The 119,928-nt window shown below is 41.0% G+C and overlaps 4 protein-coding genes across 14 annotated transcripts; all 4 read right to left on the bottom strand.

Annotated features, from left to right (window-relative positions):
* Nucleotides 1–3,774: 3,774 nt before the first annotated feature.
* Nucleotides 3,775–52,766, bottom strand: huwe1 (HECT, UBA and WWE domain containing E3 ubiquitin protein ligase 1). Of its 11 annotated transcripts, XM_042491412.1 has the most exons (84): nt 52,681–52,766; nt 50,357–50,426; nt 45,915–45,964; nt 45,671–45,740; nt 44,755–44,853; nt 43,063–43,269; nt 42,796–42,948; nt 42,638–42,700; nt 42,393–42,470; nt 42,230–42,280; nt 41,976–42,144; nt 41,792–41,892; nt 41,431–41,581; nt 41,193–41,320; nt 40,929–41,069; nt 40,691–40,796; nt 40,432–40,536; nt 40,237–40,338; nt 39,990–40,070; nt 39,636–39,742; nt 38,320–38,497; nt 38,141–38,232; nt 37,837–38,057; nt 37,644–37,701; nt 37,346–37,522; nt 36,959–37,204; nt 36,441–36,574; nt 36,246–36,358; nt 35,974–36,156; nt 35,637–35,853; nt 35,425–35,547; nt 34,565–34,802; nt 33,712–34,062; nt 33,217–33,273; nt 31,807–31,929; nt 31,616–31,711; nt 31,210–31,479; nt 30,613–30,765; nt 30,349–30,476; nt 30,143–30,224; nt 28,803–28,979; nt 28,116–28,667; nt 27,780–27,975; nt 27,477–27,644; nt 27,209–27,357; nt 27,051–27,117; nt 26,057–26,280; nt 25,739–25,950; nt 25,414–25,596; nt 24,543–24,715; nt 24,312–24,451; nt 24,084–24,159; nt 23,858–23,956; nt 23,622–23,749; nt 23,378–23,537; nt 22,678–22,906; nt 22,370–22,548; nt 22,188–22,277; nt 21,192–21,352; nt 21,029–21,071; nt 19,201–19,593; nt 18,776–18,986; nt 18,208–18,332; nt 17,146–17,366; nt 16,600–16,991; nt 16,131–16,390; nt 15,730–16,028; nt 14,888–15,602; nt 14,687–14,778; nt 12,787–12,943; nt 12,065–12,197; nt 11,660–11,874; nt 11,321–11,562; nt 10,411–10,513; nt 10,008–10,157; nt 9,587–9,832; nt 9,374–9,491; nt 9,136–9,276; nt 8,757–9,044; nt 7,414–7,519; nt 7,023–7,140; nt 6,392–6,573; nt 4,746–4,936; nt 3,775–4,646 (listed from the first exon to the last, which is right to left on the bottom strand). In XM_042491412.1, the coding sequence occupies exons 4-84, from the start codon at nt 45,713–45,715 to the stop codon at nt 4,544–4,546; spliced, it is 13,734 nt and encodes a 4,577-aa protein (XP_042347346.1). In that variant the 5' UTR covers nt 45,716–45,740; nt 45,915–45,964; nt 50,357–50,426; nt 52,681–52,766; the 3' UTR covers nt 3,775–4,543. The 11 variants fall into 11 exon arrangements, with proteins under 11 accessions (XP_042347346.1, XP_042347337.1, XP_042347341.1 ...); XM_042491403.1 differs by having other exon boundaries at nt 15,730–16,390; XM_042491407.1 differs by having other exon boundaries at nt 11,660–11,862; nt 15,730–16,390.
* Nucleotides 52,767–53,595: 829 nt separating this feature from the next.
* On the bottom strand, nt 53,596–67,126 carry phf8 (PHD finger protein 8). Its single transcript, XM_042491726.1, has 22 exons — nt 66,851–67,126; nt 65,229–65,522; nt 64,911–64,996; nt 64,678–64,804; nt 64,226–64,386; nt 63,966–64,107; nt 63,598–63,784; nt 63,308–63,470; nt 63,098–63,185; nt 62,376–62,482; nt 62,173–62,264; nt 61,139–61,228; nt 60,728–61,009; nt 60,526–60,608; nt 60,259–60,428; nt 59,209–59,294; nt 58,609–58,730; nt 57,565–57,896; nt 57,353–57,448; nt 56,547–56,656; nt 56,066–56,426; nt 53,596–55,701 (listed from the first exon to the last, which is right to left on the bottom strand). The coding sequence occupies exons 2-22, from the start codon at nt 65,324–65,326 to the stop codon at nt 55,613–55,615; spliced, it is 3,072 nt and encodes a 1,023-aa protein (XP_042347660.1). The 5' UTR covers nt 65,327–65,522; nt 66,851–67,126; the 3' UTR covers nt 53,596–55,612.
* A 937-nt stretch (nt 67,127–68,063) lies between these two features.
* LOC121946424 (serine/threonine-protein kinase WNK2-like) lies at nt 68,064–95,520 on the bottom strand. Its single transcript, XM_042490976.1, is given in 25 exon segments — nt 68,064–71,258; nt 72,133–72,296; nt 72,380–72,472; nt 72,557–72,792; nt 73,764–74,101; nt 75,553–75,638; nt 77,503–77,608; nt 77,791–79,907; nt 80,008–80,160; nt 81,831–81,879; nt 81,974–82,075; nt 82,170–82,286; nt 82,389–82,524; nt 83,722–83,765; nt 84,062–87,469; nt 89,411–89,578; nt 89,684–89,799; nt 89,916–90,225; nt 90,228–90,248; nt 90,522–90,741; nt 90,861–90,949; nt 91,085–91,242; nt 92,839–93,059; nt 93,692–93,864; nt 95,455–95,520. Coding segments are annotated over 25 exon segments (9,267 nt in total). The 3' UTR covers nt 68,064–70,682.
* Nucleotides 95,521–105,551: 10,031 nt separating this feature from the next.
* On the bottom strand, nt 105,552–107,390 carry LOC121946422 (serine/threonine-protein kinase WNK3-like; the record flags this gene model as incomplete). Its single annotated transcript, XM_042490971.1, has 2 exons — nt 105,552–105,563; nt 106,860–107,390. Coding segments are annotated over 2 exons (543 nt in total), but the record flags the coding sequence as incomplete, so codon positions are not given.
* Between the last annotated feature and the right edge of the window lie 12,538 nt (nt 107,391–119,928).

The following is a 119,928-nucleotide window of genomic DNA, read 5'->3' as shown; positions in this document are numbered from 1 at the left end:
ACAAAGACTAATGACTAACATTAGCTAAACTAGCTAATGTTTTCACAAATATTTACCTCCCTCTCTAAATTGCATGAATACTAGCTGATGTTACAATCTACAAAACACATATTTATCCAAGAATTTATGCTTATATAAATAAAAGGAAACCACACTTACATTTTTGAAGGATTGGCAACTGTAAACCTTGATGGCGTCGGTTCCCTAAGGGATCAGCGAACATTAAATGAGCGAGCGAACTATGGCCGGTGCAGTGCGAAAAAGTGTCCGGATAACAACAACTTTAGGAGGCATATAAAGCCCTGTGCTTGGAGCCCGATTAACGACCCGCAGTCGCTCTGAAAGTAAGCTAAGGGTGTGTGAAGTTTTACCAAAACAGAGGCAGGGCCAGGGCGAGCCTTATGTCAACAAGCAACACGTCGCTTAGCCTGTTCGCTGACAGCAGGAGCAGGTTATCTATCATGTTCGCTTGTTCGAATTGTTACTTCTGTTTTTCGCTTTAGTTGGTTCCTCTTGATTGCACAGTGGAATAGAGGTTTCCTATAAACCAACTATCGACTCTTTAATCTAGTCAAGATTTTTTTCTTTAGGGACTGTCCATTATTAATGAGGGGGGAGGGATTGATGCACAACAGGTGAGACATTTTTTGTGGATCGAGTTATGTATGTTGTATTTTATTTAGGGGAGGAACGTTTTTTGCATTACTTTACTGCTATTTTCAAAGAAAACTTGCATGTTTTCCTAAAAAAAAGACAATTTATCAAAGCAAGAAACTAAAAAAAAAAAAAAAAAAAAAAAAACACATTATCAATGGATTTTCAAATGTCTGACTGTCCTTGACTGCCCTCTGAGGCAAACAATGTTTTGTGATAATGGGCTCTATAGATAAAATTGACTTGACTTGATCACATTATGCGGGATAAACACTTTCATTAGCAAAAAAAAAAAGTAAGCTTAAAATAGTAACATATTTCATGAAAATAACTTTATTCTAATTTGTCTCATTGTCTATGTCTGATTTAAAAGTTTGCCAAAAAAACCTGTTTGCACTAACTAACCAGTATGCATAACACAAGTGAAAAACCAAGGCTTTTTTCAACTTAAGGATCTTTCTTTAACTTTAAAACATTAAGGGATAAGTTTTTAACATCTGAACAGTATTTTAAGGTTTTAGAAGGGTCATGGATTTCCTAAAGTCACAGAGGGAGCCTCATGGAAAAATCTTTCTAGCTTCAAAGAAGATGAGAAAAAAAAAACCTTATACCCCAGCCACCCCCTCCTCTGATAAATAAAGAACAGTCCCTAAATAGCTGCTCCAAGGACTTTTGGCCCTTTGACTTCAAATGAGGAAACGGGCAAATTACGCCTTCAATTTCAGTCTTCATCTGGTCAAAACCAAGGCAATAATTAAACAGGCATAAATGCTACAGCTGTGATGATTAATCAATTTTTTTTTAATTAATAGCCAACCAATTCAATGATCAATTGTTTAAAGTAATTTTTAAATAAAAAATTAACTTTCTCTGATTCTAGCTTCCTAATTGTGAACATTTTCTGGTTTCTTTACTCCTACGAGAGTAAACTGACAATCTTTGGGTTTTGGACAAAACAAGACATTTGAGGATGTCATCTTTGGCTTTAGAAAACACTAATTGGCATTTTTCTCACCGTTGTCTGACATTTTTAGACTATACAACCAATCTACTGGTTGAGAAAATAATCAGAATAAACAGAAAAAAATGTGTTAGCTGCAGCCCTAATCATGGCAGACACTTTGGTCATAACAGGAAAAGCACAGGTGAAACAAACAAACTGGAACTAGCTCATCAGAATAGCATCCAGTCATTTTTTTACTCAATCATGCCTGCGCTTCTCTGCTATGGCATGTCAAAATGTCTGTTTTAGAAAAGGTAAATTTCTGTCCATGATGTGTTGCATGAAAACATGAGCAGATGACATCTGTGCCCCTGAGTCAAAATACACTCTTTGTAGCCCGTACTGTGACAAGAAATTCAAGTTAGTGCTCTCTGTCATCTTCTGTTCATCAGCAACGAGGCAGCAAAGATGGGACATTGTGTGACATAATCAAGGGTACAGACAATTGTTTGGGACCTGGAGGCATACTTGGCCAGTGTCAGAGTGGGAAATGACAACACTGCTGCAATGAGCTCGTTTCATCCTCCCAAATGATTGTTTAAACTAAAAGGCTCGAGGCTGCGCATGAGAAATGTGCTCAAGGACGGCATCAGTCATTACACATGATGTTACTGTAGTTGATTGATTTTGTCATGAGGGACAGTTTGTCTGGGATCAATGTCAGTGTAAACTGTGGGATTAATTTCACTCGCCACAGAAACACTGAGGAGCCTCTCTATAAATTAACAATCAAGATTTTGTCAATAGAAAATAAATTCGATTAAAATTGTCCAATATTTATTATCTCCACCAAGGAAGTTGCGTTTTTGGCTCAGCTGTTTGTCAGCAGGATTATGGGAAAAGTACATTTTTTATGAAACTTGGTATGACTGTGTAGGATGGGCCAAGGAAAAACCTTTTCTCTTTTTTTTTCTTCAATTTTAACATTTGTTAAAAATGCAAGATATGTCATTTGGCCTTAGCAGAGTTAATGCCATGCATTTTATAATCTCCATATCTCAATTCACACAGTGTGATTGTGATACTGTATGTGGCTCTTTGGGTGCCCACACATTTTCATGGACAAATTTCAAAACTTTCCCATGACTTTTCAAGGTCCCATGATTAAAAAAAAACCCAAACAAACAAAAAAACACCTCTTGCCCTACTTTAAGGGCATTTTTCAAACATATCAAATTCAAACTCTATTCAAACATAATTTGACAACATGGATGAAGAGATTTGGGGGGGGCGCGTACGTGATGGCAAACAAAATGATTTCAAACATCAACGCATGTTAGAGCTACATTACGTCAGCAGCTACAGAAAATAGGTTTTCCTATATGTTACATTAAATAGAAGATTATCCACAGATTATTGTAACAATTTCATTAAACTCAACAAAATTCCATGACATTTTCCAGATCTGGAAATTGTGATTGTAAAATTCTGTTTCCAGGTTTTCCATGACCATGGGAACCCTGGACTCCTCTGGGGGTAGCCTACACATGACTTCTTATAGAGCACTTGGGAACAGTGGTTTGACTGGAGAACCAACCAGTATAACTAACACTGCTACAATAACTAACACTTTTTTCTCAAACTAAGGTGTGGCTGTGGAAAGGTAAATACACACATATTATGCAAGTAATTATACTTTTACTAATATCCAAATGTTATGTGTCTGCAATAAATTCTACTCAAGATATTGATTTAAATTTGGCTCCAGTAAAAACGTCTTCCTTGTAAACACAGTTTTTCATTAACAAGTGTATTTGATAAGCTGCCATGTTCGTGGTGTTCATGGTAATAAAGTGCTTCCTGGTTTTTAGAAATACAAAATATTTCAAATTAAGAAGTAAATAATAAACGCACATTGGAGATTGTAAACGCACAACCATATTTTAACATTATTCTAACAGTTTTGGAAATATACAGCATCTAGACAAACATAGGTTGCACTTACAGATTTGCATATCATAGAAGACTTGACTTTTGGCCTTGACAGAGGTCTGCGCTCTCCAAGTGCCCTTATATTTAGCTTTGGTGTGACTACACACAAAATTAACACATTTAATTTTGACGGAATGATTCACTGCAAGTAATGATTGCAACAATGTTAAAAGAGACAATGGACGCAATTTTATGCATTTATTCATGTAGTTATTCCACTCTGATTCAAAGGCTCAAGGCTGGGTCAGCGATTTAATAGCCAAAAATACTCTAGAATTTATGGTTAATGTTTATTTTTAATCTCCTTCAGGTTTTCTCTTCATTTTTTGTACCATCCTTCCTTAAAAATGCCACAAAACTTTGAAAAGTGCATTTTTGTGAATATCTCCAAAACTTCTCAAGTTGTCCATGTACCCCCGATAAAAATGTTCCCTGTCGTCAAGGCTTGTGAGGTCACAAATTTGCAACAAGAAACCACCAACATTTTTCCCCAAAGGTTTTATAACCATCCTGTTCAAACAACATTCTCTTTTTTCTTTTTACACAGCCAGAGAACAAAAAAGATTAAACATAATAAACTCCCAAACCTTTTGTACAGAGAAATCAAACTAAATGAAGAAAACGTCTCTTATATTAGTCCATGTTTTATCCTCTGAATCTGCGCTTGCATTTGCCATTTAATTGGGAAGGGAGACACAATCGTGTCAACATGAGGCTCTCTGTGTTGTACGCACTGTCAATCAGTCCATTTCACTTGCTGGTTTTATCTGTTTTATATGGAATAGAAACCAGTAAGTCTAGGCCATTCAACAAGTAATCCAGTAATGTCTATGATAGTGTGTGCGTGCGTTCAAAGGTTATCAGTGTGAATGTCAGGAGTAGGCAAATCTAAATCAAGTGTCTGTATGCATGTCTGTGTGTGTGTGTGTGTGTGTTTGTTAAGAGTCTCATAGTTTAAGCCAGTCCGAATCCCTCTGAGCATTCCTGAATGGCCAGCAGCAGCATATGTCTCAGCTTCTCATAGCTCTCGTAAGCTGGGAGGTCCAGCTGGTTAAAGCTGAGAGTGGGAAAAGAGAAAGACAATTCAATTTTCACAATTATGATTTTTTTTATTATTGCTCTAATTTTCTATGCTGAACAAACTTGCTGTGTTTACCAGGTATGAGCAGATGGCAGGCGGTCAGTGGAGCGATCGTCACGGTGGATCTGGAACTTCTGGATGCCGTTCATGCCCTCCAGAGCAGCAAAACCCTGGAGGGGAACCTTGGATGTGCCAGTGACAAACTGTAGGAACTTGGCCCGGTCTGCCTGGTCAAAAGACCGCAAGGCCCTCCAGAACCACTGGATCTATTGAGCAAAAATTAAAAAATAAATGGAATGCAAGATGAAGACAGTAGAGTTAGAAATGTGTTCCAATATAATTGTGTCTCTACTGTGTTCTTCCCAGTGGGAAATACTTCAGCTCCACAAACAAAATGTTGCTAAATTAGATCTACTAAGGTAGAACTGAGCACATAATCTACATTGAAACTGATATGAGCCTCTTATGACAGCAGACATGACAATAGCAGTTCTCAGTGCTGGAGAAATCGTGGCTGTATATCTGCAGAAACACGACCATGTATTGTGGGAGTGCCTAAATATTAAAAAAATACTTGAAAGCAATACAAACCTTTTTTTAATACAAATATATCTTTAGATTTCAAAGTCTTGTATTTAGACTATATCCACTCTGAAATAAAAGGTATTGGAAAATACCAAATAGGTATCTAGATAGTAGCAGGGAAAAAGGCGCTGGCCAGAAGATGGATGATGAATGTTGGTCCTACCGTAAACAACCGGATAGATGTGACGATGCAGATTTACATGATGGAAAAGGTTACTTTCTCTTTGCACCTAAGGATGAACATTTTTATACGGCTCTGGGAGAAATGGGTACTACTCTGGCCTCTGATTTTGTTGGGATGGCAACACTAAGGAACATCCTTAACTTTATATTGATTGATTTTTTCAGACTGCTACAAGCATTTTATTTCATTTTGGCCCCTATCTCCACCTCTCTAGAAAAGTAAAGAGAAATGGCATCACATAAACAGCTGATAGCTAGAGCCAAAGATAAAAGCGAGAATATTGAGAGGTCATGAGACTTCTTTGCATATATTGTCACTGGGACACTGTGATAATCTAATTGTATGGCTTTAATTGTTAATGTTTATTTGGGTGGCTATAAATATGTGCATTTGCCACAGTCCTTTGGATTTTGTATAACTAAAGGTAAAGACAATGCCTGGTTGTTGACATTCAAATGAATAAAAACCTTAATTGTAAATAAATAAAAAATACATAAATTTCATGATATTAAAACTGATTGAGGTAATCAGGAAATCTCCTGGGTTTGGTGAGAGACCAAAGACCAAATAAACTCATGGCGACAGCCTCCCCCTGCATGAGAACGGCCAATGTCACACTGCAAAAAACGCTCACGAATGCCCTAAGGAATGTGACAAAAAGCCAGAGGTGTCGACCTGGCCTCCAAATTCCCCAGACGCCAATCTGATTGAGCATCGACTGGACGTGCCAATACCTTGGAGGACCTGCGTTGTCTGGCACCACGGCGATGGGAGCGGATCATGTGAGCCTTGTGAGGTGGGGTATGGACACGTCCCATGGATGCTCAATTGGATTGGGATCTGGGGAATTTGGGGTCCAAGTTGAAGGTTGAAGCCTTGAGCTCTCTGTCACGTTCATTGGGCAATTCTTGGTTTTTTTTTGTTTGTTTTTTTTAAACAGGCTTGTTCATACCTGGATGGAGCTGGACTGGTATTTGTGATATTCAGTGTTGGCCTTTAGGTCATCGATGTCAATAGTGGGCAGGCCAGAGATGAGCAGCTCCAGCTCCTGCTCAGTGAAGATGGAGATCAGCCTCTTGGGGATAATCTCATAGAATCCCTCAAGGAAGGCTGCCAGCTGCTTGCGAATTGCACCTAGAAAGCAAGTAAAAGACATCGTTCTGTACTATTGAGAATATTCTTTATCTTGCATACAACTAACATTATTCTATCAATTAATTCTGTGGCTATTTTTTTCCAATATAGCAGCTGGAAAATTCAAAGCTTTACTGAATAATGTATCAGAGCAGCTGGAGGGTGCTGCTTAAGATAAATCAGCCATCTTCCAGAGAGAGACACCTTCTCTGCTGCATATTGATCAGTTTAAAATCCATGAGTGCTGCCACCTAGTGCTTTCTTTTTGCACCTCTGAGAATGATATCCTTCATACAAATGCTTTGAACATTTTAAATGACGTCTGTTGATTAAATCATACAGATTAACACATTTGCATTGACTAATTATTTTGTGAGTAATACTGAGTATTATTACACCTCTAATGCTAACAGGAAAAGAAATATTTGGTCAAAGAATGTCAATCTCACCTGTCATCTTCATCTGGCATACCAGGTGCACATACTCTTTTTTGTTTTCCTCTGTGACCAGGATATTGGCTCCATTTGGCTTGAGGTCTCTCACTTCACACACTCCAAACTCCTGGACCTATGATAACAGAGCACATGCCTCCCAGACTCAGTATCACTCATTTCAGCTTAATATTTTTCCACGTGTCACAGATGGTATCCATTAGCAGTGTTTTAGGGCCATCAGATTGCAAATGACACTTTTGCAGCACTTATTATAAGAGAGCATAAAGCATTTGGGATTCAAACCCTTGAGGCTGAATCCCAATTTCAACAGTTAGGAAGAGGACATGGTGAGAAAATCAATTTTCCACATAAAGCTAATTGAAACACTGAGAGAACAGACACCAACCTCTGTACTGAATGTCAGCTCGTAGCCCAACGTGGACACATCATTCTCCAACAAGTACACCAAGCCCTGGAAGAAAGGGTAGTCCTCGCTCTCCATGTCTGTGTACCTGGTAAAACCACAGAAATATATATATATATATATATATATATATACTAAGCACATTATACACAAAACTGCAATATATAGCTATGCGCAGCAATCAATCAGGCATGGTTTATTTGGGTATTTTTAATGTAGTTAGAACATGCCTTGAACTATTACAAGGTTCCCACACATATTTACCAATTTAATTTCAATACTTTTCTATAACTTTTCCACAACATCTCATAACATGTCCGTAACTTTACTGAAGTCGTATAAAAAAGGTCAGCCTATATAGCAATAACTCCATTAGTTACTCAACAGGGATTTCCCAGGCGCTGTTAGCGCTTACTAACTTCACTTCCTCATTAGAAATTTAGCTGCATCTGCCGACAGACCAGACCGGAGGATCCTGTGGATGTCAGTGCAATTTGAGGGGTGTTGGGATTCTAATTTTGACAAGTTTGTATGCATTTAACTCCTGTTAAACAAATATTTTATGGATGTGTCTGATAATTGTTCAGTCACGCAGCACAGCACTTGATTGTCAATAGTAACACAAGGAACGCATTTTGCACATGGACATGTGTTGAGTCTTTAAAGAACATATTTTAACCCTTTGAAACCTGAGCTAGATTTCTTTCTAAAACATGGGAAGAAGGCAATGAGCAACAAAAGAAGAAATGACCCAAAACTTAGCATGAAATTAGTAAAAAAAGTATAGGCACAGTACCTGGAAAATTAGTAAAAAAACAAAACTGAAAAATAAATACATAAATAAATGAGATTAAAAAAAAGAAAAAGGAAAAGAAATATCAAGTAAAAGAAAAAAACAAAGCAGACTTAAGAAATTCTTTTGAAAAAAAAAAAAAGTTACCATCTTGTCACATAATTTTAAATATGTAATTATGCTAATTCTTAATATAGTTTTCCCCTAGCTTTTACACCCCCCCACAGTCATTTTCCATAGCTTTTTAAAAAAATATATTTTTTAAATCTAATATTTCATTGCAATTTGTAAATAATTTCTTACCAAGTTGCTCATTGCCTTTTTTTCCATGTTTAAGAAAAAAATCAAACCAATTTGCTCAGTGTTCAAAGACAACAACAGCCAAAACAATACATATTTAAAACTTTCCCAGAACATTCTGTTTATTAAAACCTCTCTCAGGCCTGGAAAACAGTTTTTATAATTTCTAGGAATTTCATGACCACAGGAAGTAATTAGGTTACTTGGCTCTAACTGCCAGTAGCTCAAATACCTGACACTCTTGCCCAGGATGTGCTTGTAGAAGCTGCGGGTGAAGTAGCACTCCAGTAACCGGTTATCATAGACTGCCTTGGCCACCACGCGGCCCACAAACTTGAAGTAGCTGAGGTGATTGGGGTTGCAGTGGGATGAAGGGTTGATAGTATAGGTGACACGGTCGCCTGGCGAAGTGCGAAACAGGGCGTACATGGGGTTGAACATCTCCCTGGAGATGATCATGTACCATTCCCTCAGCAGGCCGCCAGCATCCTGGCCCTCCTCCCCTTCAAACACAATGTACCTGCAAAGGACAGGGAGCAGAGTACGACTCAGGCTTAGTGGTTCTGAATTGAGGGGACACACAGTTGCATTGCTAGGCAACGGAGCCTTACAGCCTATTCTTCATGTCCTCTGGGCTCTTGCGGTGCAGCTCCCTATAGGAGTCCTCAAACACGTGATCTCTCCTCACATGCACAGCCATGTCCTCCTTCCTCAGGCCTTCATCCAGTCGCTCTAACTCCTGGCGGAAGTACCTGCAGAGATGGCCACAAACACCAGTGCGTCAGTGTTTTAAAAAGCCAATAACTGTGCTTTAGACAGTGTAAAGAAGTGTGTGATAATCCCCCTTACTTCCTCTTGACATCAAAGTCAAGGATGCGTATGTAGTCAACCAGAACTGCAAAAGGCCCATCAGCCAAGTGAGTGGTGGACTGGCGCAGGATCTGGTTCAGCACTGTGCGGTGAGTTTCTACAGGGAAGAAGCAGGAGTCATGTTAGACCACTGTGCTACACACGTCAGGGCAAAGCTTTATCATTCTCCTGATTTTAATGTCTCAGGCCTACCGGCGAAGCGGAGGAACTTTTGGGTGTCAGGTGGAAGGTTTGAAGAGATGTGCATTGAGGATGGTTCCCTGGAAAAGAATGGGTCTAGGGATGAAGGTGTGGCAGGTGTGAGAGGTGCTGGCGACAGTGGTGGAGGCTCATCTTTAATGTGAGAAAGTTGGCTCTCCCGGGTGTCCCTCACAGGAGGTTTGCTCTCTCGCTCTGTGGCATGGACAAGGAAGAAGGCCTCAACAGCAGGCTGAAGAACTGCGGGAACAAAAAAAAAAAAAAACACCATCAGAGGGACAAATCATCCAACAATGCTTACCCAACAAACAAATAAAATATAGCACTTCTTACACAGAGATTGCACTACAGGGACGTTTCTAGGTCCTGAACAGGCTGCATAAAAAAAGATCATTATAAGAGGGGTTTCACTTACCCAGTACAGCATGCTGGTCATGGGACTCCTCCAGCTCCTTCAGGCACTCCCCAAGCATGTCCCATAGTTCATCCAACAACAGCTGCTCACTGAGCAATGGGAGGTCTGGAAGTCTCTCCTCACTCTCTGATTGGCCATTTCCATCTTCATCTGATAACGATAATTCCAATATTTGTAGCACCATTACATCAATTATGCTCTTATCAGCTGTTTCTGGTCATATTTACAGCCAAAAAAAATGTTTTAGTGTTGGTGAACAAGCCCATATTTGTCTATATTAAAGTTGCTTGAGTTATTACTGTTACTGTCAGAGGATGTGGGAGTCATTTACTGACAAAACAAAAATAAAGTTAATCAGTCGGTGCTTTTAAATGGTCACTAGCAGTTTTCAAGTGAGTCATACCCAGAGGAGCGGGGTCCTGCTCCAGAGGAGACGGCTGGTCCACATCCATTGGAGAGTCATCTCTCTGGGCTGCCTGCCCTTCTGACATTGACTGCACTTCAGACTACAGAAAAGAAAACAGGAAAGAGCAGAGAGGTAGAGACAGAGGACGAACAGAGGAAAAAACATGGTCAAATTAATGATTAGCATGTTTTTTTAAATCCATAATAACAATCTGGACTGATATTGCCATGCATAATGACATTCCCATGATCCACTGAGAGGGGAGCCGAGTAGGGAAGGAGGGAGGGCCAAAAGCATGAAGCCATGTCAGCCAGCCAACACACAACATCAGTGGAATAGATCACAGTTTGAAGCAGGCAGCACATTCATATTTAGATCATTTCAATGTTGTACATGTCAATGCAAAGACACTGATATGGAAAGCAGTGGATCACTGACATTCAGTCTTTTGGTCAATGTTCATCATGGCAGCAATTGTCACTATACATAAATCACATTATGTTATGTTTGTTTACAGATAGAATGCCGTATATAATATTCTGATTTCTTTAAATCATGGAAAACACATTGAGGGAGAATCTGAATTTTCCCTGGTGTTTCTTTTTCTTTTTTTTTTTTTTTTCAAAATAAGACAGATATGCATAACAAGTAATGGGTTAGCTTATAAATTTCCAAAATGCACAAAGCCAGTACAGGCAAAGCCAAATTAGACATGAAGCATGTCGATGGCTAATGGCCATTTAATAGCATTATATATTGACGACCACCACAATAATTTCAAAAGCTTTACTGTGATGGTCATACTATGTAGTCAATATGCTTTTTTTAGCCTTCAAATGGTCTCCTACTGTAAGCGTGTGCAGTGTGTGAGTAGAGTATGCCTGCTGTCAGTGCAGCCCATGCTAACCGTGGCAGCAGCAGCCGTGCCAGCAGGGGGAGCAGCACCAGTGGGGGCATGGGGGGCGGCCACTGAGGATCCAGCAGCGGCGGCGACGGCGGCTGAGGCAGAAGAGGCAGTGGGTGGGGGGGCCTGTTGAAGCCGGCGTGCCCGCTGACCCTCTCTCACCATCTGGATGATGGCGTCAGCCTCAGCCTCTAGCTGACGCACCGCGGCCTGAATACTGCTGGCTGAGCCTAAACTGGTGGAGCCTGGCCATTGAGAGATGGAGGAGAGGACTGTTACACTCTAAACATCATTAGGAGAAGCATACATCCAGAGAACTGTGTATAGGTAACATATTCTTACCTAATCGCCCTGTTTGTTTGGCTTTCTTGTTGGCGCGCCGTGTGTCCTCACGAAGCTGGATAATGACCTGCAGCACTCGCAAGAAAAACTTCTGCGTTGACGTCTTGGAGGTTAGTGAGCTCATACAGGGAAGCTGTAGTTCACGTCCACCGAGTGTGCGTTTTTGTGCAGCCACAATGACCACACTCTCCGACCCGTCAAACCTGTGCCCCAACCAACAAACGCAAACAAGGTAAAGGAAAATGTATTGGTGGGAAACTAACTGTTATGCAAAAAAAGCTACCACAGGGCTACCAAGGCTTATTCAACTAGAATTCGAGTTAACAGCATCAGTCTGCCAGTTTCTCTTGCAATTGTGTTGACAACCTAAAGCAACTGGGTGGCCCAGAACCATCACTGGCTAACCTGCTAGTCATTTTGCCCTTGAGTCTGGCTGAGATGGAGGAATCCTCAGGAGGGGCATCCGGGGAATGTGAATCAGCTTGAGCCCGTCTCTGCTGCTCCAAGTTGTATTCTCGAAGTTCGGCCAGTAATGTGCCTGAGAGAGAGAAAATGTTTTAATAAATGTGTGTAAAGAGAAAACTGTTTTTGCCTAGAGGTATTATGCCAATTTTCAAAATCCAAACATTTGATTCCTATGGTCTAAGACAGTCCAAAAATATTAAGTTAACGTGAACAACTCTCTCCCAAATCCGGAAATGAGAGGGCTTAAACTCAATTTTGTGATGCCATTGGGTGTAAAGTCTATAGCTGCTCAATAGACAGTGAATGAGGAAAGATATTCTAAATGGCACTAAGAATGAATGAGTGTATAAGTACATTTTTTGTTTCAGTACTGAGAAAACTACCACAGAATGAAGCTCATTTGTGTATAAAAAAGAAAACAAACATTCTGTGGGTCCAAAAATGGGGCTCCCATTCATTGTCTAGCAGCTCTGCACAGCTTCCTATGACATCGAAATTTTGAGACTTCTCTGCTTTCTGGCTGTGAGAGAGATTAGCTCATGTTCACAAATATTGATTTAACTTTTCTAGGCCATGAAAATAACATATTGGAATTCCTAATTTAGGTGGCGCTCCTCTTGAAATAGGAACATGAGAACTGCCATCTGTGTAGTTGCACTTACCGATCTGTTTGCAAAGAGTGTATCCCAGGTGTCTCGCTCCACTCAGCAGCAGTCTCAGCACAGTGTCTCGAGTCGCACCGTCTCCTCTAGATAACTGCAGTAGGATGTTGGCTGCATCCTCCAGACCCTCCTCTGAACATGAGTGAGATGTCAGCACCTTGTAAGAAGGAAAAGGGTTATTAGAAGAAACATCTGATCAAATTGCAGAAGGGTGTAAGAAACACTTAACAAAAAAGATCAACTGACGTGTTCAAAACAGTGAATAGGAATACATGATTTTGTCAGTACTTCTTTATAAGGTCTGAGGACAAATGCTTTTATGTTTCAGTCCAATTGTCAAAGACAATTCTAAGGAGACTTTCAATGCTGGATGACTGTTTGATCCGTCTGGCTACAGAATGTGCAGTGTACATCTTAAAAATGTTTTCTTTAGCTTTTTACTTAAGGGAAATACATTTTTTTTCTTTTTTTGAGAAGTGCTCTATGAATAAAGTTTGCTTGTTTGACAACAAATGGGACTTCAGAAAGCCAGCCAGGCAGACTGAAAGAGGTACTTGAACGATAGATGTCAAAATCCAGGTACCTTTTGATATGCAAGCCATCCAACTGTAACATTAACTTTGATGTGCGCCATGCACAAATGACAAAGCCAGATGGACTGGACAGTGTCTGGAAGTAGATCAGGACAAAAATATACAATACATATCTTCAGAAGTGTGTGAGGCAGATGCACAACACTAAGGACCTTTTAAACACTGAATGCACGTCAGGTTTCTGAATGTTGCTAAATAGCTGTTTTAAGTTTATTGCTTGTGTGTGAATTTTTATGCTGTTTGTTTTTTTACTTTTGCTGTTGTTTTTTCGTCTTTTTTTTGTGACGTCCATTGGCGATGGTTCCCTCGTCAAAAACCGTATGGGATCTTTGAATGGGATTTGCGGTTATCACCAAAAATTAACTCTGTGACAAACACAAGTTTATGAGATTTACACGTTTTGTTCAGCGTGACAATCTTCACAGATATATACCACTTTTGTGAGTTTTGAAGCATAAATGAAACCGCCAGAATAAAAAAGCTATCGTTAGGTTATACACAAACTACATCGTGGTTGCATAACTTAAACGTCGCAACAACAAACACTGTAAATACACGTTAAAACACGATCGAAAAATATTATAAACAGATAAATCTATAAGTTGGAGTGCAACTCTGTAAAGCTGTGAAGGCGTACGTTTCTGTGTCCGGTGTGATGACGTCTAACATCCCCAACAAACACTGTAATCCCATTTAGCCACTTGTTAGCAACCGCTTTCTCTATGACAAGTTAAACCTTAAAAGTTCAAAATTCGGGTTTAAGCAGACATATTTTATGTTGCAAAACAAAATGTCTTAATATCATTAGCCTGTGTTAACCACAGACCTTATTTAAGGCATTTTACAGAAAACTCACTCAAAAAACCCAGAGACTTTGAGACGAGGGAACCGGAGGTGCTAAAAGGTTAACAAACTTCTCCGTTTTAGGACTCATTGCTTCACCACTCTATAGATTACCAATGGTTTTTTTTTGGCTGGTAAGTTAAGTAGTTTTATGACTTCTATTTAAGACTTCACTGAAAATACTGAAACACTCATGATTTTTGAGAAAGATAAAAATAAGTTTAAGCCAAGAGCCACAAACAAAACATGCCTCTTTACTCAGATTTGATATCTGTTTCTGCTCTTTATCATCTAAAATTCTTTAATGGCTTTCCTTAATTGATCGTCAGTAAAAGTTATCCAGCCTAATATCTTGAAAAATGTAGTCCAATGTAAAAGATCTTCAGTGAACAGTATTGTCAATTCACACAGATTTCAAAATGAAAGCATCAATAACACCGTATTACACTCCCCCCCCCTCTTACCTCCACAGAGAGCTGAAGCTGTTTCTCTGTGAGTCCACTGGAGGCCATCTTGTTGTCACTTTCTGTACTGCTAGTAGTGCCCCTCTGTTTCCCTGTTTTGACAAAATGCCCCCAAAAATAAACATTATTTTCTATTCAAGTTGCTGCTTGACTGAAAAGTTTAAACTGATGACATTTTACTTCAGAACAAATGAGTATTACCTGTAGAGGTTGTTCCAGTGGACGTGGGTATAGAGATTGTTGTAGAGGACGTCTGGGAGGCTGCTAGACTTGTCCCTGAGGATGTACCCTGGGCTGCAGCTCCCACAGAGGCCCCTGTGCCTGCCACAGTGGGCTGGGTAGAGCCTGCTGACACCGTGCCCTGTGTTGTGATCGGGGCCGTGACTCCTGAGCTGGATGCCGTGTTGGGGATGGCAGCCTGCGGGGTGGGGTGTCCAGCAGGCACCTCAGTGGCCTTGTTGTCAGGCAGGGCAATAGATATGAGGGAGAGCAGACGCAGCAGCTTTTCAGTGAGTAAGGAGCTCCGTCTGATTACAGGGTGGGACAGCATGTTCATCAGCTGACCCAGAGGGGAGGTCTCCAGGCTTAACTGAGCCCCCTCAGCCTCTGCACTGCCCCCCAGAGGCACTGTCTTCATAGAGGCTTTGCCCTTGCGGCTGACATTCATATTGTCCAGCTTGACCAGTAGGTCCCAAAAATCAGTGGAGATTCCCAGAGACTGGAGAGTAGCGGCAGTGGAGCCCAAGGAGTTTTGGGTGTTGGAGGCATTGGAGCTGGGGTTACTCAAAGACCCTGACCTGGAGCCCCCGCCTCCACCCCCTCCCACAGAGGAGATTGAACAAAGACGAGAGTCCAGGTCAGACGAAGATGCGGACAGATCTTTACAGCGCTGCTGGGTGAAGTGGCTGGGAAACACCTGCAGGGACAGACAGGAAACGAAAAAGATTTCAAGTACAACTTGATTGTTTTGGTTTTTTTTTCTTTACAACGTACAAAAGATGTTAAATCAGATGCACAGTAGATGAAGACATGTGGACTCCCACCTTTGCTAGTTGGATGAGTGTGTCCAACACATGTCGACAGACCACTGGAGCAGCTTGTGGGTGGATGTGGACAGTGGAACCTCCACCTCCAGCACACGTGACACCTGCAGCAGTGCCTGACACTCCTCCCAGTGTTCCAGATCCTGCCGAACCCCCAGTTGAGTGCCGGTCAGCGTGCTTCCTACCTGATGCTCGCTGAATCTGGAAAATGTTTGTCCGACAGCCCAACGCTGCGTCCATAGAAACAGAGAGCCAGGAAAGCTGGCTGGAGCTGCGAGACTCCACCCTGTTCAGTAGCTCTAAGGAGGAAGATGAGGATGAAGAAGAAGAGGAGGATGAAGAGGAAAGGGAGGAGGTAGCAGAGCCTTTTCCTCCACAGCCTCCCTGAGTGCTCCTCTTACCACGAGAGTCTTCTAGGCGTGAGGTCTCCACACACACCTCACTCTCGCTGCTGCGCTGGAGGATGGATAACAGGCTGCGAATGACCCAGCCACGTGTCTGCGAATGGTAGCAGAGGTTCCTGAGCACACGGTGCAGGCGGCTGGTGTTGAGCTTCGGTTCATCCACAAACAGCAAAACCAGCAGGCAGGACAAGGCCTCGTGGTCCAGCAGCAATCGACCGCGCAGACGCAGGAGGGAGTCTACACTGGAACTGGATGGTCTGAGGAAACAAAAGGATAATATATATTTAGCTTGTCACCTGCCAAAAGTGCAGCATGATTTGATAATAACCAACTAGAACTTTTTCAATGAGTAAGACATTTCTAACGTTCCTCATGCATACTAGTATTCACTTTTCGTGTAATTTAAAACTAAGTGAAAGACAAGTGAATTCTCAAAACAGGCTATAAGATCACTGTCCCCTCTCACCTGTGATTTGTTCCTCCCCCCATCTGAAATGTGCCTCCTCTCTGCACAGCAAGTCGGGTGTACTGGACACCACGATTGCTCCCTAACCGGCTGGTGAAGGCTGGCGAGCGCAAAATGGCAGATAGGGCTGAAGACGAGCTGTGACCAAACAACCTCTCATGCATCAGTTGCCTCTGGCGTGCTTCTTGCTCTCTACGCAACGCGGCTGCTTCAGCAGCAATGTCTGGGGGCATGACAGCCAACACACTGTCCTCCATGTCCTCCAGAACACTACGCCGGAGCTCTGAGGGCAGCGTCTGGATGAAGGTGACTGGATCCAGAGGGGTGTCGCCCTGCGGGGGCTGTTGGGATAGCTCCCTGCGCTGCTGCTCTGCTCGTTGCTGTGCAAGAACCTAAAATGACCAATGGCACTCTTAGTTAGAAAAACTGATTATCTGTGACTGATCTGCTTAATGATTCGATTTTATATTTTTACTTTTTGACAGTTCTAAAGTGAAGCATTTTTTCTATTGTTATCTTTTATAATTTCAGCAAAGAGTCTTTCACCTCCTCCTGGATGGCCGGTGGTAAGGCGGCCAGGAACTCTGGGCTGACCTCTGTAACTCCTGGTCCTCCCAGTACAGGTGCAGTAGTGGAAGGAAGAGTAGTGGCAGCAGGAGGACGGGAGGGTGGTCTGATGCCAAGCTGATTTTGCAACACCTCTCGACGGATGTCCTCAGGAAGAGCTGCCAGAAAAGAGGGATCCACACCCTCTGGCAGACTGATGCCTGCCAAGACATTATTAGATGTAAATATTTGGTTAAAAATGATTGTTTTAAAAAAACTGCTGAAAAAGTAGGATAGCAAGTAGGACTGTAGTATTTTTGTAAACTGAGAATTCTACTGATTATTGAATCAATTAATTAAATAAGAAATACCTTTGCCTTAAAGAGAAATAGTAAATATACAAAGGAGAAGAAAAGACAGGTCTCTTAAAATGTAAAGGTATTTGCTTTTTTTAAAAGCCTTTTTTTTAAATTTTGCTTAAAACTGCAATAATAATATTATCTGTTAAAATTCAGCCCATTTTATGGATTTATGTGCCATGTTACATTTTGGATTTATTTTTTGAAATGCAAAAACAAATTAATTAAACAAACAAAAATTTACTTTCCAAATACTTTTAAAAAAAAAAGGGTATACATAAAACCTTAAACCAATACATTAATTAAAAATAAATAACCAAGTCATAATAAAATAAAAAAAATAATATAAAATAAAAATAACACATAAATAGGTGTTTAAGTTGTGCAACTCAACCTCTAGAACAGTCTACAAGTTTTAATCTAACCACAGATCAGGCATAAAATAAGCCTTTACTGTCTTAACATCGTGCTATTGTTGTGGGCTAGTTTGGTTTTATAGTAACACATTGAGTTTTTATTTTGTTTTAGCTTTGGACGCTTTTGTTCTCTCCCTAGTTATTTTCTCTCTCCTGCTCCATTTTGCAATCTGCAGCTAAAAAGCACATTACTGCCACAGTCAGAATCATCCATGCAAAAGTTATTGCACTGTATACGGATCAGTTTCTCAGGGAATTGTTTCAGTCCTAACAGTAATATGTATTACCTGCAAGTGGGTCCTCATCCTCATTGCTGGTGGATGGAAGAGGCTCTTCCTGGATGGCCTGAGACTGACTGTCAGCGCTGTCACTCCTGGGCATCGTTTCCCCAGGTGATGAGACAGAAGTTGAGCTGTAAACATTAAAAAAAAAAAAAAAAGGGCTTTTGTAAGTCTGGAGCAATATGTGTGATGAATTACTCACCTGGTTTACAGTAGCAAATTTAAAGCCATCAAAGATTATACCAAAACACTGCAATTCATAGAAAAATACCATAAACCATTTGTAAGGTATATCAAGTTTTCAAGCTGGATGTAAAATGAAATACTGTAAAAAGAAGCTGGTGGAAAATGACAGCTTTCAAGTCTTCTTTCTTTTTTTTTTTTTTTTTTTTCATTTGTTTCCTACTGGCCTGACACAGCAGTTACATGCACTGGCAGTAGAAAGAGGGTAAGCATTTTACACAGTCTGTAACATTTTATAAAAATGTATGCTTATCTGGCCAAGAAACTACAGGATACTCGATAGTGCTTTTAAACATTAATTTGGTCAGGGGTGACACTTCGAGCTACTCACCCAGACTCTGCATCTGTTTGCCGGTCAGTCAGCCCACTCTCCCCGCTGCCAGACAGCTCCTGAGACAGCTGTGCGGTCTGAGCAGGGTTGGGAGCAGCTTCTTCCTGAGTGGCAGAGGCAGGGCTGCTGGTATCCATGGGTGACCCCTCCAGCTGTGACACACCCACCACCGCAGGCTCTGAGGTCTCCACAATGTCTGGACTTAAAGAGGCTGAGAAGACAACAGTGGTGGTAAGGTTAGTAAATGGTTGAAATCAATGCGCTGTAACAAAATTCCTTGGGTAACTGATTTGTATTTCACAGTGTTCAGAAGATTTTATGACAGAAACTAGCTACAAGCGCAGTCAACAACATCATGTACACCACTGATGTGTTTCCTTACTGTTGGCCAGTCTGTATAAAGAGAGTTTTCAAAGTTAGTCTACCTTCCCTGCCTTCATCCAACGCTCCTCCTCCTCCTCCTTCTCCTCCTCCTCCTCCTCCACCTCCTCCGACTCTCTCACCAATTGTGGGTGCCGGGGACATTTCCATCTGAGATGCCTCCGCTTCACTGTTTGACCTGTCAGCTGCCGACAAGGGTGGAAGGCCTGCCCCTGCCAGAGCAGCCAATGAGCTTGCATGTGACTCAGCCAGTAGCAGATCAGCAATTGGCTGGTGGACCTGCTGACTGATCGCAGTCTCCAGGGAGACTAGGGCCTGTTCGTGAGGAGCAGGTGTGGTGGGAGTGACCTCTCCAGATGGAGGGGCAGTGAGGAAGCCCTCTGAGACCCTGGGTGGGTCCAGACATGACACTGTACCACCTTGAGCCTGCTCACCCTCTGCAACATCCAGAGAGAAAATTTGTGTGAAAACAGGGACATACTTTTTTTTATACATTTTTAGAAGAAAAAAACTTAACTGATCTTATTTTTTCAGTAAATATACATTAGGACAGCATCCTGAAAGTCAAAGATTGAAATCATCAATCAGAGACCCCTCAGTCAACTAAGATTGCTTCAAGTCAAGCAGTCGTTTTGTTTTGTTTTTTGCCTGTCAATTAACTTTTGGGGACATTTGGGCCCCAGATTTTGGAGCGGAGTGAGCCCTCTTAATTTTTCCACTACCCTTTGGTCCAGGGTGCTGCGCAGATGCTAGCAGTGACACCAAGGAAGAGCGACTCTACACTGTGAGGCTCTGAGACAACACTATCTTCTCTCTTCTGCTGAGAAGTGGTGAATTTACAGCTTATTGCAAATTCATATGATATAATCTCTGGCTTTTGTTTAAAATGTCGTGTCTAAAAAAAATGTTGTTGCACACTGCCAATCCACCATTAGCTTGTTTTACTATATTACACGAATGCCGCTCTTCCTCTAAATGTCCCACTTAGCCTGTAAGACTTTCAAACTTTATATGGAAAAAAACAAACTAACAAAAAAAGTTTGTCAAATTTTCGTATTGAACAGCCAAATCTGATTCAACTGGCAGAATTCAGAGTTGGGTACAGCCCTACTAAACATGGTTAAGTTGAACTATCAAGTCTGAAAATACTACTGTGCTTAACATATCAAATTGCCCCTTACAGCACTTCAAATTAGAGAAAAGAATCTCCCCCATACATAATTTCAGCCCGAGTGTTCTGTTGTTTTCAAACCCTTTCAAGGTATTAATGACTTAAGTTGAGACAGGAAGGTTCAAAGCAAGCACACAAGACATGCACAAACATAACTGAAAAAGCAATATGCTGATTAGTTACTGATTATTTTCTACATAGGTGAGAAGAGCCTCCACTGAGGAAGGCAGTAAGTTGTATAGTTATCTCCTAAACGGGGTGCACAATCCTGATCCCCAACAACAACACAACTTACTACCTCACCACAGCACAGACAGTTGCAGGAAAATGCAATGCATATAATATAAAAAAAGGCAACATTATACTCCAGAGATATCATGTAGATTTTTTGAATAAGGTGTTTTAAGATGTAGATGAGATATTTTTTTCAAACAGCCTGAGACATTTGCAGGTTGAAAATGGATCTCCTCTAGCAGATGAAGATGTCCTGCTGGTATAGCGTTGCCATAAGAAAGACAGTAGACTGTATAGTTATCTCCCAGATCTGGTGTGATCCTAAAACTATACAAACTACTACCTCATCCCACAGCACGCACTGCTGGCCGCTTGCCTCTGGGTGCCCATCACTGAGATGTGTCCATTCCTTACAAGAATTTTAACATTACAACAACAAGAAAAAAAATCTATAACAATGTCATTACCTGCAGTGTTCTCTGCACCATTAACTGTCCCCAATCCAGAACCCTATGAAACAAAAACAGTTAACGTTACTTAAGAAGTGAATAAAAGTGGCAAAAGGTTCATGCACATTTCGATTCTATGATTCCTCCTCCTACACAGCCAACAAACGTATTATTCTCCAACCTGCAGGCTCTGTTCCCTGGCCTGTTCTGCTCCAGAGGCCCTCCTCTCGTTCTGTTTAGACTCCTCCTCCTCGGCCAGCTGCCTCCTTCTCTTCTCCCTACGCTCTTCAAGTTCCTCATCTCGCAGACTCTCCAGATGCTGCAGGATAGGCACCTTCACCACTGAAAGAAGACACAGATGTCACAATTCAACCTCAGTTCTGGTTGTAACTTAAACATCTAACAACAACAAGACCTCATCAGTGCCAATTTAGCTTAAGACATTAAGCTGGTTGCAATGATCTGTATCAGAAAAAATGTTTTCAATGATCATAAAATGGGAAGAAATTAAACACTAATGTTGGATTAAATTATAACAGAGCTCTGCAATATCTCGATATTGCGATAAAAATGCAGGGGTGACTACTGGTGGTTTCACAAAATATTTACACAATGACATTAATAAATCATCAGTAATGTGGATATACTGATTAGGTAGGTAAATGCAAATAACAAAACAGCTCAAACAGTCTGGTAAATTCAGAAAAATACATCCAAAAAATACATATTTCTTGGCCCTAGATAATAACATTCACTCCTATTGCTTCTGTTGCCATTGTCACCCAAATTAAAGTTCTTGTGTCCTGCTACCTCTGCCACCATGTTTCTAACAAAGCAGATCAACAGAGGACAGTGCTGTCACACTCAGTGATGTCTAACTTAAAAACACAGCCACAGCTTTAAGCCACACAACCTTCATCAGGGCATTACAGGATTCCATTATCAACATATGAGAATACAAAAAAGATGTAACTTTGGATTATCGATGCATGGTCAAACCAGTGAAGTGTCGCAGAGCAGGATGATTACTACTTTGCCATCATATTCATATTAATAGTGATATTAAAAAATGTAAATACCTTCTGAAAGGCCAATGGCCTTCCTTTAAAAATTTTTCATGATTAAGTGACAAAAAGTGTCTCCAATGAATCAAGTCTCCAGTCAAAGACCAACCTACCTGCTACACAGTCGTGCATACTCTCAGCATCCAGCACCTTACACTCATCTGTCCATCTAGTTAAGGCAGTGGGGATACTAGAGAGGGTGCCTAGACAGACAGAAAGAATAACCATGTTAGAAATTTAGACTTACACTTAGCTGAAAGACAGTTAAGATAAAAAATAAAGAAGTGATTCTTACCTGCTTGTCCCCCTGTACTACTCTGCTCATGGAAAAAGTCATCCAACAACTCATCATCAGAACGTGCGATGATATGCACATCCTCATTTCCGACCAAAAGACGGGCACGACCACGAGATTGCAGAGGCAGAGAGCTGGACAGCTGTAAAATGTCTGCTGCAGCACTAGGGCCCAACAATCTGGAGGATCGAGTAGAGAGGAACATTTTAATAAGCATTATCACTTATAACAATATCACTTATGACAAATACTGGTGTAACAGATGTTGCGAAACAGATGTGTTGTTTAATAAAGAAACATGCTTTTACCTCTGCAAGATAAGCGGAGGGTTGGGCTGGCGGTTGCCAGGGTAGTGGACATGGATGGTGTGTCCGCTGTTGGCAGTGAGCTGGCGCAGTGTTCTCTGGCTGCGGCCCATGCCTTGTGCCAGGCGGCTGCTAGTGCCTGCCACACCTAGGGTGAGGGAGCCGTGGTCTGCATGGCGCACCATCAGTGGGTGGGAGCTGGGGATGTTGCCTGGGGAGGGAGGGATGTCAGCTGATGGAAGAACAACAGAAAACAGTAGGCAGACATTAGGGGGACAGCTCTGGCACAACCCCGAGTAATGCTTATGAAAAATAAAGCTAAAGAAAAATAATTTTCTACATCATCTGCTTTTTGTGTTTTAAAATTTCCTGATTTGGGATGTTACTAAGCTTTAGAGAATCATGTCAGAAGAGCTTCTTTGAAGGAGAGCTGCTCATCGTTTGTCATGTGTATCTGAAACTTGCCTTTGGAAAGTCAGGCTGAAGTTTTTTTGTCAGGTTTAAGGGTTGTGAGTTTTTCCTTATTTATTTTTTTCAGAAATCAAAAGCTTTTCTGCGATCAAGAAGCCAAAACAAAATAAAATTATGATGGACTTTATACAAAACCAACTCTTTAAGGGATTCAGAGATTTTGAGAGGGAAAGGTGGGACACTTGTACAAATAATAATTCTGACTTAGTTGGTAATAAATCGAGCTGCTTACCGTTGTTGGAGAACATGTTGTCAAACTCTATGATGAGGTCATCATCCCTGTCAAACCTTTCGAAGCGGATGTGTGGTGCGGCATTGATGTCAGGGAAGTCCTCATCCAGCTCCATCTCCGAACCTTCATCGTCATCATCCTCATCTCCTTCTTCATCATCCTTGAGGAAAAGAAGCAGCTTTGAGTTTTTAGGACAAGCAATGAGCTAAACTTCTTTACTGTACAGCATAGCATTAATCCATACCTGATCCTCCTCCTCCTCTTCTTCCTCCTCCTCCTCTTCATCCTGGCTGTCCTCATCATCATTGCTGCCACTAGAGTCTTCCTCCTGAGTGTGCTCCTCATCCTCTGGTTCTAGGATGTTCATGGAGTCTGACAGAAGACAGACAGATTCAGTTAAATAACCGTCAGTGAAACCAGACACAACATGTTTATCATATTTACTAAAATAAACACAGTTCTGTTGTGCCACTGTCTTACCTTCCCGGTTGGCCTGAAGAGTGGATGCCTGACTAATATTGGAGGGTGCTTCATCCATCAACACATCCTCTTGAGATTCATCTTCCCCGCTGCGTCCCACTGATTGACATAAACAAACAAGTGATACATCAGCTCTGAGTTTCCTCGCACGCAACTACTCTAACCTTCTCCTTGCCTGTTTACCATCCACCCTCGCTGTCCCCTGCTTTTTAATTAAGCGGCTTACCTATAATTGTGCTGTTGACAGTGCCAGCATCTCTCTCCAGCAGCTCATCAATCAGATCCACCAACTCATTTTCCACCTACAAGCACAGGAAATGAAATGCAAAAATGCAATGTCAGCCATAAAGTGGAGAAATGTGCATATAACCTATGTCTATTTATTACAGATGTTACAGATGAAGTAATGTGGTGACACATTTCTAACGTAAGTGTTTTATACAGTGTCCATCACCTGCATAGCCTGTGTGCTGAGAACCTCTGGCTGACCAGCAATGACCACTGTGTCTCCCTCTGTCTCTCCATCCATCAGGTCGTTGTCTGTTCCCTGCACCCTGTGGTTACCCTCCACTGGCTCAGCCTCACCAGACTCTCCTGGAACAGATGACACATATCAGCGTCAAACATACATGGAACAACTGGATCTGGAGTGTTGAAGGTATCTCATCTCATGTGATGTGGAAACCTTGGTCCTGAGTGTTGCTATTGCTGTCCCTGGCAGTGCCCACGGTGTCATGTTCAGCCTTGTTCTTGCTGGAGCCTCCTTTGCCCCCAAACAGACTGCTGGGCTGGTTCACAATGCGGGAAAGGGTCTCCAGAGGCTTCAGAGCAGCATTCACTGTGTTGGCCATGTTGGGACTAAAAAAAATGATGTGAAGAATGAATAAAAAGTCATTTTACATTTGTTTACTACATTATATTCTCTATGACTTTTGTTTTGCAACTTGATTCTAAAACAGAACGACTAAACAGGCAAGTTCAACTGAGTCACACTATTTCTGCATGGTTTACCAAGCTTAAAATTGGTGATCCGATAAAACCAGGGTTACCAACAGGCTCTGTCAAAACTGGGTTATGGTAGCCATGCTGATCTGACAAAGTGTAAATTGAGCCAGCTTCAGAATACTAAAAAGCCTCAGTTAAAACCAGAATTAAAAGTTTTCCAGTGGAATTTTAGACCTGCACAGTTTCTATAACCGTGTCCCTGTTTTATTTATCACAGAAACATGCATACATGCTGATGAGACAATACAAAGTTTGCAGCAATGCGCCAACAAAGGCAACAAAAACGACTGCAGGCCTGTAAACATGGATGCGTGCATTGCAGGATTTTAAATACTTAAAAATCAGCTTCGCAAATGTTTAAGGAAGCAAATACACTACACACATTTGTTACACCTCAAAGATGCACACAATGCATTTCAGTGACACTGAATATAAAAATAAGAAAATTCCACAGGGCCCATTTAACTGACTAATTTGCAGATCATGTTTTGCAAAGCAGGTCTATTACTATCTAAATTGTAAAACTAAATTAATATGGTGTAATCACATACCTGGACAAATCCAAGCTGTGCGGCACACGGGCCAAGTCGTTGACCAGTCCCTTCTTAAGAAAGAGCCTTATGATATTGTTCATGCCATTGTGTTGTGTCTTGGCTGCTGCTGTGCTGTAGAAGCTGGATGTGGAGGGACATGATTCCATGATGGTGCTAATGATGCACATCACTGCCTGAAGCCTGTGAAAAAGATGTATAGAGGTGAGTAAGAATAGGAATAGAATAGCAGTTTGGGATTTTACAAATCCTTATAAATTATTAATCAAACAATGGTTATAAGTATGGATATAATTTTGGTTAACTTATTTTGCATGCAGCTTACCTGGCATGTTTTTCTGCACCTTCTGCCATTGCTAGAGCTCGACTGAGGGCAGCCTTCACCTCATTGACCAGGGCCACCTGGGCATCGGTGCCTGTGCCGGCAGCTGCCAGGCTGGCTAGGAAGAGACGTGCCAAAGCTGGGGTGTCCTTGTCCTCTGAATTCTGGGTGTGGGGCAGTAAGTGGTCGAGCACGAAGGCTAGAACACTGCAGTCCTGTTAGGATTGAGTGAGGTCAAAACAAGTAGTAAGAGGGAATAGCTACAGTAAAGGCATGGCAATACACAGGTGTGAAAGGCATACAAGATTTTAAACTACCCACCTCCTTGATGAGCTCGGACTGTCCAGCAGTGTAGCAGTAGGAGGCGATTAGAGTAGCGATGCCCACGTAGGAGCGCACCAGTTCAGCTAGCAGTCTCAGGATGGTGGAGGTAGGCATTAAAGGCTTGCTCGCCTTAACCTTAGCTGCTTTACCCTCCTCTGAGCTGGTACTCTTCTCTCCCTCCTGTTCTTTCTTTTCCTCCCGCATCTCTTCTGGTGTGGAGGCTGAGAGAGTTCAGATAACATGATTATAGGATACACAGATCATATACAGTACACAAACTAATACAGTGTTTCTAGTACACAGTTTTTGGTGCTTTATTTTGCAATGCAAAACAAAATCTTAAAATATCAAATAACCATGAACAACCTGGAGCAATGTTCTGCATTATGCTTTGAAGGCGGCATTTTCATCTAATCCTTTAATTAAACTATGGCTGCGCTAAAACTGTTAAATTGGGGTAAAAAATGACAGTATAGTCTGAATGACTGTCTGATACAAGGGATGTGAGCAACTAGTTGATTAAATGTTGCTGCCCTCACTAGTGCATGCACACACAGGTATGACAGAGTTACTGCTTAAGCGTGTTTTTAAATGGAAAAGGGTGACTATGTTAAATAAACAGAAGAAGATAAAAGTTGTAAGTAGTATGTGAAATTATGATTTAGTAAATGAAGAATGTTAACAATTTCAAATGGCTCTTATAATATACAAAATATTTATCAGACAATGTTTAACCTTTTGCTCAATTCTGACTGCTTTTTTGAGTGGAGTGTTTTCTTACTTTTAGATTAGTCTAAGTGCAAACTGCTGTTTATTCATCAGGGAAATTAGTCGTTAGGACCATCATTAGCTGTTATAGCGTTGGCATACAGACTATTACCATGCTTTAAAGTTCTTTGCCATAAATGCAATGCAATCAGACAGTTGATCATACAATGTGATTACGGATAGCGGAACATCTGATATAAGCAGTTACACCTTTGTAACTCACCTTCTCCTTGTGGTGTGCCTGACTGAGAAGACTCAGCCACGCCTCCATCAGCAGAGAACACTTGAGCCTGAGAGCAAAAGACACAGTTCTATTATCTTCTGAGGAGATGATGACACATTTGATTTTTCAATACAAGACAACTTGTGTTTGAGACTTACATTGATATGGAATGCAGACTGGGAGTCAAAGTCGCTGCCCTGCCTGGTGAGTCTGTACTGCTGGTAAACGTCATCACCAACATCCTGCAATATCTGGCACAGGTCTGGGCCACCAGGCACCGCTGCTGCACGTTCTTCTGGACGCTCAGCTGTGACACACACACACACACACACACACTTAGTTGAAATGTTAAAATGACTATTTTCATTGAAGGAACTTGTACTCCTTCAAATGGACAGCTGTCAGGATCATGTTAACACATCTTACGTTCTTCAGGAGCATGATAGGCAGCCAGAGCATTCAGCATGTCATAGATGACCTCCTTGATGGTATCAGGGATAGGGGGTAAGGGGGACAGTTTCAGAGGAGTGGTCTTCACCAGCTGCACAGCATTGGGCCCCTTAATTCGAAGGTTCTCAAACTCATCATCAGAGGCTGTAAAATAAAACATCAAGCATGAGCTTATCAGGTTAAAAAAAACGTAGCCACGACTAGTCAACAAAATAACTAGCAATCCAATTTACAGCACTAGTAGTTACCACACAGACTTAGAAAAGCTTTTACACTCACCAGTGCCAGCCCCCCGTGGTGCAGGTAGGGCGATGCGGACACAGTTGCTGGCAGTTTCAGCAAAGCATTCAGGGTTACGGCAAGCAGCAGGGCCCAGGACACGAAGGATATAATTGATTTCTCTGGAACCGAGGCTGCCTGACACCACTCCTGAGGTTGTACTACCTGCCCCGCTGGTCACGGCCGATCTCACCACCTATAGCAGGAATTCGTTTATTTTCAACAGACAGAAAATGCCATACTTACAGCAAAAATAAATTGTTGATGCAGCAAAACTAGCTGACAGTATCTTCATATACTGTGAGCTCCATTTAGACAGTATGAGAATAGACTAACCTTCTCCATGGTGTGCCGCAGCGTGGCCGGATCTTCAATGATGTGTCTGAACAGCAGAGTAACAAGCGGAGTGAAACCATTGAAGCCAGAGCTCTGCGTCAGCCCCAGAATCATCCGTGTGCTCTTCAGCTCAGCAAACATCATAGCATAGTGGTGATTGCGTGTAAGCCGCAAACACAGACGCAATGTGGCGTGGAGGGTGTCTGGGTCCACTGGAACACTGATCATACTGACACAGGCACGAATAAGAACGGTGGTCATGTCCTCAGTCAGGCCTTGTACGACAATATCGGCGCCCTGAGAGTTGTCCGTCTCCAGGGAAGATGAGGGTCCAGACGTGGTCTCCTTCAGCTGACTGGAATCATCTTTAGGAACGCTCATCTCAACTGCTGCTCCTGAGTCCAGATCAGTCTGGGTTTCCTCGGCTTTGTTCCTTTCTCCCTCTCCTCTGTCTGAGTCAGTAATGCTACCAGCCTTGGCAGGTTTGGGCATGCGAGGGACTCTCTGGACAGTCAACATAACTGGTCTCCTGTTACCAGTCTCTTCGTTTACCTGTCCAGTAGAAAGGTTTTAGTTAAACATAGGAATCCAGCAAACTGTACTAACACAATCAACCATAAACTGACGAGTCCATGGATTTTTCATTTTTGCGTATTCTCTGCCAGTGGAGAAAGTGTTTGTGTTTACCTGCACCATGGTGTTAAACTGCACAGTATATCTGCGGCGTCCAGCTGTGAAGCGGACACTGCTCTCCCCAGCTCTCCATGCCGAGTCAATGGTACTGTTGTTTGATGCGCTGTAACTGCACCAACGGCCTGAGCGGTCATCAAACCATCTCCAGTTATTCCCATTGGGTTGTAGATACTAAAGTCAGACCGAAAGAATTCGTTAATTGTGCAAAAGAGTATGCACGAAATAACACCTTACAGTGTAATGCACAAAAGTAATCCAGTAACTCCACGTAAACTAGGGACTAGTTAATGTCGAGTTAAACTAGTGATGTTCCTGATGACTAAAATCCCTGACGTTCAAACAGAAGTCCCAACTTAGACTGCTGGACTAGTCTAAAAGTACGAAAAACAGAAAGAAGAGAGAAAGAGAAGAAAGAAGTAATAATTAAGCACAAGTTAAACTATCAGTTTAAACATTGCCTGAAGAAGTTATTACCCATATTTTAAGTTATTTGAAATTGTTATAAGTAACCAAATCATATTTTAAATATTGCTGACATTTTTGGAACTTTGCACCATACATTATGAACACTGCACAACAATTCACGAAATGAAATCAAATTATTGCCAAACTGTGCTGGTTTTACGAGATTTCACATTTGTCTTATTTTCCATCTCGCCAACTGTAGGTCATATAAACAGACCAATGTTTAATTTAAATTTTTTCCTTTTTTTCCCATTTTTTTATCTTGTGTTTAGAAGCTAACAGAAGCTATTTTTATAGAGCATCATTCAACAAGAAAGAAATGACATTTCAGTGCAAATTACATCAATATGTAATTTCAATGTGTACATGATTAAAGTAATTTTAGTAACAGCTTAAACTGACTAGTTTTCCTTGTGCTGCCTAGTGATGGTAGCAACATTTAATCAATTAGTCGTGCACATCCCTAACATAAACGCAACAAACATTTATTATAAAGTTGATTGTATTTATGCAAACACTGTTGCATGGGATTGCATTTATAATCACATTTTGCAAACCTCCTGTATAATCAGTACCCTACAATCTAAACAAGTCGTGAATAAAGAAAGCAAAGAAAAATGAGCACACAGTCAAGAGGCCTGTCACGGGACGATGCGGTAAACTATTAATTGTGTCAAGAAATACCGACATACCAGATGAATGTGCGTTTCTTATTTTTACTCTCTACCAACTTTTACACTTTCCGTTCATAAACCCACAGTGCACTGTAGTCTATACCTGTGCTTGTAACTTAGCATTTCTATTTCTATATTTAAGTTCAGAATTACAATCTGTAGCTTGGTTTCTTGGTTTTAAAGACTGACAAGTACCTTGTTCATTTGTTCCCTGCGCTTTGAAGAGACTGCCATCTTCTCATAGAAGTCAATGATCAGCAGTACTGGTGTGATCCATCTGCAGAGAAACAGTCATTTTAGATGATAAATATAAATTCATCAGCAATTTAACACAAACATAATTAAAAGCTGGTGTAATATTTGTTAATGAAGATTATTATGTCGGGCTGTACAAAACTTACTTTGGTGTCTGGATGTCTTTCTGTTCTTTGGCAGCCTGTAGACAGGGCTGCACAACCTCAAGCAGCTTGATCAGCAAATCAAGAATCCCACTGTTCTCTACGACTCTTGCGCCTAACAGCTTCAGTTCCTTCCGAAAAAAAGTTAAAAAAACACAACAAGAAATGATTGTTTAGGGTGTGTGCAGAGTAACAACAAAAAATGGCTTCATCCTCTACAAGTGATCATTTTAAGGCTACAACTTTTAATGGGTGTGTTTCTGTTACCTCGAAAAGTAATGTGAGCAGCAGAATTCGTGTTGCCAGCTTGGAGGCTTGGGGGAGCGTGGCCATCTGTCTGGTCCACTCAGACACAGTCTTTGTGTCACTGGTAGTCAGGGGCTCAGCAGCCTTGATGAGCACGTCTGCTGCCTCCCACACCTACACACAACATGAACACAATCAAGCTGGTACTAGAATGCTGCACTGCTACTGCCAAGCCTTGACTTTTAAAGACGCTTTCAGGGTCATTTGTAATAAATGATAACACAAACAAGCATAATGGCTAACAAAGCTGCATTTGCATTCAATGTATGTTTTTCACTTGCTGAAACAATTTGCTCTAAAATGCCTAACAATCAATTGCAAAGACGGAAACAAAGACAACTTGTATTCAACTAAAAGCATAAAGGCATCTGACAACTCTCAGTTGACACTGAAGCCAAAATACATGACTGCCTCAATTGCCGACATTATACATACAAGAGGATGTTGGAAACAAAAAAACAGGGATATATTCATTCCACATCCCCCTTAATCACTGGACCTGAAGTCTGATCATAAATGAGAGTAGACCGCAATGTAAACCTGATTTTATCCACTGACCTGGCGGACAACCTGACCGAGGATGAGATCTCTGTACTCCGGGCCACTCCTCTTAATGGCAGTCATCAGCAGGTCACAGAGTCGGTAGACTGTGTCAGGCAACTCATCCAGAAGATGAAAGCAGCCAGGCAGCATGGAGTCAGTGAAAGTGTGCAGCTCCTGGGGGTCGAGTGGTTCAGCCTCCATGAAACGCTCCAAGCAGCGGGCCTCCTCCTCCTCCGCCCGCTCTCTAGCTCTCCTGTCCTCTTCCTCCCGCCGGCGTGCCGCTTCCTGGAGCAGACACAGAAATAATCTCAACAGCTGCTCATATAAACGGTTAATCATTTATTCATGAGGTTTCATTTAGCAGCAGGCAGTTTAAAGTGAAATGTTTTTTAATGTAATTTGAGCAGTCAGGGTGACAGACCTCAGGAGAGTCAGAGCGCTGCTCCATGCTGACCTCTTGCCCGAGTGACATGGCGATGGCCCTCATCATCTGGTCCTCCTCAGACATAGTCAGGTCCTAAAGAGGACGAGGGCAACAACGTTAGCTGCCTGAATATGACTCATGACAGTTACAAAGAATTTAAGTATGTGTTTTTGTCTATGAAAACTTACTCTTACTGCTCCGCCAAGAAGTGGAGGAGGGTGAGTGAGCAGGTACTCTGTGGCCTGCTCCATAGTGCTGGTGTTCAGTAGGGCCTCCATGGCATGCTCTCTTGAGAAACCCATATCCATCAGCTAAACAACACACAAGAAATGTTCTTTATAAAAAAGTAACAGAGGCGGTGACATGAACGAAGGGCAAATATAAAGACGCTGGGAAAGGACTGAAATTTTTCACCAATGATCAGGTAAAGTCAGACACAGGGTTTCCGTTATAAAAACTGGTGCCTGTTCACCTGTCCCGGAGGATTTCAAAGTCCCAGACAAGGGGGAGAAATTCTGGTTAAATATCTTTTTACTGAATAGACTCGTGCATAACAACACTTTTTCAAAAATAAACAAATGCATATAACGCAAGCCTGCATTTGTTGGGGCAACACATAAAACAAAGAATTTCCATCAACTTACCGCGTTTTAACTAGATGCAACATGAGGGAGTGTCAGCAACAAAATCAGATACATTTCAGATTGATTTAACTGGCCACGAGCAACACATTGCTGTGCAGTGTTTTGAGCTGAACTTTTGACAGTGCTCTATTTCCATTTCTTCCTGTCACATGCTTTGAAAGCTCCACAGTGGACAGTGGACAGTACAGCTGATTTGTGACCATTAGATACATACATATACATATACATATCACCCACAAAAATCTAAATAAGGTAGTGACTTGCTGAAGGACATCGCCAGGGAGCTAAAAGTTTGTGGTACATGAGTGCTGCTAATAACAACTTACTTGCTGTTGGCTATACTGCATGTAATTTCCAGTAATTATCACATTATGAAACATTTTTTTACTTAAAAAAAAAACACATAGAGAGATAGCAGGCACTTGGCTATCTTTTAAGTGGTCATGTCTCCAGTATAATCCTGAGTGCACGGCTGACAGGTGCGTGGTTTGTTTACATGATGTAACAAAAGTCCATATTTAACAGATTAAATGTGAGGAGATGATTTTAGGCCTACATATTTTCAGAGGGAATTATTTTTGCTGGAAATTATGATGGAGATTTAAAATGTCAGACTTCAGAGATTTTCCTGGTCACAAACCGGTGAAAACTGAACCCTGGTCAGATACTTGCTTATGTTATGAAGACAGGAGACACTCATCCACTCACTCCTTGTCTTCCCTTCTTGCTTTTGATTAAATGCACACAACCTCTCTAATATCTCTAAAACACTCAAAAGATTTTTCTGTCACAACACTATCCTCACACTCTGCCTCAAAAAAAAAAAAGGTATAAATCTAAACAATCTGGTCCAAACTGGTCACTCCTTTTTCAGTCCTACCTCTCAAACTTTCCTCTATCCTTTACTCCTTCCCTCCTCTAACTTTCTCCCACTCTCCCTGGTGGCTCTTATACCTGCTGGAGATGCTGCTGGCGGACCTGTGCGTGCCTCTCTCTCCCTCTGCATCTTTCCTGTTATAAAACAAATGGTGGCCCAGGATTCAGTGCATGCAGAATATGGGGGAGGAAGATTGGTAAACAAAGAGCCTCTGTTTTAGTGTCTTGCTTACAGGGCCGCCTAGATAGCGCTAATATACAATTATGTAGTTAACCTGTGCTGTCAAAACCTCCAGCAGTAGTGGCACAGCAAGCTGAAAATAATGAGGCTGCAGGAACTAACCACAGTCTGTATGCAGAAAAAGTTGTCAAACTACATACAATACCACACAATACAAGAAAAAATAAAGAAAAAAATACAACACTCGTTCCTGGACTGCTAGCCCGAAGATAAAAAACCCACTCGTATGACCGTGTAGAAAAAAGTGCAATGTAAAGGTGACAAAAGGAAACAACTGATGCCATAAACTGACTGAGAAAAGGGGCCACAGTGTCATGAGCTTTCCCAAATACCTGTGTTAGCTGGGCCTGGTTGACCTGAGGCTCACGGCGGGGGGTAGAATTGGTTGAATCATCAGCTGATCCTCCTGCTGGCCCTGCAGGTGTTGTGCCAGTACCAGCTGCTGGTGCCTCTCCAGCTGTTGTAGATGCTCCAGGGGCCCCACTGGGTGCCAAAGAAACAGTGGAGGCTGCTTCATCATCGGGGCGCACCGCCCCCTCTCTCTCTTTGGCCAAGCGCTCCTGGATAACAGGCTCTCCTCTCAGGATGTGACAGAGGATGGCCAGCATGGATTCAGCCATCCTGCCTCCATAGACCTTCAGAGGTTTCCTGTTCCACAGGCTCCGGATGCAGGTGAACGCAGCCTTGATGAAGGAGAAACTTTGTTACCATATGAAGTTCCAACATACATTCATGACAAGTCCTCCAACTCTCATCCCTAGGTAGGACAATGTCAATTAACCTTAGAGTTCATATAAAAATACATATGAGAGAGTATAGAGCATTTTAACTTTGATGGTGATTTTGACCATGTTAACAATGGAGTACAATACAATAAGTACTGCTATGTTATTTATATTCATAACTTGTAATATTCTGAAAGTTGCAGAAGTCATTGAAGTTTGTTGCCTTCTCTTTTCTTCTTTTCCAACATGGTTTAAAATGCAGAAATGCAAAAACAGAGAACAATCATTTGTGAAAAAAAGAACAGGCCGAGAATCTTACAAATATCTTTTCTCATTTCTCTGGCAACTGTGTTCTCACAAGTTCAACCACTTGAGTGCCACACACAATGTTTACTTGACTTCCCATGTTGAAAACACAAACTAATGAGTTTTATCTGTTCTAAACCTAGTAGATACTGACCTTCTGGGTGACAATGAGGAACCGAAGGGCACTGAACTGGGGCATGGTGGGTGTGACCCCGGGCATTTTGGCTGGCAGGGAATGGGGTGAGTCCAGCACAGTGCTTGGGTTCACCATCTTCTCCACCAGCATTAACCAGGCGTCTAGGAACTCCCCTGTCCCATCTGGTAGATCAGTATGCTCCAGACCCTCAGACACAGGCACCTTCCCGCCCATTGAAAGGGCCCAGTTAAATGTCCTGCAGAAAAGCAACACAACCAATAAAGCTCCTGTTCAACACAGAAATTTGGATATTGTGGATATTGCCAAGCAAAATTTGAAGACAAATTACTGTTATTTATCTCAGTATGTCACTTTATAGACTGAATCACAATGCTTATTTACAGTAGGAAGGTAGAAAAACGCGAACATATTATCAAACGGTGCTGAGCAAACTCTGCCTTATCATTAGTTTTAGGCCGCCTAAAAAAGGTCCATATTAAAAGAAATTCCGACCACTTTAAACATACTCTATATTTAGAATATTTTCACTGCTTTACCTTGTTATATATAGTATACATACAAACCAACCCACTGTGAATTCCTTTGTTTGCACTATTAATTTTTATGTCACATTTAGGAACCAATAAGCAGAACCGCAATTTATTTTTTTTCATGGGTACCTGAGACTTGGCATTAAGTAATCGGTTCTAATATGGAACCAATATCTATCAGAGGAGGGGATGACTGGGGTATAACTTTTTTTTTCTATAGGCTATAAATGTTTTTTTCCAATCAAGCACCCTCTCTCCATCATAAATAACACCAGTGCTGTTGTTAGCGCAACGTTACAGTGATTAAGTCTACAGGGTGGGACTTACTCAAATAAGGCATCATGACCCCCAGAGCAGAAGAACTTTTGCAGCATGAGGTGGTAGGGATACTTCCTCTCATCAAACAGCATGGGGGATGTGAAACCCACTGAGCAGATGAAGAAAGTCAGCCTGCCAGACAAAAAACCAACAACATTCATTATCACCCCTCACCTCACGTGTAACATTGGAAAACAGTGGCTGAGCCAGTCTGCTCTTACCTAAAACGAGGGGTGGGTGTGTAGGGTGGGGGCTGCCAACTTAGACCCTTGGTGAGGAGCTTTGTCAGGGCAGAGGCAGTGGCCCGGGCAGCAGGCGTGGGGGTAGTGCCCGTGCTTGTGGCATGGTGGGAGCGACGCTGGCGTACTGGGGAACCGACACACAGCTTCACCAGCAGGCCAAAGAGCTCAGCCAGAGCCCGTCCCAATCGAGATGAAGCTGGTAAGACATAAAGACGTTAGTGAGGGACAATAAACTCATGGGGATTTTAGGCAAATATATCTGCTAAAATATTAACAGCATTAAAAACTTGATTGTGTGTCAAAGAAATCATCTCACCAGACAGCAGCGGTTTAATCTGTTTTATGCGGGTGGCCATAGCTGGGGTAAGTTTGGACTTGGCCTTCGGGTCGGCTGCAGTGGGTTCGTCGGTCTCCATGGGAGCCAAGGTGTCCCCATCTAGACCCATGCCTTCCAACAGTCCACCAGCAGATGAATCCACAGACACTGCCTCAGACTCTGCTAGATAAAGGAAGGGGAGACTGAAGTTGTTGGAGGGTGTTCCAGGGACATGGCAGTTTTCAGTGAACAAAATTAAATGGTTAAATTACCAGTTCTCCTGGAGCCAGAGGCTCCGGTTGCTGCAGTGCTGCCAGATGGCTTCTCCTCTTTGGGCACCAGTTTCTGCATGTCAGCCTGACCAAACTCGCATCCTGGAGGCAGGCTGTTGGGCAGAAGCGAGAGGTGTTACAGGGCTGCAGCTGATCAAACAGTTCAAATAAGGGGGTAAAGGATAAGAGATTCACCTGTTAGGTGTGCAAAGGGACAGCAGCACGGTGCTCTCCCATACCAGAGAGCAGTAGAGCTGACTGAGTTTGTTGAGAACACTTAAGCCCAGCTGGGAGCCCCACTGGTTGACTGAAATAGCTCTGATCTCACTCTGTTAAGAAAGAGAACAGAGACACTCAGAGCTTCTGAACCATCTGAAATGGTCGCAAATTTTAAGAACCCCCTCAAGAATTTAGAAAACAAATATATTTTTTGGTAAACATCCCCTCTAACATGTTATCTTATTTATAAATGTATCACAATTGTGCACACCTGAGTGATAAAAGGAATAGATAAGATCATTAGCTGTGAAGGTAATTCTGTGAAATGCAGTGCCCATTAAAACGATTTATCCTTCTGCATAATTTTTTGTTCACCACACTGACATACAATACAGTGGCTGTAATTAGATCTTTTAAACACTGATCAACAAAAATAAGGTAAGTACAGCATGGGGGGGTAATTCAGTTTGTTAAGAAAATAAATGTATATTTACCTGTCCTACTCTGCAAGTATGGACAAACATGAGGATGTAGGCATGCGCTGCAGTCAGAGCATGTAGCAGTGGTGTGGCACGGGCTGACAACGTGGCGTCGGTGACATGGCCCGCGTTAGCCAGTTCTCTGAGAAGCACGGACCCACCAGGCACTTCAATTGGTCGATGAAGTGGCTCCAGAGATGTCAGGATACTGTCCAGTTGGCACAGGCCTTCCTGAAGTACCTTAGGCTCATGAGAGAGAGTCTAGGGGGGAGAATCGAAGAAAAAAAGTACTAAGCAAACTGATGATTCTTTGACGTTTTTATTAAACGAGCATGAGTGTTATCTGTCACATTACACTCATGTTCATATCTGCTGTTCCAGCTGTTATTCTTTTGTGCTTACCAATATGGACTTGCAGACACCAGCCACAGCCTGACAGGCAGCAGAGGTGGGGAAGTCTATGGGCAAGTTGGGCAGGCCCAGAATGGAAACCAGAGGTAGCAGCCCCTTCTGGTTAACAAACTCCTGACAGTGGTCATCTGTGGTGTTGTTGCTTAGTATGGACTCCACAAACTTCATCTAGAAAACATTTGCATCACAAATCAGTAAACTGAGCCATCAGCTGAGCTCTGCTTATAGCTTGGAATATTTCACAACATATCCAAAACAATACTGAAACTGTCAAAGAATCCACACTCACCACATTCAGAATATAATCCATTAGAGGAATGGGTATCCGCTCCTCAGTGCCCACCACCCTGCAAGAATCCAAACATCATCAAAGTGACCACCAGCTAAAATGTTATGAATCTAGTTGATTGACTTAAAAACAAAATCTAAGTCTGTAAAGAGTTTTTGTTCTATTCTATTGTGTTATAAACTCAGCGTCATACAGTTCAAGTGGCACTGACTGTCTGTTGCTCTCTGGTTCCCCCTGCTGCTGGCTGAATGTGTGGAGGGCCTCCTCTTCCTCTTCATCCTCACTTGAAGCTTCTTCAGCAGCATGGCTGGAGCGTGCTGGTGGCACTGCCACAGTGCCATCTGCTTTCTGGATAGATGGTTTCTGGCAGATGTACTCAGGGGCTCGACCCAGGTTGCAGATCTCCTCCAGTAACTGTGACAAGAAGTTAGCTTTTATTATCTTGCCGAATCATGTGGTGACACAAGAAGTACTGCTCGTAAATGGAGGTATACTACCTTAATAATGGCAGTAGTAGCATCAGTCTTCAAAGTGGGTTGGTGCCTCATGAGCTCGTCCACAGCGCTGCCCAAGTTGGATGCAGTGTCACCTGAAGCCAAACACAGAGCATGTCACCTACTCAAGCAGGTTCCACAGGTGAAGATCTTAATATAGCAGCACAAACAGGCCAACTCACCTAATGGGTCTGAGCTGCGTCGCCGCCGCATGGCAGGCAGGTAGTCAGGGGACAAAAGCACTTTGAAGAGTCGCTCAAACGGCTGGCACTGAACGAAGGAGTGCAGGCCTCTTGCATTCAGGCACAGGGCGCTGAACACATTTGGGAGAGAACCCAACACCTCACGGGTAGCAGGAACCTGGAAAAGAAAAACAATGAAGAATAGGCAATAAAGATTTAAAACACACACACAAAGGTGCAAGAGGGTGAATGTAATGAAACTCATTACCGCTTTCCCCATCAAATACCCAACATCAACATGCGCCTTTTAATAACGCTGGCTTACATTGTAACCCTTACATAGTTTATACAAAGAGCCGTATGATAGGCCAGTCAGAAACTATCACAACAGTAACAGAAAAGCCCATTTAGGAGCACATCGGCCAGACACTGTATTTAGCTGGTGAGTGATGTGCTGTTATTACTGTGTGCGTTGTGAGCTTGATTTTAGCTGTGTAGTTAACCTACTGTTAAGAGAGTGTTACATTAATGTTAAGAGATTGTTGTCATAGAAATAAAGCCCATGCACAGCGCTTCATTAGAAACAGTGCTCAGAGCTGGAATTAAGCAACTCTGTATATGTTAACGTACATAACTGGATGATGCAACTCAATAAGCAGCATAAAGACATGGAGGCTTTCACAAATTTGTCAATTAATTTTTTCATGCATGTCTACTACTGCATATTCCATCATACATCTCATGTAGAATTTACAGTACAGCAATGTGATTTGAAATACAAAAAAAATTATCTAGCTTCATACTAAAATAATGTAAATGGGGTCATTGTTAGTTTGGGAGACATTAGGTTTTTTTTAAAGATGACATTTCGCCCCTTTCAGCATCTGTGTGAGGAGGTTCAGGTATGTTTTGATCCATCTGTAGGCGACTCTAACTACTTCAGACTAAAGCTTATAATTTAATCATTTTACTTGTTAATTTTATGACTAAAGTCAAAGGTCTACACACTGACCTAAAAATATACTGCAACCATTTTAACACCGACAGTCAACCAACACCCAAAGCAAATGAGCCAGAAGAGCTGAGGGCTGCAGTAATCAAAAATTTAAATCTGTAGTTGTTAGTAAAGTCTTTAAGCCACTGCTGAAAGACTTCAATGATTGCAGATATTTAATTTGTTACAGGTGCTGAGACAAGGACAGTAAAAAACAGACAGATAACATTGAACTGTCGTTAAATGTCAGACACTGGAAAAAGGAGGAGACCAAAAAAAAAAAAAAAAAAAACAGCACACAAGAGCAATGCTGGAAACTCACGTCTTTGATGAGAAGGGCATGCAGCATGACATCAGTGAGACCATTATCCTGCAGGGAGGAGAGCAGGGATGGCTCCTGGAACACAAACACCGTCACAACCTCCGTCGCTGCAAACCCAAAAGATGGAGACAGAAGCACGGGGGGAGAAAAAAGGAGATCAGAACCCAAAGCCATGATGACAATTTTAACATGACATTAATTAAGCACATTGTGAATTTGATTACAGTCACTACACTTCTCCAGTTGACGCCTAGTTTAATAGGACATCAACTTTGATTTCAGGTCAAGTGAAAGCAATTTGCTTAGTCAGAAGTGTACTTTAAGGGCTTTTCTAAAGCACTACTATGAACTCACCTAAGAGGAACAGTGAAGGGCCATAATACTCTGCATTACTGATGATGTGCTTGAGTGAGGTAGGCAACGACCCATCCATTACTTGTGAGAAAAAGAGGGTACACACACATTAACAACCAATATTTGCATAAGGACGCGTAAATATCTTGACACAATTTAAGAACCCGCTGAACATGTATAAACAAGATTAGTGCAAGACCCTTGATCTCAAATCTACAGAGCAAGTAAGAGGAAGCCAATGACTCACCATGGCGGATACCATCAGAAAAGGCAGGGTCCTGGATGGCTTTCTTCAAGAAGTTCAACATCGACTTTAACAGAGCCGCCCTCTGGGGGATACACTGCATACCTAGAAAAACAAAGTGTCACAGTAATGACAGACTACAATAGAGGCAGGTGTGTGGATTTTTATCTATTTTTTGCGTGCATTTTGTGTGTGTACCTGCACGAGGCATGTTAGCAGCACTGCTCTGAGGTCGGTGGTCCGCTTCTGGTCTGGAACCGGAAGATGTTGATGGTCCAGGGCTGCTTTCCATGGCCTCTGACACTGTGAGAACACACAATGTTGGGAAATGATCACAACTGTGAGATTCTTCATACGGCATTAATGTTTAATATTCTGGAACTTAAAATTAAAACCTTAATTTATATACATTTCTGAATGTGAAAACATTCCTCAGATTTTAGAAATAGTGACTTACTCTCCATGTCTGTATCCATGTCCTCAGACTCAACAGCTGCACTAGGCCTCTGGATCTTTGGCTTGATGACAAAAGGGCACTCTTTCCTGGACAGGTCCACCTCATGCTGCATATACAAAGTAATTGACAGAGTGATGGAGAGAAGAATGAGTGCGTCCAGGGGCTTGGCAGAAGTTTCAGTGACTCAGTAGCTAAAGGCTGCTGTGTCAGGAATAGATAAATGCAAAGTATAACTAACCTCTAGCCTGCAGATGAAAATGGAAAGGCCGCTGTGGGACTGAAAGGCAGCCATGTCAAGGTTGGTGATGAGGTCCACGACCCGCACTGCTCGTGTCACAAAGGTGATCTGGTCCTGTTCATCACCCAGGAACTTGATAACCTACAAAGACAAATATATTTACTTGATGGTGTCTATTCTGAAGATATAGGCTTAAGGGCAGGTTTTTTTCTTTTTAGGAAGAACTACAATTGTTAATTACATACTGATAGGATCAGGATATACCTTTAGAAGAGCTTCCATCATACCACATGACACAAGGGCTTCTCCTCCAGCATCATAGCTAGCCAAGTGGTAGAGGAATGAGAAGAGTGCAGTGGCAAACTGGTGTGGGTAAGGTTCCATCAGAGGATCTAGGGAATAGGAATCAAAAGTTAATAAACAAGCTTCCATTTTTATTCTCCCACTTTCTTGTGCCTCATGCGCTGAACTATTTGACAATTTTTTTTGGCTGCATTCTCACCGATCATTGCTTGTATACAGTTGCGCACCAACACAGGCAAGAAGCCGTGGTAGGAGGCAGTGCCTGTGCAGTCAATGATGTTGGAAAGCTTGGGCGTCCGCTCCAGATGGACAATCGAAGTTAAAGTGCGCAAAGATGCTGCCTTGATATCCTGAAGAACAAAACCACATTCAGCATTTCAGAAAACTGAAAAGGGACTTATTACACTACTGCATTGACACTAGAAAACACACACATTAAAATAACCGGAAAATAGTTTTGGTAAGTACTTGAAGCTATCTGTAATTTCACAATTACAGTACAACTGTGGCATAGTATAATAACATAGTGATTAAGCCGAAAAAGCAAACTATGTTCTTACCACAAGCTGTTTGTCTGTAATCTGTAATACATCCACCAGCTCCTCTATCAAGCCATTATACAGAATACTGTTGGCTGACTCTTGGAGTGCATTTGAATACACTGCGAAGACATAGAAAATGTCAGAAGTTAAAACTCAGAACAAAATCCTTTGTCACATTATATGAGGAAGGGCTCCTACTCACCCAGTATAGAGATCGCATGTAGTCGGGCCTGCACCGCTTGCAACCTCTTTTTGTGATTTGAGAAACCATGGGCCAGTCGAATGTGTGTGAACAGCAGGGTCTGTTTGTCTTTAGGGATGTTGTACATCACTGTCAGCGACTCCATGATTTCAGATGGGCTCTCTGAAATCTGAGAGACAAAGAACAAGTGCAAAATGAAGAACCAGAGGTATTGCTACCTAAATATCAATGACACAACTCTGATCAGACTGTACCTTGTCAAGCTGCTCGATGTGAATATAGTGTAGTGTGTTACTACTAGTCTGCTGGGGAAATAAGAGTTCAGAAAGGGTTAGAAAGAAGTTCAGCCATCAACACTATATCACAAGTGTAATTATTTTTCACTGTGTAATGATAAAAAAATGTTATGGTCTTCACCTTTCTCTCTACCTTGACCTCAGGGCCTGGTTCAGCGTAAAACTCAAAGTGCAGTGTGGTGGCACTGGGCGGGTACTTCTGTTCACAAACCACCAGGGGGCAGCATTGTAAGGAGAGATAGTTTATAAATAATGGTTAATTAGTCTTCTCTGACAGCCTTTATTCATAAACATAAAACTAATAGGCCCACAGCTGTAGATAGTTGATGGAGACAGTTATTAAACGTCACTCTGTGAAATTCTTACCGTCATAAGCAGATCCCTGCAACACTCAGCCAGACCAAAACCATTCTCCTTTCCTCCCCAGCTCTGTAAAAGAGAACAAAGAGACTAAACAATGCAGCTCTTTCTCTTGAGGGACAGCTGGAATCATTGCAAAAGGAAAACAATGGCATTCACGAGACCTCAGCCAGGTGTTGCAGACGAGCCAGTAGAGGCGTCCTTTTGTCGGATCCCAGTCTTGTGATGTAGTTGGAGCGCTTACTGAACACATAGAGCAGGTTCAGCACAGACAGGACCACCTGCATGTCACATGACGCTAACAAGGTGGTTAAGTGCTGTGAACAGGATGGGAGAGAGAGATGACACAGGGTTAAAGTTAGTGAGCTGCTATACTTTTGCCTCTGTGACATATGCACAGTCCAGAAAAGCAGAGTGGTGGTCAAGAATACCTCTATGGAGCTGTAGAGGTGCCTAGAGAAGCTATACTCAATGAGCAGGGCTGTGAAGTTGAGCACTGCCAAAAGCAGAGCTTTGAGCTGTCCATTATCGGGCCGGTCACACACCAGCAGCCATGACATATTCTCGACTGTCTGGCCTGCATCGCATAGAATGCCATCAAAGCGGTCCAGGAGATCCACCCAGTGGTACAGCTCACACTGTTGAAGACAAACAAAATCACATCCAGCGATCAATCAAGTAAAGGTAAAATATGCCAGGATTTTCTATTTTCCTCAAAGACACATGGTACTACGTCCTGAATATAGGAAGGATTATTAATATGGATGAAGTCTGAACCCAGATACCCTTCAATGAACCTGATGTGAACTACAAAGACTCACAGCATGGATGAGAATTACAAAATTTTACTTTTTAGTTGGCTTAGTTGGCTGGTTTGTGTTTGACTCATCGAGTGTTTATAGGCAATAGTTTCTGGAGTTGGGACATGTGGAAACAGTGTACAAAAAATCTGTTGAAAACCACCATCCATGTTTTAACACCTCTAATTTGTTTATACTCAGGGTGGTATCAACATTTGATTTGCTACTCTCCGCACTCCCAGCATACCTGTTCTTGTCAGCTACCCATTTTATTATTTGTCTTTTAGGCTTTATGGCGGAGATGAGGGATTACATGCAAATTCAAAATACTCATAGAAACAAGGGAGTAGAAATTACTTAATGAACAACTATGGCACCTTGAAGGGCATGTTATCCAAAGGTACAATGACATTAAACTAGTTAAATATAAAATCTAAAAAACCTATTTCAGCCCATTATCTACACAAACATGGCATTATAGCATTTTCCTTAGACCTTTTATGTCACCTCTAACCTTCCCTGTAGTGCCTCGCACAACGCTGTCATTAACTTTATGTTGACCTTTTCAGACAAAACTTCAATCTTAAAATAATGATTTACAGCATAGCAGTTTGAGATTGACTGATGGTTAACATGTAGTATGAATAAGCCACTATAAAATGATCATTTCATACTCATTCCTTTGTAAGACAAAAGTTGCAGCTGTACTGAGCAGGATGGGACTGAGCAGAGGACACTGAGCAGAGTAATCAGCTGTCTCTTGCCTGCCCAGTCACACAAGTAACAGGACAAAACCTTTGTCGCCTTTTACTTTTATCAGTAATTTTAAATGGTGATATAGCTTATAACACAGCATAGCTGCTGCCATTAGCCTCTATGTATATATTTATGTATGTTGATAGGATGCCATAATCTTAAAATAATGAAGTTCCATTTAGCTGCATGAGAATGACTAATAGTCAGCATGTAGTATAAATTAGCTAATTTCATGCTCATTTCAGTAACTGGTATTTATGCCAATTTGTGATGTTTGGGTGAGTTTAACTGTGGGAAGAGGTCTCTACAACAAAACGATCTGGAACTGTAATGTGGACATGCCATTTTCATGAATGCAGCACTTTTAAAACTGGACAGTTTAGTGTAGAAACACTCCAAAATATGCCCCAGTTCCTATCAAATTCCTGGAATACACTGCTGATGTCACTGAAGTTTCACACAATCATTGACTAGCGGGAACCCTGTCCAAACAGATATACAGTTTTGACAGGGTTCCCAAAGAAAACACTAAGGGAGGTGCTTCTCCATCTTTTCTTTGGGGCTTACCTTGCCAATATTCCAGGTCTTGATGTGCTGAAGTTCAACCAGCAGTTGCTCATCACTGCATGCTTTGAGCTTCTCTATAAGTATCCTGCAGTCAGCAGGCTGTTGGTTCAGAAGGAGCACAAAATGGTTAGTCAAGCAGAGTGCATGCCTCTTTTTGACTAACATAGTATAGAACAGTATAACACAGTTCAGCATTGCTGTGTTGTTAAAGTGTATATTTCTTCTGTGAACTTACAGACAACCTCGCTGACCAGCACTAGAAGTATTTTTGTCCTGTTTATGTGCAAGGCCAAGGTATGACTATCTATGCCCTAAGCTCAGATGTGTCACTACTCAAAATGATTGGCTCAACATAGTCAACCAACCAACAAGCAGTTCTGGTGAAGCATACCGACAGCTTAACAGATACAAACATTATAGTTATGGGATCTGCTTTCCTTTAAACTATCTAAGTGCTGTGTTACTGCTATGTAAAACCAAAATGCAATGCTGCTGCTGCTGCTGCTTACATACTCACCACTGCTATGATTTTTATTATGAAGCACCTATAGAATATACATCAACATTGTCACAAAGGCCAGCATCTGACTGCCTTACTCCTTTTTTCAGTCCCTTCGTCAGTAAATCAATTTGCAAAAGGGGAATAGTAAAAGAGGCACTTAACTGGTTGGATAAGGAGGAGTGGGTGAAGGCGTCTGATATGTTAGAGGTTTAAGATTTGCACAAACAACAGTAAAGTATGCATAACCTCTTACTAAGCACTCATGTTCTACAGAAAATATCTCAGGCTGTGCCCCCATCATGGGTTCCTATCACATCTGGTCATAGTAAAGCTTGGTTTAGTTATCTCAACTTTATGCAAATTAGGCACTAGTGAGGCTAAAATGGCTATGAGGGAAGTATCAAGTATACTCACAGCTTCCGTAGGAGTTTTCTTTAACTTGCTTCTGTCGACCTTCATTGTCGATAATCTCTATTTGTTCCTCCTGTTGAGAAATTACCATGTATATAAATAAAGAATACATGATGCTAACGATAAAAACAACAGAGTTATTATTTGTAAATAAGAAAGATATAGTACAATAAACATCTACATATTCTAAAACTAAACAAACTGATAACTGTAGGAGTACATAACATGGCATGTGAAATGTACTTACACAAAATAATTTGGCAATACCCACTCAACAGCATGTTCCAGTCACGTTATCTGCAAAATGATGGTTAAAAAAAAAAATCAAACAAGCAACCACAACAAAATATATATATATATATTACAAAATATGTAAACTAAGTTATAAGATATTTTGATCTCAAGAAAGGATGGTCCCAAGAATCCTGTACATAATGCTTGTAATTAATTGGATACATACAATTTTATAACACAATGCCTAACAGTCTATTCTGTCTATTTATATAGGAAATGTAAAAAAAAAAATGACAAAACACAGACAAGCAACTATCAAGCTTGAATTTTGGCAAAGCACTCAAATTATAAGGCCAGTGGGTTTTTTTCCCTTTACAAAAAATCTGTTACAGCTCACCTACGATTGATCACATCCATTAGTTAAAATGTGATAACCCCAGGAAATCTGTTTAGGTTATGAAGCAAGGTCTGATCATCACAAAGCAGACTGAGGAAGAGCATTAGCTAGTGGCTAACTAGCAACATACGACACAAAGTTAATTAAATTAGGCTGGGCCCTATTTAATGGCCTAACGCATTTACTTAACGTTTCTCGAACTTGGGAATCCAAGTGAAATCTCGATGAAAGATATCGCTGCATCACTGTGTGCTTTCCCATCATCAACTCTAGCGACTTGACGCTGACAGGTTTAAGTTATAGCTACCTAGCTAACAAGCTAACGTCACCCTAGCTAACAGCATAACCTTATTTACCTATTGTTAACAAGTCACCACACACATGTTGGACTGCAGTTACTTGTCAAAAACGACTCCGGTTTGCTTGGTGGCTGGCTAGCAACACGTCTGACGAAACAAGACACGTTGAGAGGCTCAACGTACCAAAGAAATAGATCGGTAACGGTTGCTACGGAGTTGATGTTAGCCCCTGACCAGCTAACTGTGAGCTACCGGTTAGCAAACGATCTTCTTTTGAAATACTTCAAAGCATTTGAATACCACCAGACCATATAAAAGTCGGACAAGTGCCAAACAAGTAGTGTGGGTAATCAAAGGCAAACACTCAAATGTAGCTAACCAAAAATCAAGCAGTTCTCACAATTTATGCCACAGCTGTCAATCCAGATCTAACAAATTCACCATGCTGTCCTGACCTGACTCTTGACTAATTTAGGTCGGGGCTGTGCAGGCCGCAAAAAGAACACCGCACTCCCCACTCCTGCACCATCCCCACTCCAAGTAAAAACGAAACCGTAAACACCACTCGGTGATCAGCGCCAGTAAGATGGGTGTGCGTCAAGTATGCAGAGCCAGGTAACGTTACTTTGTTAAGGCTCTTACCCCGGTTCCTCGGCTAGACAGTCGTAGCACGCGCTAGCTAGCGAGCTAGCTCCCGTTAGTTGAATAGCAGGCAGAAACGCATAATAACTCGCTGAATCATTGTCGGACGGGTATAACGTGACACTGCGAGTTCTGTTTTCAGTTTTCGTTTAGACAAAATGACTACCGGCTACCGACTCGTTACAGAAGTGTGTTCATCCGTCCGTTGTGTTATTTTTCAGAGTATCCGCGCTTGTTTCCCTAGCACATAGGCACTAGCTGTTGGCACAGTCATCATGACTCTGGGTAGTGTGCAAAAAGTGAATAACGTTACGGCAGGGAATCAGTAGCCACTGTTTATCGATGCAGTGCATGTTAATATAGGGCAACTGGTGCTCTGTGGAACACATCACCTTAATATTTTATGCGGTCCTTAACATTTAACATCAACACGGGTCTCCTCCTGACAGCAAACGACCAAAAACCCAAGAATAATGATGGCTACATGGGCATGCATTATGATTTTCGTAAAAATCTATCCCGTGCACAGTTGTCAACCTCCCAATGGAAGAATGCATTTTTAAATGTGCTTCACAAGCAGCAAACTCGCGACTGATCGTGTACAGAGAATCAAAAATATGTAAGTAATGAAACACAGTAAATCAACACAGTTGCAGTATTTGACATATGCATAAAGGGTAAAACTCATATCATAAGAGCATACTTTAGGGTTCCTACAGCTTAAAGCAAGAAAGATTTCAGACATTTTTATGCCACTCCCTGAAATTAAGTGTTAGACCAATTTTCTAATGACCAAATTTGAAGGACAATTTTCCCCAAATTTTTATCATAATATAAAACATAACTTTTTATGTCCAACAAAAAAGTTAGATTATCAACACCAAATGTTGGAAAACCAACCTCTTTCAGACTGAAACGCATGAAGATGATGAACATATTATGTTATTATAAAGGTGTCTATTTAGTTTACAGAAGTGAGAATTATCTGGCATTTCTGCCCTGTATTCTGGACAATTTTCAGATTCCACTGCCCGTCATGATGAGTTTAATAAAAGGAATTTATTAAATTATTTAACCAAAAAAGATGTGACCAATCATTTTGAGATTTTACAGTGCAATATCAGAAAAAAATGATGAATAAAATCTTGCTTCCTATGTTTGAACATTTTTAAGACTCTCGATAGCAATGAAGGCCTTTTTTTTAGATATATTAATTTAATGCCTTTTTTTCCTTTTCTTTTCCTTTTTTTAAGACTCTTCGGGAACCTTGTATTTACTACGATTATATCTGGGTTATGACTAAACCAGGTGACAATGAAGCAAAGAGGTATTCAGCATCCTAGTTATTATGCCAGCTGATCAAGGCTTACTAATGATGGCACTAATAAACTTTAAGTCTCTTAAGTCAGTTCAGTAGATGAATGTTTTTTAAGGTTAGTCACATAACCAATATTGCCAATTTGAAAAAAAAAAAAAAAAACAGACAGTAAACAAATTCTTCATTCTTTCTCTTTCAGCCAGCCTAATTAATCTACATAACTGCAGTGCAAAATTTAAATCTGCCTATTTTGGGGGGTGCACATGTTGACATTTTAGCAGTTTTATTTGTGACCATACCCCTCATATTGCCTCTAAAATTTGAACATAACACAGACAAAGTTGTGTGATGTCTGTAATGCCAGAACAAACATCAACATTGGTTGACATTATGATGGTGCAAAAAAAAATGTAATAGTAACTGATTAGCATTATTATTAATGCTGTAAAATCCATCAAATATCAGACACAATTTCCAGGACAGTGCCTTGCAGTTAAACATCAGTGATTCACTGAAGGATCTGAACAACACAAGCTGCTTTTTACAGTAAGCATGTCAGTCTTTATCCAAGACTGATGCACCAATTAATGAAACTCAGCAGGACTACAAAAAAGAATAGAAAGAGTATTTCCCCTGCTGACATATATTGTTTGGAGTCTGTGCTGTCCCTTAGCATCATGATTTATTTAAAACAATGTTTCCCATTTTCTTTTAGTAGTTCTTACTTCAACCCCAACTTTTACACCTTTTTTTAATACAACAAACACTTCTCTTGGCAATATTTATTTTTTCTCTATTATCTCTATTCTTTTCATTTACATGTTCACTTGTATGCAAATTTAAAGCAGACATCAGGAAGGTTGGTAACCAGCTTAATGAAGCTCTTAACAACATCTCTGGATTATCATGGGAAATAAGAGCCTTGTTTTCAAAAAATGTTTCAACATCCGCTGACATTGGTTTATCACAAATACTGATATTATATTGGCAGATGTGCAAATCTAAATCCCACTGCATAAATGCTTCTTATGAATTTCTATCCATATCTTTCTTATTTCAAAATTAAATACTAATCTTCTTTCAAATGACTTGATATCTACACCAGTTTATTTAATATCTCATAATTTACTGTATTTGGTCACAGCTCTTTACTGTCAAACAAATTTCGGGGATAATAGTTTCTGTTAAAGGAAAAATCTTTGTTGGATCTCTCTTCTCTTTCTTATTCTCAGATATTGAGTGTACCATTTGAAAATCTCACTCTGGTCAGCCTCTAAGAGTTGGTGAGTTTTTCCAAACTATTTTTTTGGTGGTATGAGCAGCAAAATCCCTTTGCCACTGAGTTCCATTGTAATGGGATGAACTACAGCTGACACATGCAAATTACAGTAAATCATGCCAATCTCTATTGGAAAGGATAGAGAAAGACCACAGGGAAGAGGAAATTAAGTTTATATTGTTCAGGGTGAAATACCCATGAAAGGTGCTATACAATCCTTCCTTTTTAAGGAATGTGAAAAACATAAGGTTGTTTAATAAAAAAAAAAAAGAAAAGGTTATTCAGATTTACCTTATTTCACTGCCTGTCGACTTGTGTAGAGAAATGCAGAAAACAACTTTGTCTTCTTGTTTATTATGTGTGGTTCATGATATCAACCCTGAGCAATAACTAAATTACTTTGTAGGGGAGTACAGGCATGGAAGCAAGTATTTTTTGCAAATCTATGTATCCCTTATGTGTTCATGTGTTTCACCACAACAATTTTAGTCAATGTGTTAAATACGTTAGCTCTACATACCAGAAACCGCTTTGGTTCAATAGCTCCACCATTCTCATCCTTGGCTTGCTTTGCAGTTTCCTATAACGATCTGAAAACACAAAAACAATCCAGTCAGATATGAAAGAAAATTCAAGCAGCTTGATCACTGGCAAAACACCTTACCGACACTTTACTTACTTTGCTTTTGATATACTTGCACATGCCTTGGTTATGTCAGTCAAACTGCAAGCCTCATTATGAATAATGCAAAATTGTAGGCAGTGCTTTGTTTTATATGACATGTGTTTTAAATTATCTGGAACTTAAATAACTGTAATTAAAATCACAACAATGCGCCACATTTGGGGTACATATCTTCAAAGAGTACATTCAAAGTTACATGTCCACTTTGTTGCAGCCGAAGCTGGTGATCAACTTGTGCCATCTAAGGATTGTTAAAAATGAATAAACTCAGCCAGTTTTTTGGAAGAGAATAAATCAACACAGCATACTTAGCAACAGGTCCACTCCTCTTTTTCATTTGTCATAGTTATAGTCACAGAGGTAAATTTATGGAACAGCTGTTATGGCACTGAAAACATGCAGAACATTTAATGCATTTAAACAAGTTTTTAAAAACAAAACACTGAAGGGATATGAGATGGTAGAACAGAGAGAGGAACGGGCACAGTGAGACAGGATACAAGATAGGTGGGTTGCTTTTGACAGTGTGAATTTTTTTTAATGTGTTTTCCTTGTTTTGTTATGTGTGTGCATGTGTTATTCAGAATGATCTGTTCTTGTTTTGCCTCGACTGTTTGATTTGATCAAGGTGTGTATGGTGAATACTGGGGCAGAAACTGAGAATATTCATGTTTAATAATAATAATAATAATACTTATGTTGTCTGAATATGTCTGACAGGCATTCTGGTGTTGTTTTTCTTGCTTATATTTTATTTTTATTTTCCCATTTTAACTGGCATGTTCAAAATAAAATTCTATACAGTGGTCACTGATTGAGAAGATGACAAGAACCAAAGTTTATTTTACACCGTCTGTGTGTTTACTAAGAAGCATCACTTGCTTTCAAAGACGTGAACATGATGTGCATTAGTAGTTAGGTATAATAATAATGATAATGATGGCATGAGATTGCTTCTCTGAAGCTTCCACGATGGTGTAGTGCCAGCTAAATATTGATGTCGGTGTGCCTATCTTCTCTGCCATAATACGAAATCGTACGTATCGATATATGTGTTGGCTTTCTGTCTCAAAAAATTGCATTATTCAGACTTTGACCTAATCTGAGTTGAGCTCAATCCAGTTTGCATCCAGACTGAGGAGCCACTGGCGCTCCAGTTTGTTTGTGGGTGCAGTCCTTTGAAATTTTTTTATGAACTTGAGTAATGAAGTGTTGCATATTTTCTATTTTGTCGTATTGTATCGGTTGTATTTTTATACATAGTCTAGTACGCTATGGACCTTTTCTCTGTGTCTTTAAAAAGAAGTCATTATTATTATTCTTATTATTAGCGACAACTTCGCGACTTCCATAAACAACAGCGCTGCAGAAACATTAGCTACTGAATGAACTAATCAGGTCAGCTACATCAGAAAACACCGTATCGTTAATGGCCGTTGATAGCGCTGCAGTTTGATCATTATTACTCTCCTCAACTCGTTTACCCGTCCCAAGTTAACAACGCGAGTTGTAACCGTGTGAAATCAGCTCATATTTAATGCCGACATTGCTGTGGTTATTATATCTTACGTTACGCAGTTACGGTTAAGTTAAGTAAATAGTGGCGCAAACGTTAGCAAAGTTAAAAGCTAGTTAGGTGACGTTAGCTGTGTTCACTAGCAGTTTAGGCTAACGTTAGTTACTTCGGCTCCAATTCAGCTTTAACGGCTAATATTAGCAGATCACTAAAAGTCAAATCTGACTCATATAATGACTCTCACCGGTTATTTGTATCATCATTCCCGGGGGCAGGGAGTAGTCATTGAACGAGGGTACCGCATTGACTTGTAGTTGTCCAGAGGCGCACATACCCACACACAGGGGACATGAGTGTGTGTATGTGTGTCTGTGTGGCATGTATGTTTGCGGGTTTCGCGCGAGCTAACTAGCTAGCAGCGAGAGCTCCGCACAATGCTCTATCAGTGGGATCATGGCTAAATTAAAAATGGCGGTTTACATAGCAGAGGATCCGGACTTTACCCTTAAAAAGACACTAGTTTGGGGGTCTCGGATCGCAGTGACGGGTGTGAATCATCGATGGTGGCTGTTAAGGAAGAGACGTGAATGCCACAGTTAGCTAAAACCCATGCCCATACTGTGGAAGAAGTGTTTTTGCTTACCTCGAATGCGTGTTACATTTGCTTCTCCATCTTGCACTAGCGAGTGGTAGGGCAGTTTGGATCTCGCGAGAACACCTGCTGCTGCGTTGACTCAGGGCACTCCCTTGTAACTGCTGTACAACGACGATGCTGGTGCGTCTTGGTCTGGAAGAGGCATTCAGCATTATTAACTGGTATCCTGATACACAAATACAATCTCACTTACTAATTATTGAGTTGTTGTAGCTTTGCAAACATTTATATTTTTAACTTACATACTACTTGCATCGCATTAAAGCATTGTAACAAAAAAAGACATTGGAGAGATTTAGGCTTGATATTGAATATTCCTGCACTTTCAGTGAATTAGTGGACGAGACAATTTGCCATTTGCTTTATTACTGTATGTTTACCAAAATATTTCGGATGAATGTTTAACTTTATATAAGAAGGAAAACAACGGACAAGCAATTCAAGTGCAAGATAAAGACTTTTTTTAAAAAGGTATTTTGAAAGCCAGGAGATAGAGAAAGACATATTTTTCAAGCAATTATTTTTACTTTTGGGAAAATACAATATCCACAAGAGATAGGCAGACTCCAGACTAGACTGGGACCCTTTTTCTTTTTTTTTTTTTTAACATAATTTAAACAATATGGCACCAAAGTAAGAGTCCTTAAAAACAAAAATGCAGTTACAATGAACTATATTTTTGAACATTTTTCACATCAACTGAAAGGTAATATTTTGATTTTGTATTACTTTTCATTATTTATTCATTAAGTTTTGTTTTCTGATGCATTAGATATTACATTTGAATGATTAGTGGTGATTACAGCTTTTCTCAGGTTTTTTTTTTGTACAGTTTATTTTCAAATTTTTATATATATTAATATTAAAGTGAGGATGTGCACACGAAAGCACGCAGCAGAGTTCTTATGAAAAATATTTTTTAATTCAGTTTATTATGAAAGTGTATTCAAACTCACTGACAATTAGGTAATAAAGACCGGACATTTTTTATTACAAATGTATTTGGATGCAGAAAGCTGAGCGATGGAAATAATGTTAAAATGTGAAAATAACTGTACAACAAAAAAAACCTGAGAAAAGCTGTAATCACCACTAATCATTCAAATGTAATATCTAATGCATCTTAACATATAAATGTACTTTAAATTCATTGTAAAGTGTTGATGTGTTTAATACAACACAATATTATTTGTTGTGTCTTAAGTATGACTTTTCAATGTTCCAATAGTTGCCTGAATCCCACCTCAGTGACTGCAATGAAAACGTTTTTGAGTTGACCATAGTAGGCAGAAAAACATTCATTTGGACAGCAAATCACACTTCTGGTGATTTTATGGTCCTAAAATAAATTCAATGAAAAACAAAATTTTGCCCAAGGTATATTTTATCTGTTTGAGGTCGTATTTAAACACATCATGTTTAAAACACACAGTACACACCAACACAAAAGTGAATATCAACAATAATTAATAGAAAACTAAATGGATGAAATTAAACAAGGTCAAATTTTTTTTCCAGAACATTTCCAATATTACACTGACAAGACAACATGGCAAACTAAGCATGACAATTACTACGTACAAATATAAAAAAAAAAAGAACTATTTCCGTTTTTTCAAAATACAGCAATGTATCATGTACAAGTTATGTTAAGAAAGATTTAAAAGTTTTTGAACTATAAAAGAACTTAAATTACAACATATATTTACATATCAATTAATGTCCTGCACCTTCACAATGTTTTTACACAATTAAATATACATTTGACAACTAGTACATTCTGTGGAGAAAAAGCACATTTTTAGATCTGGCCCGACAATGCTGCCAAAACGTGGGGCCCAAATTAACTTGCAGGAAACTAGTCTCTTCATCTCATAATATTTTTCTGCTCTTCCAATGAAGCTATATAAATTACAAAATATTACAAATATTTACAATGACAACATAAATTGTAAAAAAAAAAAAAAAGAAATCTTACAGAGCGATGGACACAATTTTTGTACAGGTATTAAGTGGTTGAAAATAATTAAAGTGAGGACCGAGAAGACAAGGTGGTAAAAACACGTTAAAACAGGCTAAGAGATGGCAAAATGCTGCCTTGTTAAATAAATATGATGAGAATAAATAAAACGTTTATGTTCCACTTGGCATCAGTTGAGCACTTTGTATTTTACGTTTAGAGCTACAGTATATGGATGATAATGAGTTACAAAAAACATCAGTGACAAATTCCTCAAAAAGAATGAATACATGTGGCCCTCTGGGTGCTGACCATGTGCATGCACTGGATTTTTGCAAAATTGTTTATTGTGTGTGCGCATTGGTATCCTGTAATCATCATACCACAGAAGAATGTGTTTTATGAGGTACAAAATGCTAAATACAAAACTACAACTGCATGACTGTGTTTGTGTGTGAGGGCTATACAGACATTACATTTTACCTGACTAGAAAATGTTTTTCTTTCCCTTTTAAAAATTAGGATGGACAGCATAATGTCATTGCATAAGTAGAGCCACTAAAAATAACATAAACTACTGGGTTTTGTCAATTTATTTTGCTAGTTAATCTAGCTACTTAAATCAATGTCCACCTGTCATGTTGAAATGTGTCACAATTCCCCACTGCCAATGCAAATGATCCGCGATCATTAAAGAGTTACTTACAATTTGTTTAAAGTCACAGATGTGCCTCTAAAAATACCGTATGGATAAATGGAGCGCCAAAACAGGCTGCAATTGCTGGGCAGAGTCATTGGTGTCAGACAAGAGAAAGTGAGGTTCAATAACAGGTGAAAACAGTACACAAAATTTATCTGGAGTACAAAATATAAATCGCTAACTCTATTTCCTTCCTACTTTCACAAAAGCTTTATTCTTCATCCCCACTTAAAAGTCTTCAGCCACATTTCCAACATTTCTCACAAGAGAAGTTTGCCGTTGCGGTGAATTTTCAGAATTTTTCCAAGTCTCTGTTTTGCTGTTGCAAGTCCTTTCTTTGGACGTTTCCCTACATTAAAAGGAAAAGGAGAAAATATATTACAAATTATGTCATCACAGAGATACGACATTATGCTGTTGATGTTTTAACCCCTGACATCCCGGATCAAGCTATTGCACTGGATGGACGGACCTTGTTGAGAGCCATAAGGACACAAGCGAGATGCAAATTCAAAACATGAATTGCAGGAATGCCATCGGCAGCAGCATGCCCAACTAACTGGATGGACTCTTCATAGCAGCTGCTGATTTTAATCAATTCATCCTTCAGCTCCAAATATGTAGCGGGATCAAGGACAAACGTAATTTATGTAATAAACTTTGTTTAAAAAATGACAGATAACTCTACCTTCTACCTTTATGTTCATGCTTACCTTGACCCACTCCTGTTGTGCCCTGGCTGGCTGAGCCTGCAGGGGACGCACCGGAGTGAGAGCTGCTGTTCTGCGGAGAAAGTGAAGGCCGGCGTGAAGTGAGGAATACACCAGGGGCCATGGCTCCGCTGCCTCTGGGCCCTCCAGGGCCAAAAGGTCCTGGTCCTGCTGTGTATTCATGATCCAACAGACTAGCAGAGTAGTAATCCATCCTCCTGTCTGGACTGAAGTCTACTGCCGACTCCGGAGCAGGTGGTGGCGAGGGGGGAGCTGGCTCAGTCTGAACAGGAGGAGGCGGGGCGACGGGAGCTGGAGGACGCTGCTTTTTGGTGTACTTCCTCTTAGCAGGCTTTTGCTGCTCCTGGTTCATTATCAAAAAAAAAAGGAACAAGTAAATATCTTTTTTTGACAGGTGCCTCTACTCCACATTATTCACTGGGCACATACTTCATAGATCAATAAGATCTGTTTCCCAACTCACTTGTTGTGCCAGCTTGGCAGCAGCTGCTGCAAGACCAGTTTCTACAGATGCGACTCTAGCCCCTTCCCTGGCTGGTCGATCCTGCTTGGGAAGCGTGGGCATCACCCGGGCTATAGATGAAAATAAATTATTAAGAGATCTTAATACGAGAAGCCGTTAAGTTTTTATCATTGCCACATTCTCAAGAAGTATAACCTGCTAAATACAAAAATAACTAGATAGTGAACAGATTTACAAGAGGTGCAGCTAGAAGGAACAGCACAATCCCACTCAGGAAAACTGCATTTAGCCAGGCTGTTTTTTTTCTTCTTCAGAGCATTAATGAACACTACCCCGTTGCCATCATTTCATTCATTTAAATGTAATGTTAAGAAATGGTTTATTAAGAAACAACAACGTCAGCACTGATGCTAGGCTAATTTACGTCATTTTAAAATGGCTGTACTCACACTGTACCTGCATCATCTGTTATTTGGATTTTATCTGCTTATATTGTCAAATTTGTTTTGTATATTCTAAACATCTGCATGTTTAACTATATTGTATGCCTTTTTATCTTAATGTTGTTTGTCTCAACCACTGTGCATATTGTATCTTCATATTGAATTTTTTAAAAATTACTTTAGGATACCTATAAACATCAGGCAAGGGACTACCGATGAAAACTAGCTCCCCAGCCAACTCCAGTGCATTCACATTTATTTAAATGTGTAATTAATGTATATTGTCCCTTCTTCAATGCAAAAATGACAAATTACAAACAACAGAGAGCGTAACAGCAAATCAATTTGTTGTGAGCAAGGTACCTTTTGGGCTCCAAGGTGTGTCATCCCAGTTTTTCTTCCGCTTCATCTTAGCCTTGTTAGCGTGGTCCTCCTCATCAGACTCCAAGGACGGGTAAACTTGAACAAAAAAGTGATTACCATGATTTAACATTGGCTTGATCAATAAAAGTGTTAGTGCTGGGACTGGCTTTGATTTGTAGATCAGCAGCTGGGAGTCGTTACTGAGTGCTCACCATAGTCTGAATCTTTAAAACAGGTTCCCAGAGTCTCTTGCTCATCTGGACTGTCTTCGTCACTAAGGTGACGGGCTGGCCGTTTAATTGGCCGTTTCCCAGGCCGCTGGATGACGGGTTTCTTCTCAGGACTTTTTGTCTTTTTGACTCCTCCAGTCACCCATACAGGCCTGCCACCCTTTTCCTTGACCACCCCTAATCCCTCAGTCAGGCCTCCAGAAATGGATAGGGGAGATGAAGAGGAGGAAGAGGAGGACGAGGAAGGGGGATTGGCCATGGACAGCATTCCCTGTATGGCATCACGAGTACTGGGAGAGGCCGGGGCTTCCTCACTGAGAGAGGGACAGAGTTGAGCAATCACTCATCATCTCAAAAATAACCTCCTAAACATAGCGTAGTGTCAGAGCCATTGCAAATATGTGAACAATGCGAGTTTCAAAGGTTATTGGATTTTTGCAACAACACAGTGAGACATTTATTCCCACGTGCGTCTTAAACTATTGCTCTATTCACGGTTATCCAAAGCTCAGGAAGTCTGAGGAGAAAAGGCTTGCAGAATCAGTGACTTCTTTAAAAGCACTTCTTAAAACCCATTTTTATAGACTTGCCTTTATTTAATGTCGTGTATTCATTTATCTTTCAATTCTGTTTTGATCCTGCTGATTGTTGTTACTATTATTAGTAGTAGTAGTACTAGTGGTAGTAGTATTTTGTTATTGTAGTTTTCTAAAATGTTTCTGCCTCTAATCTCGTTTAATTCTTCCTTAATTCTTGTCTGGCCTTTGTCCGGCATTATTGTCTGGCTTTTGTTTTATTGCCTCTGGAATTTCTTGCCCTGATTTGCTTTGTTTGTCAAAGCACTTTGTGAACTCTGTATATAAAGGTGCTATATAATTAAGTTATTAAGTACTGATAGCCTCAAACATCATGACATTAAATATACCTATTCAAATACATTCATTCAAAAAGAACAGACTCTTCCTGACTTTGACTGTTAATTACATTTTACAAAAAAAATCTATCTTGTGATCCAGGAGATCTAACCTGAGTGCTGCAGAGTCCAAGCCCGCCACTTGCTTGCTGGCCTTCAATAAGTCCAGAATGCCCCCTGCGCCACCCTTCACACCGTGGGCGGCTAGTGCCTCTTCATCTGTGGTGTAATCCTCCTGAAGCCACACACACAAACATGCTATTGTTACTATTGAACCAGTGCATTCATAATAAAGTTCTGGTGAGAAATGAATTATGCATGGCATACTTAAGAAACTGATAGGGAGAAAAGTGTATATACTCTTTATTTTCTGTTACATTTCTGCTTTTAAACACTGATTAATTAGGCCAACCTTTTTATTCAGTGGGACAGAAGACACAACACATCAATGTAGCATAATTTGTAACGAGCTGTGATCAGCTAGATGCTAAACTTGGAAGTAGCCTGGTCCGTTTGGTACGAAATAAAATGGTACGAGACATAATGAGGCTGAACACATAACCATAATGCAGTTATGGTTATGAAATTGTTACAGCTGTATCCTGCAGTGGCACGTGAGAAGTGAATTCATTTATTGACTAACACTGACATATAAAGATGGTATTCAGAACTGGCTACTGAATATCTGATTGGTGTGTCCATGATAATCTCACCTCAATGTCAAAGTCTACCTCTCCTGGCTCCCTGATGCGATTGGGGTCAGAGCAGGGTTTGGCTCTGGGCAGCTTCCTGGGAAGACCTGAGGTTACATTTGAACACAGTGATGTTACAGAAGCAAGGTGGTTTTGAAACCATGCTACTAAACTATATGACACATTTTTCTGTTTATACATGCTGCCAGCGGACATATGCATAAATACAATATTCAGTACCTTTATTATATAGATGACATGCAAATTTATGTTGTTTTAAAAGCCAGTGAAGTAGTCAGCAGTTAATATCTTGTGTCTGTCAGCAATAAAGAGCTGGATGTCTCAAAACATTCTGCAGCAAAATGAATTCAAATCAGAAACAATTCTCTTCGTTTCCCCAAACGCCATGTTCAAACTGGAAGCGGAATCGCCCCGTTATGTCAATTGTCGCACAGCTGCCCCTCAGCAGTCGCCTGGCCGTTTACATCAGAAGCGCATTTCTCTGCGCCAGTCAGCAAGTGATGCAGCTTTTCTGCTATGTTTTAATCACATGCAGAGCTTAGTCGCTGTTTGCTTATGTGTCTGTGTGCGATTGTCTCTCTCGCGCTCTATTTAGACACAAATGACAAATATGTAGAAGCATGGGCTGCATATTGTCATTTATCATCATTAGATCATGTATATGATATCTAATATACCCTTTATATCGTTCGAAATAGACTCAAGTGTTTTCCTGCTAGATTTGCTCAAGGAAAAAACAGACCAATTGCCTTATATGAGACAACAATGTTATTATGTTACAATAATGTTATTGCCTGTTATTTTTTTAAATAACTTTGGAGTATTTTATTTTTTCCATTTTAACTTTTGTTGTAGGAACCATCTGATTTTATTTTCTTGCAGTCCTAAAATGTTGTTTTTCCCCCCAAAATATGTAACTTTTTTTAAATTGCTGTATAAACAAAGTTAATTATTATCGTTATTAGTATTTCTTACTGGCAGGTAAAGGAATTAAAGAGTGTATGTCCCTACAAGAGCTTCAAAATTCATTTAAGCATTCTGAATTCTCACCGCTCAGTTTCTTTTTCTTGCTGGGTCCGGCAGGCTTGCGTCGTGGAGGAGGCGTCTCATCAATCTGCAGCTCATCCTCGGACTCAAAGTCCGACAGACTGGATCCCTCTGCAGCAAGATGTTTGTACTTCCCTGCACTTCCTGCACCATTACTGCTGCCGTCCTTCTTACTAAAACCAGAGGATCAGCAGGTAAGAGCCAAAACCTTTGCTAGGAGCATAAGATCCCAAATTTAATCGGAGCACACCAAACGGCTGCAAAGCTTACCCTTGGATTTTTCCATTGGTCAGCACAAGTTTCAGTTTGCTTTTATTTAGCTTCCCTTCAAACTCCTCTAGAGGCAACTCCAACTAGGGAGACAGATCAGAATTGCAAGAAAGTTTGAGGATGAAGCATTTGGACACAAAAAGATGCTTGATAAGCATTTCTATTGTTATCACAAATGTCTGCAAACGTATGATGTCCGTACCTTGTTCTTGGTTTTGGACTTGCCAGGTTGAAATTTTTTGAGAGTATGTTTGGTGTGGATCTCAATGAGGTCGAGCTCTCCTGCCTCTGCCTTCAGCAGCCCCTTCTGATTCTTCTTCTTGGTTCCTGGGGGACCTAGACCCCCTATCACCTCTTTGGGCTTGGGTCCTTTCTTTTTTCCAGGGGGGCGTCCTGAATTCTGGGAGGTGGTCAGCGGAGCTTTAGAGAGAGGCGAACCAGGAAACTGAGGTCCAGTGCGGCCAATGTTTTGCTGGAAAATATCCTATCATAAAAAGAGTACCGTCTGGTCAGTAAAACCCCAAAAAGTAATACTAATACTTCTTTATGCACACTTCCAACATTTTAAATAAAGCTTACAATTTTGCACAAACTTTCTTATTCTACTATTTACCTCAACCAGACGGATCTCCTTGGCCAGGTCCTTCACTAGCGTCTGAGTATTGATGGTTTCCGGAATCTCCACTTCGTGATCTGCTATAGCCTGAGTGTAGAGACAACTATCAATCATCTCACACAATATTTTACAAAAAAACATAATTCTTAATTTTGCATTTTCTTGTTTATATTAAAAATGTAAAAGGAATAGTTTAGTATTTTGCGATATATGCTTCTTCACTTTCTGGCAGAGTAAAGAGTGAAATATCACTCTCATATCTATTTGCTCAAGCTACAGCCTGCGGCTGGTTAGCTTAGTTTAGCACATGACTGGAGCCGGCCCGGCTCTGTGAAATAATAACAAAATCCACCTACCAGTACCTCTAAAGCTCACTACTTAACACATTATATCTTGATTGTGTGAAATAAATATTCTCTATTTTACGAGGAGGATATATGCCAGGTTATTTCTATTTGCTATGATTGGTAATTTCCTCGAGTCTCTGGTGGTTGCCTGCTCAGAGCAGGAAATAGACACATGACCCCATAAAACCATACCCTGTTGTTGTTGTTGTTTTTATACTCATTAAACAAACAAACAAATTAGTGAGCTTTAGACGTGCTGACAGGAGGTCTTTGTGCTCAGATAATCTAACCAGTTGCTCGCCCTAGCTTCATAATTAAGGGACAAATACGAGAGTGGTAATGATCTTCCTCCTCTTCTCTAGGAAGTGAATAAATGTATTTCCAAAAATGGCAAATTTTCTTTTAATGTTGCAACTGAATGTTGCCTTTTGAGATTACAAATGACCTGTGCATTACCCCATTTTCAAATCTAATACTTTCATGTAATGATCAAATAAAAATAGGATTTAATGCAATAATAATTTTGCTGCTGCACTATTGCTCAAGCTGTCTGGTGCATAATTAAACAAATTCCAGCATGCCAATGTCACAATTAGTTGAGAAATAAACAAAGTAGTGAAACACGGAGGGATGAGAGGAAAGAATGATATACAAAAAGGTAAGGTAAGATAAGATTTCGCTGACCTCTTTACGGGTCCAGCTGCGGAAGGCATTGTTCAAGGCCTTCGCTCCGTGAACCAGGTAAGCGGCAGGATGTCTGCGGTTTTCTCTCAAACCTGCGAGACAGAATGGCAACAGGGTAATAATATCAAAATGATAAACAATACACAGGCCATTCAAGAAGCTCACATAACACGAATATTATGAAATTCATTGAACTCCCTCACCTCTGAAAGTGTCAAGAAGGTGTTTTCCAACATACCAGCACACGGTCTCAAAGTTGGGAAAGCTGAACATTTCTGCAGTGCTTAATCTCTTCTCTATTTCATATGCCCTAAAAATAACAAAGCATAGCAAAAAAGTCAGACATTTGCAGTTATTGCCACAAAACTGCAGAATACCTCCATTAAGATGTGACCAGAAATTAAGCAACAGCCTTAGGAACGAGAAGTGAAGAACTACAATAATTCAAGGCTTAGATTTTCTTTAGGATATTTATGTTTGAGTTTGTCTGAAGAGTCTTGAAGATCAGGCAAATTATAACAAAGGAAGAATTATGTGTGTGTGCAGGGCTGTGAGAGATAATTGTCTCCAATTCAGAGAAGGATCTGCCAAGTGTTTTTTTTCCTGGTTAATTTTCCATATTGGTACGTAATTACATTGAAACAATTTGAAAGTAAAATTACGTTTCAGTTTCATGCCCCCCCCCCCCCCCCCCCCCCCCCCCCCCCCCCCCCCCCCCCCCCCCCCCCCCCCCCCCCCCCCCCCCCCCCGTCACCGCCCCCCCCCCCCCACCCCCTCTGTTGGTCTTGCTTTTATAGATAAGTGGAAAAGTCAGGTTCACAAGTGTTGTTTAGAGGTCAATAACATTAAAAAGATAATTTTCGTCAAAAAGGGCTACAGCAGGATTACATAAACTTGGAATGGAAACAGTCCTGTGGAAACTCACCGCAGCTGCATGTCAATGTTGAGACTATGCAAGAAGTTTCCTCCAAAGGCCAGACAGTCCACTGGAGTCAGCACAGCATGAATCCACCCTGGAAGACAAACAAACGACAGAAGAATAAACATCATTTAAATTAGACTGATTTGACTACTAGACCTCTGCTAAAATCATTTTCCTCTCACTAACTAAACAAAAAGAAGCACTGCAGCTTACCTGTTGGTATGAACAAGGTGTTTCCTTGTTTGACAGAACACTTGTAACACATATCAACTTGGTCTCCAAAGAACATCTCATTCTGGTTAGATGAGGAACTCCATCGCTCAAAAAGTGCCAAGTTGGCTGCCGTGGGGGAAATTAGGTAGAAGATTTTCTCGCCCTGAATAGACATAGAGAGACAATCTCTTAAAAAAACAAAACAATTGATTTTTTTTTTAAGAAAAACAAAATTTTTGTGGTCAGTGTAACTAAAACTTCCTAAACATGACTGAAATTGTTTTTCTCACCCTGAGGACATGGTACCATACTGAGGTGCCTCCAAAGTCAATGTGGAAGTCTGTGTAGCTGTCCTTAACTCCCATCAGGCAGTACTTCTGCACATTGGGGCGTTCAAAGACAGACTCTTCAGGCCAGAGGTTTTCCACCCAAGACAGTTTCCTCACAATCTTTGGAGTCTCCACCAAGTTTGAGAGCCTAAAACAAGTTAATACTAACGTCAAGTCTTCATTCAAAACATCACATCCATAAAAACACAACTTTACTTCAACAAGAAGTTCTTTCTTTCTCAGAATAAAAGTAATATTCAACTCAAGTAACCTCACAGTGCATCATAATGAGGAGCTGCACATTCAGTAAAGTGACTGTCGTTGTGTACCTGGTCTCAGAGAACTCCAGGCTGATGACGTTGAGCACTCTGTCTCTGTTGGGGCTGTTGTAGTATTCGACAAAGTCTCCCAACCGCATCTTCAGGTCACATTGGCGAGACACATCAATCACATCAATCTCTTTGTCTGAACCTGCAATTAGAACAAAACATACACAATTGAGAAAACAAATTTAATGTCCCCTACCAACATTAGCCTAAAGGGCTTTACATGAATAAGCACAGATCAAAGTTAGAGCAAAAAACTTTACCAATGTAGTGCTCTACATCACTGACGCCGAATGATGCTGGAGGAAGGGTCATGCCGAGGCCATCCCGCCTCAGCACCATGACAGGAACACTGAATGAGTGCTCTTCCAGAAACTCCACTGTCAGCTGGGCCCCAGACGGCTTTAGTAAGACTTCATCCGCACTGTCATAGAAACACAAATAAAGATCTGACTGTGACGACAGAGAGAAAATATTTTTTTAAAAATGCTTTACAAATATATTCCAAAAAAAAAGAGAGCAGAAGCTGTCTGAGGATGGCAGATAAAAATCATTGTACACCGTACATGGGGTAAGCACAATAACATCCAGATCAACTCTAGTACAATATAATGCAATCTGTTGCTATAACAATACAATAAAAAGTAACCTATGTTTGTAATTTAATTGTAATCATGGTTTCATCTTTAACTATTTGCTTTGCAGGAGGACTTACCCTGGGAATGTGCGGCTCCGTAGCTCCCTAACAAACTGTGGGCTGCCTGTCTTAACAGGTCGACTCGGATCTCTTGCTCCAGCAGCACCACCATCTGCCTGCTTATTGCCTCCACGGCGTTTGCGCACTGAGAAAACAGAGGAAAAAAAATCAACAAGTGCATTACTATGCAAAAATAAACAAATAACATAATAACAAATTAAGAAAGGCACACCTAGAGAATGGTAACTTACTGACTGATGGCCCATGGGTGACCTGACAGTTTGGGCAGTGATACAGGTCAATCTCAGCTGCTTTGTCCTCCTCTACTCCAACACAGCTACACAGAGAACAGTCTTATATCAGACAAGGAATGCACAGGAAGAATAGCTGAATGAAATTCTGGTGGGTTCGAACCATCGACTGTATGCAGCCAATGGTTCAAACACACAGTATACCCACAGGAATCATGCGACTAAGACAACACATCATAAAGCACACAACATAATATTTTAATCTTATTGCACACAGAAAACATAATCAAAACATTGTTAAATCTGAAAATGACCTACCTTCCATGAAACCAATCTTGACAAATGTCACACTCAATCATGAAGCGTGTCACATCATAAGGCAGGCGACACAAGCAGTACACTGGCACTGATGCCATACTGAGTGTGTGCGAGTGGGAATTAGCTTTCAACTAATATTAAGATTTCCAAATATAACTCGGGTGGAAAGGACTATTTAAAAAACTAAATGCTTTATTAATAAATATGTAATAAGGGTAATGTTATTGTTGTCTGTCACTTCTCCTCCAGATTCCTGTTACTGATACGCATGTCCACTCGGATTCACTTGGAAACCTGTTGGAATATAGAAGAGAGGGGAAAAAATGTAATAGGGTTAGGGCATGAGAAAAGGCTGAAAAGCTTCATAACACTCACACAGGGTTCCGCACATTTTCATGAACAACATTTCAAAACTTCTCCATGACTTTACAAGTTCACAAAATATTTTTTCTTGCCCTTTTTTGTTTGTTTAACAACACATTCATTTTTCAGTTTCTCCCCACATTCCCTTTTTTTTTACTTTACTGTACTGAAAGGATATATCAATAGCCTTATGTCTACTTTATCATTGTAGAAGTTTAACAATTCAAGTGCAAAATATGAACAGTTATATGTTTATTTGACCAATTTAAAAAGTTCGATTGTATTTTCTACCTGAATCCACCCTTCTCCTGGGATCAGGACAGTCCTGATTTTTGGGGGATCAAAGGTAACCCCATCCAACCAAAGCGTTTTGATCAACACATACTGAGCGTTTGATCCAGTTCAAAATTAAGAATTAATTATATGACCTAATCTGACTTCAGAATCCTTTTTGTTTTTAGTATGAACACCCCATTGACAAGGTATGCTCCAAATCAATAGCCGAAATCCGATCAGTTTACTTCTGAACAAATGGGTCCAGATGATTACTGTAACACTTAATTTTATTACGACAAAATTCCATGGCTTTTCCAAACTTTTCATGATTTTTTTTTTCACGCCTGGAAAACGTGACTGTGAAATTCCATGACTTTTCCAGGTTTTCTTTGACCATGGGCACCCAGAATCCAACATTTCACATCTTAAATGACCACGTTAAAACCTACTCATGTTAACAGGTACAATAGCTGCTGCTGCAACCTGAGAGCTCAGTCATCTAATGTTAGCTGGGTCGCCAAACTAGTTGTTTCGGTACAATAACAATGGAATTGTAACAATTACTTCATATTTCTTCAAATACACAATTGGCGAAGCAAAAGTTGTCTTATTTCCTTTGTCGAATTTACATTAAGAACATTTTACTGCGGCTAACTACTTGTTAACAGTAACGTTAGCCAAGTGGCAGGTTGTAACGTTAGCTCAATGTTTGTAAACACGCTATGCCCCGTGAATGTCGTATTGCTGTCAAAACACTAACGTGTAGCAAGTAGGCCAACGTTAGCCGTGTTAGCTACAATGTAGCTACCCTAAGCATTTGTGAATATGTTAACTTCAAATTATACAAGAAAACAGTTGGTGCAATAAATTTAGCTTTGAAACTTGAAAGAAACTCTGCATGCACCCAACACAGCTGGTTAATTTGGACTAAACAAAGAAACGTCGTTTGCCCCGTTAGTTGATATTTTACGCTAGCAACTCACCGGAATCTGGCTGCGGCAGGCCGAGCATTCGAAAGCCGTTGTAATCCCTAAGCAAGATCGGGGGGAGCTGCGGCCTTATTATGCAACGTAAATTATAAACAATTTTCTTTACCACATTTTTGTTTATCAACTCCTTAATGACCAAATATAGTGGCCGAGTCCAGAAGTTTGCACTGGACCAGAATATCAAAATCTGAAGCGACCAAAACGAGCACAATAACTACAAATAACGGCGTATTGAACTACATCAGCGCCATTTCAAAGGCAGTAGCGTCAGACGGTTGTTCGTCGCTGTCTGCTGTTGAAAGAACAATAAAGTTGTAGACAGTCAAAGGTGAAGTTGCATTCAGGAAAAAAACGTTGCAAAACGTTTACATGGCAACAAAGTTGCAGAAACATGTCGACAGCGGTGGAAGAAGTATTCAGATCCGTTACTTACGTAAGAGTACTATTGTGAAAATACTTTGTTACAAGTAAAAGTAAGTATAGTCAGGAAAGTGTACTTAAAATGTTATAAGTAAAAGTAACCAATACAGACAAATCTTTAAAAACAAAAACAAAAACACTCCAAAAAACTGTTTGATCATTTAATTTATTATAAAAAAACATAAACATTTTTTCATGAAAAAATCGTAGTTTGTAAAGTAAGTGAGGCTGTCAGATAAATGTAGGCTAGTGAAATAAAACAACATGAGTGTAATATTTTTAATGTATGACAAAACTTGCTTTTTGAATTAGAAGCATTAAGCTACGCCTTTATTAGACTATTGGAAGAGAAGTAGATTAGACGACACCTCAAAATACATTTTAAGAAAATGAATCCATCTGAGAAAAAAAATCATGAGGAGTTATTTAATGGATCTCAGATTGCACGTCTTTTAATGTACTTTTTCATTTATTTATTATAAAACCTTATTTTTTTAATTTATGTATGCATTTTCAAATAATTGAGGATTGGTTCTCATGTGTTTATGCACAGGTGATTATTTAATTATAAATCACATTTGCCTTAAATAAATACCTTTTTTTTAAATGAATGTAATAAATTTAAAAAGTACTTAAATAAAGTGGCTGTGCTGGGCCTTCACGTCAGTCTTGTGATGAGGTCTGATGTGCCACTTCAAGCCTCCACATGAAGTCATTATGGTTTGCACAGTACCCCGCTTGCCAAGCCAAATAATACACATAAAAAAATCCACACAAAGTCGTACTCTGATGTTTAACATCATTTATTTTTGATTAGTTACAAAACATAAATAAAATCAACAGTTGAATTAGTTACAATTTACAGAGGCTAAATCACCAGCAACATACTTTATTTTTTGAGGTTCCTCTGCCCAAATGTCCTTTTATCATTGGTTCTCAGTCGTGCTGTTTTGGGACTCCCTAGATTTTTGCTGCATGAATTTGGAAGTTTGTTTTTTTTTATTTGAAGTGTGGCCCTGCAGAAAGACTTCTGCTGTATATCCTCCACGTTGTCAAAGTTCAAATTTGAAATAAAATGTAAAAAGTTCTCTAAATATAATCTTAAATGACCCTGGCCTGTCAGCAATCGGGGGAGTCCCATGTAAACACGGACAAAAACCAGAGTTTTCTAGTTTCAAATAACCTCAGAATTATAATGATGAGAACACAATTTTACAATTTGTACAACCCCATTTCAAAATACAAAAATAATCTTTATCTTTTAGATAACATTTTGGTAACACTTCAAGGACAAAGCCAGCTCCACATCATGAACATGATCATTAAGCTGTAGCTTGCAGTCAACATGTTAGTATCAGACATGACAGCACAGTATCTCACCGTCACTAATAATCAACTACATCTCTGTGACAATGTGGTTTGTCTTGAAAGCAACAAATACAGAAAATCATTGTTATATTCTAGAATATGCAGCGTCTGAACAACCATACCCTTTAGCACAAACTAATCCTCTGTCACCATTCATGTTTTTTAGATGTCTTTGACTCACATGTAGCAGTTTTTAACAACTGGTACAATTTCCTTTTTTTCAGTGGCACACAATCTGTCTATCATTAATAAAACAGAAATGCTGCTTTGACTACAGCCTACTTATTATGCCAAAAAGTGTTTTAACGCCTGACCATCGCTGATCAAACGTGTATGGCTAAGTGCTCTGATAACCCAATAAAATGTACAGTAATATATCCGCTGTAGATATATTACTCTGTGTATCTCTACATCTACAAATGAAGCGTTTAGAAATAGGAGATTTTTGACTCGAGTAAACCTTTTGTAGTGTGCATAAAGCACAATTATGGCCCACAGTTCGGTTCCTGACTGATGCATTCACACTGACAGCCTATGGTCAAAGACTAAATAGTTTACAATTGTAACAAGGGATTTGTCCAATGCCAAACAAAGTTGACGAATAGGCAAGTGAGGATGTGACAACAGTGTCGGACATCAAGCTTACAACCTCTCACTTGTTTTGACTTCTTGAGGAAAAAAGCCCAAAACGCAGGCGTTGTAAACATTTTCAGTTGGGTACGGAGACATTTGAGAGGCCGCTTTGAATGAAAGGAACAGGGAAGCAATTTATAATGCAATTTACCATTGGACTATCACAGAGCTTTTTCACACAGAAAAAATATACACTCACACACCCACAAAAAATGCTGTAATTTTAAAAGGCAATATGGGAATAACCCCTATGGTCTCCCCAGTCTATTGGCAGTTTTAAAAATTCTTTTTCATCTTCCTCCCCAGCACAACACGGCGATTTGATATGTGGAGCTCAAACTGAAAATGTCAAATGTGAAAGCATTTCATACCAAATTTACTCACAACTGATGAATTGAATATGAATTAATATACTTGCCGTATATCATGAATATATGGCAAGTGCGAGCAGTTTGCACTCTGGCAAGTCAAGTTAGTCATGCAGTGTACCCATGTATCCACTGAACATACAGATGGCATATTTTAATTCACCATCATATTCATCTGAATTTATATCACATCGCTCAGACTGTTTCTATGTTACACTTGCTGAACATAAAGTAATACGAATGAAGCACATGCTGTACCGCTGCACAACACTGCAACACGGTGTTTGGTCGCTCTGTTGTAATGAAGTTAGCCAGATAAGTTTACCGTGCTTTACTGTACAACATGCTGTTGTTTAATTTATTTTCATTGACACATCTTGTGCTGTAGGCCTACAGTTTTAAAAGATCATGTAACGATCATGAGAAGATCCTAGTTTTCATCAATGTGCTTCTACAAAAATATTTTATGCCTTACAGACAAATCCATACAATACATGCTGATCAATTTAGATGACCATTACTAATTGCACTTTTAAAATTGATAGTCCTTTCACTGTAAGCATTGACAAATTCAACACAAAAATGTCAACACGCTGTCAAATATTTTGTCTTTCTTGTCTCTGCTTAGGGACAGTTCAGGTCCAACTGAGTCGGTTTGATAACAAAAACATGAACGTTAATTTGTGTAAAAGGACAAAAGGGATATGTACTCGGATAAACACTCACCCACACTCATAATCGCACACACTCGTACATTTAAGAATTTATACATCTCAACACCCAAACATACCATGATTCATAAACCCCGGCTGCTGTCTTCCTTGTTACCCTCTTGTCTGTACATACTAGAAACTATCATCGCTCACATTCACTCGCCATCTCATCCAGAAGTACACTGGAATCCACATTTTCATTACAGTCACAACTCTCTCATGCACACACAGAACTAACAAACCGAATGGATCTGCTTACATCCTGATCCACTTAGCATTTCCATCTCTTGCACCTTCATATTGACCTCGCACTGCGCCTCGGTTTCATTTCTGTCCCAGAGGAAGAGTAGAGGTGGGGGGTGTTGGGTGAATTTTGGCACTGGAAGGTAGAGCAGCAGTAGAACAAGAGGAGGAAGAGGTTGACGAGGGCGAGGGACAGGGGCAAAATGTCCCCCCAGTAGCAGCAGTGCTATCTGTGGGTGCAGTGCTGCCACTGCCTGGCAGCAGAGAGGCGGCCGTGGACACTGGAGATGTGGGCATTTGGGAAGGCAGCAGCGGTTGGCTTCGAGGTGGTGAGTGGGGCAGCTGGGTGACAGGCTGTGTCTGTGGTAGGGACTGGGACTGTATGGGAGTTTGCATCCGGGGCTGCGGTATCTGCTGGCGGAGTGGGGACTGCTGATAGGTCATCTGCTGGAGGGGGAGAGACTGATGGAGGTGTAAACTTTGCTGCACCTGTGGCACTTGTGCCATATGCGTTTGCGGTGGTGGTCCCGGAGAGTGCAGTGTGGACAGGCTTCCTCCACCTGTGTATTGGGAAGGGGCTGCCACAGGCAAGCTGGCAGGGGTCGGGGGTGCCTGGGGGTTCAGTGGTGCCACTGGAAACCAACCTGGCGGAGCCACCTGGATGGAATATAGTAATAAGTACTGAGGGAATATCACAGCACGAAACTGAGGATTTGGAACGGTTGCCTCTTGAAGCAAATGTAAAGGCCCAAACGCACTGAAGCTTCTGACAAGTGTTTTGAAGTACACCAACTGTAAATGGAACATGCACCAAAAGCGTTATAAGCACATCAAACTGCTTTGACACTCACTTTGATTTTGAAGTGTCAAATAAGGACCCAGTAACCAAAGCGTTTTTTTTTTTGTTTGCAGCTAAAGTAACTGTTTTGAGGGAGATAATGAATGAACAGACCTCCTGCCTTATGTAACATTATAGGCTACTTAAATAAAAATGTCTAGAAAATTCATGGGGTAAAATGTAGAAACTTTTGCTTGCTTACATATAAACAGTGACTTTTCTCTGAAGTGCTGGTTTTGTGGTGCTGGGATTTCATATAATGTTACTCAAAATACAAATGTATAGAAAATTAATGGGGGTATCTGTAATTTTTGTAATTAATATTAATACAGAAATTGCACCCAAATAACAGCCTTTTCTTCTGAAATAAAGGCTGGTTCTTTGTTTTTCTGTAGTAGTAGTAGCGTCAATTGACATGCGTTAGAGCATTATTGCTTTCAGTGCATCTAGGCCTCAGTTCAACAAAAACATGAATTTAATCAACTTTTACGCAATTTTTTAAAAAAAACATTTAAAAACATTTAAAAATGTTTTTAAAATAAAAAAAGATAGTGATTTGTTTGGTAATACAAAAGCACAACTTCATCCACAGCATTTACATGAGTCATCAGTAATTTTTCTGTCTATATATATATTAAAGGTTAACTTTGTATAATGCTAAAAATTGAAGCACATAACATTGTGTAGTCCTACCTCACTCGGCTGGCTCCAGCCTCCCAACTCCTGCACCTGCTGAATCTGCTTAATTTGATTTAGCGAAGGCTTGGGCGGGGCGGGGCCCACCGTCTCCTTCGTCCAATTATCAACGAGTTTGTGCAGTTCATCCGTGAATGTGCTTTTTCTTAGAGGACTTTGATCTGTGGAAAAACAAGGAAACACATCATACCACTGATTGTTGCTAAATTCTGTGTTGCCCTGTTATATCGATGACAACCTGTACCTCTTTTAGCAGGCAGTGTAGAGCAGTGCTCTGGGTTGCAGTATAGAGGCAGTCTCTGTTCACTTCCTGAGAAACTACTTGACTGCTGAATCCCTGGATGGGAGGTACAAGAAAACAGTCACAAAACGAGCAAGCAACAAAAAAAAGTGAAAGAGAGATAATTACAAAAGTGTGTACCAGAGTGTGTAACCCCGTTGTTATCCATGTGAGAGTGAGGCCGGGGCCGGAGCTTGATTTTGGCCGGCCTGGGTCTACGAGGAGAGAGTATAGGAGGTCCTGTGGGAAGAGGAGGGGTTCGGGACAGGGAGACAGGCAGACTCTGCCTTTGGTCTTTGAGGGAACGAAGCTGTCTGTACAGCTCCTGCAGCTCTCTGTTCTGCTGGGCCTGAAGGGATACCACCTCTTTGATGTGCCTGTAGAGGAAGAGATGCAAAACACAGTGCAGAAGTTGTGAGCTTAGTAAAATCATGAACTGAAAATCAGATGGAAAAAATAATTAGGTAAACCGCCTCCCGGTTGTATGCCTTCATGCATCAGTCAGGTTACACTTACAGTTGACATCCACGTCTGTGAAAACATGGACGCTTCACACACATCTTCCAGCACAGATGGTGTGCTGTCGGGTGGCATGGTGTTATGTCCACAAACGTGTTTTATGAGGTCATCATGACCTTGACTTTCGACCGTCGAACACCAGATTCTAATCAGTTCATTCTTGAGTCCAAGTGGACGTTAGTGCCAAATTTGAGGGAACTCCCTTCAGGCCATCTTCAGATATTGCGTTCATGAAAATGAGACGGATGCAAGGTCAGTGACCTTGATCTTTGACCAACAAAACCTGATCAGCATATCGTTGAGTCCAAGTTTATGTTTGTGTCAAGTTTAATGAAATTCCCTCAAGGTGTTCTTGAGATATCGCTCTTACAAGTATGTGAGGAATGCAAGGTCATGTTACCTTTGACCTTTAACAACCAAAATCTAATCAGTTCACTCTTGAGCTGACTCGAACATTTGTGCCATGGTTTTTACAAGCAAAAAAATCCCTCAAGGTTTTTTTTTCCAAGATATTGCGTTCACAAGAATGAGAAAGCAGGGTCATAGGGACCTTGACCTATGACTAACACAATCTAATCAGATCATCCTTGAGTCCAAGTGAGTGTTTGTGTCAAATTTAAAGAAATTCCCTTGAGGCGTTCTTGAGAAATCACGCTCACATGGCTGCCTCAGCTATTGCTGGCATGGAGACATTAAATCAATGAAAGGGTACAAAGGGTGAAAACATTTGTTATACAGGAAAGAAACAACAAATGGAGACATGAAATAGAAAATAAAATAAATGGAGATAAAAAATATATAACGAAAATCTTTCCCCTCTCTGACTCACTTCTCTCTGAGCTTGTGTAGTTCCTTTCTCAGGTCTTCATCCTCCAGCTCACTCTCATCATCATCATCACTGCTGCCCAGAGGTGAGTGGCTGTGCCCATGACCTCGAGGCAAGTGAGCCATTGCTGGGGTCCTCTTACTGTCATCTTTCTCTCCCTCCTTTGCTCGAGATTTCCTCCTGTCCCTCTCTAAATCAGGAGACACTGGGGAGCTGTCAGTCTGCCTGTCCTCTTTCTTCGTCTCAGCCTGGGTTACAGAGAAGCGTCCCACTTTCCTGTGAGTGCCACCATGGCTGGATGGCGCAGCCTTCGGAGGAGAGGGCTGGGGCACTGGAGTCACCTGATGGCAGAGGATTTAGGAATCATTTCCTGCCTGTTTGCTGCTTGTGCTTCATTGTAGTGCTAGACTGCAGTAAAGGTTCAGGTTAAAGCTACAGTAGGTAACCTAATAATTCACAAGACTGAAAATCTGTGAAAAAATCCTCTTCGTGCTCCAACCAGCATTTGCAAGAATCCACACAAATGAACAAAACACTAAACCTAAGCAGGAACAGTATCCGACATAATGTCAATCACTGCTTGGGCAAGCTGCAATGCCAAATCAGAGATCGTTGATAAACCGATACAGCCTACTTTAGACTCATCTCCTGTATCTGTGTCACGTGGGTTTTGCTACTGCCCCGCCCATTTAGGAGACTATCAACATTCCCGAGTCCATTCATTCCTATGGGAAAAGTGAACAAGAGTACAGATTATTTTTTTCCCCTCAGTCCCATTGTCACTGAAGTAAATATTGGATCGATTTGTCACAAGCCCCCGTCCTAATTAACTTTGTTTGAGATGTGTCTCTGTTTTTGTGACAAACCCATGTGAGATCTGGCAACAACTGACATTGGTTGATATCATAAATTAAGCCAGCAGATAACAATGAGCAGCAAAATGAAGAACAAACATTACATTTGTTCTGTACTTTATAGTGTTGTATTGTTTTGAATCATATTTCATCCACATTAAGGTTACTACACTTCAAAATGAGGTTTGGATATGCGGGGGAGAGACAACCATGGCCACTTAGGAGACCGGAAATGATTACCATGTCGTCTCACTGGCGCAGCTTGTAATGAGGCATCTTCAGTCATAAAGAATCTTTGGCCCAACTCTCCCACACGTTCTCACTCAGTCAAGCTGAATATCTTCAGTGTGCTGAATATCTTTTGAATTCTTTCGGGTCCCATGGCACCCGCCACCTCGGAAAAAAGTCTTGCTTAGTCTTACTTTTGTTTTATCTCGGGCTCGCTTTTAATATTTTTTCTTGCCTTTCATCTTCTGTTTACTTGTCTTCGCTGTGTATGCTGCTGTTTTTATCAGATACCAGTGATTAGGCTTTTTCAAGAACATTATATGACGTTTTTATGTTATGTGTTGGTATTGTGTTTTTTGATACTCTTTTATGCTCATTTGTGCTAAGGAAATTCCCCTTGGGGGAATAAAGGTTTCATTCATTCCCATATTCATTATTTGGTGGCGCAGCTAGTGCACAGACAGTGATTGACAGCTGTGTTACAGACTCCTCGGCTCTGACTGGTTGCTTTGCTCAGGCGCCATGGATCCTTGTAAATGCCATTAGGAGCACTAGGAGGGGCCACAGAAACCTGATTTTCCAGATTACCTGTCTTGTGCGTCTGGCAGGATACAATGACAGTTTAAGCATGACAAAAAGTTAATTTTATAAAAGTTACCCACTGTAGCTTTGATAAATGGCATAGATAAAACCAATACTATTGATCCTACCTGAAATCGTCCTTTGCGTAAATGAGGTGGATTTAGAGGTGGCGCCTCCTTCTCCTCTCTAATTGCCTGACTGCTGGAACGTCCCTCTGATAAAGAGATAGGGATGAAAAACAAAAAGGGGAGACAAGGAGACAGGAACACAGAGACACGGGTATAAAGAGCACATGAATGACAAGGCAGACATACACAAAAGCAACACACACAAAAATGTACATGACAGAGACATACAGATGCGCACGGATAGACATGGGACACAAACACACAAAGACGCAGTGTTAAAAATCACCCATCAAAGTCACACATCATCTGCTTTGTGACTTGCATGACTTGCATGCAGGTCCATGAAATGTGTAAACAAAAGTTACGTTCTGTGTCTTCATTTACAAACTATAAGCAACAAACTGAAGTATAAATTGAAGTTTATGTGGATGTAAAAAAAAAACCTCATGCTTTGGAGAAATGTGTAATGGGCGTGTGGGAAGGGGTGGTAAATGTTTCATTGAAAAAAATTATAGTAAGTCATTAAATAAAAAACAAACATATTGTGACAGTTGAATGTTTACAACAGTGTACCCCCACCCACCCACACATCCACTCTCTCATTCTCACTGACTCACCATATTCCCACTCATATACCAGACAACAAAGCCCAACATCACATTTCAGATCTGCGCTCAGATCCACAGTGATGTTGTTCAGTGTGTTTGATATTTGGGATTACTACATTAGCAAAGTGTGTACATGGATAATCACTGCATAATTTAAGACCAACATGTAAATATGCAGCCTGATATACAGTCGGTGTTACTTACAGATAATGATCCATTATTAGTCACTCGTGTAGAACATAACATACGTGCTCATGCAGGTGCACTTACAGCAAAGGATCTAAGCTACTGCTACACACATTAGACATATATAAACACAAACACATGCAAGATGGCTGAAATACGTTAACAGCGTGATATATCTTAGCCGTATGTAAAGCCTACTAATATATAACAGAACCTAAGAGTAAGCCCTGTGCAAAATATGTACTACGCTTTCATCCTAATCTAAATATTTCATACAGATAATGCAAATGAAAAAGCAATCTTCATAGATGCATCTACCACAACTACAGTGAAAAGCAGAGCGTCATGGAGCAATGCTGTACTGAAGGAGCTGATAGAGAAAGCGCACACATATTCTAAACTGATTACATAACAATAGCTTAGCAACTTAGCATCTATCTTATCTGTTATGATGTGAGTTGCATGGTGCTGTCTACACTGAGCCAGCAGGTGGAGGTGAGATGGGCTGCTGCTGGCTGTGCTTGCGGACAAAAAGGATGGGGTGTCATATGAAGGGATATGTCCCGGGCACAGGCACAGCTGGGCTTTACTGCACTGGGATGGGCATCAGCTTTCTGATGCCAACCTCTTCACTACAATGTGTCTTCCACCCTCCTCTACTCTCCTCTGTTCTCGCCCCAAGGTGAGTAACCCATGCAAAAGGAAAGATTGCCAAGAAAATTAAATTAAGTTAAAATAAATTCAGAAAACAAGCAAACAAAACAATAATGTATGCAGTGATGTCAACACTAACATTACATGGAGACTATAGTCACATTACAATATGCAAAAACAGGATTATTTAACTGTAAACATTAACATCCTTAAACATTAACAGTTATTAATTCCTGATGGTTAAGAAAGTTATTTACTATGTTAAAACTAGTACTAGATATTAGATTTGAGTCCATGCCCCAACATCCCATTCTCTCTCTCTCGCGCTCTCTCTCTCGCTCGCTCCCTAAGAGGACGCTACCTTGCTGGACTCTGGGCTTCTTGAACAAGCTGGCGGAGTGGCGCAGTTTGCACGCCCAGTTTTTGAATTTGCGAGTCCAGGATTTCTTGCTAACAGGATTTCTGATACTAGGACATGTCAGGTTTAGGCCAAAATATCCACCTCCTGCATTGTGCTTCTGCTGTCCGTGCCGGAGGGGGATCGGGTGCTGATTGGGAGGCCACGACGCATCTCCAGTGGTACTGGTGTCAGAGTGTGGGGGTACAGCCTAGAACAGTTGAGACGTTTAAAACGGAGATACACTCAAACGTTTAGACATGATAAATATCACAGACAGATTTGCACAGAAATACACTGAAATATAAAAAGTAAAATAATGTAAATCCTGTCCAGTGAATGACAAAAATGATGGATAATTTTCTTAAAATCTAATCCTTGGCTTTCACTCACAAGAATGGTTGGTTCTCCTGGTACAGGTGGACGCTGAGGCCAAGCAGATTCATCCTGGTTAGGAGGCAGGAGGGAGGTGGGCGGGGTGGACGAGGCAGAGGTGGAAGGGAGAGATGGACCAGGCTGTTGCTCCACTGGGCCAATCTCTGCGAAGCTGGGCACTTCTGAGGAAGCTTTCTCCACTCTGCCGTCCCTCTCTGGGTCAGGGGAGGTAGAGGAGGAACGTGAGGTGGTGGAAGAGGTAGAGGAGGATGAGGAGTGAGGGGAAGTATCTGAGGAGGAGGCAGGGGGGAGGAAAGATGTGTGGTGCAACTGCGGCTCAGATGATTCGTCTCCTCCTGCTGATGTGGAGGCAGCAGATGTGGGGCCAGAGGCAGCTCCCCCGGTGGGTGCTGCTCCACTGCTGTACTCCTGATATAACAAGTTCCTCAGCTTTTCATCCAGAGTCTTTATGCGGTTATCCACAAATTCAATTTTGGGGGGGCCTTCGCTGTCTGACTCGGCCACAGAGGAAGGCTGAGCAGGGGATGGTGTCATAGTGAGGGAGAGAGCGGGTACAGGGGCTTCAGCGCTGCCAAGATGGAGAGGCGGCAGGGAGGAGTCAGAGGAAGGGTGAAAAGGGGTTGAGTAGCTGCATGTGTCTTCTGTGAAACTTGTCTCTCCTGTGGACACCTCTGACTCTGACATCTGCAAAGAGGACTGCTTCTGCAACGGAAACTGTTTTTGGGGTGTGTCCATAACCTTAACCACATCTTGTTGCTGCTCGGTGTGTTGCAGCTGTTGCTGTGACTGTACATGTTGTGCTAGCTCAGCAGGGATTTGGGCTTGTTGTGGAATCTGCTGTTGCAGTACAGGGCTGATATTTAGTTGTGCCTGTTGCTGAAGAAATTGTTGACTGATTGAGAGCGGCAGCATTTGGCTTTGATCTGTCTTTAAACCCGCAGCACCCATAAACAGCTGCTGTTGCTGTAGCTGCACCATTTGCTGTTGCTGTAAGTGCATTGTCTGTTGTAGGTTTAACTGCTGCTGCTGATCAATGATGGCCTGCTGTTGAGGCACTTCAGCAGTCTGGGGTGCCATAACTTGTTGCGGTAACTGCTGTAACTGAGACTGCTGCAGCAGTTGTGGGGTATACTGTGGTGTTTGCTGTTGAAGAAGGGGTTGTTGGGTCTGCTGCAGGGGTATTGGTGGCAGAAACTGCTGCAAAGGCACAGATTGTTGTAACAACTCTGTATGACCCGGCCGAGGCAACACCTGCACCTCAGTCAGCTGTTGTTGAAGTGGTATTTGTTGCTGCATTAGTTGGTGATGTTGGAGCTGCTGGAGAGACTGTTGCAGTGCTCGTTCCTGCTGCAGCTGAATTTGTTCGTGGTACACTTGATGTTGCGATTGTTGTTGCTGTGTCGTCGTCTGCTGCATCTGTTGTTCAAGCTGCATTGCCTGCAGCTGCTGTTGAACTACTGGTACCTGCTGCTGTAATGTAGGCTGTAGCTGTTGCTGTGGTAGTTGTGGTTTTTGCACGGCTGGCATGGCCACCTGAGCGAGTGTCTGCTGCTGCTTCATGCCAAGTTGGCTTACAGCAGAGGAGGTCACTGCAGCAGCAGGAGGAGGGGAATGAAAAGAGGTTGAAGACTGGTCCCCTGTCGCCACACATGACCTTGGAGCAGTCACTGTATCCCCTATACTTTGACCAACAGTGGAGCAACCACTGCTTCCAGGAGAAGTGAGGACATCAGGGAGAATGGTGATGTGTGTGGGAGACACAACAGTGGGAGCAGTGGACAAGCTGGGAATGTTAGCAGCTGCAGGTATTGCTATGGATGAGGGAACACTGGGAATTTGGTCAGCAGAAACTGAGGTGGGGACTTGCAATTCAAGACCACCTGAAGCAGTGACGGGGACAGAGGCCTCAAGAGTGGATGCTGGTGCAGAGATGCTTTCAGAGGCAGTAGTGTGGGGAGTGGGGACAGTGGTGGCTGAGGGGGTAATGGTTGTTGAGGGGGCAATGGAGGCAGGGGCTGAAACAGTGGAGACTGGAGGGGAGGTAGCAGAAAGGGGGGGACAGGGGGGAGAGGCCATTCCAGCCAAGGACTCCAGACTCTGGGATCCTTCACTTTCTACAGCCGCAGAGAGGAACACATGGTTAGTTTCTGTTATGCTGCCAGGTCAGTCATGTTAATAAGCCACAGTAATAAAATTGACCTTGGTAGAGCTCACCTCTCTCTGTTTTAGGAGACTGAGGTATCCTCATCTCTGCAATGGGCGGTGGCGTGCCTGCACCTTGGTTGGATAAAGAGTCTCTATGGCGGATGGTCTGGTTTATAAAGAAGCGCCAACGTCCAACTGGGGAGGAATGGGGCACCGAGTCCACTGAAAATGACAAAAAAATTTAAACACCACTCATATAGAGTAATAGAAGCAGGGATACTGAACTTGCTTTGTTTAGGGGCCATTTTTGCAAAATGACAAGAGACCAGGGGCCAGTCAGAGCAGCCCCAGACATGTTTGAAGGATTTTAGTACATTTCTAGTATTTAAGGGCATTGCTAGGATTTTAGGATGCTTCTAGAAATTAGCTCAACATTTTTTTCTCTCCTCAGGATGGACTGTCTGCCACCCCTAACAATCTCAATCCACCAACGTCTAGCCGGACCAATCAGGTCAGCCACTTTGCAGCTGAAAACGTTGGCAGCCAATCAGAGGCCGTGTTATAGTGGCTGACCAAGCATGTAGGCCACTGTTTTCAAAGGCTCCCACAGCAATGAGTGCTAACTTTAGCATTAGCAGAGTAAACAGCAATAAGTGAAGTCAATTCAGTAATAGAGTCGATAACAACAGTTAAACAAGTAGAGTCAAGTCAATTTTATTCATAAAGCCCATTATCAGAAATCAGAATTTACCTCAGAGGGCTTTACAGCATACAACATCCCTCTTTCCTTCGACCCTCACATCGGCTAAGAAAAAACTGCCCTCAAAAAAACCTATAACGGGGGGCGGGGGCAGGCGGGATAGAGACCTCAGGAAAAACGACTGAGGAGGGATCCCTCTTCCAGGATAGACAAGAGGATGCACTCAAAATTTCTTGTAAGGAGAGATTCTTTCGCTGTTTTTCCGACTGGATTTGGCAAAAGCTTGATTTACCAACTGGCTCTGTTGGTGACGAAGAAGATGATTCCCTGTACAAATACAATGTTTATTGTTGTTTCACCACTGATTGCTCTAATGGAGAAGCAGATACGAGCGGCTGCAAAGCTGGGGATCACAGCCATGCGGATCACAATGCTTTGGACAGACAACAAGGACGCTGCCAGCTGGGATTCAGCAGTCCAGAGGTAGCTTGCTGCTGAATGAGAAATCGTGAGGTAACATTATACTGGTAATGCCAGTCTATCGCAAAAACCTCATGGAGATCTTTGTGAACAAGCTACACGACACATAAAAATGGTAAATATACATAAATTGTATTTATTAGACAATTTCTGTCTAACTAACAACACATTTGTGTAGTGGAGGAAAAGATGCTAATGCTAATGTCAGGATTGGCTGAAGCACTCTGTCTGTTAAAGCGAGTAACTCCCGCCCGCTGACATTGTTTGGGGCTGCAGCGAGTCCAGACACACAGGGAGAGAAACAGAATGTTGAGCTCACATGATCAGGATAGTCTCACCAGGCTAGGATTTTAGGGCATTTCTAGGATTTTAGCATGTTTCTTGAATTTAAGGACATTTTGTGGATTTTAGTTTTTTTCTAGGATTTTAGGACATTAGGGGCTTAGCTAGGACTTCTGTTAGGGGGTGCAGTGGATTCTCCACTGGAACTTTTTTGATTAACAAGCTCTATTATGATGCTGTTTATGCACTCTGGCAGCTTATGTATACTAAAAGTAAAAAAAAAATCCCAGTGTTAATCACATTATTTTATTGTCTAATAGAAAAGGGTGGCGGGCCAGATTTGGCTGTAAATTGAGTATCACTTTAATGGGCATACATTGATTCTCTAGAGCCACATTTTTGACTAGGAAACAATATGTCCATGACTTACTTGTAGAACTAGTGGGAGTGCTCACATGCAACTGGTCAGTTGATCCAGTCTAGTGAAGAAACAAAGGTTCAGATACATCATTAATCAATCAATAAAAGAACAGTGAGAAAAAGAGAGAAGGTGATAGGTGGAGATCAACATACCTGTGAATGTGTTTGAAGTAATTCATGAGCTTTTTTAACAATGGCTCTAAGCTCCTCAACAAATTTGTCTTTCTCTACATCAAGGACAAAATCCTCCTCCACCTGCAAACAAAATGCAATCAAACAGCATGTATTAAGATTTAAACTGATTACATTTTACAAGCATGCAGACTATGGTAATACATGGGCATTCTACCATGTAATCTGCTATGTCCTCTGGTGCATCCCCTTCAATGTCAAATTTAAATGTCACCATCTTGTTGGTATGAGTTTCCAACTGGCACTCCACCATGTTGTCCCCGCTGCCTGACACCTAGGAAGGACACGACAAATTAAAATTATATAACTGTCAAAATCTGTGGTACACATCAATTTAGCAAAAGGGGGGGGGGGGTTTGTTGCCATTTTATTTTACCTGGAGCATGCTCAGCTGAAACTGATGTGAAACTTTCTCAGGCCTCTGACAGGAAGCTCTTCTTTGAGCCTTTAATTTCTCTAACTTTCCATTGGCCAAGAGCTGAAGAGCTTCTTCTCCATTTGCTGGAACAGATCTGTGGATGATAAGATAGTAGGATTGTTACATATCATGATTTAAATGACAGGTTCCAGGGCGAGACACTGACTACATGCTGTAACTGCATTGTCCCCAAGTGTCTCAAAATGTGTATTTGTGATACATATATGTATTAACAACTTACTGTAGATTTGAGTATTTTTAACATAAAACTTTAATCTAAATGCATTACACAGACATACAGGTACTGTATATTGGAAGAGATTGTTGATCACTATGTGGTGGTCGATATGGACTAGCAGCGGGTCTCATGCATAACCACATGTACAAACAGATTCCTTTTTATTTGGCATGAACAAGTGCAGGACAATTTCACCAATTTTCTCTTTGACATAAACAAAATTCTTCAGTGTTCCAGACTTGCCATACAAGTTATGTACAGTTACAGGTCTGCTTTTCTCCACAGGGCGAAAAAAAACAAAATTGTCCCAGTATTATAATATTTAACTCTGAATAAATTTAGAGACATTAACTGAAAAAAAAAACAAAAAACAAATTTATTTTTTTTTTTTTTTTTAGATTTTACAATACAGCAACCAACTTTTAACTCTATTTCTTCCACAGTGTGGTGTTTTTTCTGATAACATATCATTGACAGCTGTACTATTAACATGTTGTAATTGTATTGGGTCATCTTAAACAAGCATTTCTGGTTGCCATTTCTATACTCTACATGCTGGCTCTAAATCTATCGATTACTGTTTATTTAAATAAAGTCTGGTGGGATTGGCAATAAGGATTTCAGGGTTCTTCTCAGTCAAAAAATGATCTTAGTCTACAAAAAAAGGTATAGATTTGTAGGGAATCTTTCCATAATGCTAACTTAGAATAAAAATCTGAGCCTGTCAGTGGCAAATACAAGCACTTTTAGTGGACGTAAACTGACGGTGCATAATTGCCCCAAGTGTTAACATTGCAGCTTGTTCCGTCGCTGTTGGCTGCAGCCCTCTCACTTACTGATACTGAACCACTTTCAGAAATTGTTGTCCCATTAGTCACTTAGACTAAAAACATCACCCTTTTTTCCTGCTTGCCTTGTTAAGCTACTTTCAATTTAAGGTGTTCATAATCTCTCAGCTTCAGTACTAATATAGTTTTTGTCATGAAGGGTGGACATACCGAATGATTGGACATGCAACAAGCTAACATCAGACAGTAATGACATCAGACATACCCTGACGAAGAATGACGTTCTGTACTTGACAGGTATGGACCATCCTGTAGAGTTACATGAATACAGACACACGGGAGTATGCAGGTACACAGAAAAATAACACAAAACATTAGTAGATGCAATTAAAGCTATAATGTAAAAAAGGATAATACATTTGATAACAAATGTACTGCTCTATGAGTAAACTCATGTTTTGAGATTTAACACTTGTTAGTTTGAATCAAAAAGGCAAAGTCATGGCACCAAAATTAGTCAGCAGTACTCTCAATCATTCTGCCAGTATGTCAGCAAATGAAAATTATTTCTTAATTAATACAGCAAACATTCATTCTTCCTGTACCTGAGCAATGCCCAGCAGGGAAAGGTCACAGTCTTGCAGCGAGGCTTGGGGCAGGTTGGGGGGATTAGAGTCAAGCGACTGTAGAATAGTGACAGGCGGAGGGGAGGTGGGTATAAAGTCGGCCTGCCCTGGTAAGGTTACTTGGGCCGCTGGCGGAGATGTAGGCAGCTCTGTCACAGGAGCAGCAGCAGCAGGATGGTGGGATGGTAGGAATGGGAGAGATGGTAGTGATGTTGGGGGATGTGAGGTGTGTGAGGGGCTGAGGGGCATTTGTTGAGCAGGAAAGACAGCTTGGGGTAGAACAGGTTGTTCAGCGATAGGTGTCTCAGTGTGTGTCTGAGTGTGAGAATGAGCCTGTGGCTGAACGTGTGTCTGCGTCTGGGAGTGAGTTTGGGCCTGAATGTTGGTTTGTGTGTGTGTGTGAGCTGGCAGCATTGACTTAGCTTGGTGCTGAGGAGACGGAGGGGCACCTGCCATTAAATGACTATAGAGGGGCAAGGTCCTGTTCTGGGACTGAGGCTCTGTAACATTACTGGGGCCTATCTGTGCAGGAGGATGGGTCACCAGATGTGAAGCTGGTGAACACTGTGAGGGCAGCTGACTCTCGTCAAGGGGTATCACAGCCTGTTTAATAGGAAGTGGTTGCTGGATGGGAGTTGGGATGGGCTGTGCCAGTAACTGGGTCTGTGAAGGAGGCGGAGCTAGTGGTTGCTGCACTTGAGAAAGCTTCTGTAGTTGTTGCTGGTATTGCGCTGTAGACTGAGGCATAGGAGGCTGGGAGATCTGCTGAATGACAGAAGGGTCTGCAGTGCCTCCAAGGGCCTGCTGCTGAGCCTGAACAACTGGCTGTAGTGTTGTTTGGCCTGGAACATAGGCCTGTCCAGCCTGCTGAACAGGATGAGGTGTGGCAACAAAGTTTGCAAGGTCAACTACAGAAGTGAGACTATCTGTTGTAGTTCCAACGCTTCCAGCTGAGCCGGGAGACCGAATCATCTGCTGATATTGCAGCACTGGCTCCTGTTGCTGCTGCTGTTGTGTAATATGAGTTATATCCTGTTGTACAGATGGCATGGCTTGGTGCGCAGGCTGAGGGACATACTGAGGGGCCAAAAGGCCAGTTTGAGCATGCATCTGGCTAGGTGGCTGGCCTTGAGTTTGCTGCTGGAGCTGGGGTTGCATGAGCCCTGGCATTTGGGCATTTTTCTGAACAAGAGCCTCATGTTGGATCTGAGCGGGAATAGATGTAATTGCACCTGGAGGCTGGACAGTAGCTTGGCTTTGTTGGCCCATCATCTGAATGTCCACAGCTGGGCCCTGACCATGTGGTGGCTGAGACTGACTAACTGTCAGGTGCAGAGGCTGAGTCTGGATTAATGGCTGAGCAGCTGCCTGAGTCTGTGCGAGAGTGGCAGGTCCTGGGTAATTCTGGGTCTGTAAAGGAATTTGCTGGGTCTGGATGATGTGGGTCTGTCCCTGGATCACTGCAGCAGGAGGAGTTACTTGGGCCTCAATCATAGTCTGGGTGGCTTGGACTGTGGACTGGGGTATAAACTGGACTGGGACCTGGTTCTGGGGATGAGTCCCGCTATGTCCTGGCTGGGTGAGGACTTGAGCTGGAACCACAGCAGGTGCCTGGACTGGGATGTGGGTAGTTTGAATGGCCATGGGGACCTGGGCCTGTGAGGCAATTTGAGTTTGGTGATGGATCACGTCTGTGCCGACTGGAGCTCCCACAGCAACATGAGGTTCCATTACAGAGGTGTGATGCTGCGGCTGGTCAACAAATGCTTGCTGCTGCTGGATCAATGCTGCTGGCTGCTGTTGATCTATGACTTGCTGCTGTGTGAGAGTGGAATGAGGTGTAAACTGAGTGGCATTTAGTTGCGGGATACACGCTTGCTGTATGTCAGCTGGTTGCTGCTGAATCTGCTGCTCACTATTACTTGGTGGAATAGAGGAAATCTCTTGCTTCTCAGTTTGCTGAAGTTGAATAATGGCTGCTTGTTGCTGCTGCTCTTGAATCTGTTGCTTTATCAGAGCCTGCTGCTGCAGTCTCTCTGCTTGTTGTTGTTGTAAAAGGACTTGTTGCTGACGCTGTTGCTCCAGCTGTTGTTGCAGCAGAGCTTGCTGCTGCTGCTCTAGCTGCTGTTTGAGTTGCACTTGTTGCTGCTCATGTTGCTGTTGCTGTAGCTGAGCTTTCTGTTGTAGCTGTTGCTGTTGTAGAAGAGCCTGCTGTTGCAGATGCTGTTGTATGAGTGCTTGTTGCTGCTGTTGTTCAATTTGTCGGAGAAAAGCTTGCTGCTGCAATTGTTCCTGTTGCTGTTGAGGCTGCTGGGGCTGCTGCTGCTGCAATATAATTTGTTGCTGCTGTTGTCCACTTTGCTGTTGCTTCTCTAGTTCTGTTTGGTTTCCAGTTTGGTGTCCGATTTGTTGATACAGCTGACCCGGCTGCTGTTTCTGTAAAGGAGGCTGCTCTACCTGATGTTGTAAAAGTGCCTGTTGTGGTTGCTGCTGTTGTACAAGACCTGGCTGTTGCTGCTCTTGTTGCTGTTGAATAAGTGCTTGCTGCTGCTGTTGATCCAACATTTGCTTGTGTATAAGTGCTTGCTGCTGCTCCAGTTGATGTTGTTGTAGCTGGGCCTGTTGTTGCTGAAACAATGCTTGTTGTTGCTGCTGATCAAGCTGTTGCTGGACATACGTCTGATGTTGCTCAAGCAGTAAAGCTTGTTGCTGTTGTAACAGAGTTTGCTGAAGCTGTTGTTGCAGTTGTGGTTGTATCAAGGTCTGTTCACGAGGATCCCCTGTTGGTTGCTGTTTGTAGGTCTGAGGCTGCTCCCCTAGCTGTGGTACTGACATAGCTCGCTGCTCCATACCTGGTTGTGTAGGTAACACTTGCTGCTGAGGAGTTGTGTGGACAGGTGGAACAGGCTGCTGTACGTAGATTTGCTGCGGAGGCTCATGTTGATGTTTCTGGACAGCTATAGCTGAAAGGCTCTGTGTCTGATGTTCCGTTGGTGGCTGAGTGGCACTAACTTGTTGTTGTTCGAGCAGAGCGGCCGGGGCCTCCATTTGCTGTTGCGGCTGCTGCTGGAGGGTGGAGGTCTGGGGATCCATCCCAATCTGTTGTTGTTGGACAATAGTCTGCAGAGGGATCACGACAGGCTGTGTTTGCTGGGGTGCTGCCTGGGGAATTATGTCAGTGAGCTGCATGGGAGTGGCAGGGGGCTGGGTCTGCTGAGAGAGGGGCACAATGGTCCCCCCTGGTCCAGCAGGATCACTGACTGACATGGATGTAGTGAGAACATTAATGGGTGCTTGTGGGGAAACAGGGGGTATGTATGACTGTGAGGGGGCCAGTGACCCGTGGGGAGTGGCAGTTTGAAATGCATCTGATGGGAATGTTTGTGACTGCTCAGTGATAATGACAGAATAATGATTGGTGTTGAAAGAGGAGGGAAAAGAAAGTGGCAGAAAAAATAGGTAAGAATAAGCTTTGGCAAGGAGCATCAGTTATCAACACAATTAAGTTTTCACAGCAGGTTTCCCAAAGTGTTTTATAGCAGAGGTGAGTTGCTTCACCTGAGAGGGTTCATTTGCAAAAACAGATATCTCTATTTTATTTGTTTTACTAAATAAAGTTTTTTGGTCCAACCTATCAATCAAATTGGTGGTTGGATATTTTTGAGTAGAGATCTCATTTTCTTTTTTTAGTTTCATAATTTTTTTCATTTCGTTTTTTTTTTCATTGTGCGAGGGAATATAAACCAAATTGGTAATGGTCTATTCATTTAGGAATGACTTTTATCTGTTTTTGTAAATTAATTCTTGCACTTTAATTAACTCTAAGAAAACATTAACCCTCAGGTAAAAAGAGCTGAGATTCTACATTACATAGTAAACTTAATGAAAGAGGCTATTAGACTGTAATATTTTACCACCTCTGCTAACTGATCTCCTGGGGGAAACCGAACAGCATACAGTCAGATTAGGCTTGGGGGTATCTACAGTATTTTATGCTTCCTGCCTGACATTTTACTGCGGTGCACATTATTTGACAGTACTTGTGTAAAAACAAACAATCAAACAAAAAAAATGTAAAAGCTGAGATTTTGAAGTCATAGTAGTATGTATGTAATTGTCTAGCATAAAATTCTGTGTTTCTAATATGCAATTCGCCTACTTGGACTCGCTGAGTATAAATAGTTACAGTTTGAGAGAGACAGTAATTAAACACAAATCACATAGGTGTAAGGCTATCAAAAACCAGCATACATTGAAGAAAAAAAACATGGGGGAAAGGCAATGAGCAACTTGGTAAGAAACATTCCACAAAGTTTAAGAAATGGGTAATTAAAAAAATTACATATATATATTTGTACTAGATAACTAGATTAGATTTAATTAACATTATTAAATGCTTAAAATTATTTTACACCATTCTTGTAATTGCTAGGCACCCTTGTCCGGTTGTTTTCCGGGTACTTTTTTATTTTATTTTAATTTCCGTTTTTTTCAGGTTTGTTTGTTTGATTACTAATTTTCAAGTAATTCTTTTTGGTACTTTTTACTAATATCTTGCTAATTTAATGTCTTCTTAAGTTGGTCATTGGCTTCTTCTCATGTTTTTTAAAGAAATCAAGCCATTTTGCCCAGGTTTCAAAGGGCTGAAGAAGTTAGTGTGCAGGTGTTACTTTTTTGTTCAATATAAATTATGGCCCACAGAATAATAAACAGACACGAAACAAGCACCTTTCTTGCTAGAAGACTGGATGACACCTGTTGCTGCACCGCATACAAACACATCAGTAAGATGAATACGGATGATGTGTTAAATAACATCATGCAACTATTAGGCTGCTGTTGTAGTAAGAATAAATCATCTCAAGATAAAGTTGTATGTGGCTATACTTGCAAACATGGGGCAGAGGCATTTTGCTTTTTTCACTTCTCCTGTAACATTATCCCCACCCCAAGTTACCATCTTTCTCAGCTCAGCTGCCTGTTCCACCAGCAGAGACTGACCTCTGGTGGCACGATATAGCATCTCAGAATCAGTTTAAGAGAAAAAGGAGCATCTGTATTTTTGATGGTATTGAAAATCATACCTTCTGGATACTACCATATTACCTTGATACCGCCCAAGCCTAAATCAGATAGTCAATCTCAAATGATTATGAGGATGATTTGAAGTTGGGTAAATAGTTATTTGAGGGAAAAGAACCCAAAATATGATAGAGTAGTGGAACCATAGCTTTGTTGCCGCGGTGTATATATGGGTTTCATTTAAATACTAATTAGTATTGTCACCATTTTCACCTGAAAGTATTGTTGAGGGACACTTGGTGATACCTGTGGAACCATGGTACTGGGCTGGAGAAATGTCTGACCAACAGGTCCGCCTCCACTTTGGCCCACGGACATGCTGGACATACTGACACTCTGACCGATAGGCACATTTGGAACACTTCCACTCTCACCAATGGGGAGCATTTGATGATGAGCCAATGCCACAGTGCTCTGTAGTGCAAGAAAATAGTTAATGAACAATGTCAGTATCAACATAGTGAATCCAAACGATGATTAAATAATCAGGTCGGTGAGGAAAACTGCATAAAGACGTACAGATGCTATAGGGGGAAGAGCAGTCTGCGAGTGAGAGTATGATTCCCCTGGCTGAGAGTACACCTGGCTCTGTCCACTTGCATAAGATTCACAGCTGGCAGACCCAATGCTCTCTCCTGAGCAAAAGACAGATTTAAAAGAAGAACAAAGAATGGAAAAGAAATTAACTCATAGCGAACCTCTTATAATAAACTACAGTTAAACATGTATATCATCAAAGTGCATACACTACCTGGCAGACTAAGGGTTGTCCCACTGAAAATATGTTGCTGCCTGACATGCTGGTCCACTTCAGGCAGCTCCTCAGACTCCTGCACTCCTCCTGCTCCACCTGCTCCTCCTCCAGTCTGTCCAGCTGCCCCTGGTCCCAGTGAGGATGTGCAGGACGGATGAGAAAAAGTATAGGAGGTGAGAGTGGAGTCTCTTCTTTCTTCGAAGCCCTGCTGCTGCTGGAGGAGCTGCTGCTGTCGCCGCTCCCGTGACTTTTTGATAAGATTTACTCTGTCCCGGATGGATTTCCCTACCACCTTGGCATCACTCTCTCATGGAAGAATCCTGATTTCACCTGAGAGAGAAGAGAGAGAGAGAGAGAGAGAGAGAGAGAGAGAGAGAGAGGGAGAGAGGGAGAGAGAGAGAGAGAGAGATTAATGACTGGAGGTAAGCTGAGGGAATCTAGGTCAGAAGGAGGTACCTTGGAATGGCTGATAAAAGCTGATGGATTCCCCTCTTCAAACTTTGAAGCATCAAAGCCTTTTTTCCAGTTCACCCTGTCCCACACTTAGACCTCTGCGTGAACTCTATTTCTACTATTCTGTCATGAATTGTTCCTGTGTCTCACCATCTCTAGAGCCACTTCCTCAGCACTATCATTCTCCAGGTCATAGCTGAACTCGATGGCCTCATTGTCTTTGTGCTTCCCCTTTAGCTTCTTGGGCTCTTCAACCCAAATCCGAAGAGCCAGACAGTCCTGGGTGCCTGTGTCCTCCTCTGCCAGCTCCACGCGGACCCCTGTGTCCTCCCCAAAGAATGCGTGGTTCAGGAGGTCTCGGATGGAGAGTCTGTCAATGGAGAGGCAGCAAAAAGAAAAATGGAAGGTGAAACAGGTACCAGCATGTTTTATGATCCTGATCAGGAATTCTGCTGGAGACAGTGCAGTGTGTCATCTTATGAAACGTACCTCTGGCTCTTGTTCTGGCGAATGCAGCCTTCAATGATCTCTTTGATTTCTGGGTCATTTACTTTATCAAAGCTTGCTGGCTTTATACCCTGCAAAAGTGGAAATGGGAAATTCATTAATAGGAACTGACACGATTATACAAACTGCTAAAGGCATTAGGTTTGCACATCATCACCACAAATGTGCTGAGTTTGTTTGAGAGTAATGCCGTCAAAGAGACTCACACTTGTGACTTTGCGATAAATCTGAGCAGCATTTTGGCACTCAGAGTAGGGGTATTCCGAAGTGGCCATCTCCAGCATGCACATCCCAAAGGCATAGACATCCACAGACTCATCATAGTGCTCCTCATACATCTCTGGAGCCATGAACTCCGGAGTTCCTGTTCAGACCAAATGGTGGTTCACAGTCAATTACAAGCAGAATGGCTACAAATTATTTCCCTGCTATCACAGTTCACAATCCATATTTACTGTAACTTAACAATGTCCACAGAGCACTAATGCCCAGATGTCAACAGAAGATTGGAAACTTTAGCCCCTTTTTAACACTTGAAACCTGGATCAAGATCCCTTTTCTTGTGCTGCATTCAGATGCCTTTCACAAGTATTTGAACAGCCATAAAAAGCCTTTAAAGCCTAACAGGGGGGAAAAAGGCAATGAGCAATTTAGTAAGCAATGTTCCTTAAATTGCAAGAAATTAATAGATTTACAAAATTATTTTCAAAAGCTAAGGGAAAAAATGTAATTCTATATTTCTATTTATCATAATTGTGAATTTAAAATTATTTTGTTTTTGTATTTATTTATGTCTTCATTTATTTATCTGTGTATTTATTTATTAGAATTTACAGGTGATTGTCTTGTACTTTTTACTAATTTCTTGCTTATTTTTGCATTGCTCAATGCCTTCTTCCCATGTTTTCAAAAATATTAAGCCAATTTGCCGAGGTTTCAAGGGGTTAAACAGAGATCCTGCTATATTGCCATGAAGAAGATTCACCATTATGCTGGCTTTGCTTTTTTACACTGAAACAAATAACACGGGCAAAATGTTGCCCTGGCGTGTGACTTTAGATATCAAAGAGGCACGACATTACACGCAACACTGCTCTGTTGCTATACAGAGTTCCCACACATTTTCACCAATTAATTTTTTAAACTTTCCCTGAATTTTTGAAAATATGTATCCCATTTCCATGACTTTATTTATTTATTTTTAAGATTATTTTCATGGGCTTTTTGAGCCTTTATTAAAAGGACAGATAGAGTGTGAAAAGGGGCAAGAGAGGAGATGACATGCAGCAAAGGGCCTTGACTTTATTTTAGTAGTTTAATAGGTGGGCCTATATAGCAACCAACAAGCACAATGAAGAGTCTCTTACTCCAATGTGCTATGCCCAAAGATAGGAATTGTAACAAAAATGTAGCATGGAATATGGCATGAAGTGTCCACAAATACAGAAGCCACAAAGAGAAATCATTATCAGATCTGGCTATGACAGGCGGGAAATATGTGCTAACGCTGGTGCTCTGTTGAGCGGCCTTTTGGTCGTCTTGATGCTTTTTCCCTTTAGCTGGCTGACCAGATTCACTTCCTCCATGTTGCCAACATCTAATGTTTAGTGCAGGTTGCATAAAAGGCGTTTCTGATAACAATCTTCCTGGCATTGCTCTTTCTTCCTGAGTTAAACTTTATTGAACTAAATGGTACTCACAGTGCATTGCTCAAACTGGCTCACAGAGCCAACTTCTCATCAGTGGTCTATGTTTACATTAAGTGCGGCCCACATAAATTTTAAAGTGAATCTGTCAATACTGATCTATACCTATGAGCAGCTGATGCCCTCTGTAAAAAAACTGAACAGTGCTGAATGCAGAGGAAGGTATATTTAAAGGCCCTGACTCAGTTTGCTGATGTAGCATCTATATGCCGGGCACTGTTCTCGGAAGTGATTGGTCTAATTATGTAACCTACCTATGACACTCTTGGCGAAGGAGGTTCGCATTAGAGTCGCCAGTCCAAGGTCACCTATCTTGACCGAGCCAGTGGGACCTGTTATGAAGATGTTGTCACACTTGAGGTCACGGTGGACTATTGGAGGAGTCCTGGTGTGAAGGAAGTGAAGACCCTTCAGGATCTGCCGACACCAGCTCCTCAGGACCTTGGGTTTCATCACCTTAAAGCGCTTCAGGTAACTGTGCAGAAATAAACCAAGTAAGATTTAGTAGTTAGATGCAAAAATACTGCGATGAGCCATTGTTAGACAGCTACATGATCATGAGCGACAAAACAATATTGTAAATACCCTTGAAATTTAATGCATCATGACAATGGGACATGCAACTACACCTAAATCGTTGTGAATGTTATATTATGCATAATTTATTAGGATTGATTAGATTAATTTTCTTCCCCATAAAGTGAATCTGTCTTTTGCTGTTATCATAATCTCTTTTTTTTCAAGGCTGGTTCTTTGTATTATGTACAACGTAACTTGCAAAAGCTTTGAGCTTTATTGTGTTTTGTAATTTTCTGGAAGAAGGTTAAGCAACACTGCTAAATATTTACTTAACTATTTAACAATGTGTATGTATTTGCTAACTAAAAGGCAGGCTTACAGCTATGTACAGTGTAACTATTTGCAGTTTGGAGCTGCTTGTCGGTGACATTTACATTGATAGGTGCCGTGACAAGACATGAAAGTTTATGATTTTATGTCAATCTGAGACTATAGCTAAAAGATCAGATAAACAACAAAACTAATTGACACAGTAGTAATGAACTGTCATTGAATAAGGAATAATAGATGTAAGGAGGTTTTGCTAACGTTTTGAGTGTTCCTGAAGTCATGAGTTCAGTGACCAGAACAATGCACTTCTTGCCGCGGAGCGCGGACTCCCAGGAATCGTAGAAGCGGACGATGTTGGGATGTTGGAGCCCTTTCAGCATCTCTGCCTCCTCCTTGAAGCGTTGCTGCTCCGCCTTGGTCAGCTTGCGATCCTGAATTGAGAGGTACACACTAAGTTATAAGGCATGGATGTGAACATTTGCTTCCCCAGAGCTTTACAGAGAAGGTTCCATATACACTGGCTGTTCAATAACTACAAATACCGCTCCATTAATTTCCAAAAACCGTACAAGAACGCAGCCACGTAATTCCGTCCAGATCCCCAAAATATCATAAGGCTACCACACATTTTAAACCCATGGCTGTGCACTAACACCTGCTGCCACTAGATGGTGCTAGCAGTACAGCATTGCACCGGTGCTGAGACAACACCCAAGCCTTGCCTTTATAAAACACATTTCTACTGCATCTGCCACACATCCCCAGTATGGCGGCCAGAAATCCAATTCACAGGCACGGGCAGCATCCCACAGGAACAGACACAGCCATTAAACCCTGGTGCATAGGTTATTTATAAGATCTAGGATTCATGCATGCTAAACAGTGAAGGTGTTCTCTTCTGCAGTATAAGAAAGAATGCATTTTTTATATGATGCTTTGTATTACTTGTGCATTTTAATCTCTTCTTCTGTTTTGTTAATCCCTAGCTGCTATCATAAACAACATTTGCTGTATTCAGACAAAAAATACACATATCTTTCAATTCAAATTATAATATCTAGTTGACAAAAAAATGCATTTATGAATATGCAAGTGAAGTGATGGTGATACAGTACTGAAGAAACAAACACAATTCTCACATTCAAAGCATTTCACAATGGAGGAAATCCTGACTGGCCCTGCTAGGTCAGTGTGTATTTTTAGACTTGTTACAAGCAACGGTTGTTGTTGTTGCTATTCCCATATGTACAAATAACAAAGCATTTCAGGTCTTTGGTCTTTTGACCTTTGTTGACTTTGTGACCTGCTGTGAGAGCTGTGTGAGGGTTTTTTTTTCTATGGTACTGAAAAGTTTGATGTGAAAACACACTTAAAGAGCTTACTGCAGTATGTTTGCATTTGACAACAGGCCACCTTTAACAATTTATGTAAAAACAAAATATAAAAAAAGACAGGAAGAAAAACAGTCTGTCTGACTCAATATCTGCGAGGGAGTCGTGTCACAGACAGACCTAACTATAAATAGAAGTCATAATAACACTGGCTTTCCACTGATCGATTCCATTGATGTTGAGCTTTTTGCTTTACACAACCAACCCCAAAGGGAAGCAGTCTACTGCAGATATTTGGATGCAAATAAAAAGATTTTCATGTTATGCAGTTTCTCCATACCTACATCTATCTATACTGATTCTAGGTTTTATTTTCCAGCATGCACTGATTTTGTGTCTCTGCTTCTCTTCCCCCCTGGTGTGTCTGTGTTTCATCTTTTTCAGATAACTGTTCCTCCCTGTGTCTATACTTGTTCAGTGTCCTTTTCTGGAAGTACTGGTGGAGGAAATCTCTCCACCCCTCCCCTCTCAACAGAGAAGTAGCATCAACAAAAAGGCTGCTCCTTGTTGCACTATTATGGCTAAGGATAAGTTACCCGACTTAAGTCGATCCTCATGCTCTCATTCCTTTAACGCCAACTCCCTCATGTTACTATGTGCATGCATACTTATGTAATTGTATGTGTGTACCTGACTGTGTGCAGGTGTGTCTAACCAGGTCTCAATGCAGCCCATCTCTAAAGCACCTCTACCCATATCTACGGGGCTCTCTCAAACCACCCCTGACACCCTCTCTGTACCCACTTTCACTCCATTTTTGCGTTCACGTGGAATGTCTGCCTCATTAAAAGTCGTCCCAAACAAACAAATGGGAAGTGGAAGTGACTTATAAAACCCTAAAACAGCAAGCCTGCACCAATGCTGACTTATTGACCACATGCAATGTCGTATTATGTTCATCATGAAGATGCTTTGTATAAAATTCTGTGCGACTACCCTTAGGATCAAATACACCTCCCCTAGTCTCTATAAGACTGTAGTCTTGTATATTTTAGGTCTATTGCAAATTATTGTACATTTATAGGAACTGCTGCAAAAAACAAGCAACTTAAACACATCTTTAAAAAACAAGATGTTTACAAAAGAAAAATGTATGTCAGGAATAAGTTTAATCCCTTTTATATATTATTTACTTATTTAATTATAGATTCCTTTTTTAATAGAAAATGATAATACAGGATATCAAAACTCCAGTAAACTGCAGCACAGATCAAATAAAGGTGATACAAATGCATATGATGAATATCAAAGGAGGAAGGAGGAAATTTTATTTTTCTGTGTGGTTACTCCTTTTTCCACCGCACAGAGGGAAGATTGTCTCCTACACCCTGATGGAGGGTGCTTCATTCAGCTGTGAAGGTGACTACGGATGGAGTGACACTCTGAGAAGGAGCGGGAGTGGGTAGAGTCTGGTTTTAGAAAGGCCCTACATGTGACATGTTGTCTCCTGCGTCTCATTTTATCAGAGAGTGCTGCCTGTGTTTGGGTGCTTCTGTCCTCTGTCTCACTTCTCAGACAGAGCATCACTCGGCCTCACTGTCTGAGAGACAGAGTGCTTGCCTGTGTGTCCCTGTCTGCTGCCTCTTCAGCATCTTTTTTGTCTCCCACTGAGTGTCGCATCAGACAGCCTTAGGGTCAGCAAGGGTCACAAAGAGTTCAGTTGGTGAGATTTTGTCTAGACAGACTCACACCAACATGCTACTCAGCTGCATAACCACCCACACGCCCACACACAGGCACATACACACCCATATTTGTTCCAACAGAGGAACGACAACAACAAAAACATTTCTAGATAAAAGACAATACTAAACACACCCAAATACAGTTAGTGCTCTTGAAAGGCCTCACCCACACTAACCTGTGTGATAAAAGTATGGGTATACTACTCAACAAACTCTTCAAAATGTCTGTCTATCCATCCATCCATCCATCCATCCATCCATCCATCCATCCAAAGGATAATAATCAGTAACCTGGAATTGCATTCTACAGTAAATTGAGTCCAACTTTGATACAAACAGCAACTCACAATAACAGATCTGACAAACAAAATGGCACGTGGCCATCGTAGCATAAAAGTAGATAGAACTGTCTTTTAACCAGCAGATAAATGAAAAATGGGGAAGCAACAGAGAGACGAATGGGCAGAGAGTAAGGGAGGGAAAGAGCAGCTCAGAAGCCCATGAACAGCTTCTGTCTTCCTCTAAATCAGTCTGATTGTTCTGCATTTCTGCAACGTCATGAACTAAACTCTCTGGTACTTTTAAAGGTATGCTGTGAGGGATTGTTGATTATATTCTATAAACATGCTTGCAAGCAAAAGCAGATTAACTCTCATTTGGATTTTTGCTTCCCTATATTTGCAATGGTTTTTTTGGCGATATGTCTCCTGAAGCCTGTTTAGACCTGGTTTTAACATGCGGTTCAGTGATCAGAACACAAGTGGACAGCCAAGATTGCTGTTCACACTCATGGTTTTCATGCATCTCCTGCTGACCACTTCTGTTCAGATTTCGTTACTTCCCCCCGCACAATTATTACATCCACACCTCTGCCCTGTAGCATGCCCACTAGTCACCATAGTGGTTGTGTTGGTACAGCTAGAGATATCACTGTCAGCAGAATCCAACATGTCTTCTTCCACCAGGCGAAACAATGGATGGTCATGCAAAACTTTCTCCCGCTCGACATAAAATGGGTAAGTTATGGAGCATTTGCCTACTTTCACCGAAACAAGCATCACGTCCTGTACTGATGGCGTAGTCCTTGTTGGGGACGCATCAAGACGCTTTAGCGTTTACACTATAAAATATGCACACCAGACCACCTTAACAATGTGTCTTGGTGGTCATTTTCACATATGATCGACCTGCCCTTCCTCAAAAATCAATAAAATAAATAGAAATAGATGGTCAGTCCATCAGTTACTTAGCAGTCAATACTTACAGAAAAATGAAAGAGAAAAAAAAAAAAGAATCAAAAGCCATACACAACTCACCATTAACTGAAAAGAAAACATTACCTGTCAACTTTATATTATTACATTATTTTCTTATACATATATTTGAACTGAACAGTATTGATATTGATATTTTAATCGTTCTCTAAAGAATTCCACAGTTTGACACCACATACTGAAATACACATTTGCTTTTAAATAGTTTTTGCATAGTGATGCTTCCTAAAATGATCCTCATCCTCTTAAACAAAAACAAACATCGTGAAAAAATACTTTCTGGTAATACTCTGCTTTTTGCCCTGAACATGACTAACAAAAGTCTGTAATTCAACTAGATCTTTAAGTACAGCAATCCTTAATACAACTTGATACATATCTAACTGTCTGTATCACAGACTTCAGCAGGGCCGTTTTCCTAATGAATACTTTAGACTGTAAACAAAGTAGCTATGCACTTTGTCGTTAGCAGGCGATCAACTGCCATTAAAATCATACATTAACAGTGAGGGACCCTTCCACATACTTGTACTTCTTGTTCTGCCACGCTGTTTTAAACTAATGTGAAAAATATGAGGCAATCCAAGAAGATTCTGACATTTATGTTTTGTGGAGATGTGTCAGAGGCATGATAAACAGACTTACGCACTTGTATAACACTTTTCTAATCTTCTGACCACTCAAAGCACGTTAACACTACTTGTCACATCAACCCATCCGCACACACATTCATACACCTGTGGCCCAGGCCACCAGTCAAAGTGCCACCTGCTTCTCAGTAAAACCTTCACAAGGGCTCACAATTTTGGGTTAAGTGTCTTGCCAAGAATACTTCAACATGCAGACTGGAGGAGCTGGGAATCGAACCTCTGATCTTCTGATTGGTGGACTCTGCCCTCTGAGTCCTAGATAGATATGTTGATTCAGCTCTTTGGCAAATTTTTTTTGGCTGCAGTTTGGGGTATTGCTGTTGTTTTCTTGCTCTTATTTTGGCTACAGTTAGTGGACTGGAGTAGTAGTAGTTGTAGTAGTAGCAGCAGTTTTTCACCTTGTGATTTTATTGCCTTTTTAAATAGCTTGGGTTTTCTTGTTTTTGTCCTCTTTTATGTAATTTGTGCTATTTTATATTTATTATTTTGAATCAATATTTTTTAATTTATTTATTGTTTTAGAGCACTTTGGTCAACTCTGTTTTTTTTTTAAATGTGCTCTATAAATACATTTGGATTGGATTGGATTGGATATAGTAAGCAGCTGGACTTTCTTGAGTTTCTTGAAGACATTTCACCTCTTCAGCTGGGAATTCAAGAAGCCTCTCGAATGAGAGGTAAAATGTCTTCAAGAAACTCAAGCAAGTCCAGTTGCTAACAATATTACCATGGCCTGGATGACTGAGAAGCTTCACCAATATACCAGGCTCACACACCAAAGCAGTATTTACTGCAGGGTAGTATTTACTGGAGAGTAAATGTAATGAATTCAATGGTATTTTGGGGTGTTTCTGTTAATTTGTCCATACCTTCATAGCCAGTTTGGTCAACATTGTTGTCACATGGCACCTCTGCCGCAGAGGCCTAAGTATTAGAACCTGGTAAACAGAGTAAGACCTGGTTGTGTGCACCATGAGATTTTTTTGGATCAGACATCTGTTAGAGCAGAAGGTCAAGCTGCAGGTAAAGTAGTCCCATAAAACACAGGAAGAAGGTGGACAGCAAATGGCTTACAAGGCACATTTGGTGTCTAGTTAGAGACTGGGGTCATGTATGCAAAAGCACGTGAGCCCTAAAACATCTATTTTGGCAAACACTGCACAAGTATCAGATATCGTACAGACTAAAGATGAACTGGCTTCCCTGGTTACATTCTTGTCTGTAGGAGGAGTGTGCTACAGCTACAGAGGTATAAACAGGGGCTCTTATACGGCACAATAAACCCACAGAGGTGCATTTGTTCTTCTGTAGGTGGGTATTTGCACATTTATGATGGTGTATGTAGTGTGTATGGCCCTGCAGTGTGGGAATAAGCATGACAGTGTTTGAAAATCCGAGGTGGCGGGTGGCTAGGATTAGATTAGTGTAAGCTACAACAGCTCAGACTAACAAGATAAATTGCTGGAAAAGGGCTGGCCCACACGCCGGATTAGAACCCGAGGCCAGTGGGCCAAGTTCACTAACCTTCATAGATGCCTTTAGCCTATGCCAGGTGATCAATTGTAAGCAGGAGGTCTCTAATTCTAGTCCTGTCACGATATCTATGTTATTGACTTATCGAGGCCAGCAAAATTGATTAAGGTCATGTCCATACATCATACTGTCCTTGTGTTTACGTGCGTGTTTGTTAACATAAGAATGTCACAGAATCAACAGCCGGGTTTGGTAGTAAATTGCCTGTTAAGGAATGACTCTCTATACCCCTGTACTACATGTTTAATATTTATTTAAGGGCCATTTTTGTTAACAGGGCCTGGGAGTCCATATTCTTTATTGTTTTGGTTGAGTGGTTTTATTTCATTTATTTAGGATATTACGTTTTATTTATTTATTTATTTTTACCTCCAATTGTAATATCTGAGTATTCTTAAAAAATATAAGTTCATAGCTCTTGGGAGGGATGTACTTGCATTTTTATGCTATAATATTGTCATTATATCAGTGGAATAAAAATATAGTTTGTAGAAACTATTTTGGAGGCAATAGAGAGCTCTAGGGTTGAAGTTATCAAAAACAAATTTACGTTAAGGAGACTTTAATATTTTGTTCTAACATAAAATACGTCAGTGAAAACCTGACTTGACTTTGAAACTTTTAGGGGCTTAAAACAAAGGTAGTTGCTAAAAAAGTGGCTAGAGGAGACTACAGAACATCTTCACGCAGAGCAGCGGCAAATATGGCTTTACAGCCTTGTGCTGGCAGGGATATTAAGTCGTGCGTCCGTGGTGTAGTTCGTTTATAACCTCAAGTTAGCATTTTATTTCAGATGATTGCATTTAAGCTTCAAAAATCCTAAAAGTGGTCAACTGTGAAGATTATCTCACAGTACAAAAATGTGTAAGTAACATAAATGTTTGTTTGCCACAGAGCTTATTTTCTTCAATAATCCAAAATCCAATGGAAAAATCCCATAGGTTTTTAGATGAGGGAACCAGGGCGATGCTTACTTCCACACTGGCCCACAGAAAGACATGATCCCTAGGATGCTCTATTTACTGATGTATTTTATGTCGTAAAAAAAAAAAGAAGGTAAAAGTCGAGTGTAAAGGCCTTATTTCAGTCATCCAACCAAAAGCAAACAAACAGTTACTTCAAGGCAAGGGGACCGGGAGTTCTTAAATGCTAACTCATGTTCAGGTGTCTGTATTCTTTTCTTTTCTTTTTTAAAATTCTTGCGGCACTATGTATCGTCCTCGAGAAGTCATTATTGAACATATCTCCATGTACTCAACTGTGCTCAACATATCAGAAGTTGTACTAAAGAACATCTAGGCTACCTTATAAATTCCTCTTAAAATCTGACTTCTCTCTTCAGTTTTTTTGTCATATACCTTAGATAATAATGACATGCCATAATAATTTGACCAAACATGCTTTGATTAATTGATATTCTGATTATGCGATATAGTTAATGTTTGTGTTATGTGGTAATATCTCAAGCATTCAATAGTAATTGATTCTCCATTGTCAGTTAGGTAATGTGGATACAGCCTGAGGGACACTTGCCAACTGTCGGTGGCCTAGTTGAGCGGTGTGTCTGGTCAGTTTGGTTGGATCAATTCCATCCGAGTCTAGTCAGTTCAGATGTAGTCCATTTGATCACGCCTCTCCTAATTTTAGTCACCCATCAATAGTCTGTCTATGCATCACCTGGCTGCACCCAAATGGTCTATAATCAGAGATAAGATGATCTCCATCTGCTCCCTTTTGCTGCAGCAATTCGTTACACTGAGCCAAAAAATTGTGACCACAAACACCTTCTGTAGATATTGCAAAGTCTTTCTGCACAATATTGTTGTCTAGAATACTGTCACAAGAGACTGCATTGATTGTTCTTATCAAAGGATTCAGCTATTTTTTCCAACATGAGGCGGACAGCTGGGAGCGACAGGAGCTGATCTCTCAATCGAGTAAACAACTCAATTATCATGATGTCAACTGCCGACCTGGGGGTCTCAGCTGTATATAGGTGAACAAGGGGTCTAGAATGTGTTTCACAAGGGCTGCATACTGAATTCTAATGTTTATATAACACTTTACTTTGTCAAAGTGTTCTAATGGCCTTAACAAGGATGAGCCTTTTTACTAAGAAACACTGCACCGTGACTAGAGCAGACAACCACCTAAGCTGGCATTCATCCACAGACATAAATCCAAAAGGCTCTATGATAATACATGCTAAATCAAATATTTAAGGTGGTAATTGTCATCATGGCAACCTTCAGTGCTGCAGACATGAATGCTGCTTTAGTGTTTGTAGTCCTGTCAGTGAGGCTGAGCTGAGCTGAGCTGAGCTGAGCTGGACCAGTCTGGGATGACTGGGTTGAACCAGTCTGGTTTCTGCCGCCCGAGTTATGCTGTCTGTGCAGGGTTTTTGTTCCAGCCTTACAGGCACCCACTGTAATTAACTCCCTGGATCACTCTGCATGCTCACTCACACAGACAAAAAGTGATGGAGGGAGAGATGGAGGGATGGAGGGTGAGAGAGAAAGAGAGAGAGGGTGACAGGCAGACACATACATTGGCATATGTTGACACAGACGGAAAGAGAGCCACAGAAATGTAATACATGTAAAAGACATACAAACACATCCACTCAGGGTGATGGACGGTAAAATATACGACTAAGCCATAGCAAGGGAGATGTATAGCTCTGCCCTTTCAGGCGAGGAATTCCCTGGGAAAGGGAGAGGAAAGAAGAGCGATGGTGTCCGCACTGTGAACTTTAATTACACACTCTTTCAAGCTGCATTTGGACAGATAATCCCCCGGCTTCCCTCTCTTTGTGGACACAGGAGAAGAGGAGCTAGGTGCTCCCAGGCTGCAGTCTCACAGGACAGTGGAGACAGCATTAAATAGTGCATTGGCTAGTCATTTCAAGTCAAGTCCCATCCAGAGTTTCAAATTGGAAGCATTGAAAATTAAAGAAGTGTTTATGCATTATGATATACGTCAGTGTAGAGTTGTACCCAATAATTTGCAGCTTTAAAGCTTTATTCATAAAACTGACAAGACTGGATTTCTAAATATTATATCCTGAGCTGAGCAGCTTTTTTAAAATTCTTTTGCACATGTATACTCCTTCTATTTAAACCTGGTGTTTTACACAATTACAGATAAATACTAGGCTACTGTGATATTCTTATTATTATTATTATTACTACATTACTTGTAGAATGGATTCCAGTGGTGGCTGTAGGATTGTTTCAAAGTTGTTGGGTTTTATTCTAGCTTGTGTGATGGAAACATTTCCAATAACTAGTGAGTTTTGTAGAATCCAAAAGATAAGACAGATGTACTAATTTCCAAAATTCAAAGCATTTTTTTAATCTAACAAAGTAGTCTGCTACAAATCACATTTGTTGGCTTCAAGCCTTTCAAAAACATTTTCATAGTGGTCAAAAATCTGTTTGCTCTCAAAGGGAGGCACTAACAGAGCAGTCTTGCAGCAATCTCACAGCACCATAAATTGCATTTATTCATTAAAGAAAGTCAATTTAATTAAAAAAAAGACTTCTTTAATTCGATAAATCACTTTATTCTCTTCTTTTTAGGGTCATGACGTAATAAAATACGACTACAAATATTTAAACCTTTACTGGAAAACCTCAACAAAAGCTTCTAAATGTAAAAGAAAAAGACATTCAGTACATCCCTACTTTAGTGCATGCAACTTAATTAGTAGGGCGAGTGCTTTTAATTGGAATTGACTGTATGAATTTCAAAATTAAAGTGTGAAGGACTAAGGCAACTTGAAGGCTTTAAACCAAACGATAACGAACAAAGTCAGATATAAAGATGGAAAATAATACTGTTGTTTATTGACATTTAAAATGTTATACTGTTGACATTCATACTTTGTCATTAAAGATTGCTCATCTTTGCATCTAACACCAACAGGAAAAATTAATGCCTGTGCCTTATTCCTATTTAAAGTCTATCATTATTAACAAAGCAAGCCGATCATATGAAATCATTGCTATTCTGATCACAACTGTTCACTCTAATGCCACTTTGCCCTGAAACTGTGTACAAGCTTTGGTAAGGTAGGGTAAATAGGACAGATCACGTGACCTGAGCGACTAGAATGTTGCTCTGAATGTGGCACTGGATCAATCTATAGGCGTGTGACCAGGCCTCTGTGTCCCGTCTCTGTGTGTGTACATGTGTTTGTGTGTGAGCATGTGGTTACTTAGTGTTAGCTACACAACTGCTCTCTGGCAGGGATGCCATGGTAATCCTCTGCTTGGCTCGTCATCTCCCCCTCTGTCTTTTCTCTCTTGCTCACCATCACCTCCTGTGTCTCTCTTTTCTTTCTCACACTCTGCCTTATTGTCCTTGGTGTTGCTTTGAGTGTCAAAATCACAGTCTGTTTTCACTAAGAGGCTGTCTTCCTATCTGTTTATACAATAAATGCTAATCAGTAAAATGTGCAGTGTATTTAATTGTCCCAGCAATTCATGACTGATGACTAAATTAATGTCCTAATGATTCATAAATAAATACCCAGTAAAACGATTTAATTCTGCATCAAAATTTACTTTGACGCAGTGCTGTGGGGACAAAATTGGATATTGCAGATTCAATATGTGAGCGTAAATCAGCTTAAGCCTACTGTCTTTTCATTTTCAAAAAATGCTTTATCAGATCAGATTTGCTCACACTCCTACGCCCAGGCAAAATACAGTATGTGGCATATTCACTGGTGTCATGACACAATGTTTGTCTTATGGCAAAATATACTAAAGGGACAATTCACCCCAATATTAAAAAACATATTTTCCTCTAACCTGTATCAGTTTAGATTGTTTTGGTGTGAACTGCTGAGTGTCGAAGATACCAGCAGTAGAGAATGTCTGCGTTCTCTCTCATATAATGAATGTAGATGACACTCGCCTTGTGGTGCTCAAAGCGCAACAAAATATTTTTTGAAAAGCTCACCAGCAATGTCTCTTTTCAGGACCGGTGACTCAAGATAACATACACAGACCTTGTTGTGAGCAGTTTCATGTAGGAACGGGTGATACCAGCCAACCGTATTTCTGCACTCAAGAGAAGGCATGCATCTACTCATGGATAAGATGATTGTGCTCATGACACCACAGATGTAAACAATAATGGCGTCTTCCTCGGCTGAGCTGTAACATTAGCTAGCTCCTAGTGCTAGATGAGCTAGCAGTAGATGCACGCTTCCTTCTGCAGGTGATACAGTTGGTGGGTGTAGTCCAGTAGAAAGAAAAAAAAAATGTTCCTGCTCACAACAAGGTCTGTGGATTATCTTGGAAACTGGGTCACGATTTCTGAAAAGAGACATAGCTGTTTTTCTACTTTGAGCACCACAAGCCGAGTGCCATGTTCCATTATATTCAAGAGGAGGCAGACTTCTCTATGGCCAATATCTAAAACAACTGACAACTCACACCAATCTAGAACAATCTACACTGATTGATAAACAGCACTACAGGTAAGAGGAAACATATGTATTTTTGATTTCAGGGTGAACCTTCCCCTTTAATGATAAAATCATCATTGAAGCAGAAACAGGCTACCTTTGCAAGCTAAGCAGATCTCTGGAAAAAAAGGACACATTGAGTAGAAGGAGCTTGATCTCAAGGATTAGTCAAGGCTCTTGTTTTGGAATTAGCTCCAAACCAAACACATGACTGACTATTCTCACACAAAGCCAGCAGTCAAATCTGATGGCTTACCATAACACTGCTCTCTATTGTGGGGCCAAGAGTCAGAGAAATGCATTTCTTCTCTCCTCCACAAGTCTGTCTCCCACCACATGTTGAATTCACTCATCTAACAATGGATGGATGCAGTATGTCAAGACTTTGAAAGTGCTCTGGTACTAGACATTTACAATGGTCATTATTTTCTTCCCACTGCAATCTTAGTGCATGACAAAGAGTTTCTTAGAGTAATATTTGCTGTACATTTGCTACAGTGTTCCTATATGCTCTGTGGTCACAAAATGCATCCCATACAGAGCTGACTATTTCCATTTCAGACGTCATTACATTACACAATAGAAAAGCCAAGCCTGAGCTGTGACATGCACTCCAGCCTCAGCTATACCCTGGCATGTAAAAGTAGCCTAATTAGCAGCATTGCTTTGACTGCGCACTTTACAATATAAACATTAATGTCTCATTTTAAACCTTGTGATAAGGCTGGGAAATTGGGAAAATTTGGGAAAATTTGGCTTTTTCAAAAAGCAATTTCCAGTAAGTAACAACGCAGAGTGCACATGTTTTTTTTTCTTTCAAGAGCTGTTAGGAGTCCCACTACATTTAAAACACATTAATGCAATCCCTAAAATCAATATTTCCCTTAAGTGTCATAACTGAATTAATATCATTCACACTAATGCAGAAAATGCTGCTTCTCATAGGATACCCTATCAATGCAAGCAGACAGCCCATAATTCTATTATTCATAACAGTCCCAGAAAAGGCAAGGTCTCCACTTTCACTGTGTGCTGTCACTTAACTACAAGCAATGCTCCTCCTTTTCACCCCAGTCTCTACTGAACTGCAGTCGTGCAGTATGAATAGCAATCAGACAACGTGCTGAGATTTAAAAATTTCAGGAGGAAGACCTCCTGGGACACATCTAACACAATTCCCATCAAAAGAGCAACATTGAACTTAGAGCTCTCTAGAGCAGACTGATTGGAAATATAATTTGTGGATATAACGTATACCTCTCAGGGTTGTGTTCACATTCTGGATTTTTTATGTGCATTAAATATTTTATTTTTATCTGAAGGCAAATTTTGCCTGCTAATGCATAATTTGAAGTGATACATTTTGAATATTTGGCATCGTGGTGTAAAAAGAAAAAAGAACAATTGGTCTTACCTGAAGTTCACACCAAGCCACCTCCACCCATGTCTCTGTGTCCAGGCCTTTATACACAGTCTTAAAGGCTCCTCTGCCCAATTCAATGTCAAACTTGAGGAACCTGCCTCCAGGGGAGGTTGCCACAGCCTTCATCTCGGCCTCCTCCTCCTGCTCACGGTCCCTCTCCTTCCCCCTCTGGGCAGTTGCAGAGGAAGATGCATCCTTGCCTGGCTCCTGGCTGGAGATGGGGAAGGATGGGTCATGACCCATAGCAGCACAGGATGAAGCAGCCCCTTGCTGCTGGGCACTGCTGGTGAAAACTGTGTCTGAGGAGCGCAGCTCCAGGTGAGGGGCACTGTGGGGCGCCTCTGGGGACACCTCCACCTCATCGTCCTCCTCACAAATCTCCACACTCTTCCTGAAGAAACGCTTCTCCCTCCTCAGTCGTTTCTGGCCAGTGTCAACTGGTAAGGAGGGTGTGGAGAATGAAATCGGTCTGTCTGGTTTCTCCTCACCCTCCTGGCTGGCTTCCCCTCCTCCTCCTCCTCCTCCTCCTCCCCCTCCTCCCCTGATTCCTCCATTCTCTCCCCCTGTTGCTTTCCTCTCCTGAGTCTGGGAGGAGAGGGAGTCTGGGGGGGTGCTGTGTGTCCGCTCCCCCTGTGGGTCGACCCTGCCCTCCCGCTCCGTGTCCTCCTCCCTCTGTCCATCAGGTTTCTCCGAGGAATCCTCGGTGCCTGTGGGCTCTCCCGGGTCAGTAGCCATGGGGAATGGCCTTTCCCACTCCTCCTCGACCTCCTCCTCCTCCAAACCTTTGCTCCTCCGTCAGTCCCCGTCTCTCTCTCTTTCTGTGGTCACCCACTCACCCTTCTAGTCTGTCAGGCTTTTCTTCCAGCGCTGCAGGTGACTAAAGGCCGTCTTTGGCCAAACTAGTGACCCTCTTGCACTTTTCCTCCGCTCTCTGCCTCCCCGTTTCCTCTTGTTAGATGCTTTAAACAAGTACAGAAGGGTAAGACCACAGCTGTGGGAGAATAGATTTTGTCCTCACTTTCCTCCTCATCATGTCCTACATTTTCCTTATATCCATTTAGGTGCAGTACTAATCAAAGTAAACCACACGTCTTGCAGCTCCTAGAAACACACACACTAAACCAGGAGTTATTTTTCAAGCTTTTGGGGAAAGCAGCAGCGTTTTCTTTCAAACTGCTGTGTGAATATCTTCAAGTAAACCCTGCAAGACAAAAACAAAACATTGCATTAATATTCAGCCAGTCAGAGAGGATTATTGTGATGTTGTTGCCATATTTAACTCTCTTAAGAAGAATGCAAGTGGAATACTGTTTGAATTTGATGAGACACATTTAAATAGGAAAGTCCATGAGTCACCTTTTACTTTAGAGGAACAAAAGAGACGAGCATCAAAGACTATAACATCATTGAAAATCCTTATAGCAACTGTGTAAGGAAATGGATTGTTGGGTTAGTCCAGTAACTTTGTGTAAAATTATGTGTAAACTAGATAGAATTGGATGGAAAATGCTGAAAGTCCCATTAGGATGAAGCATTGTGACTATTTCAACAGCTCTTTCTTGTAAACACTGCCAATACTTACAGAGAGACACAGTATTCCCCTTGAGAATGCTAAGTGTTGATTGCCTGTAAAACTTCTGCAATGCATTTTTTAAGTAATTAGGCTCAGAAGGTAGCGAAATGCTGCAAACATAAAAGAAAACCTAACGTGAGAAGATTTTTAAGATCTCCATAATTGGTGCAGAAGTTTCCAGTAATCAGAGACAGAGGAAAGTACAAATATCTGTAAATGGTCTTTTTCCACAGCCGCTTGCCAAAGTGACCTGGGTAATTAATTGGGCAATGTTAAATCATACTTAGTAGTGAACTCTGGCAGTTTCTACCCGTATATGGTAGGAAACTCACAAAACCCATATAGGAGGGCAACCACTTAATCTGCCAAAAAAGGGCTTCATCTTTGTTATGGGCTAAACATTTGTCACTTAGACCAATGCATCCTGAAAGAATATACTGGTCAAGAATTACACATGGCTTCATCCATCATCAAGTGCACGTTTATCAGCGTCTTACAACTTGAGTTGTGTTCAGTGGCTCCATTAGTCAACAGAATGCTGCAGTTAGGAGTATGCGATCCCAAACATTAAATATGGATGAAGAACTATGGGCCAGTTGAGTGTGAATAATTCATACGCAGTTCGAACTGTATTGGAGTGTCTACCACACATCTGCAACAAAAGGCTCATAAATATACACAGCTATGATTGTGATTATCATCAGCACAGGCATCAACGGACAAAGTTACTCAGTGCACACTCAGTCAACCATTCAGGCGGGGTGATAATAGACAGTTTTACGTTGGCCCTCAGTGTTATTCTCTGCCAGCAGAAGGTGAAACTGAACACAGCAGGTTCCCTCTGACATGGCAATATCCCTGCTATGCTGTAACTCATTCACTGTTTGGGTTTGTGTGTGTGTGTGTGTGTTTGTACTCTACTGGGCATCTCTCCGATGACATCTTTATCTTCACTTCTCCTCTATCACTCTCCATCTGGCCCAAGGTATTATATCTCCTCTGCTCTCTGACAGCCAATGATCTCTTGGTGGCTGCATCAGAGCAGTTTTATTAAGACACCAGGCAGCCAAAGTCATTCTGGAGCCAATACCTAAAAGACGGGGTAGGTCTACCAGTTACGGAAGCAATAAAGTCCAAAGTCACCATTTAGGATTATCAGCTGTGCTTAAAGGAGGAATGCGTGCTAATGCATACCAACAACAAAAGCTGTACCACAGGAAGGTGGCTGTCCTCGGCTTGTAATGGTGCAGTAAATGGAAAGTAAAAAGTGCAGTCTGGGTCAAGGTATTAACTCACTTTGCATATTAGTTTACAACTCAACACATATTACTTTACAAATGAACCCATGGGACTTTAAAGGGCCATTGCCATGGCTTGGGTTACAGCACTCTTAGGTATGAAGCTATCCACGAGGACCACACATGTATAGTCTATCTTGGCTCCTGAAATGTGGTCTCTACTGCCAGACAGGCTCAGTCAAAGTCACAGCGGTAAGCCTAAACTTTTTCTCTTCAATTTTAATGAGTAAAGCCCACCGTGACCACTGGGGGCTCGTCTAGTGTCTCACAGCAGCTTTTATCTCTTTTATAAGGCAGCCATTACCACTCATGTCAAGCCTGTTGTCTCTCCAGGCTCAAAGCAAATGAGTCTGACATGCAATGCTAGCAGCTGTCAGTCAAATTAAAAACACAATAGGCTGATATTAGACCAACTGCTAAGAGGCTCCTGAAAAAGAATTCCAGTTGAGCGGCATTCCTGAGAAGTAGACACATACTCTATGAGACAAACTGTAATTAAGCAAGTAGCTTCCCGCAGACACACTACACACCCAATACAATACCACAACAAAATGAACTATAAAATTTTTTACCCATATGATAAAACTGATAAAAAAATCACATTATACTGTATGTTATTTTGAATTAGGAAAAGTCATATGAATAATTATGTACCTCATTGTCTGGAAATTAGAAAAAGAAACCAATTATAAAGAAATGGGAGTGTCTGTTTAAACAAGTGGCCTGAGTGCCTGACAAATCAAGGTACTGAATTGTTAGACCAGAAAGTCCTGTAAATTTAATATTGCAAACAAAACTACCACAGTATTAGGTTCATTATTGCCTGATATTATATAAAGTCTTATGCTAAAGTGATAGCCAACTTGACAGAAAATCTATAGCAAAATCTTTACCTTTCACAGTAATGCTGTGACAATTATTTTGATTTTTTTTTTATCAATTAGTCAGATAATTAACTGGAAACTATTTTGATAATTACCATAAATTACCACTACTGGTTTTAGTCATTTGTTAAGTAAACAAGTCAAACATTAATGCTTCTTAAATGTGAGAATTTGAAGCTTTTCTTTGTCATACATGATAATAAACTGTTTTAAACTGTTTGATAATAAAAATAGTTTGAGATTTTTGGACTGTTAATAAAATAAAACCAATAGAAACAAACATACCATTAGACCTTAGGCTCTGGGAAATTACACAGGGCATGTTCCGCCTTTTTTTGACATTTTATTCAGACAATGATTAGTCAATTGATTAATAATATAATGGGCAGATTGACTGATAACAAAAAATAATTGTTTGTTGCAGCCCTATTCAGCAGTAGAGTATTATAAATGAGTTACATGAGATGGCTATTTCTTATTGACTGTAAGGAAGCCCATCCAACCATGTGATACGGAGATATGATGAGCACAATATTTGTCATTTGTAATAAAGCATGAAGTACTATGATACACAGGGTTTAACTGCTAATGTGTTGGTGAAACATGACAATAGAGAATATCTCCATAGTCAAGGACAGACATGAAGGCTGACTCCACAATAATTTTTACGGTTGGCTGGATGAATGAATAAGTCTTTTTCAAGCCAAATTTCTTAAATAAATTTCTTTGTATGATTTTGCCAGTGCAATATGGGTGCACCATTTAAATTTTTAATGGCAGGATAGTCAGAGTCACTGGTGGAGATGGAGAATACCGTGTCCTCTCTCTTTTCTACATATAACACTAGTCCGTTGATAACTGGGAGGAGTGATAACTGGGAAACGGACTGTAGACAAGTCTTGGCCTGGGCTGGGGTGGAGCCTGGGGCATATAAAACTGTATCATCAGCAAAAAAAACCCTATTTTCAATACATAATTCAATACCTCTATAAAAAATTAAAATAAAATAATAAATCCAATGTAATATATAACCTCCAGTATATTAACATATTTCTCCTCCATTGTTATTGTTGTTGTTCAGCACTTCTTGTACATGTAAAGCCTAGACACACCAAACCAACATCAGAGAACTAGTTGGATAATGAAAGCCGCCTGCTGCATTACCTTACATCGCCATACACCGGGCAAAAAAAAAGTTGCATAGGAACACACCAAACTGACAGTTAACCAGCACGTACGTTCTGCACCTGCATGAAAGAAGAAATCCCTCCATACCACTGGTTGTTTGTAATCGTCATTACAAAAGGGAAACTGGAGGATCATCTTGATGCTAGCTAGCCTGTTAGCACATTAATAAAACAATCCAGTGTTGAAAGACAAAACATATTTACCATGCACCAGTGAACAACACAAACCACCAGAAAAGTTTCTGCTAAAGAGCACGATGGCAGAAGAAAAAAAAAAATCTAACCTCATTTAACAAGTCAATTTCGACCTCCCTCCCTCTCAACTTTAGCCATTTGTTTACTTTCCTCACTTATGTTACTCTTCTCGTGCACTGAGCTCAAATGCAAATCAGGGTGATTCCATTTACCGTTGTGCTCCACTGTTGCCGCCGCGAATTTAAAAAAAAAAGCTGACGTAGGTTGACGTAGGTTAACGAGGGCTGACAACGGCCAACGAGGGCCAACGGTTCAGGGTGAACCGCACCAAGGAGCCCAACATCAATCAATGGCTGACAGTCTGCTTGGTGCATCAGGGTCTTAAGACGCTGATCTTTGCGGTAGACTATTAGTCCCACCCCTTCTCCACTCTAATTGGATGGCTGGATAAAACGTTATATTAACAAGCTAAGAGCTTTACCCGAAGTTGAACATTTTCAGCTCTCAGCTACCTGAAAAAAGTTTAAATGTGTAGTGCTCAATGCATAATATATGCTTAGTGCCTTGTCACAATTCTGGTGTTAATAACAGTGCAAATGCACAGCATTCCCACTGCAAAGAATTCAATGCCGGAAGAACTGCATCCCTGGTGCCTGGGGTACTACAGATAAACAAGTACTGTCACTTTTTTCATAATTTGGGTATTATATTAGTACCAAAGTATTGGTTCTCGTAACATCCCTAAATTGAAGTATTGATTAGGGAAGAATTATGTTATTTATCTATAATGTAAACAGCAATGGGCCAAGGATAGACCCAATATACATGTCGGAAAACAGTGAAAAATGGCCATCACAATTTCCCTGAGCTCAGGGTGATGTATTTATTATTATTAATCCTCATGCTTGAGAAAACAGAGGCAATGCGTGTTATTAAATTACATTAAATTACTAAATAATCTAAAATGTCTTCATTTTCTATCAGCTACTCATTTCACCACTAGTGGAGACTTACAGTAGTGTACAGTGAGACTAAAAAGGTAAAGGCCAACAGGATGTGGGGGACATAAAGGGGGAAAAACAACAGGCGATAAAGAGAGGGAAGTTGCCCTTTAAACAGGAGCTTATTCGCCCGTGTCCCCAGGGCAAGGAGTTCCCATGAAAGCCACATACCGGACAGAGTTATCACAGTACATCAAACACGTTCAACCCCATCACTGTCTCTCACAACGGCCCAGACTACACACACACATAAACACACACAGAAATACAGATATCAGACACACACCAGCAGGCTAGAACAAACTTTGTTTCACTCTTTCTTTCTCTCTCTGTCCCTCTCACACTCTTCCTATCTTTTATACACAGAAAACACACACACACACACACACACACATCAAAAGCAAACCCTCTCTCGCACCCAAACCACATGTCTCCTTTCAATGAAAGAATGCCGAAAGGAATTTCCTGACATCAGGAAAATGACCAAGCAACTGCCCATGTGGGCAAATGTGGTAAACCGAAGTTGAATATAATGAAACCAACATCGCAGCTGATACGGTGACTCTCTTCAGGGCCATATGACTTCAGCATGCAGCATAAACACAAGTTCACATGTCAGAATCATTGTCTGTTCATTTTTCTAGCAGCGCTGCAGTGAAGACATGAGAACTGAACATCTGACAAGCTGCACACTGCCTGCCCTCCAGGCTTCTGTGAGGCTCTTGTGCGGGGAGAACACCTGCAGCTGCCTAATCATTTCTGAAATGTGCGGCAAAAATTATTGTGACACCATTGCCGAAGATGTGATTTATATTCTATTCTCAAAACCTGCAGAAGGCCACATTTGTTTTTGCTAGAACTTTTTGTTATCTGTGCTCAAAGTTTTGAGACATGGAGCGAAGAAAAAAAACCAAAAATGATCTACATTACTTAGACTCTCTTTTGCACAAAGACAAACAAAAGCATACACACAGAAGTCTCACAACTCCTACACGTGCTGTGACTTAAAACACAAAACAAATACATTGCAACCCTATCTGTGTCCTGCACTTTTGTCATCCCTTACTTCATGGTGATACACACATTAATCCCCTGGAACCAAACTGCCGCTAGAAAATTAGGCAGGCAGACAAAGAAAGAGCAAGGGGACTGAGTGCATGTGTGTGTGTGTGTGTGTGTGTGTGTGTGTGTGTGTGTGTGACTGCATGCGCGTGCACAGACAGTGCCGTTTTAGCAATTGATGGGGACGTGTTGATGAAAAGAGTGAATAAAAAGTGGCGAGGGGGACAGGAAGGGAATGTAGTTGGTGGGAGCAGGCGGACAGCAGAGTTTCAAACAGATAAAGAGGGAAGGAGAGATGGAGCGAAGGGGGGCCGGCTAGTAGAAGGGGTGGGAAAAATGTGTGTGTGAAAGAGAACAAGAGAGAGATAAAGAGAGGGGGGTGGCACAGACAAAAAGGGAGCTGGGGGGGATTTTGCCTGATAAAATATGTGCCAATGTTTGTGTGAATGAAAGCAGTGACTATAGCTAAATTTTTGCTCGGACAAAAGCAGCTACAGTTGTGCGTGGAGGGAGGAGAGGAGAGGAGAGGAGAGGAGAGGAGAGGAGAGGAGAGGAGAGGAAGAGGAGAGGAGAGGAGAGGAGAGGAGAGGAGAGGAGGAATGCTTTTAGAGGTTGGTTGGATAAGGTTGAAAACATGAGGTGATTACATTAGCATAGGAATATTTTCCATTGGTATGTCCAGTGTCACAGTGAGACTCGGTGCATGGGGCCGAGGAAGAGCAAGCAGAAGGTGTCACTGTAAAGTTGTTAATAAGCTCTTACTGCTACAGAAAATGGCTGTAAGTGGAGCTCTGATGATTTATTTTGTCGATTTACAAAAAGTTAACTGTCATTTATGTTGATAATCAATTGATTAGTGAAGGATTAGTGCAGTGATACTGAACTTATGGCCTGAGGGGCACCCCCACCATCTTCTAATTCACCAAAAATAAAAAGTTATTCACACTGGGAATTGTTTTTGTACTTTTAGTGTGTGTGTGTGTGTGTGTGTGTGTGTGTGTGTGTGTGTGTGTGTGTGTAAGGTAGCAGGGTGCATAAAAATAGAGCAGGTTTTTAAGTGCCCCGTTGAATGATTCCCGTACCCCCTGACAGAGGTCCTACCCTGATGTCCTAAAATCCTACAAATGTCCATAAATCCAAGAATTTTCTTAGTAGCTAAGACACATCCTCAATTCCTAGAAATCCTAGAAACATCCTACATTCCAAAAAAACATTCTTAAGTCCCCCAAATGTCCTAGAATCATAGAGCTGTCCTAACATCATAGAAACATCCTAAAATCCTAGAAACATGTATTGGGCTGCTGTGTCTGGCCCTTGGCCTCCTGTCATTTTGCAAAAGTGGCCCCCAAGCAAAATAGATTGTGTATCCCTGGATAGGTTTTTCTATGGCCAATGGTGATATTTACATAGCAGGCCAATGGCCGATATAGAAGGCTGATATTATTTTGTGTTTTTTTCTGACAAAAATTGCATAACTATAACAACAAAATAGCTGTCCTTAAATGAACAGTTATTTCAAACAATTATTATTTGCACTGTCTCTGTTTATTTACACGGAAATAACACAAGATTGAGGAACGCAATTCTATAACTATAAATGATTAAGGGACATTATTTCCACCATAAATGTCAAGTTTATTTCTTAATACTTCTGTATTTCTTGATTTATTCATTTTAAATGAATGAAATCAATAATTCCTCATGGAGCAGGGGTCCAGAAGGCGGGGTGGGCGGCCCCCTCAGTTTAATGTTATCGATGTTGTGATCGCAGGCATCAGCTGATGCCAATTATCTTAAAATTGCACTCAATTTATCAGTCAACTTATAATCAGTGTATCACTAGTATGGATTTGCATGTTTTGTGTTATATGGGACAATTACCTGCGTATGCATTCATTCTGGACCGTGAGTTCGACAAAACAAGCAATATGAAGAGGTTACCCTGGACAATTTCCATTCGTTTCTAACAAATTTACAGCAAATGATTGAGAAAATAATCCACAGTTGATTATCAAAATTAAAATTGTCAGTTTTCAGCCCAAGTTTAAAGTTTACTATCAGAATTATTTCTTAAATTTCTTATTCTATCTTACACAACATTTTTTCCTGAACTCACTCAGTCCACTTTGATAAAATCTATTAAAAAAAGTATTTTTTGTGTGTATTTTAGATTAATGGTTATTAATGTTGTTATTGTTCTTATAATTATGATTATTATTATTATAGTTGAGGAAGTTTTAACCATGCTGAACTGAAATGACTAATTTTAAGTTAAATCCCCAACTTTACAACTGTTATCATCACATAGGGCAGGTGTTTTGTCAGGTGTAGTTGCAAGTGTAAACGTATGGAGGCACAAGTGTATGAGTGTTTGTTGCAGTCTTTTAACAAGGTTCCTTCATCAACTGCCAGCTACAGTCAGCATATTATCCTTTTGTTTATTGTCAGACTTCGCAGCTCTGTTACCAGGCAGGGAGTCAGACTGCGTGGAAACATTCAGCAGATACACTTGGCTGGAGTGTGTAGATCAAATCCAGACCAATACCAGCCTGTAACAATAACTTATCACGGCATAAGTAATGCAACACTTGAATCTTTCCAGTCATTTCCAGATTTAATATTAGTCCCACAGAGATTAACAGAGGGGATGGAGGCTGAGTGATGCGGGGAGACGAGGCAGAGGCAGCACAAGGTCTGAAAGCGACTGGCCAAATTTCAAACGGGCTCGATGTCAAGCAGCAACTGTTCTGAAGATCACAGGTCTACATCTGAACCCCACAGATCAGCTGTTGATCACAAAGACAGGTTCAAACAAAGACCATGTTTGTTCAGTGAGGCCACTGAGGTCTAACAGGAATGACTTCTGTCATAAAGTCACACCAGGATATATCACTGTAAGTGGCAGGTGTAAACCTTCAAAGAGCCGACAGTCTGTGCTGCTGTCGCATTGAAAAACAGGATGCTGTTTGTGTGTGGCACAAATACAATTAATTACAATGTTCAGGACAAGCACCACACATTAAACACCACAAGGGAATAGATAACGCTAAAATTTGAACCCACAGGCTTATGATTTAACAACCAGATCACCTGCTAAAAACTGTTCATCTAAATACAGCACAGTGTATGCGCAATTGTACAAGAAAAGATAATTAAAACTCCTCTGACTGCTCCTCCTACTCAATTACTGCACGAGTTGGTTCAGCACATGTTGCGTTCCTGTGCGTCTTCTGTCTATAGGCGGCGTTTTGAAATCTGGTGGAAAATATCCAATGCTGGCTACTAGAATCAAACGCACAATGATTGTTCTCTTCCCATTAGGGAAACTCAAGGCTGAAAACACAACAAGGACTTTTGTCCAATCCAGGTCAAGCATGGGAGAGTGGAGTGTAGGTAGCACACACAGAGCACTGTTCACTGAGGGAGAGACACAGAGAGAATATGTGTTATCTAACCCCCCCTTTTTGTTCTCTTTCATTCCCCTCAGTGAGCACAACCAGCCCATACCAAAGGATTCCTCTAATCCAGGTGAGAGAACGGCTCCTTAATCAGCCAATGATGAATCAGGATTACATGTTACAAAAGTAGCTTACTACTCCTGCAGCTCATATCAACAACCGAGCCTCTTTTACTCATGCAAAATGGTCTCTGAACTTTTATGGGTGATGGGAGTACTCAGAGATCAGCAAAGTGTTGATTTGAGTATTTAGCAGCCGTCAGCCTTCTTTAGGAGAGGAAGTATCCTCTCTAATGTTTTGAGTACATCACTATCGCTCCCAGCGGGACCAGCAGACGCAATGTTTTCATACATATCAATAAAGGAGGAGTTAAGGAGGGGATGCTTGATGTTCTGTATAATTTATTGCCATCATATGAAAAAATAATTGATGTATTTCTTCAACATGTAAGATACATATAGTTGACACTGTGATTTTTCTTAAATTGTTTTAATTTTCTAACATATTGTGAACATTAGGCTACTTCAAGCAAATAACCCATGATGGGTCTTGTTGTGCAGAAGTCATTTGCTCTGAAGCAAAATGCAATTAATGCATGTTATTTATAGGCTACAGCATATATGACACAGTGATGCCTGGATGTGCAAGCACCATGAAGTGCAGCCATTGGCTAGCTGGTAGCTCAGCTGACTTTAGAAACGCCGTGCAAACGGTAAAAAAAACAAAGTGGCCTACATCCACCATACAGGACGAGAGTGACTGACACCACAAATCAAAAATCCCCAAACCTCCTGGCCTTTCGTGCCCCAAGCACAGCCACATCATTCACATGATGGGCCAAACATTTGCTGTCTGAGGGCCTGTCAGTTAGTCTGCCCGCAGATCTGCACTTGACTTGAGTGTTTATTCACAGCTTCATTCAATTCAGAATAATAAGCAGACACAGGAGGGGACACATAAGCAACCTCGTAGTGCTAAAACAGGCTGAACACAACAACAATAATTCCTCACTAGGGGGCCACAGTCTTTGAATAACGAAAATGACTATTTGCGCTGTAATTGAAAATAACAACAAACATCACTCACCCAAATGCAACATCGTAGCTCGTCGGTCCAGCGATGTAGGCTATTTAATTCCAAAAACCGAGCTGCTCAGCACAGATAGCTAGCTCTCTCACTGGATTCCTTATTATTCCGATATCTTTTTACAAACGTTTTTACATGAGATTTACACTGGGCTTTCTGCCTACAAAATTATTTTTTACACCCACTGAAAAATACAATTACGAAAAAAGATTTAGAAAAATTCGCGGTTCCTTCTACGTAGTTTTAATTACATTTTATACGGTCTGCCGCGGTCTTATTGGCTTGAAAATCCCCACCGGAGTCGTCGAGCCTCGGTCTGTGAGAGACGGGTACGGAGCACTTGCTGTCCGTGTTCCAGTATCAGACGATGTTGGCCGTTGGTTTACACATTTTCACACTCGTTTCTCGGTTTAACGGCTCCAAGTTGTGCTTCTGGCCATTCATGTGCACCCGAATAATATCAGTAACTTATGTACATAATTTACAACGCACGACTCCAACGGCCTTCAGCAGGTTCGCGTGTGGACTGAGCGCGCGCTGCCTGCCTGCTCACACTTGCCACAGGGCTCCTCATCATCCCGAGCACGAGCAGATCCAACAGTTAGCTCACTCCGCCACGAGAGGGCGGTGCTGCCGCGTGTTTATGTCAACGGCCGGTAATGTGACTTTAATGTTGCGTTCAAATGCGCCTCGTAAGCTTCACATTCAGCACAGCAGCCGCAATAAAAAGCCTGAAAATGATTTTGTAACACTTCTTATTGGTACCGTTGATGGATCAAATTAAATACACCAATACATTTATTTGACTGCTTTATTTAGTTTTGTTTTTAGCTTTCTTTAGATCAGTTTATATATTTGATGTATTTCACACACAACACAGTCTACAGGAGAAATTGTAGGCTATAAAGTTGAACTGTTGAAAATGTACACAGTTAAACTATCTATCTATCTATCTAGATATTTACTGTGTAGATTTCGATTTCATTGCACATATGTTGATGAGAGTACTTTTAAAAATTTATACTTTTAGGGATGCTATTTAATATACTATATATGTATACTTTTTATACCCATATAGTATTAGAGAAGCCACATTGAACACCAGCTACATTGCTGTTTACAAAATGCTGTCATCTATCTTTTTTCTTCTAAAAATATATCTTATGTATAGTTTTCATTACTTGATCATGTGAGATGTAGATGTGTATGTTCTATGTTTAGATGCCTCATGTCTTGTTTGATTGTGATTGCAGCTGCTGCATAGTTTTCAAATGGATCAATAAAGTATCTATTTGAAAAACAGAGTTTGCATTTGC

This window comes from Plectropomus leopardus, chromosome 8 (assembly GCF_008729295.1).
Source record: "Plectropomus leopardus isolate mb chromosome 8, YSFRI_Pleo_2.0, whole genome shotgun sequence".
Classification (NCBI taxonomy): Eukaryota; Metazoa; Chordata; class Actinopteri; order Perciformes; family Serranidae; genus Plectropomus; species Plectropomus leopardus.
Note: the sequence above shows the minus strand (reverse complement) of the source record. Positions and strands in the feature narration are given on the sequence as shown.

What these genes read in the sequence shown, in the direction of transcription:
- phf8 (XM_042491726.1), bottom strand. Translation starts at nt 65,326, where the DNA reads ATGGCATCAGTGCCAGTGTACTGCTTGTGTCGCCTGCCTTATGATGTG. An exon ending in CACCCATGGGCCATCAGTCA is followed by an intron (nt 64,805 to 64,910) that starts GTAAGTTACCAT and finishes CTGTTTTCTCAG; the next exon opens with TGCGCAAACGCCGTGGAGGC. An exon ending in CTGCCAAGCTGGCACAACAA is followed by an intron (nt 56,427 to 56,546) that starts GTGAGTTGGGAA and finishes ATAATGAACCAG; the next exon opens with GAGCAGCAAAAGCCTGCTAA.
- huwe1 (XM_042491403.1), bottom strand. Translation starts at nt 45,715, where the DNA reads ATGAAGGTCGACAGAAGCAAGTTAAAGAAAACTCCTACGGAAGCT. An exon ending in TGCTAACATGCCTCGTGCAG is followed by an intron (nt 40,339 to 40,431) that starts GTACACACACAA and finishes TTGTTTTTCTAG; the next exon opens with GTATGCAGTGTATCCCCCAG. An exon ending in CCCTTCACTGTTCCTCTTAG is followed by an intron (nt 39,743 to 39,989) that starts GTGAGTTCATAG and finishes TTGGGTTTGCAG; the next exon opens with CGACGGAGGTTGTGACGGTG.